Source organism: Pan paniscus, chromosome 5 (genome assembly GCF_029289425.2).
Source record: "Pan paniscus chromosome 5, NHGRI_mPanPan1-v2.0_pri, whole genome shotgun sequence".
NCBI lineage: Eukaryota > Metazoa > Chordata > Mammalia > Primates > Hominidae > Pan > Pan paniscus.
Window position 1 is genome coordinate 62,147,647 of NC_073254.2, and position 126,065 is coordinate 62,273,711.

At 39.1% G+C, this 126,065-nt stretch overlaps 2 protein-coding genes and 1 pseudogene across 3 annotated transcripts; 2 read left to right on the plus strand and 1 right to left on the minus strand.

Moving 5' to 3' along the window:
• The first annotated feature begins 21,601 nt into the window (after positions 1-21,601).
• LOC100991737 (putative adhesion G protein-coupled receptor F2P) lies at positions 21,602-41,934 on the plus strand. Its single transcript, XM_055113671.2, has 8 exons — positions 21,602-21,673; positions 26,020-26,062; positions 27,160-27,311; positions 28,270-28,503; positions 29,463-30,824; positions 35,197-35,238; positions 38,743-38,802; positions 41,858-41,934. The coding sequence occupies exons 1-8, from the start codon at positions 21,602-21,604 to the stop codon at positions 41,903-41,905; spliced, it is 2,013 nt and encodes a 670-aa protein (XP_054969646.2). The 3' UTR covers positions 41,906-41,934.
• A 1,123-nt stretch (positions 41,935-43,057) lies between these two features.
• Positions 43,058-70,232, plus strand: ADGRF4 (adhesion G protein-coupled receptor F4). 2 transcript variants are annotated; one of them, XM_063605308.1, is made up of 10 exons: positions 43,058-46,952; positions 55,401-55,509; positions 56,385-56,439; positions 58,932-59,083; positions 60,554-60,805; positions 61,997-63,376; positions 65,034-65,075; positions 65,519-65,578; positions 66,611-66,667; positions 69,428-70,232. In XM_063605308.1, exons 2-9 carry the CDS (start codon positions 55,417-55,419, stop codon positions 66,662-66,664), a joined length of 2,088 nt encoding a protein of 695 aa, XP_063461378.1. In that variant the 5' UTR covers positions 43,058-46,952; positions 55,401-55,416; the 3' UTR covers positions 66,665-66,667; positions 69,428-70,232. The 2 variants fall into 2 exon arrangements, with proteins under 2 accessions (XP_063461378.1, XP_063461379.1); XM_063605309.1 differs by having other exon boundaries at positions 43,058-46,864.
• Positions 70,233-98,777: 28,545 nt separating this feature from the next.
• Positions 98,778-101,463, minus strand: LOC106634880 (large ribosomal subunit protein uL15-like; annotated as a pseudogene).
• Positions 101,464-126,065: the final 24,602 nt, after the last annotated feature.

The window sequence follows — 126,065 nt, forward strand, 5'->3', positions numbered from 1 at the left end:
CTAAAGAAATGCAGCCCTTAAGAATGTCTGAGGAGATAGGGACAGAGCTCCTCTGGAGGGACTAATTTTGACAGGACGACAGAGACTCCCTCTCACATGACAGGAAAGAAGGAGGAGAAGGCTGGAGCACGTGCAGATGGAACGTGGGTTTAGGGGTGAGAAGAAATAAAATCCTCATCTGGTGGCTTTGATTTTCTCTGTAAAATATTAGGTGAGGCTGGGGAACAGTTGCATCAACTGTTTGAGGAGAGCCAATGAATGTAATTAGTCATCCAGGATCATGGAAAAATGAGCCGGCCAGTGAATCATATCAGGGTTGACCAGCTGTGTGGAATTTTGTATTTATTATTTTAAAGTGAAACTACCATGTTATATTTTATCAATTTTAAGATGCACATGTTTCAACCTCAGAATTTGGGATGTCCAATACTGAATGACCACGAGTCATATCCTGGGTGACTATTGAAGAAAAGATAGGGAACATATGTATTCATTCATAGAACATTTAATAATTACCAGCTATATGCCAAGCAGTCTACTGGGTTTTGAGGAAATAAAAATACAATATGAATTCTTTGACTTTGAAGAGCCCACAGTCTGATTTAAAAAACAAGGAAAGAATTGACAACAGAAGTATTCTTTCATCCAATGACTTATGTAACATATATTTATTGGACTCCTACTGAGTGCCAGGCATTGTTCTAGGTGACAGAAATACAGCAGTGACAAAATTACAAAGTCCCTACCTCCATGATCCTTACCTTCTAGTGAGATACGTCAATTGACCAATAGCACACCACTAAGCATGATACTTTTGACTAATGATAGATTGAGGAAAACAGTGAAATGTTATAGAGAATGACGGGTGTTACCTTAGATTGAATGTTAAGAGTATAAATTAAGCTATATATTTTTTTCTTTGGCACGGAGTTTCGCTCTTGTTGCCCAGGCTGGAGTGTAGTGGCACAATCTCAAGTGATTCTCATGCCTCGGCCTCCTGAGCAGCTGGGATTACAGGAGTGCACCACCAAGACCAGCTAATTTTTGTATTTTTTGTAGAGATGGGGTTTTGCCATGTCAGATCTCCTGACATCAGGTGATCCACATGCCTCAGCCTCCCAAAGTGCTGTGATTACAGGCGTGTACCACTGTGCCTGGCCAAATTAAGCTATTTTGGCCACAGTAACAGAAAGCCTAATAGTGGCTTAAGCCCTCGAGCTATTAATTATATATTTTAAGAGGGCAGAGGTTATTGATCCCAGTGTGGATTTAGTAATTCAGTCATGTCATCAAAGATCAAGAGTTTTTCCATCTCTCTGTTCCCCCATTTGCAACACATTGATGTTTTCCTCATGGCTGCAGAATGACTGCCATAGCTGCAGATACTACACCCTCTCAATTTCCAAAGCCAGAAGAGAAAAAGGGGTGGGAGAATGGGGACAAGATAACATTTTTTCTTCCTAGTGTAGCTGTTTTAATTATCAGGGAAAGGTTCTTTCTAGAAGCTTTCACACCCCCTAGCAGACTTCCCCCTAAAATTCATCGAACAGAAATGGTGGCCTGCCTACATGTAGTTTAGTGACCAACGAAGAAGATCTATATTACCACAATTCATTCAAAATAATCATGGGTCATCAAATCTGAGTTTTGGGCAAGGAAGAAGGCAGTGTGGACTGGGGCAGGTAAATAATGATTGCCACTTCAGAGAATGCTTCCCTGAGGAGACGACATTTAAACTAAAACCTAGATGCTGAGATGGTGCCGGTCTTGTGCACCACGTCCCATGGTGGCACAAAGGGAGAAGCTAGGCCACAGTAGATGGCCAGGAAGGGCTGACAGGGGAAGAGGCACTTGAGGACGAGAATGAGTCAGCCAGGTAAAGCTATGGGTGGAGAGGGGTGGAGGCTTTCAGGCTATAGCAAAGGCCAGTGGAGAGGAAAAGAAATGTGAGCCAGTTTGTATGGCTGGAGCAAGATGAGCAGGACAAGGCAGGCCACAGCCTTCGTGGAGATGATTGCAGCGGGGATGATTTGGATTCTAGCATTACAAAATCAGCAATAAGGCAGACGTATGCAAAAGGACGGGTACTCAGTTTCACGTAGGGCTGTGGAGGAGACTTAAGACAGGTTGAATCTGACTGAGTACAAGGAGTCAGCCAGGGAACAGAGGTGGCAAGGATGTCCCTTAGGCACAGGGCACACACGGCAGGCATGAAGGCTTGGAGGCTTGAAACAATGTGATGAAAGCCATCAGTACAGCATCACCAGAGGATGATGTGTGAGTCAGAGAGTGACCGGGGATGAGGCTGGAGCCATGGCTGGGAGCCCTGCTTCATTTGGTTTAGGCCAGTACAAGCACCTGCCTTTTCAAAAGTTGGGAGTCCCAGCTCTGGAAATAATAGCTGGGTTGGCTTCCTCATTTGTGCTGTGCGGGGCTGGGCTTGGATGATCTTCAAGAACACTTCCATTTTTTACATTCCTGATCTCTGGTAGATGCTCAATAAACATTTACTGAACAAGTGAACCATTAACCATTAATCAGTCTCTCCTGCTACCAAAACGTTGCTCATCAGTGTAAATCAGACGTGTCCTTCAAGGCCTGGTCTGTCCCTGTATTCTCCGTGAAGTGACTCCTGACCAGGCCAGCCTCCATCAACTCCTCCCTTGTTGGGAGTGACTGTGTCAGCTATTAGTAGAGAAGATCTTGTATGTTTTTCATATTTATGTGTTTTCTTCTTCCAACTAGAAGTGTGAATTCTGGGAGGTTAGGGGTCATATTTTATATAAATTGATATATCCACAGATGCGTGGCACACTGGGCATTTTGTGTATAAATAATGACAACGCGACTGATTAGGACATGTTAGTGTAGACTCACCAGTTGTGACAAATGCATCACCTACCGCGAGATGTTGATAGTGGGGGAGGTTGTGTGTATGGGGGGGCAGGGATATTTGTGAAATCTCTGTACTTTTGCCTCAATTTTGCTGTAAACCTAAAACTACTCTAAAAAATGAAGCATATATATATGTATATATATGTGTATATATATGTGTGTATATATATGTGTGTATATATATGTGTATATATATGTGTATATATATATGTGTGTATATATATATGTGTGTATATATATGTGTATATATATGTGTATATATATATGTGTGTATATATATATAAATTTTTTTTGAGACAGGGTCTTACTCTGTCACCCTGGCTGGAGTCCAGTGGCACAATCTCCACTCACTGTAGCCTCAATCTCCTGGGCTCAAGGGAGCCTCCCATGTCAGCCTCCTGAGTGAACGGGGATACAGGTGTGCACCACCATGCCCAGCTAATTTTTTTTGTTTGTTTGTTTAAAGTAGAGACAAGGTCTCATTATGTTGCTCAGGCTAGTCTCGAACTCCTGGCCTCAAGCATTCCTGCCTCAGCCTCCCAAAGTACTGAGATTACAGGTGTGAGGCACTGTGGCCAACCTGTATTTTTTAAAAGATAGAATTTTCCCATCTGAGGAGCAGACTTGAGTGGATTTTAAGAGGGGACTATTCAGCCCTCAAGGGGATTCACAAACCTAGAATTAGAGAAAAATAGCAGCACAGTACTCACAGCAGCTGGGAACTTTCCCATCCTTCCCTGGCCACTTCCTAGAAGATCAAGACTAGCTAAGGAAACAAAATGAGGAAGGGGGAATGCTGAGATTAAAATTAAGGGGTGCCTTTCAGTATATTAGGGGAATTTCGTGAAGATTTTGAAAAATGCCACACTCTAGATAAATATAGATATAGCTTTTCAAACATGGGATTGGGGAAGCTAAGAAGTTCATAAATACAAAAAAAAGAGTTTTTGAGTGTTTCAAATTTAAAAAAAGATATGTCACTGACCATGTTGCTTTTTGAGAGTCTTTGTCCTTGTATAGGGTAGGTTATGCTGAGGTGACAAATAGCTCCCAAATCTCAGGGACTAAGAATAGTAAGAAGTAATCCTTTCTTATGGTTGTCATGTGTTAGCAGGGACCTCTTCTTATCACGGTCACTCAGCGACCCAGTCTCATGGAATAACTACTATTCTGAATTGCTGGCACCATGCGGAATTACTTAAATGCCCCACTGACCAAAAGGAGGTGAGGAATCACAATGCTACCTTGTGTTTGCAACTGGAGACCGATAGGAATGATTAGGGAACCATACCACCATAATCCTAGTAACCAGAAAGCCAGCCAGCTAGTACCAGAGCCCCAAGCAGAGGCACTTGTGGTTTCCAAATTTCATCTTTAGGCTCAGGCTGATTTGTAAGAACAAATGAGCTACAGCCATGCATCACACATCCTGTGCTGCCACTACAGTCTTAAATCCCTTGCCCAAGACAGGAGCCTTTGCTTTTTGTGAGAGTCCACGTCTGTCACCTAGTGTGACTCATCCATTCTCCAGTGCATTGCCCCTCCCACTGCAGGAGCTACTCCCATGCAGGACTTGTCTGTCAGGCTGCAGCACTCCTGCACATGGGGCTCACTGCCTGTGGGAACCGCAGGGTCCAGCCTGGGGAGCTGCCATTCGGGGCTAACTTGACTCTCATACGTACAAGAGCCCAGCCTGTGATTTGTAGCAAGGTATGACAGAAGAGAGCCAGTAATGCCCATATCTCCAGCTGCCAGGGAGTGGGGCAAATTTGCCGGTGAGTTTGTCTTTGGCCAGCCACAGTGAGTAGTCCCAGGTCCTCCTTCTCCTTCCAGTGACTTCCTTTGGAGAGGAATTTCAGAGATGAGCAGCCACTCATGATTTTGTATTTGTGAGGCTTTGGTAATTTGAGGTTTAGTTAATAACATATGTAGTGAATAAGTGAATTTATACAGTGAATAAGGGAACATGTATAGTGAATAAGAAGGAATTTATCAACTTTAAGGCACTTTACATAATAAGAGCACAAGTCTGTATAAAAATATTTTTGTTTTCATTTATTCTTCTCTGTTCTTCTGTGCTCCACTAATTTTATCCAAAGATCAGAATACAGGAAATGGGAACCTATAAATAACTTTTTTTTCTGATAATCTCCAAGGTACTAGGTGTAAATGCAGAAGTTAATGAGCATTTTTATGATTATTTTCCCTCATCAGACCTTGTCGTGTTTTATCTACAATTTTGGCTTATTATGAAGGCATCACTAGCCTCAAACCCTTCTTGAAACTGAGTAATATTTTTGTACTTTCTCAAAAAATCCTGCACCAATGACTAACCTATGGCAATGAAAACTCTTGGCCTTATACATTTTTCTTCTCAGACGATACTTTCTCAAGAGGAAGGCAGACTTTGGGGAGATTTCTCTGGGTTCTTAAGCTTGTCTCCATTGTGTCATTCTTTGTATTGTGGGGATGTAACTACAGTTCCATTGTTTTTTATACTATTCTTTAAAATAGTGTAATTGATGCTTCATTCCTTTCTTTTTTTCTGATTCTTTGTCAGTATTTGTTGAATACGAATTTTAAAAGTTTAGTTTTGCTTAAAATTGTTTATCCTTTGAAATTTGACAAAATGTGTTTTTCCCTCTTAAAGTGAACTTACAGATAAAAGTGATGCTTGAATTTTTCCCACATTACTTTTGGCTTATTACATTTCCTCTTTCAAAATTCATTCATAGTCCTATAGTTTCGAAAAATCCACTTATTGGTAGCTCAAATGCATAATTTCAAATATATTTCTGGGCAAGTGGTTAGCCTTAAAAGACTGCAAAACTCGTACTTTATGTCCTTAGAAATGGTATCCTAAAATAATATAGCCACAATTCTGTTCTAATAATATTTGCATAATATAGAGTTACAACATCATTGTCTTTTTTGAAAAATGAATAGAAACTTGTGAACAGAAATCAGACCTCTTATTCACAGATAATGAGATCAGGGGATTCAGTTACCAGGCCTGGTAACCGGTTGCTCTTTCTAAAATTGGACATGGGAGGAGAGCACAGGGGTTGTCAGTGGAAGTCATCTGCCCTGGGTTCAGGCATTAACGGGGTGCAGTTCCTATAGAGAATAATATTTCTAAATAAGTCTAAAAGATAATAGAACCAACTGAAAATCAGTCTTCTTTATCATCAGCATGTTCTGGTAATTCTAACCCATGTCAGTGACATGGGTTGGTGATATGGGCAGACCAGGCCCACAGCCACCTTCCCCTCCTTGGTACTGCTGTTGTGTGTGTGAGATTTGATTTAATTCACTAGTGGGAAACAGTCTACCTCAGGAGACAGTGGCTACTTCCAAAAAACCATAGTTTAGCAATGATCTATCAGTCCCATTATCTTGGGAACTGATGGCTTCTGGGTTTGTTATTTTTATGTATTTCTTTTAACATAACAGCCATCTCTCAGGCTAGTAAAACCCCTGATTTTATTTTTATTTAGGGACGAGGCTATAGAACCTACTGCTTCTGCCTATTATTCCTGAATCTTTTGACTGCAGTGAACAACTCCTGAGTCTTTTGACTGCAATGAACAACTCCTTAGCTAAAGCCCCAAAAGTGATTTTATTTTAGTAATACTCGGAGATCTCATGGAACACAGGGCATGAGACACAGGGGTCTGAATGGCCTCAGGACTCTCTTTATGATCTTTGCCCCTCTTGGTGCATCTGCTTCCTTTTGCTCTGTCCTTCTTTCTACAGTTAGGTTGTTCTCAATCACATATTAATATCACCTAGGGTTTTTTCTCAGTTCTGTATATGAATATCATCTGTGGAATTTAAAAGACCATTTATCCTAAATGTTAACAGCACAATCTAGGTGAAGGGATATTAAGTGTTCACTGTTCTGTTCTTTCCATTTTTCAGTCATAATTAAATTATTCAAGATAAAAAGTTTGGGGCAATGTATTAGTGTCTGAGCCTCAGCCCCAGAAATTCTGATTTAAATGGTTCTGAAGTGGGGCCCAGGCACTAGTATATTTTAAAAGCTCCTCTGGGAATCCCGATGTACGATTGAAGCTGGAAATCACTGCTATGGATTGCTGGGTTTTTCAGCTTCTCTTGACAAAGAGAGCGAGTCCCATCTCTTTCTTCTTGTCCAAATTTCAAAATTCCTGGGGTGAGGATGGATGGGTTCAGTTGGATCAACTGCCATCCCCTAATGCAGTCAGCTCTGACCAAGTACACTGTTCAGCTGGCTGCACACACAGGAAATGTGGATGGGTAAGCAGTTTCCAGACAGGGATGGGTGGGCTGAGGGGGTAGTTAGGAAAATAAATGTAATAATGATAATAGGAGTCCAGTGTATTCCTCTAACAGAAATGCAAAATGAGTCCTGAACGGCTGAATTTGAGAACATCCAGCTGTTGATAAGACAAAGCCATTGCTTATTATGACCGCTGTTTTTTCAAATTATATCTATTTCAAAAGAATGGAATAACAGAGAATTGGTCTTTGTTAATCTGAAAGTTTTGGATCGCAAAATACAAATTAACATGTTTGATAACAAAAACAAAAATCTTATCCATATTAGAGTAGGAAGTTGTAAAAGTTGCTCTGCATTAGGTGATGCATATTAGCAAATACTATGAAGGTCACTGCTTGGCATAACGTTCTATTTGTAGCAGGTATAAATTTTATCTCATAACACATCTGGCTTTTAAAATATCACATTTCCTCAAAGATTCTAAATCAGTTATAAATCAGTTAATAGAACGAGTCCTCCCTACTGCCCTTTGATTTCCTACAAATATTTTTGAGGAAATTCCATCTTGGCGTTGTGTTTGGAGAGGCTGTCTTCTGCCAAGGATCTAGTAAGAATTTGGAGAGTCTAAAGCAGTCTCAAGTCATCATTGCAGCTGGAAGAGAGTGGCACTATCCCTTCTGTGCAAGCTTGGGCACAGAGACATTTTATGATGGTCTTTAATGCCTTGGGTCTCAAAGGCATTTGAGTTCCATATATATTCAGTTCTCTTCACACGCTGAGTCACCCATGAATATCTTCTCACTTCTACAGGCATTCCGTGGTACGGGAGCTGATACCTAGGGAGTTTATATAACCTCTTCCCTTTCTCAAACCAGGAGGAAAACTCTTCTTCCTTGCCCGAAATACCTATCTTTTTTTCTAGTAATTGGAACACCTCTTAAGCCAAGTGTTTGTACAAGAACAAAAGCCTGGGTGGGAATTGAGTTCTGGGTACTTAGCCATTTCTTTGGTTGTGTATCACAAAAACCTGTGATAACCCTTTGAGGTAGAGAGCTCAGAACTTTAAAAAATGTTCAGAAAAGATACCTCTTCACTGGCCCATTCTTCTATAGCAATGACACACACACACACACACACACACACACACACACACACCCAATTTTAAGAGATTATCCAGATACTGATATCTGTGCCCAGGGCCATTTCCTGAGGACTGTGAATCGTGTGCTTTGGTGGGGTGGAACCGCTAAGGGAAGACAGGAGAAACATAATGCTGATGCCAAATGCCTAAGTCGTGACATGTTTTCAGCTGGTTCCGAAAAGAGAACTGGGTTTCCTGTAGCAAGAACTGGGCTTTGGGAGATGAAAAGGTTCTGTGAGTTCTGAAGCAATCAGAGCAAAGAGAGAGAAGGAAGAGCACAGAATGAGGGACGGGCAGTTTCCCATATCCCTGAGAAGTGGTGGAGACCAGACCTGACCCAGGCAGATAGTCTTTGGCCACTGAGAAAACAAAGAATCCATGTGATCTATGTGGAGCTGGCTACCAGAGAGGAGAGTGGGACACGGCTATTTCAGTGTGGGCAAAGCAGGGCTGAGTACTGATGCCCAAAAGCCAGCAATGATTGTACATCTTGTCAGAAGCTACCACTGTGGAGGCTTCATCCATGGATGTCTTTCTCATGATACCAGAATATTATCCCAGGAGAAAAAGGAAGAGGAAAAGAAGGAGGAAATTCTGAATTGATCAGAAGAGATCTAGTTTAAACTGAAAGTCAATGTGTTACCTTGCATGGGTTATAATGCAAAAAAAAAAAAAAAAAAAAGAATAAATAAAACAAAAACAAAAACATTTGCACTCATGTTTCGCTAGTTTCATGGCCACTAGACACAGTCACAATCTGTGTGTACTTGTCATAAGTTTAGACTTTAAGTAAGGATTCTTAGTTGGTTTATTCAGATGGCCATGACTTCCTCCAAAATGCTGGCTGTGCCTCTGAAATACTCTCTTTTTCCTGAGCCTCTGTGTCTCAGTTCTCCTTCATTGCTGTCCTTCTGGGATCTCATGCTGGAAAAACCATTTCAAAACTTCTTTGGTGCAGAACTTTCTTCCTGCTCAAGAAACAAATTGTAAGCAAGTCACCCTTTGAATAGAAACACTGATACCTTGACCATGTATTCATTTGTTTAGCTATCCAGAATGAGAGTAAAATACGGTATTTTCAGACATACCAAGATTAAGAGAATTCTCAACCACAGATGTTCATTTAAAAGGTTTGAAAAGATATATTCTAGCAAGAAGTAAAGCAAATACAGAGAAAACAGATGTAATACTAGAAAGAATGTGAAAAGTAAGGAAACAAAGTAGGAAATGTGGCTCCAATATGGAGAACTGGTGGTTTTAGGGGTTAGATAGCCCCTTGTTTTCATATTGCTTTTTACTTTTGAACATCCATTTGGGGACACTTTTATCTCTTCATTTATGAAGTAATTAATCACAAATAATTATTCATAGTGCTCCTATATCTACTGAAAGAGAGAGAGCAACCCAAACATGGGCTGGAGCTAAAGTTCACAAATAATCTGAAACTCCAAATTGTAAAATAATTTTAAAAGATGACTGGTTGGATGAGTATGCATATTTTAGTGTAATTATTTAAGCCATTGAGGCAAGAGGTCCACATATTTAATGCCTCTACAGCCATGTGATCAGAGTAGAGATGCTACCTAAAATGTCTCACTTCAATATCCTGATTTTGTCAAAAAGAAAATAGTTATTACTCGTCAGTGAGCACAGTTAAGATAGTTTATACTATGTAAACATTCAAATGTAAAGTTTTTAGAGCCATCGATAGGTCAGGAATCATTCTTTTGAGATGAACTGTTATAAGCTCTCCATAACAACTATTATACAAACAACTGTTATACATACCAATATATACAAATATATATTTGCACGTATTTTTAGAACTATTACGTATTTATGTTGGGCTTTCTCATTTCTGAGTCCTCACTCATGTGAGTGACGTAGTGCTGGGTGTTTTTGCAGAAGTAGGAGGCATCATGGAGTAACGTGTCCTACAGTTGCAATAGCGACATGGTTTTATAGAAAAAACAAGATGAAGGCTACTGAAATCTGAACAATAGTAGAAGTGCTTCAGGAAAATATTTGCATAATGAAAATACATAAATCTAAAAACAAATATTTCAGGCTAAATGCTACCTAAATATCAGCTTAACTCCCTTATTTCTCTTTGTTTCCAGACTTGCTCCTCCTTCTCTATTTCATCTTCTCATTAACGGCCTCAAAACAGTTTACTCGAAAAACATCAATGCCATCTCTTTTTGCTACACTTTTCATGTATGCGTTTCCCCTCAAAATTACTGTCTTTTTCTCCAAAGTTAATAACAGCCTCTGCTCTTCACTCCTCTCCCTTTCTCATTCGGGCATCAGATTCCATCATTTTTCTTCTTTGAATCCATCTCCCTGATATTGCCTCGGTTTGGGTCCTTGTTACTGTTCATCTGGACTAAGGAATGTCTTCTTCGCTGACGTCCCGGTTCTGGCCTCTGCCTTCTGACTTACCCACTGCACTGTTGGCAAAATAATCTTTCTAAAATGAAATCTGATTCTGTCATTAAAATATTTCTGCTGGATTACCTCAAATCTTCACTTTATATTGATACTTTGCTTCTATTTGATGTCTCTTTCTTCAAGCTCCTAATTACTTATGAATTTTACGATAGTATTTTGATTTTTCAAGAGTTATCTTGATCTGTTATTTTATCTTTTCTTCTTTGAACTCATGTAATAAAAAAATGCTCATATTATCTTGTTCTGTATCTTTAACTGTGAAGAATTTCCCTGCAAATGTGTATGCGTATGTGCATGTGTGTGATATTAACTTTTATGGTGGGTTCTTTGACATAAGCTCTGCTGCTTTGTTTTTCTCCAAAACACTTCTCTATAATGTGTTAGCATTGTTGGGATGCATCTCCTTTTATATTGTTCGTGCTTAAATTACTCTGATACACAGAAGGTGACTTCTTTTTTTTTTTTTTTGAGACGGAGTCTCGCTCTGTCGCCCAGGCTGGAGTGCAGTGGCGCGATCTAGGCTCACTGCAAACTTCTCCTCCAAGGTTCAAGCAATTCTTCTGCCTCAGCCTCCTGAATAGCTGGGACTACAGGCGCCCGCCATCACGCCCGGCTAATTTTTTTGTATTTTTTTTTTAGTAGAGACGGGGTTTCACCGTGTTAGCCAGGATGGTCTCGATCTCCTGACCTCGTGATCTGCCCGCCTCGGCCTCCCAAAGTGCTGGGATTACAGGCGTGAGCCATCGCGCCCAGCCCAGAAGATGACTTCTTGACTCCTCTCTCTCCGTATCTGACACTACTTTATTCTTTACCAGGGTAAGGTTTGAGGTCTGGGCATTTTGTGCTCTATCTCCTTTTCTGCAGTGTAAGGGGAGAGCAGGAGGAAGAGGCTCTCTGCAGCAGCACTGACACCTGGTATATTGGGCAAGCTCCCAGGAACAAATAGCATTCTCCATAGGGTTTTCCTGAAGAAGATTTAGCTGAAAATAAGAAACTGAAGAGAATTTAATGAAGAGTTTTTTTTTTTTTTTTTTACAGAGGTATTTTTTTTTTTTACAGAGGGATTTTTTTTTTTTTTTTTTTTTTTTTTTTTTTTTTTTTTTTTTTTTTTTACAGGAAGGGCTAAAGGACTCAACAAGGCAAGCAACAGGGAGCCGCAGGAGTGGAAAGCCATCATGATTCGTAGGCCTGAGGAGGCGGGAGGTCAGAGGAGGGAATTACTAGAGCCAGGTGCCAACTGAGGCTTAAGAGAGAATGCCTAGCAGGAACTGCAGTCAGAGAAAAGCAGCCGCTGCCAGGAATGTGACCGTGCAGGGAGAGAAAATGAATACATCTCCTCATCTCTCTATCCTCCCACCGTCTCATCTCCTGCCAATGACTCCCATTGGAATAAGCCAATTGGAAGCCAGAGTCAAGACAATCTGCAGAGGCTAGCTTCCTGGGGCAGAGAGTAGGATGTGGAAGAACAGAGAATAACTCCAATGGGTGATGGGGGACAAATGGAGGGCAACCCACCCACCTAGGCTTAGCTCTCTGCTACTGCGATTTTGTTAAATGCATGGTATCAGGACTTACTCCATTTTCGTGGGTTATATATGCCAGTGGCAGATGTCTTAAGGTTCTGAGTTGTTTCTTTGACTCTAGGTATAGCCCAGGAGTCTTCATTTCTACCAGAAAGAGGCAGTTTCACTGTTCCCTCTCCCCATTTCACAATGTATCCCTAACATCCAATTTTAAAATCCTCAGCTAGATGAGGAAAAACAAAATAATTGCTGTATTTTGCCTCTTTCTAGATTTCTAGGTATTAGTGACATTTCTAAAGATTTTGTCTACTCTACAGTTTGGTTAAAGGGAACAGAAAAGGAGAATAAACTTTAGGATCTGTGCTCTGCTACTACACTCTACTCCATTTCAGGATTTCTGATTTCTTTTCTTTAATAGTTTTGGATTGCCCCTTTTCTCATTTTGTTACAACTAAAGTAATTTCAATATTTTGTTAGATGCTGAAAATGTTCTTTAATTCATTACCAGGTAGGTGAGAAATCCCACCAGTGTTTTTCTATGGATGAGCATCTGATAGACTGCTTTTCTTATTAATATTATAAAATAATATTATATAATATAATAAAATAATGTATAATATAATACTACTATCTCTTACTAATATTATCAAAGCACTTCATAACGGTTTTTAATGTTTGCATAATATTCCTTTATATAGATTTATAAGTTTATTATCTACTTTATTATTGTTTGACATCTATACTTTCCATATTCTTTTTTTTTGCTACTCTGTATACAACTGCCATGAGCAGCCTTGTACGCTTTGCTTTTTTCTGTGCTTCCAGTTATTTCTGTATGACACAGTTCTAGTAGTGCTGCAAGTGCCGTGAAAGTTTGGCTTTACCTGGTTATTTAGAGTTCCTCACCCAGTTTTGTATATTTTCCTAGTTTCTTTATCCTGGCAGCCTCTGACAGTCAGATGAAATTCTCTCTTTGGCTTTTTGGTGAGTCACAATGTGGATGAGTCTCAGGCACACCTTCACCAGGTGCCTGACACAGCTGCCATCTGCACATGCTCATCCCTATTTACTGTTTACATTTCAGATGTGAGTCATCATCTATTACCTGGCATCAATTGAAACCTGCATGCATAAAGGGGAAAGTGTCCAATGCAGAAGCTTTAGAGAAACTGGCCAATCCTCAGAGGAACCAATGAACATGATAAAGTTTTTTAATTTTTTAATTTTTAATTTTTATTATTATTATTATTATTTTTCATACAGGGTCTCACTCTGTCTCCCAGGCTGGAGTGTAGTGGCACAATCTTTGCTCACTGAAACTTCCGCTTCCTGAGCTCAACTGATCCTCCAGCCTCAGCCACCTGAATAGCTGGGATTGCAGGCATGAACCACCATGCCTGGCTATTTTTTGTATTTTTCATAGAGACGGGGTTTTGCCATGTTGTCCAGGCTAATCTCGATGTTGTCCAGGCTGATCTGGAACTCCTGAGCTCAAAGTGATCTACCCACCCCCACCTTCCAAAGTTCTGGGATTACAGGCATGAGCCACTGCACCCAGCCAATTTACAGTTTAAAAAACTGGGATTCTGGGGAAAACTGAGGGCTTCCCCAAACATATGAGTAGGTAGCTCTGTGAGTATGGTTTGGAATATAGTCAGCCTGGTTGTCAAAAATTTGGTCTACTGACCTGAGGTAGTGCCTATACTTCCTACTGCTGGAGAGGCTGCCTCTAGAAAATCTCTGTTAAAATGTGCACTTGGGATAATGAAAACCACAACATCATTAATCTTCTCCTTCCTCCTTCCTTCTTTCTTCCTCCTTCCTCCTTTTTCTTCTCTTTCTCCCTCTCCTTCTCCCTCCCCTTCCCCTTTCCCTTCCCCTCCTTCTCCTCCCTCCCTTCTTTCCTCCCTCCCTCCCTCCCTTCCTTCCTTCCTTTCCTCCTCCTCCTCCTTCTTCTTCCTCTTCCTCCTCCTTCTCTTCGTCCTCCTCCTCCTTTTCCTCCTCCTCCTCCTCTTCCTCCTCCTCCTTCCCTCCTCCTCCTCCTCTTCCTCCTCTTCTTCTTCTTGCTAGAGATGATGACCAGCACTTTGCATGTCCAATGAGGACAGACAGGAGTACCTGGAAAGTATGATATAGTTCAAAGAGCCTTGGTCAGAAGTCAAAAGAGAATCTGGTTCTTCCAGTAACTTGAGGTGTGACCTTGAGAAAACCACTTAACATCTGAACCACAATTTCTTCTTTGATAAAAGAGGAAAAACTATACTTTCTATACCTACCTCACAAAACTATTATGATGTCAAGATGAAAGTTACACAAGCATAAATAATTTTACTGCACTTTGCTTTATTGCTATTCATAGATATTGCATTATTTTTAATTTTTTTACTAATTAAGGGTTTGTGGCAACTTTGCATTAAGCATGTCTACTGGTGTCATTTTTCCAACAGCATGGGCTCACTTAGTGTCGCTGTGTCACATTTAGGTAATTCTCATATTTCAAACTTTTTCATATTATGTCTGTTATGGTGATTTGTGAATAGTGATCTTTTATGTTACTATTATAATTGTTTTGGGGTGCCACAAACACCCATATTAGCTGATGAAGTTAAGATCATGTGTATTCTCCACCGACCAGCTATCTCTCACCCTAACCTGAGGCCTCCCTATTCCCCTGGGACACAACAATATTGAAATTAGGCCAACTAATAACAATCCCACCAGTTGGCTGGGTCCAAGTAGGAGAAATGCAATCTCACTTTTGGGCTGTGTCAAGAAATAAAAGTCACGATCCCACCTGATGCCTTCGTATAGGCTCGAGAGACATAATGCTTTCTGTGACCCTTGTCTATGTATGAGATTCACAGTCTTACCTGTTGATTGGGTCCAGATATCAGAGTCAACATCTCTCCTGTTGGCTGGGTCCAGGTATAGGAATAACAATCTCACATTTGGGCTCGGCCCAGAAATGAGAATCACAATCCCTCCTGTGGGATGGGTATTCCTGTGGGCACACTTCTAAGTGTGCAAGTGAAAGGAAGTGTCGCTTGTCCTTCACTTTAAATCAAAAGCTAGAAAGGATTAAGCTTAATGAGGAAGACATATCGAAAGCCGAGATAGGCTGAAAGCAGGGCCTCTTGAGCCAAATAGTTAGCCAACTTGTAAATGCTAAGAAAATATTCTTGGAGGAAATTGAAAGTGCTACTCTAGTGAACACATGAATGATAAGAATGAAAAACAGACTTACTGCTATGGTGAAAGTTTGAAAGGTCTAGATAGAAGATCAAATCAGCCACAACATTCCCTTAAACCAAAGCCTAATCCAGAGCAAGGCTCAACTCTCTTCAATTCTGTGAAGTCTGAGAGATGTGAGGAATCTGCAAAAGAGAAATTTGAAGCTAGCAGAGGTTGGTTCATGAGGTTTAAGGAAAGAATCATTTCCATAACATAAAAATGCAAGTGCTGATAGAGAAGCTGCAGCCAGTTAACCAGAAGATCTGGCTAAGATCACAGATGAAGGTGGCTGCACCAAACAATGGATTTTTAATGGAGACAAAAGAGCCTCCTGCTGGAAGATGACATCTTGGACTTTCATAGCTAGAGAGAATTCAGTGACTGGTTTCAAAACTTCAAAGGACAGGCTGACTCTCTTGTTGGGGGCTAATGCAGTTGATAACTTTGCATAGAAGCCAATGCTCATTTAGCATTCTGAAAATCCTAGGGCCCTTAAGAATTATATTAAATCTGCAGTGCTTGTGCTCTATAATTATATGGAATAACAAAACCTGGATGATAGCACATCTGTTTATAGCATGGTTTATTGAATATTTAAGTCCACTGTTGACATCTTCTGCTCAGACGAAAAGATTCCTTTCAAAATATTACAGCTCATAGCAATGAGCAATTCATCTGGTCACTCATAGAGCTCTGATGAAGATGTACAAGGAGATTAATGTTACTTTCGTGCCCGCTAACATAACATGCATTCTGTAGCCCAGGGATTAAGGAGTCATTTTGACTTTAAAGCCTTATTATTCAAGAAATGCATTTTGTAAGGCTATAGCTGCCATAGATAGTGACTCCGATGGATCTAGGCAAAGTAAATTGAAAACCTTTTGGAAAGGATTTGTCATTGTATTGTATTGTATTGTTATGTTTGAGATGGAGTTTCGCTCTTGTCGCCCAGGCTGGGTGCAGTGGCGCAATCTGCCTCCCAGGCTCAAGTGATTTTCCTGCCTTAGCCTCCCAAGTACCTGGGATTACAGGCACCCACAACCACACCCGGCTAATTTTTTTTTTTCCCAGCAGAGACAGGGTTTCACCATGTTGGCCAGGCTGATCTCAAACTCCTGACCTCTGGTGATCTGCCCGGTCGGCCTCCCAAAGTGCTGGGATTACAGGCATGAGCCACCGCACCCGGCAGATTTGTCATTTTAGATGCCATTAAGGACATTCACGATTCATGGGAGAAGATCAAAATATCAACAGTAACTGGAATTTGAAATAAGTTGATTCCGACCCTCATGAATGACTTTGAGGGTTTAAGACTTCAGTGGAGGGAGTAACGTGGTAAATGTGGTGAAAACAACAAGAAAACTAGAATTAGAAGTGAAGCCTGAAGATGTGACTGAATTGCTGTGATCTCACGAAAAAACTTTAATGGATGAGAAGTTGCATCTTATGGATCAGAAAAGGAAGCAGTTTCTTGAGGTAGAATCTACTCCTGGTGAAGATGCCCTAAACATTGCTGAAATGACAACAAAGGATTTAGAATATTATTAGTTAATAAAGCACCAGGAGGGTTTGAGAGGATTGACTCCAATTTTAAAAGAAGTTCTACTGCTATCAAACAACATAACGCGCTACAGAGAAATCTTTCATGAAAAGAAGAGTCAATCAACGTGGCAAACTTCACTGCGGTCATATTTTAAGAAATTGCTTTAGCCACCCCAGTCTTCAGCAATCGTCACTCTGATCAGTTAGCAGCCATCAACATTGAGGCAAGACTTTCCACCAGGACAATGTTTAGGACTTGCTGAAGGCTCAGATAATTGTTAACAATTTTTAGCAATAAAATATTTTTAATGAAGGTATGTACATTTTTTAGACATAATGCTATTATTGCACACTTAATAGACAACGGTATAGTGTACTCGCAACTTTTACATGCACTAGGGAACCAAAAAATTCTTTTGACTTGCTTTATTGCAATCTTATATTATTACGGTGGTCTGGAACTGAATTTACAATATCTCCTAGGTATGCCAGTATGTGAAAATGCTCTGAAAAAATTAAACCCCATTCAAAGATCAGCTCTTTCACCAAGATTGCGCCACTGCACTCCAGCCTGGGTGACAGAGCAAAACTCAGCCTCAAAACAAACAAACAAACAAACAAACAAACAAACAAACAAACCAACCAACCAACTAACCAACCAACCAACCAAAGATCAGCTCTTTCTTATTTTGGAAAAGCCACATGACATACTTAAAAAAAAGTTACAGACCTGGGTTCAAATCCTAAAGAGTAAACAGACAATAACTGTTTGCTTCATTATTCTTTTCCCTTCCATAATGTCTGTATTCAGGCAGGAGGGATGGATTGGTCATTAACTAAAGGGAAAGCAGTGGGATGGTTAATGACAGACGCTGTGGAATCTTCCATCCCTGAGATCATCTGAAGCGTATGCCTACAGTCTGTCTGGGAACTTCTACAGCACTTTGTGAAATCTCACTTGAAGTCTCAGTAATTCATTACAAAGCCTAATTATGCAAGTAGCAGCCGCAGACTGTCAGCTGACCAAGCTGGTGATTGAAATCCTTCTGGTTGGCTGATAAAGTTCTGTCTGGAGTTTTGTTTACCTTTTGGATTACCGTGATTTGTGATTTCTAGTTCAATACTATTTTTTTCTTAAGTCAGAGAAGAGGTTTTAAAATTTTTTTTTCAAAATTGTCTTATACAACTGCTTGTCTCCATTTCTGTGTGTGTGTGTTTCACACACTTGCTGTGTGTGTGTGTGTGTTTCAGTCAAGCAATTTTTTTTTCTTTCTAAAGGAGCCAAACACCGAACATGTCCCAGCCTGCAGCTCACATGTTTTCCTTTTGCCTGTTTTGTCTTACGTTAGGGAGCTGGGCCTGTGGTCAGTCAACTGTATGGCTTTTAGGTGCAGACATTCTATACAGAAACAGGAAGAGATACTCTGAAATTAAATTGCTCACAAAGATGAGACTCATTTTGTGGAATCTGGAATTTTGGAATGCTTCCTGTCATGTTGATTCGATAGGCTTTGATTCTTAGAGTCTTACAGTCCGTAGGGAGAAAGCCCCAGTCCAAGTTCCCAGCCACCCCGGGTGTGCATCAGATCTCTCATACTGTGAATTCCCAGAGTTGCGAGGGGCTGCCAAAAAGATGCCATCCTTGTTCTAGCTGCTAGGACATTGCTGAGACATAAGGAGCTCATTTTTTGTTTGTTGAACAAACACGTGGATTAACATCTTAAGTACCTTCTCTAGGTTTGGAAAGCAGAGAATGGGTTGGAGGGTTGGAAATGTTATTTCTTTGTAGATCCAGCCATTCTACTAGTATACTTTGCTGTTCCTTTTTTTTGCCCCCCTCCCCAGCCCCTGCCTTTTTTTTTTTTTTTTTTTTAAATAAGGGAGAGGGAAAACAGTTTCTTAATTTTTATTTTAAAAAAATTCTAATGGTTTTGTATTTGGCACATTTCACCTTAGGAAATTGCAATATTAATGAAATTGCTTTATTTATTTTAATATGAATCACACGAAGTGACTTATTTTTAGGTTGTATGTTCTTGACAGGTAAGCCTTTTCTGAAATAAATGTCTATAATGAATTTTTTAGCTTAGGACATGTGAAACCAACATTTCAAACATTTGTTTGAGAGGCAAGAGTTATACTCCAGTTACCCCTGCTGACCTGGGGGAGGGAAGTCAGAACCACTAGACATCTGTGGCTTTTCACAAGAAAATGAGGACAGAGGATCTGGCAGATAGAAGGTGGGTGGTCAAAAGATTAGAGTCACACTACTGTTTTGCCACTACACGCTTTTGCTTCTTTTAAACTTTCTGCTTCATGGAACTAGAAAAAAAGCTAATGACTATGGTTTAATGTCAACAACTCTGAAAGAAAAATAATTTCATTCAAACCCAGATTAAAACACGCCACTTAATGTAAAGAGCAATCAGTTTTATCGGCTAAGTTTTTTAAAAGGTCAACTTTAAGAAATGTTTCTTTCAGTTAAAAGAAAATAGATAAAGGTAAAAAATATGCTGAAAATTAAAATCACACTGTTGCTGAAATGTGGAAAAATACAGCATGTCAGATTTGTGGTCCTCAGTTATTTTATTTCAAGGTAGACTTGGGAAGTAAAGAAAATGTTCAAAACTTCTGGGCTCTGTGCAGCAACATAACTATCAAAAAAGGCCATACTGCAAAGTACAATGAAGGTCACTTCCACAGAGATCACAAAGCCCTCATTTGGACATAACAGAAATGTAATTTTAGTAATAATCAAAAGCATTTTTGATAAAAATTATAACAACTGTATTTAAAATGCAAAGCAAAATGACAATTTAATAAACAGATTTTCAACATATTACATTAAAATTTTAAGCAAACAGAATGAGTTTCATCCTGATTTGCAGAACTCAGCTGATCATACACCTTCTTTTTAAAAAGATCTACTTGAGCTTCTGTGCTGAGTAGTGCTGACATTATGACAGTTTGTTGTCTTGTGTCATCCCCTAAATCATTTTTTAGAATTAGTTTTAGTTAAGAAAAAGAACATTCTGTATGATGAGAATTTTGAAAGATAAAATCAACTTGATTCAGAAAAACGTGGAGTCATCTTTAGGTTTCATGAGCATTATGTCATCAAATTCATCAATGGCTTTAATTTTTTCTAATTTTGATTATTTTGCCCAAAGCAGTAATTGCATTGGTGATGATTCTGATAGGTCAGTTTGATGATTTTTATACCATAATTTTCATCTGTTTGATTAACTTAGGTAGGAATAAAGGATGAAAATATGGCTGGCAATTTTACTTGAAATTGTGTGTCCATCTGCGTTGCTACAAAATACATGTAAAGTGATGATTAACAAAGTAGCCTCTTTGTGTAAGAACTACAAATGTTTGGACAGCTGTATTAATAATAGGCTGAGATAGGCAATACAAAATATTTTAAATAATCACTGAATTTCAGTGGAATTTTAGCTAGGCAAGTATTTCAATGGAGGAAACATGACTGGAAAATGAATTTTGCCTAGTCTTTAAAATAATGACATTGTTTCCTATGGAATTATGCATGATTGGGCTAGAGTTCTTCTTGGCTAAAAATGGTCAAATACCAAATATAAACCATTGTGATTGCTTCTGGCCTTTGTTGATGACATTCAAGTCTTCTGAATCCTTTTATCTAAAAGTGAAGAAACAGCAAATAGCTTTCAAGGATGATCTCAACTCAAGATAAAAAATATTAACATTATTAAAGTGTAATATTAAATTTCTTAGCTTAGGTGAGTCCTCTACAGAGCACAGACCTTGATGCAAATTATGAGCTCTTCCCACCCACCTCCCCTCCATCTTTCCTCCCTACTTTCCTCTTTCTTTACTGAATATACTGTGTGCCAACCATGTATCAAGCACTGTTCTAGGTATCAAGGAATCAGTTTAGTTTTGATATCAGTTCTGGTAGAAATAACAATAACAGACCATGCTCAAGATCAGTTTTGAAGAAATCACAGATTACCTATGAACATATAGTTCCAGAGTTAGGTGGGAGTGAGGAATAATAGGCCAAGCCTCTTCAAAAGATATTTCTAGGCTGAGTTTGCCCATAGGAACCCCAGCTCATCTTCTACTGTAGCCATTCACAGATTTCTCAGCCCTGCCTAACGCAGAGACTGAATCATCATTCCTGCTCCCTGAATATAGGCTGTTATTTATTATATCCATGCAGACAAGGTGAAATCTGGCAGGCAGTAGCTTCCTTTGGAGGGGTTCTCATGTTAGGAGTGACGTGCAAGCCAACAGCAGAGGGTTGGGGATATCTCAGCAATTGCCTGTGTCTCCCAATGCTGCCTGTGCTGTCACTGCAGCCTCCTAGAGAACGAAGTCAGTGGGAGGCCACAGGACACTGCCTCTGGAGCAGAAAGGTCTGAGTAGACAGCACGGAAGAGGAAGACAGCCCAGTCTCATAGGTGAACTGACTGGGTCTGCAGTGGCATGGGACCTATGAAAGCTTCAAATTGGAGACATTTTGCCTTTTTATTTATTTTTATAGAAACAAGAAAGTCAGCTGTGTGGAAGACAATGACTCATACACTTTTGCTGTACTACTTGGTGTTTCTTTTGCCCACAGAGTCCTGTAGGACATTGTATCAGGTAAGAAAAGGGGAAGAAGTGGAGGATGAACTGGTGGGGAAAGCAAATTGGCAATAAAATCCATCAGCTAACCAGCTCTCGGTTACCAGAGAGCTGAAGTATAGGGAAAAGATGGTGATAGAGTGACTGGCCCAGCCAGAAGTAATTGCAACTACAGCTAAACAAAACCCACTTTAACCAATAGCTACACATTGCTTTTCTCTCAACTTTTTTCCATGAGTTCCTGAGATGCAATGAGGCTCAAGTGATTTAAGTGTAATAAATACTTTGTTCTATATCTTCTGATAGTGAATGTTTCAGTTGCTCATAACCAGGGTGGTACCATTTCCTGGGGGCACTTGAAAATGTGGAGGTGTTAAGGGCTGCCATAATGACCAGGAGGTATTAGTGGCATTTAGAGGCAGGGCCTAGGAATGGCCTGGCACAATGAAGCATTGTCCCATCCAAAATGGCAACAGCATCTCCCATAAGAAACCTGATAGTGAACACCATGAATGGGCTAGAAGAAGCAATGAGCAACTCAGGCAGTGGTTAAACAAGGTCTCACTGGGACGGAGTTTCTGGCAATGGACTCTTTTAAATTTTGTAGGACGGAGGCCCTATGGCTCTTTCTGAAATATTTTTCCTGACACCATAAGTCATTTTAATTTCCCTGTTAGTTACTCATTTAAAATAAGTTGTAGAGGAGCATGGAGAGAGGATACATGAAAACATTTTGAGCATCTTCTGAAGAGAGTACTATTATTTGACCACAAGTTCTGGAAGGCAGCTTTGAGATCAACTGGTGAAGCTCCACTCCCTTATTTTGCGGTTAGGGAGATGGAGACCCATGGTGTGGGATGTGATTTGCTTGAGGTACGTACTTACTCAGTTACAGGGCCAAGGCCAGAACCTCTGTTTTCAGATTCTCGGCTTCTTGATCTTTCCATTTTAATATATGTCTTCTTAACAAAAGCCTCTTAGGAAAAAAATGACTTTGGAAGTCCCTTCCAAGAGTTTTTCAAATGATATTTACTTTATCCTCAAGTTAGTTTGTCTTCGCATGGTAATCTTCTCCATGGCTCCCCTTCCCCACTAATAAAAAACAGGTACCTGGTTTCCAGGAGAAGTCAGAGACTCTTGGAAAGACCATTTCCTGAAGGCTGTCCAACCCTACAGCCTGCTACTATTTCCTCCCTTCATTCCGTTTCTGCATTCACACTTTTCTGCAAGACAGAATGTGGACAGTAGGCAGAGCATGGGAGGTTGGCTTTGTTTCTCTTGATCATTGGGATTTACCTTACTGGGAACATTCTATCCTTCTCTTCTCATTAGACAAGCTGCTGGGTGCTGAGCTGCTGAGCTGCTGATGCTGCTGGCTCCTGACCTGCCTATGCTCCCAGGCAGCTCAGCAGGTTGAGCAGGTTGCCGGTTTGCAAGTATCTTTTTTTCACAGTATTAGGTTGAGGACTGTTGGTATCCAAAGCTAAAGTGATCTATACTGGATGCTACACTAGAAATGAAATAACCAAAGGAGTATGTGATATGCTTTGGCAAACTTAGATGGGAAGAAATTAATCAGGTCCTTTCCTTAAGAAGGCCGAGTTTTCAGAACTCCAAGTAAACAGAATATCATGGCTTTCTGCCCACAAACATGATAAATATAATGTGACTTCACTTGGATTTGTTTAATGGACCAAGTATCATCCAGAGTTGTTGACTTATAACTGCATTTATCACAATGTATTGAAGAACATGGTCCTATCAAGATGGGTTTTGAGTATCTTGAGATACCTATGTTTCCTTCCACTCATCCCCTCTGCCTGTTGCACTTGAACATAGGCCGGCTGTTTAGAAAAGGCAATATTGTAGGAATCAGGAGATCTAAGTTCTCGTCCTAGCTGTAAGGGGCATTTCCTACATGGCCTTGTGCAAATCACCACAATATCAAGCCTCATTTTCCTTAACTGTAAAATAAGAGGGCTGGATTGGATGATATATAAAGTCTTCAAAAATTCTGAAGATATTATTTTAGCGTTCTTGTTTGGTGCAAGAACTTTAATTCTCCTACGTATAAGATAAGGCTTGATTTTCTGGACTATAAAATGAGAAGTCATCTTCTGTCAGTGATTTCTCATATATGAATCCTCAGTGATACTTTCTTGACTTTGGAGAGATCCCAAAAGCTCAATTCAGATTCCCCGTAAGTTCTTATTTGGTAGAGAAAAGAGGGAATATTCAGCCTTGTTTCTTGATAACATAGAGAGAAGTAAGGTTGTGAAGAAGAACCCCATGAGTTGGCATGAACCCGAAGAGTTAGTCACAGAGCTATGTTAGTGAATTTCCAATTTCTTCCTCAATGGATTAGAACTTGGAACTCAAGTTGGAGTAATTGGGTTAAGGCTCTTCTCAGCCACTAGGAAACACTATTCCAGTGCAGAAGCAAGAAAACCATCTTTTTGTCGCTCCTCACACACACATACACACATGAACATATATGTCAGTATATATATGCATACTAAAATGTATATATGCATACACACATATGTACAAGACACTGAACTAGCTACTTGGAGGAATATACTGGAGCACAATACACAGTCCATGTTCTTAAGGAACTTGTAATTTAATTGAGGAGCTAATATGCTTCTATAAAAAAGATTAGATAGCAAAATGGCAGGTCAGGTGAGAATATGCCAAGCATTGAATGTGTGTTTGGCTGTATGGATGATGATTCCTGTAGGAGCCAGAAGAAAAGATGTATCATGTGCAGAACTGGATCAGGAAAGACCTCTTGGAAGGGGGAAACTTGAGCTTTGTATGTAACTGAAATTCAGTAAGTTTATATGCAGAGTAATAACAGTAGTAAATTCTTAAATAGACTTACAGTATTCTTAGAGCCCATTCCTAGTGCTTTTCATAGAAGAGCTCGTTTATTCCTCTTAAACATGCTCTAGGGCAAGAATCATACAATTATAGTACTATAGTTCTTACTCTATGGAAGAGGAAACTGAGGCTCAGAGGGATCAACTTTCCCAAGGTCTCAAATGTTGGTGTTGAGATTTGAACCCAGGTTGTCTACTCCCAGAGTACATCCCTTGACCACTATGTGACACTTTCTTAGTGAAAGGTCGGGTATGGTCTCGATGGATGGGACAAAGAGGGGGTTCTAATTAGGAGTGATGGAGATGCTCATGGTATGGGGGAGCTAGGTTTTGGAGGAGTCCTCCTAAGGAAAAAGAATGCAATGTTACAAATACAAAACTAAGGGGAAAGTGAACATTTATTTAGAATGAGAAAAGGAATCACAACAAATTTAGAAATGCTGGATAGTATTATTTAGCATTGTTTAGTAATAAAACAATATTTTTGTTAATGAAATGCCCACCTTTTAGTTCTTACATTTTTGACTGCATACTTGCATGATCTATAATTTTTTTCTATAGAGAGAATAGAAATATTATTCAGTCTTTCCTGCAGCATTATTGATCAAATTTTTTTTCTTGTTATTGCTAGTTTAGAGAAGTATCTTTGAGTTTCTAATTTATTATTAGTAATGGCATGTAAACATGTAGGACTGTTATCAAATTTGGGAAAATTCTATCCAATTTATTTCATATGTGAGCTGCAAGATATCAGGCAACTTAGAATTTTCTTGTTCTGTGAATAATTGTAAATGTTCTTAGCATTGATGGCACTTAAGTGTTGATGTTCTCACTGTAATGCAGAAGTGACTGGAAACTACATAAGTATATCCGACTAAATTCAAACTGAATGTATCCCAGCTTAACTTGTCCAGAATCCATGAATAGATACGGCTTCTCTGGTGATACTCAAAATGAGGGAGAGTATGAAGGAGGCAGAACACTGAAATGGCAAAAAAATGATGGTCTTAACAGATGGCAGGTAGTTAAAACATTTTGCTTTTGAGAATTTAATAAAACATATGATCATGTGAACACATGAGATGATCTGCTCATTGAGCATTAGGGGAGAGCAATCTGCTCATTGCTAGACCCTCTCCCAGGGCTTCAAAAGGTCCCATACGAGCAAGGGACTCTGAGGCTTAACCTTTGTCAACTTCCTGGTCAATCCACTTCTGCTCATAATGTGTTTCCTGGTTAGAACATAGACTTTTCTTACTGGAGAGAGAGGAGTGCTCATACTGAGTAGCAGTGGGAGAGGAATGTGGTCCAGGCTGAAGGGAAAATGGGGTCACAGAGGAGCCATAATTCATGGACTCGGCTTTGGGTGCGCCATGCTGGTATCATAGCTAATTTAACTGTGGTTGTTTGTGACTAAAGTGAGCCATTGGGCTGGCATATCAACAATTGATTTTGATGCGAATTTTGATTTTCCCTTTTTAGGCTGCAAGCAAAAGCAAGGAGAAGGTGCCTGCCAGGCCACACGGTATGTTGGCAGCAGTTACTTATCACATGGAAGTTTTGCTGTCCATCTATTGAAATAGAGGGCCATTCTCAGCCTTCTGTCCTGTGGCATGGCAGATGGAATCCTTGATGACTCTGATTTTTTTCCTTCATATTAAATTGTACCTTTGTGTTTTTTTTCTTTTTGACTTTTATGTTTGGGGGTACATGTGCAGGTTTCTTACATTGGTAAATTGTGTATCACTGGGGTGTGGTGTACAAATGATCCCACCCAGGTAGTGAGCATAGTACCAGGTAGTAAATTGTACGTTTCACCCCAGCCCTGTTCCTCTCTCCTCCCAGCACCCTCTGCTCCATCTTTGTCTAAGAATTCTTTGCCATAGATCCTTTGGATTGAGCCCATTCAAACTGGGCCAGTGGCTAGAACAGGTCTGTGAGAACTCATTGATGATGTAACATATTATAGAGTTCCTGAGCTGAGAGGCTTCTTAGCAAACATTGGAAGCAGTGGATTCCAACTAGTGGACTGCACTGTGGGTTCGTTCCTCTCACTTCACCTGGGACAGTCCTTTTTTGTTTGTTTGTTTGTTTTTTAGACAGAGTCTCACTCTGTCTCCCAGGCTGGAGTGCAGTGGCACAATATTGGCTCATTGCAACCTCCACCTCCTGGGTTCAAGCGATTCTCCTGCTTTAGCCTCCTGAGTAGCTGGGATTACACGCACGTGCCACTACACACAGCTAATATTTTGTATTTTTAGCAGACATGGGGTTTCACCATGTGGCCAGGCTGGTCTCGAACTCCTGACCTCGTGATACACCCACCTCGGCCTCCCAAAGTGCTGGGATTACAGGCATGAGCCACCGCACCCGGCTGTGTTCCACTTTTATCTATTTTATACACTACAGTTCAGGATAAGATTTTGTTGGAAACAATAAAATTTTGTTGCTGAAATAGATGATGACCACTGATCCATTTCAGTCTTCCTCCACTTTAGGAAAAGAAGACACCGATGTCTGCAGGATTTATGTGCTGTCACTGCAGTGACACCTTGGTGATTGGCCCAGTGGGCCCAGAGCCCAGACCTTCCCATCTGATATGGTCTCCTTTCATTTTCCCAGGTGTATGCGATGGTGTCTGTACAGATTACTCCCAGTGTACTCGACCTTGCCCTCCAGACACTCAGGGAAATATGGGGTTTTCATGCAGGCAAAAGACATGGCACAAGATCACTGACACCTGCCGGACTCTTAATGCCCTCAACATCTTTGAGGTAATATCTTTTCTTTTGTAATATAGATTCTAATGTGGACTCTATGAGCACAGTGGAGCCTCCCATTGGCAGTGGATATTGCCCTCAGTAAGAAAGAGGATGAGCATGTAGCAGGGCAGCATGTAGGGATGGGTGAATAGATAAGCACCCACTAGCCTCACTTTCTATGCAAAAATAGCCTTCTAAACTTTGGGTATCTGAAAGTCTGTGCCCATGGACACCTGGCCATGTGAAGGGGCAGGCTGCAGGAGGGCCAGAAGGGAGTCCTCTAAAGCAAGGGCCAGCAAACTTCTGGAAAGTGACAGAGAGAAATATTTCAGGCTTTGTGGGTCACATGGTCTCTGTCGTGCCTACTCAACTCTGCCATTGTAGCATGAAATCAACTGTAGACAGTATTTAAATGAATGGGCGGGCTGCATTCCAGTAAAACCTTATTTACAAAAACCAGGCAGCCAGCCTGGGTCCATAGTTTGCCACCCCTGCCGTAAGGTGTAGGAACCAGAGTCTGAATCTATGGGAGATACTTTCTATTGCTATTTTCAATCTTGGTGTTCCAGTTGATTCATCCAAATAGAGTTTCAAATTTCTATTTTTAAGACAGACTCATGGCTCATGATTTGCCCTTCATAAATATTACAAATAAGCTTAAATGCCACTAGAAATTTCTATATATACAGGTTATCTGAAGAGATATGCTGAAGATAACAGTTGTTATTCGGAGAGAGGGGAGTTAAGGAATAGGTAGATGGGAAGGAGGGACTTTTATTTGCTGGTTCATACAACTTGGTATTGGTCAAGTTATTTCACAGCTGTGAAAATAAGTTATTTCACAGATGTGACTCTGAGAGTGTAAAATAGAAAAACATTATGTTAGGCTGTCCTAAGTTTTAGTAAAGGTACTTTTACATTTAACACAAAAATAAAATATAAAAATTTCTTTCTTTTTGCCATATCGTAGCAGGATTCACATTTGGTTCAGCCATTTGAAGACAATATAAAAATAAGTGTATATACTGGAAAGTCTGAGACCATAACAGATATGTTGCTACAAAAGTGTCCCACAGATCTGTCTTGTGTAATTAGAAACATTCAGCAGTCTCCCCGGATACCAGGAAACATTGCCGTAATTGTGCAGCTCTTACACAACATATCAACAGCAATATGGACAGGTGTTGATGAGGCAAAGATGCAGGTGAGTGTCCCTGAATACTTGGTAGAGCATTATCTCAGTGGGAAAGGAATGCAGGTTTGTTGGAGTATTCTGTGAGCTTCTTAGGGACTAGGAACCATGTCTTTCACATCAGTATTTCTAATGTTTAGCAAAGCAAGTGTTCAGTAAATCTTCATTAAAGAAAGGATGAATAAGTGAATGGAAAAAGTAAACATTTAATCAACAAATATTTATAGAGAGCACTTACTTGGTACTGTATTGAACTTTGGAGTATGAGTTACCGATGTATCTTTTGGCTACTGAATACATTTAAGAAACATTCTATGTTCTGGAGAGAGAAAGACTCTTCTTATTTTCATTTGTGAGTCAGGATAGGTTGCTAAAATGGAAAATAATTGAATGCAAAGAAAACAGCCATACCTATCCACTGCAGAAGCATGAAATAGAACGGGGTCCATTTTGCTTGTTTTAATCTTCAGAGCAAAGATAGTAAAAAGTAGATTCAGACTCCAGGGTGAATTTCCAATTTATTATGTTCTTGTATAGGGCCCTGCAACACATTTGGGATGCAACAGAGGTTAATCACGTGATGGGTTCTCTGAGCAGGGTAAGCAAGTTGCTAGTTTCGCCTAGGTGTGATATGGAGGGGATGATGGACATGAACATGTGGAAAGCTGCCCAGTGGCCTGGCTCACAGGAGGCCATTGCATAAATGGAGGAGGGCATGGTGAGGCAATTCCTTTGTTGCTCTATCATCTAAGTCAAACTTCAGTGTACATGCAAGTCACCTGAGGATCTTATTAAGATGCAGATTCTGATTCATTAAGTCTGGGGTGGGGCCTGAGATTCTATATTGCTAAGAAGTTCCCAGAGTATGCCTATGTTGCTGGTTGGAGGAGCACGCTTTATAAAGGTGAGTGTTGAATGTGCTGGCAGTTTCAGAGACTGGCTCAGTACTAACACTGGTTCTTCATTGGCAGAGTTACAGCACCATAGCCAACCACATTCTTAACAGCAAAAGCATCTCCAACTGGACTTTCATTCCTGACAGAAACAGCAGCTATATCCTGCTACATTCAGTCAACTCCTTTGCAAGAAGGCTATTCATAGATAAACATCCTGTTGACATATCAGATGTCTTCATTCATACTATGGGCACCACCATATCTGGAGATAACATTGGAAAAAATTTCACTTTTTCGATGAGCATTAATGATACCAGCAATGAAGTCACTGGGAGAGTGTTGATCAGCAGAGATGAACTTCGGAAGGTGCCTTCCCCTTCTCAGGTCATCAGCATTGCATTTCCAACTATTGGGGCTATTTTGGAAGCCAGTCTTTTGGAAAATGTTACTGTAAATGGGCTTGTCCTGTCTGCCATTTTGCCCAAGGAACTTAAAAGAATCTCACTGATTTTTGAAAAGATCAGCAAGTCAGAGGAGAGGAGGACACAGTGTGTTGGCTGGCACTCTGTGGAGAACAGATGGGACCAGCAGGCCTGCAAAATGATTCAAGAAAACTCCCAGCAAGCTGTTTGCAAATGTAGGCCAAGCAAATTGTTTACCTCTTTCTCAATTCTTATGTCACCTCACATCTTAGAGAGTCTGATTCTGACTTACATCACATATGTAGGCCTGGGCATTTCTATTTGCAGCCTGATCCTTTGCTTGTCCATTGAGGTCCTAGTCTGGAGCCAAGTGACAAAGACAGAGATCAACTATTTACGCCATGTGTGCATTGTTAACATTGCAGCCACTTTGCTGATGGCAGATGTGTGGTTCATTGTGGCTTCCTTTCTTAGTGGCCCAATAACACACCACAAGGGATGTGTGGCAGCCACATTTTTTGTTCATTTCTTTTACCTTTCTGTATTTTTCTGGATGCTTGCCAAGGCACTCCTTATCCTCTATGGAATCATGATTGTTTTCCATACCTTGCCCAAGTCAGTCCTGGTGGCATCTCTGTTTTCAGTGGGCTATGGATGCCCTTTGGCCATTGCTGCCATCACTGTTGCTGCCACTGAACCTGGCAAAGGCTATCTACGACCTGAGGCCTGCTGGCTCAACTGGGACATGACCAAAGCCCTCCTGGCCTTCGTGGTCCCAGCTTTGGCCATCGTGGTAGTAAACCTGATCACAGTCACACTGGTGATTGTCAAGACCCAGCGAGCTGCCATTGGCAATTCCATGTTCCAGGAAGTGAGAACCATTGTGAGAATCAGCAAGAACATCGCCATCCTCACACCACTTCTGGGACTGACCTGGGGATTTGGAGTAGCCACTGTCATCGATGACAGATCCCTGGCCTTCCACATTATCTTCTCCCTGCTCAATGCATTCCAGGTAAGCCCAGATGCTTCTGACCAAGTGCAAAGTGAGAGAATTCATGAAGATGTTCTGTGATTAGGTGCTTGTGACATTAGGTTTCTACATAAAAGCCAATGGATTTGGAATAGCATATAGAGTGGGGAAATAAACTTTTGTTCCAGAGATACCTGGATTTGGATCCTGACTCTTTCATTTACTAATAATGTATAACATGATCTTGGGATATTTGCTCAACTTTTTTCAAGCCATATTTTCCTCACATAGAAAATGAGTGCAATACTGTTCACTTTATAGGGGTGTTTGGAAAGTGAAATTAAATGGTGAATGGGAAAGGATCAAGTACTAAAGTGATCTAAAGACCATAGACAGCCTAGTAATAGGCTAAGTTGTTATGGTTTAAAAATTAAGCAATAACACCTTCCCCAAAATTTAGGTATGTAGCTGGAGGTATTAAAGTTTGCACATTTATTACATTTCCTTCCACTTAGGATTTTTAACTACCATTGGAAACCATCTTATTTTAACATGGCAAGCTCTTCAGAGAGGTATCGAAGATAGTTTCTCCTCTCTTCTCTTATCACACTTAGATGAATTAAGCAACGTTCACAGTTTCGTGTGTACGCTTTGCCAAATTTTCTATGCTTATACAAACATATTTTCACATAACACAGGGGTTAAAACAATGTATATTATTGTGTAACTTGCTTTTGCACTTAAAAATATGCTCTAGAATTTTACCAGCTCATTATGCATGAATATGTCTCTAATGGCTGCATACCATTCCATATTCAATAATTTCCTTCTTGATTGAGATTTTTCTCCATTGTTTTGTGTTATAGTATGTGAATGATCCAAAGTTTATTATATTGAATGTTAACATGTAGATAGTAACTAATTGAAAAGAAAGCTTTTATTTTTCTAAAGATATCTAAAACACTGTCTTTTTTTCTGAATGTGTGCGGTAGCCAGTAAGACTATTTTCAAGTAAATGCTTTACCTAATTGCTAATAGATATCTTAAGTCAAGTATCTTCTCATTTTCCCTTTTCAGAATTTATGTATAAATGATTTCACTTTATAATAAATGCTTTGATGTCTTGAAGAGCAATGTTAATAATAATAGGGGTATCTCATATTTTGAGTCTCTACTTTTTTTGCACTTCTTCTATAGAAAATATTAATTGTATTCTACATTTGTATAGCTTTTGGTACTTATCAGTTGCTTTACGCATGTTTACAAAACTAGTCATTGAAAAGACTTGGGTAAAACCCCTATTTTTCATAAACCCCTCATGAGCTCATGACTCATTCCACACCATTTTCCTTCTCTTGTCTCCCTTAGGGCCATCTTATCTGTGAGCTTTGTTTTGGACAAGGCTGTGAGCACTTGCATTTTGATATCATGAGCACCTTTACCTGTCATAATAGGATCACTTGTGCTTTCAATTTAGTTTCTGCCTTGAATCCCAGTAAGGAACAGGGAGGGGTCTATCTAAGCGCCAGTACAGACGGGGCAGTGAGGAGCTGAGAACAAAGTGTCAGTGAGGCCCAGTGGGGGGCACTGGGCAGTGCTGTGTTGGAGCTGGCCTGTATTGGCTCACGGGAGCTGCCAATTATATTTTCACGATTGTTCTGAGCTGGTTGTGAAGACAGTCAGCAATAACAATTAAATCATATAGACTTGCAATTAAACAAATTAGGTTAAAAGTAAAGGTCATGTATCCTCAGAACTCATCATTTCCTAATTATTTGTCTACCTTTTCTCTTGAGGTTACTTGCCTCTATTGTGTCTGCATGGTGGAAAATCTGTACAGTGATGTGCTACTGCCCATCTCTTCCTAAATCCATGCTCAGCGATGTCACAGGGCAAGATTCAAATAGGCCATGGTGGGTGTAATTAACTATAGAGATTGGCAAACACTACAAATGAGGAGAGTTTATTGCCATTTACTAGCATATCACTGGATCAGAGCATCCACTGAGGGAGGAGAGAGAGGAGCCATGGATCTACTGAGATGGGAGACACAACCAACTGGGTGGAAAAAGCAGGAGAAGTGCAGTCTTAGGATGAGAAGAGATGAGGGGCAGCAGCAGAGGCTGATGGAGCAGACAGAGGGGAGCGATTCTGAAACATATTGAGAAGCCCAGACGATGTGGGAGGAAGACTCTTGTAAAGATTTCCTGGTCCTAGCCCCAGGGGAATATCTGCACTAGTTTTAAAGCTCAACCATCCCCTTTACTATAGAGGTTTTATTATGGCGTCAGTTGCTGCCTCGATTAGCCGCCTTGTTCATCCATAACTTCTGGTTGGCATCCTACTCTTGTATTTACTGAGGGTAATTGTGGGCTGGGTGAGTTTTTGGGACTCCCTCATAGCTGTTTTGGTGGGAAAAAAAAACAAAGCACATATACCAAAACCTGGGAGAACACCTTGAGATTTACCTGTCCAAACTGTGCTTTACCTACTAAAAGAAATGCAAAGAAGCCGCTACTGGTGAATTGTTTGTTAGGTATATTCTCTCTTCCCTTCTCAACCAGATACTAAATTTTATGGCCAATTTTTTTATCCAAATCTTCTGAAAGATATTTTGCATAACTTTCTCTAAGGTGGCATGGGCCGATGAAAAGTGATCCTAGTGGAGTATTTCCCTGTTACATGTTTATAAAGTCATGTTTATAGTCATGCTACATAACTATAAAAGTGCAGGTTGCATAATAAAGAAATTAAACACATACATACACTCAAATGAAGAGACACTACATTTATTACTTATTTTGTGCCAAGCATTATGCTTAATGTTGCAGATACAAATATAGATAGACCAACCCCAAGGAATTAAAAATCTTATAAGGAGAGAAATTCCTCTTAGTTCTTTAGCCAAAGAATATTAGCCATCAGCATATTTGTGGAAAAAACATGCTAGAATTGTTATTCCCAGATCTTTAAAAAATATAATTCCTGGGCCAAATTCACAGAGATCCTGACTTGAAATGTATTCCTAGTACCAAAATCAGGCTGGAATATATTTGTCCCAAGGGGCCTTATAAGAATGATAACTTTGCAACCTAATAGACCATGCCAACAATAATTTTTTTTGTAGCAGATACAATAACAGATTTCAATAATTACCTTGTAGGCTCAGAGTGTTACACAGAACAATCTCATAAAAGCCATATGGAGATTAAGCTTTTGAGGGTTGGACTGGCTGAAGAGAAAGGTGTATGTTAGTGTGTTTGGGGGACTGGATTAGCTGCAAGGATGTACACTGGTCCCTGTAAGGTCCTCCACCTCTCATCTGGGCTTTTACCAAATAGCGGTAGGTTTGGTATTGTTCTCAGCGATGAATACCAGGTTGTAACATCTTTATGGTGCCAGCTGTATACAACCCATGCACCTCAACAGCCCTCTGGGTAGGTAAGAGTTCACACTCACTTATGAAGTCAGAGCAGCTTAGCAAGGCTATTCCTAAATAAAAGGTCATGATCTCACCTCCCTTTTCAGATGCACCACGGACGGAGTAACTGCAAATTTAGGAGAAATTTTTGTCTAATGAATGTTCCTGTCTATCACATTTTGAATGCCAAAAAGGAAATTCCTTTTCCTTAACTGAAAAATGGAACTACAACTTGCCCTTCCTTCGTCAAGGGGGGTTTTGTGCCAATGTATGTGAAAAAGAAGTAAAAACTTCAAATGGACTATACCTGTAGAGGAACAGCCTGTTTTGGGTTTTATATGGGGTTTTTTTTGGTATGGAAAATAAAAGATACAAAAGCTAATTAATTTCCTCTATATCATCATATTGGGAATACTTGTCATGTGCTTAGAAACTCAATCTATTTAATGTCATTAATTTTTTGAGGATGTAAACACTTGACTTTTCTCTAGAAGTTTTATAATATTCTTTGTAGTGGATGAGAGAAGGAGGCTGAAGGTGTTATGGGAAGCTGAGCAATAGCTGTTTCTGCTGTTTTCTGTGGAAGCTTCTCTTACTTATTGTTCAGGGACAGCAAGCCTGCAGTTCATTGCCCAACACCTCTTCTGACTCTTTCTTGGATCATTATATTCAGTTGAGAGGCCCACCTCCTGCTAAGGGCAAACACTTTTAATTTGTCCAACGTAAAAGGAAATTTAAAAAATATTCCTGTATGATGTAGGGACCTTGGTCTCTTTGGTTTACTGAGGTACCTCTACAGTGGCTGCCATATGGAAGACACTCATCAATATTCATTGAATGAATCTAGGTGTTGTGATCTAAGGATGACAAATTAAGAGATTTCATAAAATTGTTTTCATTTTATTGAAATAGGAATTGGTAATAACTGAGAGTATGTTTTAACATCATGATTCTTTTGTAAATGGCTCTTCTTCCCTCTTCTGTGTTTCCCAGGGTTTCTTCATCCTAGTGTTTGGAACCATCCTGGATCCAAAGGTACTGAATGTAAATTCTTCTTGTTGCTTTTTCTGTATTATCAGTACTTGGCCATGTAAAGGCTTGTAAAGGCTATTTATTGAAAAGCTTTCACTTCAGTCATTTGTACAGATGTATGAAGCCTGGATCACTGCTGCTTACAATGCAAATGATATTGACCAGTTTGCAAGCTCTTATGGGAATAAATGTTTTATGTACATTAGGGCTGATTCTTAAAACAATTGTAGGTATTACTATTTTTAATTTTACAGATGAGGAAACTGAGACTCAGAGTGAACAGCTTGCTCAAGATCACTACAGAAACCCACTCTGATTAGTTGAAGCAGAAAAGGAACTTAATAAATCTCACAATATTATCTTTGGGACGGTCTCTTTGACTTGGAGTTTTGGAGGCTGTACTCCAGGAATAGTTACCAATGCACAGCACAGAAATGCTCCACAAGAGATACCATTGCTCTTCCCCACTTTGCTGGGCACAGATAGCACAGCTCGCCAGGCCAATGTCAGGCAGTAAACACTTAAGCCAGAGTTGCTGCTACTGCTGCCTGGGAGATCACCTCACTCTGCCTGACTGGTACACCAGCACCTGCATTTATGCACTGTCATGTCTGATTGGCTGAGTTCAGGTCATGGGGTCACATCTTAGCTGCAAGGTTGGGTGGAAGTGTGAGTTCCTACTTCTATCTTGAATAGCAGTGGAGTCAAGAAAAGAAACTCTTCAAATACAGATGAGTCTTGATAAGTGATGAGCATTGAAGACAAAAACCAAGCAAATGAACAAACCCTCAAATGTTTATTCAGGCTTCTAAGATCACCCTCTTTCCATTGTACCATACTACCTTCTGGAAAAAGCAAAGCAAACAATCCTTTCAGATATAAAAGCAAACCCCTTCTGTCAATTAAAGTAAATAAATAAATAAAAATGAAAAGGAACACTACCAGGTTGGATTTACAAAACAAAGCAAAAAACCAAACAAAAAACCCCAAACAAACAAAAACATAATCCACTCCCTCCCCCAAACACCCCACCTTCACTGCAGAGTTTGTTTACTTATTTATTTATGTTTTACTATTTATTTTTTACTTATTTATTTATTTTTTACTAAATAAGAAGAGCACCTGTATTCAGCTGGCAAGACTTAGAGAAAAGGACATATTAATTTTTTTTTTTTTTTGAGACAAGGTTTCACTCTGTTGCTCTGGCTGGAGTGCAGTGGCATCATCACGGCTCACTGCAGCCTTGACCTCTTGGGCTCAGGTGATCCTCCCACCACAGCCTCCTGAGTAGCTGGAACTACAGACACATGCCACCACACCCAGCTAATTTTTAGACGTTTTTGTAGAGATGTGGTCTCCCTATGTTGCCCAGGTTGGTCTCGAACTCCTGAGCTCAAGGGATACACCCATCTTGGCCTCCCAAAGTGCTGGGATTACAGGAATGAGCTACTGTGTCCAGCCTACTGCCAGTAATATTCTATTACATTAATATCAAAGGTTTGTTAAAAGGTCAGGAGATGGAGACCATCCTGGCCAAAGTGGCGAAACCCCGTCTCTACTAAAAAATACAAAAACGTAACTGGGCGTGGTGGCATGAGCGTGTAGTCCCAGCTACTCAGGAGACTGAGGCAGGGAAATTGCTTGAACCCAGGAGGCAGAGGTTGCAGTGAGCCAAGATTGCACCACTGCACTCCAGCCTGGCAACAGAGCCAGTTGGGATGTAGAGATAGTAATGCTTTCTCTGCCTTCTCCATTAGATTATGACAAAGAACAAATGCAATTTTGTAGGTAAAAACACAAAGCACTTAAGGTATCGCCCAATCATATGCCACAGGATTATGTTTCTATTATTTATAATAACACAACTAGTATCTGTAGCCACAGTACCAGCAGCCACATTTTTACTTAGTTTACCAGTGTTAGGTGAGATGTGCAAAGAACTCCAAGTCATGGAACCTTCTATCAAGATGAAAACCTCTTACCTTTGCAATTATGACATGAAAGGTAAATACTCCAAAGTGTCACAGGACCATACATGATTCATTGACCAAAAGTTGTATATACCAGTAGTCTTCAAACTTTTAGGATTAGTAAAACACAGTGAGTACATATCCCCAGATGTGTTCATTATTAACCTAAAAAGTGTTACGTACATTATGAAACCTAAGAGTAAAAAAGGGTGAGAACAAAGAAGTGTAAGTAGAAGTGCCAATGTATCTTCACGGATCCCAATGGGCCCTTGAGCACACCGTCCTCCAACCCTGAGGGGTGGTTTGAGGTCTGTGTGTGACAAAGAATATGGCATCTGCAGGGAAGGGGGAAGCCACCCTGAGCTGGAGGACTTTGGCATATATGAATTGTGAACACAGAACTTCTACAAGGCCTTGGAAGGTGAATAATATTTTGTATAGCAGAAATAAGAAGAGGGCCTGTATTCAGCAGACAAGACTTAGAGAAAAGGACAGGATGACCTAGTTAGGGAAGATGAATTTCATGGACTGTTGCTATGTTGTATAGTACTTTTTTCTTTGAGACGGGGTGTCATTCTGTCGCCAAGGCTGGAGTGCACTGGCGCGATCTCAGCTCACTGCAACTTCTGCCTCCTGGGTTCAAGCGATTCTCCTGCCTCAGCCTCTCGAGTAGCTGGGGTTACAGGTGCCCATCACCACGCCCGGCTAATTTTTGTATTTTTAGTAGAGAGGGGGTTTCACTATGTTTACCAGCCTGTTCCCGAACTCCTGACCTCAAGTGATCCACTCGCCTTGGCCTCCCAAAGTGCTGGGATTACATACAGGCATGAGCCACCATGTCCAGTCGTATAGTACTTTGTTTCCTCTAGAAAAGGTGATTTGAATAATTGACAAATTGTGAGAAGTGATTACGGAAGTGCTCCATAAAAATAATGCCAAAGCTAGGCCAGGTGCGGTGGCTCATGCCTGTAATCCCAGCACTTTAGGAGGCCGAGGCAGGCAGATCACGAGGTCAGGAGATTAAGACCATCTTGGCTAACATGGTGCAACCCTGTCTCTACTAAAAATACAAAAATATTAGCCAAGCATGGTGGCACACGCCTGTAATCCCAGCTACTCGGGAGGCTAAGGCAGGAGAATTGCTTGAACCCGGGAGGCGGAGGTTGCAGTGAGCCGAGATGGCCCTACTGCACTGCAGCCTGGATAACAGAGCGAGACTGAATCTCAAGGAAAAAAAAAAAAATAGAAGCTATGTCGAGGAATTCTCAAACTTGTGGCAAACTGCATTTCTCAGGCATTGGGTCCATATTTAAGGCCCTGAAAGTGAGTAGTATCCTATGCCATCTCCACCTCTCTTGTCTCTTCCCATCTTTCCACCTTTTCCAAGACTACTACACCAGGTCACTGATGCCACCATATCCCTCCAACAGAACCTAGCTGCTAACACAGTACCTGGCCACAATATCTGCCAGGCCCAAGCATATGTGTTATCTTCTTACGATCTTCTAATTCTTAACTTCTTTTGTTAAATATCCAGATAAGAGAAGCCTTAAAGGGTCGAGTAGCCTCTGCAAAAAGGAGCTCCAGAATATCAGAGGTAAAGCTTTCATATTCATTTTTGTATTTAAAAGTTTAACAAGATAACAATCTTGGAGTTTCTGGCATATGGAGTGTTGCTAACACTCTCACCTTAACACTTTGCAGTGTGGATTTCCCAGAAGTGCTGGGTGCCTCTTAAACAGTTGAGATTCTTTCTGGAATATGGGGATGCAAAGAGATGCAAGTGGAGTTACATGAATTTAGAGGAGAGTGACAAGGTGGCTGGCGTTGGAGGGTGAACCTCAAACCACATAGTAGGAGAGCAGGTGATGAAAGAAATGAGAGAAGTCTTAGGTTCCCATGACATCTCACTTGTTCTCTATGACTCCAATCAGTTGGCCCACATCCAAAGTGTAAAAACTCCAGGGAAACAAATTCTGATCCTACACAAAGAACTACTCAAGAGGGGCCAGCTGCCATGGTACTGAAGTGGCTTAAGTGGGCTTGGGGCCTGCACAGGGTTGCTGTAGAGAAGATTCAGTCATTGGACAGCAGGCTGGACTATAACAGGGTCGTTAACTTATCTTCTATTCCTGTAACTTAGAAACATTGTATTGTTATGCAAAGAATGAGGGCCATGAACTGTTTTGAGGGGGGGAAAAACTGCCGCTCAATTTTTTAAAAAACTTTTAAATGGCAGCAAAAGGAGATTCAGGGTTGGCCCAAGGAATACACCCACAACAAGCAAGGAGGTGATCTAGAGCCTCCCATGCCAGTGTCTGCTAGGGTCCACATCCCCTGTCATGGACTGGGGCTTCAGGGGATCTGCATGGAGAGAGGCTAATTGATGGGGCTGGGCACCCTGTGGCCCTGAGAGCAGTGTTGCCCCATCCTCATTCTTTGCCTTCCCATTCCCTCTCTGTTGATTTCTTCAGCCCTCCTCTTCTCTTCTCTTTCTTCCCTCTCTTTTCCTGTTCCCTTTTGCCTTACTCTTACCTAACCTTTGGTCTTGTTTTTAGTCTTTGGTCTCCATACTTGGGAGTCTGCTGGTTTCTTTTCAGCTTTAAAAAAAAAAGACCCAAAGTTTAATGCAAATGACATTAATAAATGTCTAAAGCAATGGTTCTCAACTTGGGCTACACATTAAAATAAACTGGGAAGCTTCAAAAAATGGGGTTGCCTTGGTCATACCCCTGGAGATTCTCATTTGATTGGTCTGGAGTGTGGCTTGGATTTGGGGGTTTTGAAAGCTCCCCGGGTGATTCTAATATACAGTCAAGGTTGAGGGTCATTCATCTAAAGACTCCCTGAAGTGTTCTGGCATTGAAAATATTTGTCTCCAACAAGCATTCCTGATGTAAGTACTCTCCTCTTTCACTTTGGTCTGCCGTGGTGCTCTCAGGAGAGAGTCCTGACTCTCTCAATCCCTTCCAATTTAGCTTTGCTCTTTTCCTTACGTGTTTCAGAATTGATCCATTCAGGTCATCATAGAGAAATTCTGCTTTTCAGTGTCATAAAATCCTAGTCATTTCTTCCACTTCTCTTTGTGGTTTTATGTGACAGATAAGTCAAAATAATATCCAGCATTTTATGAGTAGTTGTCGATTGTCTGATTCAGTGGTGATGTTGGCTGTACCTTAGAAACACCTAGGAAGCTTTAAAAATATACCACTTCAGGGCATGGTGGCTCACGCCTATAATCCCAGCACTTTGGGAGGCTGAGGTGTGCAGATTGCCTGAGGTCAGGAGTTTGAGACCATCCTGGCTAACATGGTGAAACCCCATCTCTACTAAAAATACAAAAATTAGCCAGGTGTGGTGGCACATGACTGTAGTCCCAGCTACTCGGGAGGCTGAGGCAGGAGAATCACTTGAACTTGGGAGGTGGAGGAGTTGCAGTGAGCCCGAGATCGCACCACTGCACTCCAGCCTGGGTGACAGAGTGAGATTCCGTCTAAGAAAAACACACACACACACTTTCCAGGCCATACTCAAGAAAAATTAAATTAGAAACTCTTGGAGGTAGGGCCTAAGCATTCTTTAAAGCTCCACAGTGATTCTAACGTGCTATCTGGGTTAACAATCACTGGCCTAGGTACCAGGTAAATTTATCCTAATTTCTTGCACTTCTCCCTTCATTTCTTGCTCACTAACTTTAGGTCACTGCCTGCAATTAGTTTTATCAACCCTGCTCAGAGGACAGAAGTAGGTGTTTCATCTGTGCTCTTCTCTTCTGCTTTGTAGGCCTCTAATCCCTAGGTAGCAATCTTCTGTAGTCCAGATTCAACTCCCCTCCTCATGGCACCTGCTTGGTTAGTATCAGTCCTGCTTCCCAAACCCAGCATAATAAATTTGCTTGTCTGTGTTCATTTTATATCTGAAGTGATGAATTAGCCTATGTTTATGTGGTAGTAATTCTACCAGTGAGTTAATGTATTACCTATCTTAGGCAACACATTCCTAAAACACGAGGACATCCTCTGGACACAGGCGCATTACAAGGGGATGGCTTTAACGCTGAGGATTTCAGCAGACCAGCTGAGAAAGAGTTATTTGAGAGCTTGGAGCCATTTTGCTGTCTCTCTCTCCATGCCACTCAATGTCTTCTCCACTGTCCAACACCCTCCCAAATTAGGGTCTCCTTCAGTAGGCAGAGCCAGGCCAGGCCAAGGAGGAGGAGGATCTCTCACAGCAGTCGGTTCCTATGTTGTCAGTGGTTCCAATATAAAAAAGGAGAGAAGGGAGCCGGGCACAGTGGCTCATGCCTGTAATCCCAGCACTTTGGGACGCTGAGGTGGGCAGATCACGAGGCTGGGTGTGGTGGCGGATGCCTATAGTCCCAGCTACTCGGGAGGCTGAGGCAGGAGAAATGCTTGAACCTGGGAGGCAGAGGTTGCAGTGATCCGAGATTGCGCCACTGCACTCCAGCCTAGACGACAGAGTGAGACTGTCTCAAGAAAAAAAAAAAACAGAAGGAGAGGAGAAGAATAAAGTGAAGGAATAAAAGGAATTGCTGTGGATCACAATTCCCTAGGTGCTTTGAATAATTGTGATAATTGAAAACAGACTAATAATGATATTTAATAAATGCAATTTTACTTTGTCTTCAACAGAATGCTTCTTCTGAATTATCTTGTCATCCCATCAAAGGCCCAAGTTAACAAACCAGGCTACAAACCTAACCTAGGAGGTGAGTGCAAAGCAAGGGGTTCCCATATATGTCATATATGTGACATTTCTTTTAAAATTGCAATTTGATTAATTATAATTAGAAATGATTTTTTCTTCATTAAAAGGATTCTACTATACAGTCTATTCTCACCTAGCTAAGGTTGGAAATATATTCACACTTCAAATTCTTAAGCTACTGAAATTTTTTTTGTCCCTGAAAATTAAGCAGGTGTGTCTGAAATGCTTTTAAATTAGCCTGGGTGATTTTTAGATGGGAGTGAGGAGAGCTGCCTGCTTTACTTAGCTGCTCCCTCTCTTCAATCTTCTCTCTAGTTCTCTATCCCAGGACATCCTATATGATATCAGCAGTATCCCCAGATTTCCCATTGTGGCCCCTTTCTTTTCCCTAGCCTGAAAAGATCAAGGTATTATGATAAACAATAGCTGTGAGAGGCCTCAGGGATGATGGAGACGTTTATTTACATTTGAGATCTCACAGATAGACAAAGATATATAGAAAAATAGAAGTGGAGAAAGGAGCCACAGGGGGAAACAGAAATTCAGATACACAAAGACAGAGGGACACGGTGGCTCACGACTAGAAGAGAGCCACCTAGATACAAGGACATGTGCAGACACAAGTCTTCCAATCCTGTGTCTCGATGTCCCTCTGGATCTAGAGACAGAAAAGAGAGGAAGACAGAGGAACCCACATCGAGATACCCACATTCATAGGGAGACAGAGACAGAGAGATGCACGGAGAGGATAGGAGATGCATTGGGAGATCCAGAGAAATGCAGAAAAAAAAAAAAACAGAGACATGGACTCACAGAGACACATACAGCATGACAGAGACAGAAACAGAGATAGATGCACTCAGCTATGTAGAGAGGGCCTCCCACCCCTCATCCCAGCACATCCAGGCTCCAGCAGCCTTTGTGGCTTTCTGTAGCAGTCCAGGGCCTTGTATAAAAAGTGGGTCTTTTCCAAGAAGTGTTACATTGAAAAGGAGGTGGCCCAGCTTAGAGAAAGACAAGGTGTGTAATTCAGCATTTGTGGGCAACAGAAAAGACTGTTCTCTGGATTCCAAAGTGGCTTAAAGGGAGGAGACTCTCCATCGGCCATAAGGGATGTACCCAAATGGGCTCATTGTTCAAGACAGTGAGCTTATAATGCAGATGTTGTAAAGCCTATGAATCTTGCTACCTGTGCATTAAAGCTGTGATCTTCTGTTCTTGACAAGGTTGTATATTTCAGGAATGGCAGAGCCCAAAGGAGAAATGTGCTCATTCCTGTCTTCCTGCCTCTGGAGAATATGTAGGAAGCTCACACATGTGGTGCTGATGGAGGAGGGCGTGATGTGCAGAAAGGATGAAAGGCTCCTCTGTCTCAGCTGTTCTGTGCTACTAAACATTTCTCGTCCATCAACTGTACATAGCTACATATATGTCATGCTGGGCAGCCACAGCAAACAAAAAGACAAAGGGGGCCACGAACGTGGTTTTTGTTGGGGCTTCCATCTCTATGCTGTTGGGTCACATTTGTCTTCAGAAAGCAACCTCTGTCTCATCTTGGAAAAGGCGGCCTGGGATTTCACCTGGCTGGATTCTGTGTGTTGCTGAGGGAGGAGCCTCATGAATAGTCACAAAGAGTTGGGCTGACTCTAAGTAGGTCATTGCAGATTATTATTTTTTTTTTTCTAAAGGAATCCACTGCCAGTATATTCCGCTTTTTCAAATTTAAATAGATTGGATTGTCAACTAGGTTTAGGCTTAGATACAACTTCCTTGGCCATGAACCAAGGGGAAAAGCATAGAGCTTTTGAGACAGAAAGATGACCATTTTCAGTTAAGGAGATGGAAGCCTGGAGTTGTGAGTCAATGCTAATCGAGGACTGAGCCAGAGGTAGAAACCCAAGTGTGCTGACTCCCAGCCCTGTACTTCCTCTTCAAGACCATATAGACACTGAAAGATCTTCTGCCTACACTGACAATGTAAGGTCAATCCTCACCAACAATATGCTTTTTTGATACCTGGGATTGGAGAGAGGAAATATCACATTTCCAATTCAGAGCTGCTCTTTTTCTTAACCTGTATGTAAACAAATTCAACATTCAAACCAGGTGTTACCTGATAGAACAGTATTGTAGGTAGAAGCTCTTTGAGGAAAAAAAAAAGCCTCTTTACAAAGCAAGGACGTAGATGACTGCAGCAGCATCTAACTAGTGGATGAAGGCAAAGGGGCAATGGGCAGCCTTTAATTATCCCAACAAGAAGTCAGTATTGATGATGTTTCATTACAAAGGAGAAAGTGGGGCTCACTTTAGGTATGAGTGCAGTCCCTTCCTTCCTTCCTTCTTCCCTCCCTCCCTCTCTCTCTTTCTCCCTTTCTCTTTCTTTCTTTTTTTTCTCCCTCTCTTTCTTTCTTTCTTTCTTTCTTTCTTTCTTTCTTTCTTTCTTTCTTTCTTTCTTTCTTTCTTATTACAAATTATCTTCCTATAAGTAGGAAAGTTTGAGCAGACAAAAAGCATCAATCTGAAGTTAAAAAAATGCATCAACCTGGAGAAATAGTCATTTTTCAAATGGCATTGCTTATCTTGGGACAACAAAAGCATCCTTCACAAATAAAGTCAGAGAGTGGTTTTAATTTACCATTTACCAATAGATTTGTATGTTCTTTTCAAGAGAAGGGGCGAGATAGACATAGTCCTGGTTTTCCTCAATGCAGGCTTAGGTACAAAGAAATGTCACTTACCCAGAGTCCATATATTGAAGTGAAAATGGAATTTCATGAAGCAAATATAGTTATAGGATGGTAACTCTGGACAAATTTTATAAAAGACGAACTCCAATTGCCTCATTTCACAGATAACAGCTCTGAGCACTAGGGAGAGAGGGAGGGATTGGCCTAGCATTTGCTTTGTGTCTTGAGCAGTCACATCTATTAAGGAAGTACTCACTACTCAGCTATACTCACTCCCTGAGACAGGATGGTTGGAAAGACACCCCACCTTAGCCTCATCATTAATCAAGAAACCCCAAGGATGCTTAGAGAAAAACTCTGGAATTATCTGGGAATTCCTGGAAGAAGCTATGCCCTCTCTCCTGCATCCCAAAGCCCACTCTACACCATCTTGAAAAATGTCAAGGAACTGCATGGATTAGGTTGACTCTGGATGACCCTGGGTAGAGACACATTCAGTTTCCTGCTGACACCTCACCAAGAAAGTGATTTGGTCAGGTGACTCTAGGAGAAATTGGTACTGATATTGTCCAAGGCAGATTTTTAAGTATCAGACTTAATACATAATGATTCTTGGGAAAACCATTTAAATCCCTGAGACTTTAAGTGGATAAATGTAGGTAAAGTAGTATAGTACTTGGCTCATAATAGTTGCTCATTCAAATTCAAATGTTAGTTTTAGTTGTTTTTTTTAAATTAGAGTCCTGTGAATACATGAACCCACCCACCCACACGCAAACACAAGCAAACACACAGCCATGACCCCATGCATAAGTTTGGCTGAAGACACCCTCATGGGAACTAGTTCACTGACTTCCAAATTAAAGAGTTAAGCATTTGATTTGGTCTGTTCAACATTAGGGGTATCAGCCAGCAAAATCTGTTGAGCTTACCATTGAAAAATCCTTTCATTCATTACTGTGGTCATAATACACAGTTACCTGGCCAGGAAAGAGTACACATCACAGGGATCTGCTCACTGCATGTGTGCCTGAGCTCTCCCTCACTTTCTACCTTCTTCAAGAATTCTTCCCTGATTGGTCCAACCAGAAGCGCTGATTCTCCCCACCTGATTTCCTGTAATTTTACAATCTATGTCCTTCACTTTTGTGTTATATTGTTTATTTCCTTTTGGTCTTTTTGTGTGCATATGTATATGTTTTGGGGAATGGGGTTATTCACTTTTGTTACTCACTGTGTTACTCACTTTTGTATGCCCATAGTGCAGAGCATGGTGCCTTGTACATAGAGTATGTTCGGTAAATATGTGCAATAAAAAGTCCTTTGATTACACAATGGCTTGATATTGGCTTTTCCACTCCCCAAATGAGCCATTTCTTAACTACTGACCTAAATGGAACTGACCCATTTCCATAAACAGCACCTCCTTGACCTTCATTGCTATAAAACCCATAACAAAACTGCCTCCTCACTTACCTCTCCTTATTGTCCGCATTTCTCCTGGAAATATCTAAATGAGGGTTTGCTTTAGATCTTTGGGGAAGGAAGGCCTGTGAGTAGACAACAGTAGAACTAGGATGTGTGGGACTGTTTGGTGGTTAGCAGAACAATGCAAACTGGCTCCCCTGTCCAAAGTCAAACCGTGTGCATTCCCCACAAGTGGACACAGTGTCTTCTGTGTCTGAATTACCACAGTCATGTAGTGGCTCAGTGAGAACTCCTTGTCCCGGTCATTACAAAAATAAAACAGAAATCTCTCTGTTGCTAGGTTAGGAATTAGATCACAATTGATGCACCAGTTTATCAGCCAATTTCCTCCAAGTTCAACATCAGAACAGCCAAAAAAAAAAAGTATCAGCCTTTAAAAATCATCAACAATAGTGGCATAACCTTGCATTTTATCACCCTCATTCCAATTATCCCAGTGCAGCAGATGCAAGCAGAGTCTCATGCAATCATCTGAGATAAGGATGAAGAACTGAAAGACAAACAAGTGACTCATTTTAATGGATTTGCTTCAGACAGGAGAAACCTGTAATTTCTCTTAGGCGTGCTTCATGGACCCATAGTGGAGTGAATCACAGACTTGCACAAGCCTTGAAACTGTGGGCAACTTTACAGTTCTCAGATCGGCTTCTCGCAACAGGCAGTCAGTTCTCACTGGGCCCCTTGGACTCCCATTTCAAAAATGGAGAAGACAGATCACAGCCACTGACCAGGGACTGTGGGAGGTGCCACGTGATGGTGAGGCATCATGCTGGGGAGCTGAGCGCTGACTTTCCTGCTGGGTGATTCTCCACCTCTGGGCTGCTAGATCTACTTCCTGGATGCCGTGAGTAGATGTCCCACACCAGCACCATTTTCCTGTTGAAGACAGGCTTGTTTTTGCACATATTCCGGGAGGGGGAAATGCGTGATATATGATGGTATTTTCTGGAATGCTTGATTCTTCTGGAAACTTCTCTAACATGATTTAGAAATTGGCTAGCTCAAGGTTGGAGTACTTCCTAAGCCTCTTTTACGTTTGTTTTTCTTTAAGAGTCATTTGTCAGGCTTTAATGGCTCATTCCTAGGAGTGAAAATGCAAAGTATCCTGTCAGGCAAATAAACTCACTGTCCCTGCATTGTCCCCTTGCTTGATAAATTTCAATACCTGTCTTTTAGACTGAATGTAAAGCTGGATGTTGTTTTAAAAGTGTTCTTTATTAGTTTCTTCTTTTAGTGAGCCTGAAAAAGCTATCATTGTATCAATTTAAAAAAACATTTCTCCAGTTACTGCCAAACACGTTTTTGCAAAGGCATCTTCCCTTGTTTCAAGTGGCCAATTCTATGCTACTTGAAGGTCTATATTCCTTATACTCTGAAGACAGTTGTGAGAGATCTAAAGTGTTGCATCATTAGGTGCAGTTTGTTTGTTTGTTTGTTTTTCAGTGTCAGCACATCATGAGCTTTCTTCATGGGGCAGAAGCAATTGCTGGGCCTATAAATTTCTTTAAAATTTTATAAGTATCAAGATAGTTGGTGAGATATCTGGATGTCTTCCAACTCTGAAATTGTCTTCCAACTCTGAAATTATGTGATTCTTGAAACCTATCAGAATCTGAATCCAGATTCCAATTTTTAAAAGAGATGCTGGGCTACAAACAGATTGGCTGGAAGCCATCTAAAGTAGCTAAAGATGAGATGTTTCTGATTCTAATAGTTCTTTTCTATCTTTCTTTCCCCCAAGGCTCTATGTGAAGCATTTCATCCATGGCAAGGGAGAACTCTAAGGGTAACTAAATAGATTCTGCTATGAGGGCAAGAGATACTGGGTCTTAAACACATAAACAACTTGTTTATCCATCTGGTGTTATAATCAGAGTTCTAATTATACTACTGGAACAGAGGAAACAGACAGTTATAGAATTAGGGGAACAACACACACACACACACACACACACACACACACACAGACACACCACCTCCCCCAAAATGTGGGTCACTTAACTCTTAGGTTCCTTGCCCTCTAGTTAACCTCTTTGGATTGGTTGTTCCCATCAGACAATGGTCTGGCCTGGGAGTAAGAGGTGAGTTGCCACCTTGAAGACTGGCAAACAAGTGAGAAGAGGCACTCCCTCTCACCTTGTGGTACAGTTCCGGGGAGAGGAACCCTTTGGGAAAGTATTTCCTTGATTCACAAATATTCTTGGCCATTCACCTTAGGTTGTTTTGCATGAACAGGTTTGCGAGATCACACCTTCTGATGCATTCCTTCCTGACTGACTACACTTACAGTTCCCAGCTGACCTTTTAAAATTTTCTTTGGGAGTCCTGATGTCAGGCCGCACTCAGCGTGTTCAGACGGGTAGGGAGTACTCAGTCTGTGTGAGTCATCCTCTACAATTCCATCTGGCATGTTTCAGAAAGAAGCTCCAGTACCCAGACAGACTCACTGTAGTTTTAAATTCCAACTCATTCAGAAAATCTGCTCCAGGTACAAGAAAGATGGGACAAATAGGAGATGGTGTTTCAGAACAGCTGGGGTCATCTGGGTCTGTCCTGAGAAACAGGGTTTTATTAGTTCTGACTTATGGAGACAGTGTGGAAAGAGACACATGCATTGTTATGACACCCTCTTTTGCCCATGGCGGACATCCCTAACCTGGCATGGCATTATTTCCTGCTCAATTCTTTTTTCACATAAGGCTCCAGGCAGTACAATAAAGAGGAGGTCCACAGTAGGACTGGCATCTACTTAAGTCACCAGGTTCCAAAATCATCTAGAGTTGCAAATGTGCTCACCTGCCCCTCTGAGATAGAAAAGTTGCCTCATGATTTTAAAGCAAAAACTTCAGATGCTGATGTCACTCTGCAGGAATCATTTCCCAATTCATTCACTTATACAACAAATGTTTACTGAGTGTCTATTCTGTATCTTATCCTCTGCTGGGTGCTGAGGATAGAGAAACATCAGGTGTTTACATTCTGACTAATGACAACCTGACTTTTTTTTTTTTTTGCCTGTTTGACTAGGTGTGGCCTAATTTCTCTCAGGCTCTGGTGGGAAGAGCACAAATTGTTGTGCTCTGTTGACCCATTGTGATTAGAATTTAGGCAGCGGTGTGAAAGTCGCTGATTACTGTAAACTTGATGGAGAGGTAGATCCTTAGACACATTCACCCTGGGACAGTCAGGTCTAGCTGTGTTTGCCTGTAAGTCTCTGAGGCCAGCAAATGTTATTTTCTTTGTAATGACCAGCAAATGTTATCTTTTTCTTTGTAATGACCATGTTAGAGCAGAGAGCCTGGCCTCCATTCAGCAGGCTTGAATTGCTTTTTAGTACTGTGTGAAAAACAAAGGTGAATTATAGTGGGTAATTAACACTTTTATAATCATGCACAGAAAGAGGCGGGTTATGGAAGTGGAGGAGAAGGAACCTGAGACGTGACTTTTTCAGGTCCCAAGAAGCTGCCATTCTAGGTGGCTTAGTTGCTTTTATCTCTGAAATAAATCATCTTGCAGACACCTTGGGAAGGAGATGTGGAGCTGCCCTTATTGGGTGACTAGTATAGCAATTGGAGGGAATTTATAAGTGATGAACCCTTTATTTACCTTCTTGCCACAGGTAGCCTCAGGCAAGAGTTCTTTTGCTTCTTGTTTTCTCTTTCACTTTTTAATTCTTCATTTCTGAAACTGATTTCTTTCTTGTGGTCACCCAAGCTTTGCTGTGAATGACTTGAAGAGCTCCCATGAACATATCAGCACAGTGATGGGCATTAGGTAGATGCCCAACAAATACATGTGTAGCCTAAGTCTGGGTAGATTAATGTGTTTTCCTCCAAGATAACATATTGTGATGGAATAGCAGCTTGAAACTCCTCAAGGCATTTCTGATTACTTATGTATTTTTATTTTTATTTCTTGAGACAGAGTTTCACTCTTATTGCCCAGGCTGGAGTGCAATGGTGCAATCTCAGCTCACTGCAACCTCTGCCTCCCAGGTTCAAGCGATTTGATTCTCCTGCTTCAGCCTTCCAAGTAGCTGGCATTATAGGTATGCACCACCACGCCTGGCTCATTTTTTTGTATTTAGTAGAGAGGGGGTTTCACCATGTTGGTCAGGCTGATCTCAAACTCCTGGTCTTAGGTGGTCCACCCGCCTTGGCCTCCCAAGGTGCTGGGATTATAGGCGTGAACCACTGCGCCTGGCCTAGAATTTCTGATTATCAAGTGAATTGGTAAATCCTGGGTGAAACAGTTTTCTTACTACAAGAAATCTCAGAACCTTTGATATGTGTTCATGCCTGTTTGTGTGTGTGTCTGTGTGTGTGTTGGGGGGAGTTGGGCAGTGGTGTTACCCATCGTTTCCCAAACTGATATGACCATGGAACCCCTTTGGCTTTTATGAGACCAGTCTTCCACAGAAACCCATGTGAGGACACAAGACCTTGGTCAAATACAGTAGACACAAAAGCCTCCGTTGTTTGCCTACTAAAAGTAGAGCAGGCCCACTCCCCGAATTCAAAGAAAATTAGGTCAGTCTATACAAATGCCTTCAAGGTTAAATTTTTCTTCTGTTCCATTTTCTTTAACCTTTTTGTGCCTGCTACAAATGGTTGACAAACAAATGGTGGATAATATGCATCAACCTCAAACATAAATATGTCTTGTTCCAGCATTATTCTGTCACAATTACTGCTTGCTGTTTTTGTTTCCCCTCACTGGGTACTAGAATCTTGATTTAAATGGAGATGTCTCTTCCCAACAAAGTGTTTTTCTGCCACCATACACAGAGGGTTTATCAAGATAGAGAATATAAGAGAATACACAATTTTGTTGACAAACTGAACACAATGTAGAACCAGAAGTCAATAAATGGAATAAAGGTAATTTAAGGAGAATATGCCTGGAACAAGTCTGGATTCTCCCCATAGGATAGGATCTAGCACTGGCTGTCCACTCTTTACCACAGAAGCTGGTATGTCCCTCACCTGGGTGAGTTAGCCCCCATCAGGCTCCCATATGAAAGCTTCTTCTTTAGGTACTGACCATGGTTTGCTTATATTCATCTGGACAATTCTCACTCTTCTTGTTACATTTAATTTAATATTTAGTTTTTGCATGCTTGTTCTTTTCTTTCCCTCATCCTTTCAGGAGACCACTCACTACATATAGACATGTGCTAGGTGCTGGAGAGATACTATATTTGTGTTTACTGAAACTTTTCAGTTTGGAATGTTGATAAACTCCAATTCACTTTAATTATTAATCTTTATCACTGGTAGATCTAAGGATGTGTGTTTCCTCCTTTACATTCTATAAAATATCAACCATGGATGAATTAGGAGGATAAATTATGCTGCCAAAGCTTTTAATAAAATTTTAAATTCTTCATTCTCAGAACCCTTAAGCTCTTCTCTGCAGAGGACTCTGGCTTTTGGCCTCAGCTACATTTGAATTCTGAAAGGAGGGATCCCATTCAACCCTTTCTGGTGAGAAGAGAACCAAGCAAATTAGGGCTAACCTGAAAATGTCTATCTAATCCATCCCTGCCAATCAAACTGGGCTAAAATAAAAATGCTATGATTCCTCTTGGGTAATGTCACTGAATATTCTCCCCCAACATTTGTAATATCGGAAGGAAATTTACTATATAAATTACCATCCCAAATGGTATATAGTTACATATGCCAGACTATAGAAACATGAATGATCAAGTAGCAAATTAATTAATCAAAACTCTTCAGCCATTTGTGCTTAGTTCAAATTCGTGTATTTTATGGTCACACTTATGATTTCATATTACATATATATTTTATGCTAGTAAAAGTTTTTATTTATGTACCTATATGAAATGTATCATTATTCAATATTGTTCCACAAAGAATGATTTACAGAAAATGTCATAGCTGTTGGATCCTTTACTCCCTGAACACGTTCAGGAGCTGTGTGCAGCTGGAGGCCTAGCACTAGTTGGAGAGACATTTTTAGACTTCACAAATGACATCACATCATTATGCCAAATACTTTCTTTCAACAAGGTTAGCTTTAAACAAAACTCCTATATTAAAGGTAATGGACAGTAAACATGACCCTTCTCCTGAAGCCTCAGATAACAGGTGCTATTTTTTTTTTTTTGAGACGGAGTTTTGCTCTTGTCGCCCAGGCTACAGTGCAATGGCATGACCTCAGCTCACTGCAACCTCCTCCTCCTGGGTTCAGGCGATTCTCCTACCTCCCAAGTAGCTAGGATTACAGGTGCCCACCACCATGCCTGGCTAATTTTTGTATTCTTAGTAGAGATGGGGTTTCACCACGTTGACCAGGCTGGTCTCGAACTCCTGACCTCAGGTCAGCCTCCCAAAGTGCTGGGATTATAGGGATGAGCCACTGCACCTGGCAGCAGGTGCTATTCTTTACAAATGCCTCCCTTCGTCTTGCCTTCACCCATTTTAGTGCACATTTCTGACTATGATCTGAAATGTGGAGAGGAATTGGGTTTGCCTTCAGCATCGGTCCTATTATTTGGTCCTGAGAATAGGTTTCTTTTCTCCTTGACACACACACCCTGTGAAGGAGACTTCAGTATAATTGTGAAGGCTAGCAAAGAGAAAGGATTAAAGTGATCACTTTAATGAGAGAAGTGAACAATCTTCAGCTTGATAATCAAAATGAATCTTATAGTCTGTATCTGTTTTTCAAACTGCAGGTTACAATCCATTAGAGGCTTGTGAATTAAACTTAGTGGGTGACAACCAGTATTTGAGAGAATGTCAAATAGAATAGAGAAGAATATAAGATAAAAATATTGGACATATCAGAGTTCTTGCTTGTAGGTAACAAGGATAAGTATTTTTACATAAAAATCGTAAAGATAAAAATTATGCTTTTTTGGTTTTATGTATAGACACTGATATACATACATAGATACATATCTATGTATGTCTGTACATAGTGAGTCATAATATAAGATCTATTTTTTATTGTGTCATTGTCAAGGTTTTGTTTTTGTTTTTTTGTGATGGAGTCTCCGTCTGTCACTCAGGCTGGAGTGCAGTGGTGCGATCTCAGCTCACTGCAACCTCCGTCTCCAGGGTTTCAGCGATTCTCCTGCCTCAGCATCCAGAGTAGCTGGGACTACAGGCGCCTGCCACCACACTTGGCTAATTTTTTGTATTTTCAGTAGAGATGGAGTTTCACCTGTTAGCCAGGATGGTCTTGATCTCCTGACCTCGTGATCTGCCCACCTCGGCCTCCCAAAGTGCTGGGGTTACAGTCATGAGTTGCCGTGCCCAGCCTGCCAAAAATTTTTGAAAGCCAAAGTCGTATATGTGAAACATATGGATACTTTTAAAACAATTTATACTGTTTCTTCTGGTACTTTCTTTAGTGATGATCAGTTAAGCATCTATCCTAGACAATATTCACATTGCAAATTGCTTAGGCCCATTCATCAATTTACGGCCTACATGGAGACTTCTTTCTACCCACACTGTAAGATCATGAATTCCACATTCATAATCCCAGCCCCTATCAAATCCATTACCACACCTTGCCTGTCATGCTGCCATGTTCTCTTTCCTTTGCTCAGACTTGCTCTGCCAGATGATGTTGTAAATAAACACACCTTCCCCTCTGTTCATTGGTTAGAAACTTAAAACTCAAAGATAATTTGGAAGCATTCCTGTAAGTGCCTGTGGCTTGTCATCTCAGCTGAAGGCTCACTGGACCCAGGAAAGTCCATCTTATGCTTGACTCTACCCAGAAAGGGTCTGATATCAGATCAGTGAGCTCTGTGGGCTCCCTGGTCACTGATTGCCTTATGAACCTAGCTGGATCAGGACCTAGGTCATCTCTACTGGATCATAAGGGAATTTATGTTTGCTGAGGATAGTCGTTGCCTGGTTGTGTTCACTGAATGTGATGTGTAGGTGATCTCTCTTCTCACTGTTGGTTTGACTTGTCTGTTACCCACTGAACATCTTTTACAGGAAAAATAGCATCTTTTATTTCTGTATGCTGAGCATCTGGTACAATTTCTAGCAAATGAGTGACACTTGATAAATGTTGGTTGATAGAATGAATGATCATCTACATTTTATGAAATGGATGACAAAATAGGCTAGTTCATCCATAGTAGACATAAGACTATAGTATAGTTCTTGCTGATTCTAAAATCAATGATCTTTTTATTTTGCTGCATCTGGATTTCCAGGAAAATCATTTTAAGGAACTTTATTGCCAATAAGGGGTCTGAATTGACACTATCCCATATGAAAGTGTCATAGTAATGATCATGATGATGTTGATAAATCTCAACTGTTGTAAGGATTTTTTTTGAGATTTGACTTTGAAAGGTAGAACTCTCAGGAAAAAGGCAAGAAACAGAGATATGGCAAAAGAATAGAGAGTTATCTTCCTGCGCATCTAGTTTCTCTGTATAGTAGTTTATCCATCTCTAAGAGGGAGTCTCAGAGCTTGCTCCAGTAGCAGATGGTTGGGTTTATTAATTTCACTTTAAGTTACTTGTCTCCATATGCCTAGACAGACAGTACACTATAGGACAGTGGTTCTCAACTGGGGGAGGTTTTTTCCTCCAAGGGCACATTTGACAACAATTGAGGGCTGGTAGTGAGTGCTACTGGCATCTATTGGGTAGAGGCCAGGGATGCTGCTAAGCATCCTACAATTCACAGGACAGCCCCCAACAGCAAAGAATTGTCCAATCCAGAATGTCAATAGCACCATCACAGAGATATCCTGTTACAGAGATGAAGAATGGCTGTCCAGCTGGATCATCTGGGTTGAACTCGTGGCTCTACCACTTTTTATCAGAGTGATGTTGGGCTCATAGTTGCTCAACTCTTTGTCCCTTATTTTCCCCAATGATAAAATGAAGATAGTAATAGCATCTTACATCATAGGATTAAAGGAGTTTATGCGAAGACAGTGCTTAGAACAGTTGTTGGCAAATAGATATTCTTGATAAATATGACTATTAAATAAACTTGTTAATTAAATAATAAGGAATGATGCTTTGGTGAAACTACATCCGTTCTGGTTCTTCCATCATTCTGTCTTCTGTAGAAAAGTTAACAGTTGAGAGAAATTATTTTCTTTCATACATTTTAGCTGGCTTGAAAATAGATATTGGTGTGCTTTTTCAGGGCAGGCTGCTTTGGCATGACTATCTCAGAGTATCCGGTGGGCTCACTAAGGGGTTGGTTAGCCGGATAAGTATTGTTAGTTGCGTGAAGTTGTCACCTTCAGGTGGGTATGCCTTCTTTCTCTATTGCAGGTGAAGATCCTCATGTATGAAAATGAAGTCCCAGGCAACCATGATTTGCTGCTTAGTGTTCTTTCTGTCCACAGAATGTTCCCACTATAGATCCAAGATTCACCTAAAAGTAAGTTGGATCTATTCCTATGTGATCTGAGGAGAAATCTCTCAGTTGCCCTCAATGGCAAGACTTCTGATAAATAAGATGTCATTTTAAATACATTTTCAAATGGTTACAACTTTACTCTTGCTGATAGTAACTTTCTAAAGAAGGGAACAAAGAAAAGCTGAGAGGTGGCAGGGACTTGCCTGGAGAGCTACAGTACAGTAGAATGATCAAGTTGCAATGGGAAATGTAGATAGAATGTAGATAGACTGCTGCTGAGAGAAGAAAGTACTCACCTGGCAGTTGAACAATGGAGAGTCAGATCTTAATTTTGCTTTCCACTAGTTGCACAAGTTGTTTCACTTTTCTGAGTCCCAAATTCTTTATCTATAAGATGAAGTTTTTAAAGATATTATTTATAGTTCTTTATAGATATAAGAGATTTGTGATTCTATTATTGCTACCTAGTGATTATTCCTAGTATCTGTTCATTTCTGTCTTCTAAGGATCTACGGTATCTGGTGGACCACATTAACTTCATTTCATCCTTACAGTTAATACAGGCAGAGAACAGATTAGTGGTTTAATTCTCATCTCTGTGTTCTCCCTGGATGCTTAAACTTTTTGAAAGATGTAGCATCTCTACTAACTTCACCTAGAAAGGCCAAGTGACCACCATCAAGGTTCTATCCCTTATCGGAGGGCAGTGCATTCTCCCTGTGCTCTCATCCACGTTTCCTTCAGCAAGTTACCGCAATACCAGCACATGTATCTGCTGCAGTTTTCTTTCTAGTCCTGAACACATTTTCTTTTCATATTCACATGGAGCCTCTAAGCTGAGATGAGGGAGCAGAGTCCCACAGTAAAGAGGACCATTGGGAATTTATATTTTTCAGGCTGGAGATAAACTTCAAAGCCCTGAAGGGAAACCCAAGACTGGAAGGATCCAAGGTATGTGGCTATAGAACAGTCTTCATCCATTTGAAGACAGGGAAGAATAAAGGAAGGGCACTGATGTTGCAAGCTTGTCCCCAGACCACAGGCTTTCCAACTGAATAGCAATCTCCAGTAAGTTCTCTGTGCTTACCAGTATTGATAGATTCTCTTACATTTATACCATTACCAGTGGCATAGTCAATGAAGGGAGTTAGCAAATATTCACATGTGCTCTAGAATAGTAGACAAGTACATACTTCCAAATCCCAAAGAGAAATCTGTTCAAAGTAATGAGTTAATAGGAGGCAGAAAAGGAAAGAGGACAAGATTATTTCTTCCTTCATTCAAAGATATTTTCAGGGTGCTTAAATGTATGCAACACTCTGGTGCTGAGAAGTCTATTAAAGCACTGTAAGATGGACATCATGGTGATGAGACTGGTCACTCTCAAGAAGTGAGAAGTAAACTAAGGGGGTAATCACTAGGAGTACTTCAGTGAAATCATGTGGTTCTCACTCACATAGTAGGGAATAACTGGATTCTGCACAATCATGGCCAGGTGGCAAATATATTCTTATATAGATGTGGAAGTGAGAAAGAAAAGCAGAGAGAAAGGTAACTAACATTTACTGAGCATTTAAGACAACTTGAATCTGAGTGTTGCATAAAATGCTGTCTCATTCCATATTTGTAACAACATTATGGCATCATATTCAAACTACATGGAAGAAGAAAATGAGAACTATTCTGGTTAATGAACTTGCAAAAACTGTTGCAAATTTTACAAACAAGGTTTGATGCAAATTTTGCAAACACTGTTTGATGCAAATTTTGCAAACAAGGTTTGGCAAAGCTTGTTTCCTTTTCCAGTGAATTCAGTCATCACAGAGCTGCCCAAGCCACTAAAGGTGACTCTCAGGCAACTGGTTACCTCATTTTATTGATTTGAACACCCTAATAGCTCTCAGCATCATTTACTTTCCATTTTCCCCAGCTGCTATCTTAAGGCTATTCTCCTGAGAATATTTCAACAGCCTCGTTCTTCCTATCTGAAGTGCATGCACTCTGACCGATGGGCCACATTTGGCCTGCCACTAGTTTTGGTAAATAAAGTTTTTTCGGAACATAGCCATGCCCATTCATTTACGTATTGTCTTTGGCTGCTGTCACACTACAAAGGCAGGGTTGAGTAGTTGTGACTAAGACTCATATGGCCTGCAAAGCTGAAAATATTTACTCTCTGGCTAGAGTTACCATATTTAGCAAATGAAAGTATAGAATACCTGATTAAATTTGAATTTCAGATAAACAATGAATAATATCGCATGGGTCATACAGACACTAAAAACTTATTTGTTGTTTATCTGAGCATTTACAGTCATTTATTATTTGCAGATTCTATACTTGCAAATTTGCCTAATGCTGAAATTTATTTGTATTCCCTAAATCAATACTCCCAGTGCTTTTGTGGTCATTCACAGACATGCAGAAAGCAGCAAAAAATTGAGTTGCCCAGTGCATATGTTTTCAGCAGGGACTGGACAAGGTGATGCTTTACCTTCTTGTTCTAGCTCTCCTACTATAAACAACTGTTCTTTCCTAGTCTACGTAGCATCACAGTTTTTTTTTTTTTGTATTTTTGTGCTTTTTGTTGGTGATTTTGCTGTTTAAAATAATCACCAAATATAGTGCTGAAGCTCTGCCTAGCATTCCTAAGCCAGAGAAGGCTGGAATGTGTCTTATGGAGAAAATGCATATGTTAGATAAGCTTTGTTCAGGTACCAGTTATAGTGCTATTGCCCATGAGTTCAATGTTAATGAATCGACAATATATATTAAATAAGGTATCTTTATATAGAAACACACATCAAACAAGGTCATATATTGATTAGTTGATGAAATTGTTGTAAGCAGAAGCTTGTAGGACCCTAACCTTATATTACCCTAGGAGCAATTGTTCAGAACACTTAGTATTCATGGTGACTTTATAGACCATAACTCCTGTGGATAATGAGAATCAACTGTGTGTGAAAATAAAATTGACATTTAACTGGGATTCCCGTATTTTATCCAGCAACTCTATTTATGTGTTCCTTTACATAAAAGTTTATGGACTCCTGCTCTATCTTATCATCAATTATCTTTCAAAAACAAGTTCAATCATGTCTTCTGGTAACTCCCACATTAGCACAGCATTCAAGGCCCTGCATGAGTTAACCCCTGCTTTCCTTCCCACCCTCATCTCTTGCCACTCCCCCTTCAGGTGCTCTGGACTAGCCTTTCTGAATGATGTGAAATTCCCCTTTCCACGTGCTGTTTACTCTGCCTGGATACCAGCTGCACAATCTATCTGGCAGCTCTTACTCATTGCTGTGGACCCAGTCCAACCCAATTGCCTCCTCCAGGAAGCAATCCAAAAATCTCCAGAATGAATTTGATGCACCTGTCAGAATGTGGAAATCCTAATTGGCTCCTGTCTCTCTCTCTCTCTCTTTTTTTCTTTATAGAGAAATGCGAAGGACCTTGTATTTCTTCTTCCAACTGCAGCCAGCCCTGTGCTAAGGACTTTCATGGAGAAATAGGATTTACATGTAATCAAAAAAAGTGGCAAAAATCAGCTGAAACATGTACAAGCCTTTCTGTGGAAAAACTCTTTAAGGTGATGCATTCACAAATTATTGGTGACAGAAGCCAATCCCCCAGCAGAAAGTAGAGGCATTTTTAATGTGATCTGTTCAGCATGACAAAAAGTCTCAGATCCGCACTTAGAAAAATCTGCAGAATGGGTTAAATTTGTTTCTTGACCTTCTTTCCTTACCCAAACTTTCAGGTACTCTCCCTCCTCTCCACATGCTCTCTATTTCTCCCGCTAAGAAACTTTTCTCAAAAAAAAAAAAAAAAAGATATGAAACTCATTTATGCTATTGTGTATATGATTGCGTAGAGGTTACATTTTAGCTCTAAAGGTGGGTTGGTATGCCTCTTGTGATAATCAGTTAATCAACTAAATGTATCTAGGATCAAATTTATTTTGATATCTCTTTTTTTGTTTTTGAAATGGAGTCTTGCTCTGCCTCCAGGCTGGAGTGCAGTGGCGCAATCTCAGCTCACTGCAACCTCCACCTCTTGGGTTCAAGCGATTTTCCTGCCTCAGCCTCCCGAGGAGCTGTGACTACAGGCACGTGCCACCACACCCAGCTAATTTTTGTGTTTTTAGTAGAGATGGGGTTTCACCATGTTGGCCAGGATGGTCTTGATCTCTTGACCTGGTGATCTGCCCACCTCGGCCTCCCAAAGTGCTGGGATTACAGGCGTGAGCCACCGCGCCGGGCCTTGATATCTCTTTTTAATACTTTCAATCTCTTGACCAAAAGAAAGGAGAGATGTGTGCTCGATCTAGATGAACAGAATTGAATGCATACAACACATCCAGTTAAAGTTAAAATCTCTTTTATATCCTTCCAGGTAGCAACTATTTTCTTCTACCTCCCCTGCAATCCCATGGAAGCACATGGATGTCTGCATTTTCTAAAATTTTAACAGTGGTTTTACAAGGGGATTGCAGCTGGCTTCTCTGTCACTTAGCCTAGGTAATCACATAGAAGTCCTTGCAACTATGGTCGCCCTCGAAAGTGAATGAAAGGAAATAAATCATTGCTTTGCTTTATTCAAAGCACATTCTGAGTGAGTCTAGGTAAAAGAATCAGAAAATGAGCAAATCACTTCTTCTAACTAGTAAACTCTAAAGTCTGAAATTGTCATTCCTTAGCATTCTGTGTTTGACCTGCCAACATCCCAAATCCACTCCCCCATGAAATTCCATGTGGCTCTTCTTTCCCTTCTCTGTAGAAAATTATCTTGTTATAATACTTGAGTTAAAAATCACTGTCCTGAAAGCAAATTCCAATAGTAAAAGTCAATATCCTGGTTTCTGGTAATCTGGGTGAAATCCCCTGCTTCTTTCTGATCCCACTGTATCGTCTCCACCCCGCTCTGCATCAAAACCACTTTTTAGGACTCTTTGCTTCTCCATCTACCTTACCCATGTAGATTGTGCTTTAGCTCCTTTAGTCTGATACATGGTAGGTACTTAATCATTTTTGAATGAAACTACATTTGTTTTAAACAGGACTCAACTGGTGCATCTCGCCTTTCTGTAGCAGCACCATCTATACCTCTGCACATTCTAGACTTTCGAGCTCCAGAGACCATTGAGAGTGTAGCTCAAGGAATCCGTAAGAACTGCCCCCTTGATTATGCCTGCATCACTGACATGGTGAAATCATCAGAAACGACATCTGGAAATATTGCATTTATAGTGGAGTTATTAAAAAATATTTCTACAGACTTGTCTGATAATGTTACTCAAGAGAAAATGAAGGTATTCTTTGTTAATCATTTAAAAATGATGTTTTTCTTAAAATTTTCATTTGAATAGTTTCAAATATACTTTCCAGGGCAAAAACTACAGTGACAGCAACCATTACAGCAACAGCAGGCATTTCACTTCGGTTTGGGATATTGATTCATTCTAGTTTATGGAGGTTTTCAAGTAGTTAAAACATTTTTAATACCTATCTTTGTACACACTTCATATTTTCAAGAAAATATCACATAGTGTAGTGATGGCTATAAGCAAGATGGAATGTACACTAATGTTTCTAAATTATATTAGAACAGGGGTCCCCAACACCCAGGAAGTGGATTGGTACCGGGCTGTGGCCTCTTAGGATCTGGGCTACACAGCAGGAGGTGAGCGGAGGGTGAGCGAACAATTACCACCTGGGCTCTGCCTCCTGTTGGATCAGCTGCAGCATTAGATTCTCGTAGAAGCATGGACCTTATGGTGAGCTGCCTATGAGAGGGATGTAGGTTGTGTGCTCCTTAGGAAAATCTAATGCCTGATGATCTAAGGTGGAACAGTTTCATCCTGAAACCATCCCCACCTCTGCCACCCAGAGTCCATGGAAAAATTGTCTTTCACGAAGCTAGTCCCCGGTGCCAAAAAGGTTGAGGACCACTGCTGTAGAACATAACCATTCTGAGAAATGTTAGTGGAGATTCCATTTTTAAAAGGGAGATCTGTAGCCCATCAGTTGTAGGAGGTTCTGAGTTAAACAAAGTTAGGCAAGTTTCCATATGGCAGGACTTTTCAGAGCCTTTAATATCCTAATGAACTTTGGAATTCTTTGTAAGGCAGAGGGAGATAGGGACAGGGTGTGCAGTCTTTCTCAAGCTTGGATGACCAGAGAACATACCTCCACTCTCCTCCATTAAATAATCATTAAAATCTCATGGGAAACTTGGGTTCTACACACTGCAGTCTGGAAATGCTGCCCTGCGTGCAATAATAAAGCAGGTAAACCTTAGCTGTGCTTTTTTTTTGCATTATTTTACTTTTCTTCCCTCTGTGTGGCCTTACTAATGTGGATTCTAATACATAGGGAATTTGAAGAGAAATATGCCAAATAAGATTGGGTAACTTGATCTTTAGAAATTTCAGGTTTTAGAAATCAACTTTGTACAACAATGCATAAATCCTTAGTATAATGTTCACCTTTCTCCATTGCAGAGCTATAGTGAAGTGGCCAACCACATCCTCGACACAGCAGCCATTTCAAATTGGGCTTTCATTCCCAACAAAAATGCCAGCTCGGATTTGTTGCAGTCAGTGAATTTGTTTGCCAGACAACTCCACATCCACAATAATTCTGAGAACATTGTGAATGAACTCTTCATTCAGACAAAAGGGTTTCACATCAACCATAATACCTCAGAGAAAAGCCTCAATTTCTCCATGAGCATGAACAATACCACAGAAGATATCTTAGGAATGGTACAGATTCCCAGGCAAGAGCTAAGGAAGCTGTGGCCAAATGCATCCCAAGCCATTAGCATAGCTTTCCCAACCTTGGGGGCTATCCTGAGAGAAGCCCACTTGCAAAATGTGAGTCTTCCCAGACGGGTAAATGGTCTGGTGCTATCAGTGGTTTTACCAGACAGGTTGCAAGAAATCATACTCACCTTCGAAAAGATCAATAAAACCCGCAATGCCAGAGCCCAGTGTGTTGGCTGGCACTCCAAGAAAAGGAGATGGGATGAGAAAGCGTGCCAAATGATGTTGGATATCAGGAACGAAGTGAAATGCCGCTGTAACTACACCAGTGTGGTGATGTCTTTTTCCATTCTCATGTCCCCCAAATCGATGACCGACAAAGTTCTGGACTACATCACCTGCATTGGGCTCAGCGTCTCAATCCTAAGCTTGGTTCTTTGCCTGATCATTGAAGCCACAGTGTGGTCCCGGGTGGTTGTGACAGAGATATCATTCATGCGTCACGTGTGCATCGTGAATATAGCAGTGTCCCTTCTGACTGCCAATGTGTGGTTTATCATAGGCTCTCACTTTAACATTAAGGCCCAGGACTACAACATGTGTGTTGCAGTGACATTTTTCAGCCACTTTTTCTACCTCTCTCTGTTTTTCTGGATGCTCTTCAAAGCCTTGCTCATCATTTATGGAATATTGGTCATTTTCCGTAGGATGATGAAGTCCCGAATGATGGTCATTGGCTTTGCCATTGGCTATGGGTGCCCATTGATCATTGCTGTCACTACAGTTGCTATCACAGAGCCAGAGAACGGCTACATGAGACCTGAGGCCTGTTGGCTTAACTGGGACAATACCAAAGCCCTTTTAGCATTTGCCATCCCAGCATTGGTCATTGTGGCTGTAAATCTGATTGTGGTTTTGGTTGTTGCTGTCAACACTCAGAGGCCCTCTATTGGCAGTTCCAAGTCTCAGGATGTGGTCACAATTATGAGGATCAGCAAAAATGTTGCCATCCTCACTCCACTGCTGGGACTGACCTGGGGTTTTGGAATAGCCACTCTCATAGAAGGCACTTCCTTGACGTTCCATATAATTTTTGCCTTGCTCAATGCTTTCCAGGTAAGTTCCAAGAGGGAGACTTTTCTGTGTTACTCTGACTAGACCACAAAAAAATGGCTATGATTTGAAATTATAGAATACAAAATGTTCTCTCCACTTCATTTTACATCTTAGGGTTATTTGGCTATGGCATCTGTGACTGTATTGATTGTCAAGTTGAATTTAGCTGACCAGGGTGGTTGGGTGGAAATCTCCTTCCTTCTTTCCTCACTGATGCACCTGTATCCCTACTAAAGTTTCAATGTTAGAAGAAGCTAACCTTCACTTATAGAGGACTACTCTTTGGTCAGGGATATGTGAGGCTACATGTTATGCCTCAAAACAAGCATATTTTTTATCCTTTCTCCAGTGGTTTTGGAACTCAGTGAGATAACAGTCGCTTTCTATATTATGAAGTAATGGGCCTTGCCACTCACTTTGGGTGTTAGCCAGTCAGGAGTTCTCATACCTCTTTCCTGCTAGTCCCCGTGAAATAAAAATAAATTGTTATTTATAGAAACAGATCTTGCCATATGTTACCTGATCTTGGGAATGCCACTTTTCTCTGGGCCTCAACTATTTGGTTCTTACTATTTGGTTCTTTGCAGTAGAATTTTCCCCACTACTCTTTTAAATAATGTAACTAAACATCAAAGTATTCCTATTAACATGTCAGTATCATTCTGTTTAAAAGCATGATACAAAATAGAAAGCAGACTTTAAAGAAATGCCAACTCAGATCAATTATATATCTTACTCATAATTCTGTAGTAACTATGGAGCACATTTATTCTACTCTTTCTTTTGCATTGCTTTATAGTGAAATCTTTGACATGAGGGAGTTTTTTTTTTTTTTTAAATCAAAGACTCTGGGACTTTTGATAAATTTCCCCACTTTTGAAGTTACTCTGGTGAGTAATGATCTCATCCTTTCTTACTTTGCAATTTAATTAAACCCCGGGAAATTTTGCTCTGTATTTCTTTTTCAGTTCATTTGTGTTTCTCTCTTCTTGATAGAAAGAAAAATACCCAAATGCTTTTAGTTATATACATTTCTCCTTTCTCAGCAAGCTCTTCCTGTGACTTAACATCTAAAATTTTAATCTGATGAGTGTTTCTTCACCATGAACTCTCCTTAGATTGATAGTGAAAAGACCCTAGCCTTATAAATCTCTGTAGCATTCTCTTTCTTTTATGTAGAAATGTTTTTTTTTCTACCAGCTTAGAGGCCTTGGCTGTCTATTTACTGACTTTTAACTCCAACTCAAAGTAGACTAGAATATAAGTTTCGTTTTCTTAAGACACCTTCCATGATTGTGATTTTGAATTACAAGTTTCTGTCACATGTTTCTGTCATCATGAGTAGAAACAGCTACCTCAATATTTGGGAAGAAAGTAACATAACTGCATAAGGCTGAAAACTATCCTACATCTACAGCCATTCAACAAATATCAATAACCCTCCTGCACATTCCTTTGTGGGTGATGATCCTCTTCCAAGGGTGGGGGCAGACTCCAAGGAACACCCATCAGTGCATTTTTATCTGCATTAGTGGAAACTGAACTTTCTAATGTCCAATAACTGCCCTAGGAGGTATCTAGAAGAGTGGTATGAAAATAACAGCAGAAATATTTTTTGAAAAACCATCCCTCATGAATCTGTTCAATTTTGCCACAGGGTTTTTTCATCCTGCTGTTTGGAACCATTATGGATCACAAGGTAATTTGAATTTGCTTCCTCCTTATAAATGGTTTTCATCTGGCGGGGGGAAGCAGGAGGATGAAGCAGTTTTGATTGGAGAGCATACTCCAGGGGAGTTGAGTTTGTGAGGATGGTTCAAGGAATCAGCTGTGAAAAGAAAAAAAAACACACCAATATTCTGTCATTTCTTGCTCTTTATCAAGTCAACAGGAGGCTGTGTGCAAGTATTGCTGGTGAAAAGAATGGAAATCATAATCACAATTTTAGTCCTAATACCAAATCCCAAATCTAATTATAATTACACCCTAGCTTTTATCCAAATCTTGTTACTTGCCAGTCACTATGCTAAGTCCTCTGATATTGCTTCTGCCAGGGTTACTGGTCTTAAAGTTTCAGGACAGGCAATTCTGTTGTTTCTTCCAACATCTGTGAGGTACTTCTCATTGTCATTGCTTCTTTAGATAAGAGATGCTTTGAGGATGAGGATGTCTTCACTGAAGGGGAAATCGAGGGCAGCTGAGGTAAGCCTTCCCCTTTTAGTCTCAGCCCTGGAGAGTCCGTGTCCTTGCCGGTTATGCAGAGACAAATACCATAGCTCAGTACTCAGAATCTGTGGGCAAAGAGGATCAATAAAGCATACTTCATTCATTCATTTCTTCATTCGGTAAATTTGGAGTGTTCTGCTAAAACTGAAAGTCAGTGGAATATACCCTTCAAGGAATGTTTCACATTGGATGTATTTCAGCTTGACATTTGAACCCATCAAGATGGGACCACATGAACTCAGGATCACAGATTGGTAAAATGTGAGAGTGGTGAAATGAGAAATGAGTTAGAAATGAGATTCTAGTCCAACCCATTCATTTTACAGGTATGGAAATCAAAGCCCAGAATACTTATGGGATGGGCACATGGCCACCCAGCTAATCAGTAGCAGAATCACAACAGGGAGCAATTGGCATTAAAATCTCTTTCCATTCTCCTTGAGACTCTTTTGAGTAAACCATACTCTCTTGGATTGGAGTATCTATGTATTTAGAGATCTTGAAGACTTTGGGCCTGGCCATCAGTCTCTTAAGGCATCAAGTAAAATTGCTGATACTACTTTATTAATTAGAAGTTATTTGTTTAACCTACAGATTCACATTAGGAGCCCCTTCCTTAAAAACAAAAACTTTTTGGATACATTGATAACTACCATTTATATTTAGATAGCATGGAGTGGGACTTTTAGTATCATAGTTTATCTATTCTAAGATAGGCATTTTCTTCGTCTTTTAACATTTCTGAAATTGGAATGTATCTTATATTCAATGGCATGTCATAGTTTAATTGGAAAGTTTTGTTTCTTTTTATTTTTTAGCAGAACATAAAAATAATGATGTAGCTTACACTTAGATTCAGTGAAATATGATAATTTACTTCTGTGTAGCTGTATCAGTGTGGGTACTCCTTTTCATGTATTCATTTTCACATATTTATCTCCAGAGAGGGATATACATTTTGTCAATATCATTACTCATTACCACCACTGTTATTTTTCCCCCACTTAGAATGCATCACTAGGCCCAACCAATGGATCTAAATTAATGAATCGTCAAGGATGAAATGTGAGTATTAAAAATATAAAGAGAAATTTCACTTGCAATTTGTGTCAATCCACCAACGCCCCTTGTGACCACACTTGCCTGCTATGTGCTGCCGGAATGAGGTGGGAGGGGAACAGGGGGACATATTTTTCAAAGAATGGAAACATCTTTATTGTCTAGCACATAAATGAAAATATGTACATTTTCTTTAAAACCTATGTCATCTCAGCTTACATGACCAAACCCATCACACCTGCTGTCTACAGTGCTCACATACCTTAATTCCATCTTGTCCGTGAGTAGTAACACTCATAATAGCCCCATTGTTGAAAAAGAACACTTGATTGATTGGAATTACAAAGCAACAGGTCTGTCTTTCTTAATGAAGTGGAACCCAGAATCATTCCTAAGGGGGTATGGGTGGGGTTGTGGCAAATTAGCTACCTACTCATAGCCAACCCCTGAGACATATTTCTACACAGGTGAGACCAGGGGAGAACACACATTAGGCAGCCAGGAAGCAGGAGAATAAGTCACAAAATGGCAGCCAGAAGCCTGAGAGGTACTGGGGGAATGTGGGCAGGGATGATCAACCTTGGGAATGGGTTTGCTTGGAGAGGTTTTGTGGCCTTTCTGCATTGTTATAGAAGAGTCTCAGACTTTCAAACAAAATACCATTTGGCAGCAGCCACATCTTTTTATATTTCTTTCCCTTTCTAAGTCATGGTCCATATATTGAGCAATGGGCCAAAACAAGGGGTTGAGTCTCATGGAACCAAAGACACTCTGAGTTGGAAAAACCTTTAAGGGACATCCATGTTACAGACCCTACAAACCGTATGCTGTGCTGGTATGGAACACTGACATACAGTCGCAGGGAGAGGGAGAGAGAGGTGGAGGGCTCTGTCATATACATGGAGTGGCATGTGTTAGTGCTGGGAAAATGGGGAGAGGAAAACACAGGCCTGTTATCTTTAATAATTGTCCTCCTATTTGGAATTTTATAGGAGACCTTTACAAAGGTTGACCCTCCTGCTCACTGCCCATTTCCTAGTCTGTCAGCTTCCTCGGGGATGAAACATCGCTATAACGTTTCTTAATTTGCCACTAATAGAGAGTCATTAATTCAAATGACCTATTAAAAACACAGCTGGCCTTTCTATTAAGGTCCTACTTAAAGAACCGCTTGTTTTAGGTTTATCAGACTGTCTCAGGTGGAGGGGGCCCTGCCTTTGGGGGATACTGTGTCCAGCCTTTCAAGAGAAGAAGTGCGTAGTGAAGGCCTTATCTCCACCTGGTTGGAGATCCTAGGTTGGCTGTAGTCTAAGTTGGAGAAACACAGTAGAAGGCAAGATCAGGAGCTACACTACTTACTAGGGTTGGGGATGTACAAAGGAGTCTGCCAGTATTAGAAGGAAGTCCAGGAAGGAGGTGGAATGCCCTTACAATACTCCCTGAAGAAGTCTTCATCACATAATTCTCTATCAAGTTGCTGTATTTTTGAAGCTACATGAGGTAGGCAAGGAACTGAAGACTGGATTCTTTTAGCATATCCCTTGCAAGTGGCTCTGTGCCTATTGAATTTTCTCAGTATTGGGGACTATGCTTTTCACATCTGGACACACATGGTACCAGAAGGGCTCTATAATCGCAGCTGGCATCATGGTAGACCATGTTGGGGACCTAACAAAGATTACAGTACAGGGCTAAGAAATTCACACTAGATGATCCTCCAAAGTCCAGAGTGGAGGGTGGCAGCACCAGGGGGTCTCTCAGCAGAGACAGGGGCCCCACACACAGTGTTCAGGGCAAAACCCCAGGCACACTGGGGGTGTTTGGTAAGCACCAGGAGAGGTGGTGGTCCAGGGCAGGGCTGAACCACGAGGGAAGGCAGCGTTCCAGACCTTCACCAAGAATAGAGGATTGAAGGCTGACATGGTCTCAGGAGGTAGGCAGAATTCTGGGAAATGGGTCGAGAGGTCAGAACTGGACTTGCAAGGAGAATTGAGGCTTCCAGTGTTGGGGGACACTCCTCATATCCCAATGATCGCAGGTCAGAATTGTTCTTAGAAACAGGGTTGAGACAGGTCTGTCAGGTGGTCCCAGGGTCAGGGAAGGAGGACTGCAGAGGTGGAGAAACAGGGAACTTAGCTTTGGGTATAGATTCTCATTGGGAACCCTATCCTGGGAGGCAGGGGAGAGAGGGCCACAGCATCCTGTTGGCGGCCACAGCTCCACAGCACCTTCTGTTGTTCATATCAAGGGTAGGACAAGCCGGCTGTTAGATTCCAGGGGCACCAGGAAGGCTCTGGGTTCCTCCAGTGTCTTGCATGTATTTGTTTATGCCTGTTTAGTATTGGTTTATCACTAAAAGGATACAGAGTTTTTCACTCCACAATAATAAATGAGACTGGTTGAGCATATACCCCGAGGGAAGCAACACGGTTTACAATGTAAATTCACAGCAGCAGAGGCATTCTAGAATCCAAGTTCAGACAGCAGAGGAGGAGAGAGGGCACTGAGCACCGAGTTTAGGGTGGAAGGAGCAGCCCAGGGAAGGCAAAGGGCACCAAAAATTGCAGCTGGGAGAATTGCCTTTTTACTGTCTGACCTTGAGGAAATTACTCAACGGCTCTGTGCTTCATTTCGTCTTCTGTAAAGCAGAGTTAATAATAGTACATGCCTCCCAAGATAGTTTCAGGATTAAATGAGCTAACACGTTAAAAACCCAATGCAAGCTATTATTCTTGCTATTAATTGTTTTTCAACCATATTTCCCAGGCTGCCCCATTTCTCATGGATGTCCTGAGACCAAGAGGGGAGATCCAGGAGAAAGAGTCCATGGAAAGCAGGCTGGAGTGAGGAGGAATGGTCATGCTTCCTTGGAAGACTTTCTCTTCTTGTCAGGAGTGACTCCCAAGCTCTTGGTCGGCCGAAGAAAAACTGAGGATAACATTTGTTGACTGGGCTTTAAGGAGCATGATTTATGGACCCCTTAACCTACCCGTGCCCTGCAAGAGGCTGGCTTCTTGGTCAATCTTGACTAGATTAAGAGTCAATCTGCAAGCCATTTTATGGTCTCCCTGGCCAGCTGGGGGCTGTAGGGCCCTGCTGGGCTTGGTCATCTTTCACTCCTGAGGCCTGCTCTGTGGCTCCATAGCTCAGTCCTCCATCACTCTGCGTGGATCCTGGGTACTTTGGACAGTGAGGGTTAGATCCAATTTTAGGGGTAGGGTTGGGGGTGGGAGTGGGAGTGTGGGTTGGCAGGAGGAAGAATGAGTCTACTTTGGAGACAATTAAGTCATGGTACGTTTCCGAAAGATAGGGAACAGAAAGCAAGAGAACTGTTTAATATGCTGATTATTTTAGTCTATTTTAGACCTTGAGTAAACTAATTTAGCTTCTAGGATCCGAGTTTCCTTATTTGTGAAACAGGAAAAAAAAAATTCTTGTAGGTATTACTGTTTGTGTGTTTGAGTTTACTGCACATGTTTGTGTTTGTGTATATGTGTCTTTTAAAAATACTATATATAAAGAAGATTCTGGTTGTTATTTTAGACATAAAAATGAATATATGTACCTTTCACAACTTGCGCATGTGTGAGTTCATTTGAGATGGGCTTCTCCGTTGGTACCACACATTCTTGGGTACCAGTGCTGCTATCAATCCACCTCAGTGCATTGACTGTACCTACAGGAGGCCTGAGAATGCAAGCCTGCCATGTGTTCACAGGGCGGGAACCTGGAAATATTTAGCAAAGAGCTCTAGTGTCTTTCAGGGACTCTCAGTGAAATTTCTATCACCAGTTTGGTTTTATAGTGAGGCATTCAGGACTGAAGAAGGACATTTGCGTGGGTAGAGCACTCTGTTCAAATTGTGGAAGTCGTAAAAGCCGATTAGTGGTCATGTTTTTTCATAAAACAAACCACAAAACAACTGAATGAATATCTCTTCGCAGGGCTCCTGTCAAAACCTTTAGTATTGGTTTAGAAACAAGATAAGATTTGGTTTCAAACTAAATGCACTTTGTTCAAATTGTGGAAGTCATAAAAGCCAGTTAGTGGTCACGCTTTTTCATAAAACAACAAAACAACTCAGTGAATATCTCTTTGCTGGGGCCTGTCCAAACCTTTAGTATTGGTTTAGAAACAAGATAAGATTTGGTTTCAACCTAATAGTAATTATTTAAAGGGTGAAAATTCTAGGTCAATTGCAAATTTTTCTCCTCTCATAAAAATGAAAATAAAATGTTCATTGGAGAGACATGAATTTAACTTTTAGATGTATGAAAGTTCCTTAGCATTAATTTATTAATCCACATTTCCTTCCTGACTCTTGCCACTATAAAAACAACTTTTATTTCTCTCAATCCAGAAATTCCTGAGCATTATGCAATTCTAAGCCAAATAATTGCCTTTGGTTGAGTAGATTTATTTGGTACTGTAACAAGGCCAAATTTATGATTTCCGTATGCTAATACCATTTAGTCTTTCTTTTCCATATTTTCCAAAGCTTTCCATCTTTGTAGCACATAGTAAGAGAAATATAGTACTGGGTGCAGTCAGTTCTGCAATAAGGCCACATATGCATTTCTAAAAATCACCTCACTCTGCAAAATAGGCAATAAAAACCACAGAGCTTATGGGGAAAATGGATTAGAGATAAGACGTGGCAAAACTTTGTCAGAGACACATTAAAAAAGATAACTGAATAAAAATTATAGCACAGTTTTACTCATACTAAATGGTCAAGAAACATATAAATATAACTCTCTCTCTCTGTCTCTCTCTCTATATATATATACACACACACTTTCCATTGAAAAAGATCTGAAATTTGCTTTTGGAAGTAGCTGTCAAAAAGGTTGCAGGTTGTTAGTTATTGTGAAGGAAGGTTATCTGACATTGATAGAAAGTTGTAACACCAGAAGTAAATTGGTGTAGCTTATAACACATGCAGTGCATTGAGAGAGCTGGTAGATGGTTGAAGTTTGTGTGTGTGTGTGGGTGAGTGTGTGCATGTTTTGTATATGCCTACATTGCTTGATTCATGTACATACAGTTTTCTGGGTTCACCTAATGTTTCTTGAAGATGGTATCACATATTAGCAAACATGAAATTCATGTTATGTTCAAATTATTCCCTAATATATCCATCCAGTTAGAACAAATTCTTGTTTTCAAAACAAGCATTATAGCAGAACTGACTGTATTTCATGGTAAACCACCATAAAGAATAGTGAGTTCCAGCACTGAAATGCATTAAAAACCACCTAGAAAGCTTCTAAAACCATGAAACCCTGAGCCTTACCCCCAGAGATTCTGATTCAGTTAGTCTTTGAAAATGGGGGAAAAGAAAACCTTTCTAAGTGGAAGAACAAAGAAAGAGAAACTTCTTGCTCAATAGGTTTAATTCAGATAAATAGTTATTGGTTTCTTACTGTATGTGCCTACATTGAGGGGTACGAGTGGAGAAAATGAAGTCTCTCTTAGTCTTCTGCTTGTGACCAAATATCTATCCACAGAAAAAGATGATATAAAACAATTTTATCTAATATTGAATTATTACACAAAGACTTGATGCAATGAATATATCAGAGAATTGAGGAATTGGATGGTGGTCTGAGAGCGAGTGGAACCTGAGCTGGGCCTAATGGCTGGAAAGGATTTGAACAGATGCTTATTCTAGGTCCGGAGGAGAGCATGAGCACTTCAGAGAGGGAAGTACTCATGGGAGACCATGCAGAGAGCAGCCTAACCAAAGCAGAGGCCATGCTGGCCATAGAAGGAGAGTGGGTCAGATTCTGGAAGGCCTAGCATACCTGGTGGGGGTGATGGGGCTGGATCTGGTATGTGACAGTAAAGATAATAAATACTGCTTACTGCACAGCGTTCTGTTTTGGAGAACAATGGTTAGTCCTATTAAGGAAACCAAAGACTCAGAGAAATGTGGAGAGGATGACAGGGTGGAGTGAAGGGGCTATCTGTTAGGAAGGCACTGCCCAGGCTCTTGGATGCCTATCTTGCTGTGATTCCAGTATCCAGGCATGAACCCTAGGCAGAAATACCTCAGCCCTGAGCCACTCATTTAAAGGCAAATTTTATTGCTATGGATTTCTCCCTCCTGGTAAATGTTACAAGTCAATGACTCAATTGTTGTGGTTCCATTATAGCCCTTCGTATTACTCCATTTTGCATTGCTATAAAGGAATTACTGAGACTGGGTAATTTGTAAAGAATAAAGGTTTATTTGGCTCACGCTTCTGCAGGCTATTTACAAGCATGGTGCCAGCACTGCTGGGCTTCTGGTGAGGCCTCAGGAAGCTTGGCATAAGGGACGGGGAACAGGTGTATCTCATAGTGAGAGAGGACATGAGAGCGAAGGAGGCACCAGGTGTTTTTTAACAATCAGTTTTCATGTGAACTAATAGAGTGAGAATTCACTTATTGCTATGGGGAGGGCACCAAACTATTTGTAAGGGACCCATCCCTATGGCCCAAACACCTCCCATTAGGGCCCACCTCCAACACTGGGGATCACATTTCAACCTGTGACTTGGAGGGGAAAAACATCTAAACGATATCATTCTTTAAAAAGAAATCCATTTTTACGTGCGTACTGTGGCCAGGTGGTATTTTGTCATCTCTTCACCCATTTCATTCATTCCATTGGCAGATCTGGCTGAAAGTTTGTATCGCAAACAGAAGGGGCAGCTTTTACATAGCTTTGTTTTTGCAATGCAGCTGTTTGAGGGATAGCAATCTGCCTGGGGAGTGGAGAACTGGTTTTCAGAGTTACAGGACCTTGGGGAAACAGTCACTGAGGGGCACCCCTGAAAGAGGCAACAGGAGAAAGGAGCTCTCATTCTGCCCAATTCCCACAACTACCTCTGGGAGACGGCCTGTGAAGATTTAACAGCCCTCAGTGCAGGATGTGATGAGCTGGCAAAGAAAAGACTTTAGCTGATAAAACAAATGAAGAATGTTGAAGCTCATTAAACAAGAAACAATCAAGCATGTACAGAAGAGTGTCACCCTTCTATATGATATGGGTATTTTAAGACAGTGGATAGAACTTTTTTCAGACACATAAATGGGGTATGGAAGTCAGGAAGTAAAGACGATGAACATCTACACCTTTGGGCCTGGGGACTTTTGGGGAGAGTTGGCTGGATTGGGGCTTGGTTCTGTGACGCCTGTCATACATAAGCGGTGTAGGCCAATGGAAAGAAGCTAGGTTTTGGAGAGTCAGGCGTGTCTGTCATTTCAGTTCTGTCCTTTCCACTTTCCAATGGGTGACTTGGGCAAGGTATTTAGGCTCTTGGAGCCTAATATTTAGTCTAAATGCTCATCTATAAAATGATAATATAAAACACACCTTATGGTATGGTTTAGAGTAAAGAAGCTATCTATGAAAGCACCTGCCCTCATGTCTAACACATGGTAGATACCTGAGAAATGTTAGTCCCCCTTCCCCATCTGTCTGTTTTTCTGGGGATGAGGGGATGGTGGTAGTACTAGAGAAGTGGAATCAAGGACTTATGTATTAAGACTTTTATTAGGCTTGAGAGCAAGAGTTAGAAGAAACCTCCAAATGTCCTTCTAGTGATTAGGACTGGTTCAGGATAGGAAAAGGGAAAGAGTTTCAGAGCAAGGATCTGCTTCAGGAAAAAAAAACATATATAGATAGATAGCTGGGTCTTGAACCTGGTTCAAGAGAATGAGCCTTATATGGGATAATATTAATTTTCAGAGGAACCAGTTGTGGAGAAGACAAATTCCATTCTTGAATGACTTTAGTAACTTAATTGTTCAATGCAAAGAAAGTTCTGGGGGAGATTAGTGGTAAGAGCTTGCTCTCTGAATGCTAAAATTCTAGCTGGAGTGATGTCCCTACAGTTGTATTAAAATTAAGAAGATAAGCCTTTGGGATAGGTAACATGACCTATGCCTCAAGACTTTCAACATCTCCATCTTGGTTTCTCTATCTATAAAATGGTATTTACAGTATGAACCCTTCCCATATGTTGTTATGGGATGAATTATGTCTCTTTCAAAATCTGTATGTTGAAGTTCTTATTCCCACCACTTTGGAATGTGCCTACATTTGCAGATGGGGCTTTTACAGAGGGAATTAAATTAAAGTGAAGCTGTTAGGGTGTGCTCTTATCCAATGTAATTGATGTCCTTATTAGAAGAGGAGATTAGGAGACAGAAAAGCACAGGGGGAAGACCATGTGAAGACACAGGGAGAAAACAGCCATCTGCAAGCCGCGGAGTGAGAACTTAGAAGATGTCAACCCTGCCAACACCTTGATCTTGGACTTCTAGCCTCTAGAATTATGAGAGAATACATTTATGTTTTTTTTGTTTTTTTTTTTTGAGACAGAGTTTCACTCTTGTTACCCAGGCTGGAGTGCAATGGCGCAATCTTGGCTCACTGCAACCTCTGCCTCCTGGGTTCAGGCAATTCTTCTTCCTCAGCCTCCCAAGTAGCTGAGATTATAGGCACCTGCCACCACACCTGGCTAATTTTTGTATTTTTAGTAGAGACAGGGTTTCACCATGTTGGCCAAGCTGGCCTTAAACTCCTGACCTCTGATGATCTGCCTTGGCCTCCCAAAGTGCTGGGATTACAGGCATGAGCCACCACACCCAGTCAACAAATTTATGTTTTAAGCTATCCAGCCTGTGGCACTTTGTTATGGCTAACGTAGCAAGCTAATATACATGCCTAGAGATATTTTTAGATGAATGAAATGCTTCATGAGAATACGTATTTATTTATTGGAACAAAAGTTGGATACAATGCATTATTATCATTACAAGTCTGCACAAACAAGCTTTTTATTCTTAGCTCCACTGTGGGGTCTTTTATTTCCATTTTCAAAATAATATGCCAATAATAGGGTGGATTTTATTTCAGGCAATTCCAATCTAAATATTTGTTGAAGTTAGCTATTTGCAAAAAGCATCAGAGCAGCTAGTATAGTGTAGTAGTTATAAAGACAAACATGATGCAGTGTTGTACTGCAAGGAGTTTGTTGTGAAAATGGCCATCCGTTTATATTCTCAAAGCAACTATCTTGAAGAAACCAATTACAGTGGATGTGGTGAGGCACTACCATGACCTTCCTTTCAGGATCAAGTCACTCATTCCCCCAGCTTCCAGGAGTGTTGCTGGCTAATGGCTTACAGCTGTTCTCAAGCTGCATCCAAGACTGGGTAATTTATAAAGGAAAGAAGATTAATTGACTCACAGTTCAGCATGGCTGGAGAGGCCTCACAATCATGGCTGAAGGCAAAGGCAAGTCTTACATGGTGGCAGGCAAGACAGCTTGTGTAGGAGAACATCTCTTTATAAAACCAGCAGATCTCATGAGACTTATTCACTATCATGAGAACAGCACCGGAAAGACCCACCCCATGATTAAATTACCTCTCACTGGGTCCCTCCCACAACACGTGGGAATTATGAGAGCTACAATTCAAGATGAGATTTGGATGGGGACAAACCACATCACACCCTAAGCATTGTCCTCCAAGAACTGAAGTAAACTGCCTCTCTCTATATCATGCCAAGGTCAGCTTGCATGCAGTGATTGAATGACATTAACCATAAAGGCCTTGCTCAATTGGGAACATTTCTGAAGGACCACCCAGCTCCAGAGCTTCCTGTGGGATCAGCAGAGGCCACTGTTCATTGCTTCATAGTTCATCTCTTCCTTTTCCCAATCTGGCTGCTTTCATTCCCCCTCAGAAATACTCCCCAATAAACTTTATGCAAACAAACCTCCATCTCAGATTCTGCTCTTCAGGGAATGTGAACAAGGATGCCATTCATAGAAAACTATTTTTATTGGTATACTAATGATATTCTTTGCTCAGAGTAAGTGGAAGTAATTGATAGTCTGATGTTTTGCACGATAGACTGTATGTTTATGAAAATTTTCTGACAGAGAACATGTGCTCAATGGAAGTAGGGCTCACTTAAAAAAAATAAGCCACATAGCAGCCAAATAAATCTGGGATCCAAATATTTTGAGTTACTAAGCCATTATTAGAGAGCTACCCATCAGTGACCTTGCAGGCTACTGGAACTATGTAAAGAGAAAACACAGGGCTGATGTGGCTACCCGGGATAAATGCACCTTGAGATATGATTGTTCCTCCCAGGAATGGGCCACCCATTTTCGAAGGAGCTCTGATTTTAGTGTACAAGCAGTCTATATTCTAGTGTTCTTGGTTTTCAGAGTGATTTATTGTAAAGAAATCAGGAAATAAATCAGGCTCTGGAATATGTTCTGAGCTCTGAGAACACCTGAGTGCCACCAGTCATGTAAGTCATAACTCTTCTGTCCATCTCTTTCTTCACCTCTCACCATGGACAGAGTGGAAAAATGGGCTGCAATCAATCCTGAATCTCCAAGTCCCTGATCTGCTGTTGTCACAAAGAAAAACTGCAGGAGGATGTTTCAATCATGTCTCTTTTTCACAAGGACTTCTTAGTGCAATAATATTCCTATGAGGAAGTCAGTCTTGGTGAATGGGGCTGGACCAGGCACCTGGGATCCACAAGAACACCTTTGTCTTTCTGGGGTAAGGTCACGTGTCTTTCTTGGTTATTTCCTGTCTAATCTTTGCCCTCTGTTTTTTAAAGAAAAGTGTTTCAAATATAAGTGAATCTTTCACTGTAGACACTGAAGCAGTGGCTTAAGCTGCAGACTCAAGGTTTCCTGCTTAAGGTTTCCTACTGCAGTCTACTTGAGTGACCTCTGAATCATGCTGTCTGCCTGGAATCTTCACCTTAGCCCTTACCTCCTAGCTTCTGCACTGTTATAATGAGGCCTTTTACTTACCAGCTCAGCTTTGCCCATTTTTGAGCCAATGCCAATAATTTGGAAAGCATGCTCAGAGTTTCATGCACAGCAATGATTAGGACCTGGGATTTGCTACCATCAACCTGGTTTAGGTGAGATGAAGATAAACCAGGGGTTCTGGGTGTCTTCAGCCTGTTGTTGTTTCCTTTATCTCCTGTATTGGCAGGGTCTGGTTTACTAAACAGCTATCATGCTGTGGTTAGTGTCCTGATCTGAGTTGTACCTTGTAAGACCAGAGCTCTCACACCTCCTCTGGGCAGCTTCATTCTTGGATGCTGTCCCATGCTCTGGCTGGACCTTGCTCCATTGGTCAGCCCCCTGAGATCACTTGTCACCACCTACTCCTGGTCTGGCTACTGTACCCTGTGAAGTATCCTAGACCCCTTAGGCAGTGCTCATGGCCCAGTCAAGCCCTGGCTACTCAGCCCATCTGGGCTCTGGGAGTTGGGTAGCTGCTCACTCCACATAGGACCAGTCCTCTAGGCAAGTGAGCTCAGTCCAGCTTCCTGTCCATTCCCATAAGCTTCCTCTGTTGAGGTCTCAGAAGATTTCAAGGAAGAGCTGCTTCTTTCTTCCATCCGCTGCTGCTGCTGTCCAGCCCTGTCACCAAAGGGAGCTAAGTGGAGAAGACCTGCACATAAAAAGTCCCCCCAATAGGGTTAAAGAAAACAATTATTTCATTTTTTTTTATGTTTTAATCAATGTGTATATAAGGGTCTCCAATATGTAATGATTCTGCTTAGACCCCAATCTCTGAAGAAATGTTTTTCCCCAGTGAAGTTCACTTCACTTAAACTTCAGGATCAACCTCACCTTAGGCTTTAGGACTGATTTTGACCTTCAGAACGAAGTATGAGAAGTCTTTTTCATTATGAGCTGAGTGATTCAATATCTAATGAAACTCCTTGCTTATTTTTTGATCATGTGCCCCAGTTGTAACAGGGCTTCCACCATTCTCCTGGAGCCAACTTTCCATATTGTACCAGCCCTAATAGCGACTCTGTGCCATGTATTGATCCTCCTTTCTGATTTTAAGTCCGTATAAATCTGGGCCTTCACTTTGCTCCAGTCTTTCCTTTTCCCCAGGGACTGATTCCCAGATCCCTCCCTGACTTGAGTAGGAGTCTGCTCCCAGACACCTTAATCACATACTTGCCCACTTACTAGGAAACCCTTCTTATCTCCTACAGGAGCTCCTTCTTGCACAATATTTGCTTGAAATGCCATCTATTTCTTATTGTATATTTCAAAATACATTTATTGATGCAAAATTTATTGAGCATCTTCGCTGGACTTTTAATTGTGAACAAAACCCAGTCCCTGTCTTCAAAGAGCTTATAGTCTACAGAAGGAGAGAGACAAATAGGAAATATGAGGAGTAGATAACTGAAAAACATTATTTAACTTGCCAATTTTATCTGCACAGGAGTCCTGTGAGGGAGACATTATTATCTCCACTTTAATAGAAGTGGAAAGTGAGACTCAGATAGGTGAAGTCGGTTGGTCTGTGTCACATAGAAAGAGGCAGAGTTAGGTTTAAAACTTTGCTGTCCTGAGCCTAAAGAGGCGGAGTTAGGTTTAAAACTTTGCTGTCCTAAGCCTAACCTTATGCAATGATGAGTCTAAATACAGTTTGTCAATATACACAAAAACAATCTGCTGAATTTTGATTGGAATTAAATTGAATTTGTAGGAAGTTAATATCTTTGCAGATTTTTGTCTTTAATTCATCAGCATAGTTTACCCTTCCATCTAAGTCTTTTGGTCAATGGGTTTTCTTTAATTTCTCCACATGTTTTGTAGTTTTCTCTGTGTCTTGTATATTTTTCACTTTTAGGTATTTGGTGTTTTTTGATATTTTTGTTATTTTAAAAGTATTCGTTTTTAATTGTTTTTCTTTTATGTAGAAAAAAATTTCCTTCTTTGTGTATTGCTCCTACATCTAGCAGCCTTGCTAAATTTACTTATATTTTCTAATCTCTTATCTGTAGATTTTTCTATGTATACAATCTAGTGTTAAATGAATAAAGACAGCCCTCTATTTTTGAATACTCACATCTTTATTTTTCTTGTCCTACTATTCTTACGTCATTTAATTATCTGAATAAATAATGAATAATTAGGATGTCATAGGACATACTTTTCTCTGACTAATTTCTCAAGTTTCTGTTTTCTTTACTAGATTAAAACTGAGACTTGTTCAACAATGACCCTTAACTACTCTACAATCTGCTGTCAGCCAGAGTTAGGAGTGGGTGACAACAGAGTTGCTAAGAGTTATATCTGTGTAGTTTTTGGAGAGCTTCCCTCTATGATTAATTTATGAGTAAGGGTTTCATTCTTTTCTCTGTAGCTCACAGAAGTCATGTCTTGTTAGTATTGCCTTGTGTTTATTTCTTTATGCACAAACAACACCTTAAAAATGAGAGAGAGAGAGAGAGAGAGAGAGAGAGAGACTGAGTTTGTTAAAAAGCTTTTCCAAGCCTTATTTTCCTATTTTGCAGTCAGCACCGCCATAATGCCTTGAGAACCTCTCTAGTGTCCCTACACTACTGTGAGGCTTATGGTGTCACTGTAGGAACTAGAAATTAAGTCGTGATTAACTTTGGATAAATGAAACCCTTGCTTTATTCCTATGCTGAAGAGGCCAGCAGTTTTTCCTATGTGGGAGAGGCTCAAAGTAGCACCCAGCTCCCAATTCAGAGAGCCATACTATTACTAATCTTAGTAAATACTTTACTTGAGCTTGTCTTTGGCTGGGTACCAAATGCTGATACCCTACACCAAATGATAATCCTGATATTCACCCTTTAAGTTTTTATTGTATTTTATTAGTGGAGCAATTGTGGAGAGGCCTAAGATTAAGATTCTTACACAATATACATTGTATACTTCAGATTTTTAGATTTATGGTATTAGACATATACTCACCCAAATAACTTCTTGACTTTGTGACTGGTATTTATTGCCCATTAAATATGGAAAAATGCACATAAACATCAACACTTATTTCTATGAGGAAGAGGGTAAAGGTTATAGATAGAAAATTGGGGCTAGTGACTGAGAATCAAAATTTAGGTTTTCTAACAAGCACAAAGCTTTCTCAAGTATATCATTTTTCACCTAGTACATTAATATGATTGCATAGTTTTGAGCAAAAAATTGAGGTGTATGGCTTAATAGTTCTATTTATCTGTCTATTTAGTAGACATTATCTGTATTTAGTAGACATATAGTCTCAAGCCATGTACTCATGTGTATAAGAAATAGAATTTTTAAAAATCTCAACTTAATTTTAAACCTTGCTTCATCTTTAGCAAAATTATATCTATATGTATAAATTGAGCCCATTCAAAATAAACTCATTTTCTCTAGGCGAATTTCAATCAGTTCAGGATTTGTCCTCCTTACTCCCTCCCTCTCTTTTCTTCCTGAGATTCCATTTAAGTTCTAGGGGCTTCCATAGTTTTGTGTGTCAGCATAAAGGAGGTCTCAAATCTTGGGCTGCTGTTTCTGTGAGGGCATCTGACCTGGCTCTGTACCATCTGGTCTTTGGGGATAGTCATCACTCTTTCCCAGCATCTGCTAAGACTTCTATGAATGTATCTAGACAAATGGCTTGTTTTACTTCTTTCTCCTCTTCTCTTTCTCCTAACTTCCATGTCCTTTTCTCAGGTGTGCGGAGAGGATACAGGTGGTATCTCATGTCTCTCTGAAGTCAGGGGAAACACAGTCAGGTTGCTTATCCCTCTCTGCCCCTAACAGCTCCCATAGCCTTTTTCCCTCTACACCCCCTGCCACTATAGTGTGTTGAATGTTTGTGAGTCTGTCTGCTATATTCCAAAATCCCAGGTAGGGGTGTGGACAAGTTTCCTCCTTTCTTGGTCCCCCAAACTTATCATCTGCTTTGTCTCTACACTCTCTGCCAACCTGGGATCTAACCCCAGAGCTCAGGACCTGTCTTAGACACCTTCGCCAGTAGCAAATGATTTTCCTGCTTCTCCATGTCTTCTCTCCCCACAGCCAGGAGAATCCTAACCTATTTTGTGAATGCCAAAACCCATTTTGAATCCGGAAAAAAAAATCTTCAAGTATTATTTTAAAACTTTTTGTCTTGTTCACAGACTAATATTTTCAAAATTAAAAAGCTAGGAATTGGATGTTTGAGCCTGGTAATGATGGTAGCTGGAATTAATGTCCACTTCATATCTGTAAGCTCAAGTGGGGTGCAGGAGAAGGTCATGAAGTTAAATAGGATTTGTATGTGTGAAACACATTAATATCTCACATTTGTCTGAATATCAAATCGTCTATCCATCCATCCATTCATCCATCCTTTGAATACTCCAGAAAAAAATGTTGATGCTGTTTGACTTTAGCATGTCAGGGCAGAGTATTAAAAAATCAAGACAAGTTAAAAGTTCCAGAACTTATGGTAGCAGTAGTAGACAAAGTAATGGCCCCTGAAGATAGACATGCCCTGAAACCTGAGATTATGTTAGGTTACATGGCAAAGGGGAATGAAGGTTGCAGATGAAATTGAATTCGCTAATTAGCTGACTTTAACGTGGGTAAGATTATCTTGGGTTATCCAGGTAGCCCCAATATAATTACAAGTGTTCTTATAAGTGCAAGAGGGAGGCAAGAGAGATATAAAGCTGCTTTGCTGCTGGCTTTGAGTTTGGAGGAAGGGGCTGTGAGCCCAGGAATGCATGTATCCATTAGAAACTGGAAAAGGAAAGGAAAAGCATTCTTCCCTGGAGCATCCAGAAGGAATGCAGCCCAGCTGACACCTTGGTTTTAGTCCAGTGAGGCCCACTTTTGATTTCTAACCTGCAAAACTGTAAGATAACACATTGTGATATTTTAAGCCAATAAGTTTTGGTGATTTGTCACAGCAATGAGAAAAAACTAATACAGTAGCTGTGACTATATAGTCATAAATAACTTATTAGGCAAATTAACTTAAAACTTGGCTAACAGGGCAGACACAACTGATTTTAATAAACACTTAGGCACCACCTGGTGGTTGAAATCTTAGAGTGAGTGATAGCTGAAATGACATCTGTCCAAAGCAGAAGTAAAATGCTCCAAGCATGACACTAAACTTATTGTTTTTGGTTAAATGATTAAAAATAAAAGGTGGAAGGATTTATTTGGGTCACCAGATAATACAACGAAGAAAGAAGCTCAACTTGTAAACATTCAGGAATAAAGTATTTTATGGCAAGGACACATGACAGAAAACACGAAGCCAACAAGACCTGCTTAGGAATCATCATTTGCCAGTGATAGGTGGCTTGTGAGAACTTTCACTCCACCCAAACCTTACCTCACAAGGTCTACGAAATCTCCATTCTCTCCATATTAGTTAAGGACAATTACATTTTCTCAGCTGCTATATAAAGTATGATGCAAATGTATCATTATTTTAACCAGAAAGCACCCCTAATCCTCTCCTATACAGAATCTAGACCTGCTTGTGCACCCATGGCCATTCAAAAGTGCAAGATACCTCGCACCCATTACAATGGCTGCTGTGGAAGGAAAATAAAATCTCAAGACCCCCGAACTCTCCATGCCAAAGGGAAGAATTAAGTTTGGGAACTGAATGGTGCAAAACTGCCTCTTGTTTTGTTTCCAAATAGACAGCTGCAAAGATGCAATGCCACTTACTTCCCCAGGGGACCTCCCTCACAATTTGCTTACAATGAAATTCCTTGTGGGCTCCAAGATTTTTACTCTAAAACAGAAATTCTGTTGAATTTCACCCTGACAATGTAAATCAACAGCTTATATTCATAGGTAAGGGACAAGGATAAGATTGGAAGTCATCCTTCTGCTTGCCTGAGACAAATGCATATTTGACTGCTTCTTCTACTCTATGTTTACTTTATCTTATGTAGAAATGCAGATTCACTGAGGAGAAGTCCACACAAATGTGTAGTTGACTGTTTCTCCAGCCCCTCTTTTCACATGTAAAATGTGAATTCAGTGAACAGTGATCAAAGCCTCAAAAGAACGCAACCGATTACCACTTTTATCTACTGTCCTCCTTTTTCTTTCCTCTTTCCTCTACTGGCTGCTCTTTCCCCTTTAAATACTGAAGTCTCCAAACTTTCTTTGGCAAATGTACGGGCTGCAGATCCAACTGTGGCTAGTGTCTCTTTTTCCCTTGTGCATCCTCAATCTTGGCAAAATAAACCTCGAAATTGATCTAGACTTGCCTCAGTCATTTTTCCTTGATTTTACACCACTATAAAACAAAACATAAAATAACAAGTGTTGGTGAGAATACAGAGAAGTTGGAACCCTTGTGCATTGCTGGTGGGATTGTAAAATGGTATAATTGCTGTGGAAAACAGTATGGGAATTCTTCAGTAAATTAAAAATAGGACATAGAACTACTATACAATCCAGCCATCCAACTTCTGGGTATATATCTGAAAAAATTGAAAGTGGGGTCTCATACCAATTCTGTTTACAACTGGTAAGAGGTAGAAAGCAACACACACGTATGGAATATTTTATATATATATATATATGTATGCATATATAAATATGGAATATTATTCAATCCTAAAAGCAAGGAAAACCTGTCACATGCTGCAACATAGATGAAACTTGTGAAAATTATCCCAAGTAAATTGAGCCAATCACAAAACACAAATACTACATAATATTACTTATATGAGGTCTAGAAAGTAGTTAGATTCATAGAATGGTGGTTTCCACAGAAGGGGGGAAAAGGGAATTGTTGAATGGATATATATAGTTCCAGCACTAAAAGATGAAAAAGTTGTGGAGATCTCTTTCAAAATAATGTAAATATGCTTAACACTACTGAACTATACACTTAAACATGGTTAAGATAATAAATTTTATAATGTGTGTTTATTACCATAATAAAATAAAATGCAGGGTAGTGGAGCACGCACAGGACAGAATGAAGGATGGTGAATCCCCTCTTCTAATGACCATATAGGCCTCTGGCTGAGGCGCCACGAACGTCCCTGCCCACTGAACAGGCAGGTTGAAGGCTGTGGCATTTGAACAGGGTCAACATCTGTGAGCCTTCTTCAGATGGTCCCAAGAGCTGCCTCTCTTTTGCAATTTTTATATGACACAACTACTAAAGCATAGCTTTACCCTTCCGTCTTCTAACCTGATTTTCTGCTATTCATTGAAAACGTTCAATTCTCCCATCAGCCATGAGTCACTTCCTCCTGGTATAAAGATGTGTTCACATTATCCCAGATCTTCCCATCGTATTTTTTTCAGAAAGTGTATAACTTTATGAAGCCTCTGAATATAAAACCTGAACTTCATCACATAACCTATTTTTAAGGAAACTTGATAATACTTGAGCCAACTTAATTCTTTTAGGCCTTTTACCAGCCTGCAATATTCCTTATGTTGACGTTCTAGAAGGATATTAAGCAGAGGTAGAGTGTGTGCATGAAATAAGACACTACAGGTTTGAATTCTGGTTCCACCATTTCCCTGCTGTGTGGCCTTGGATTCCCCAAATTAGTTTAAGAACTGCCTGGTTGGTCCTTTGGATTCAGCTCTTACCCTCTTACAGTTTAATTCTCGATACAACTGCCTAAGTGATGTCATAAAATTGATCCACATTTTGCCTTATGTTTGTGTTTTTGAAGTTGTGTTTAAAGAAATTCTTCTGTACCTGCAGCCTGTAAAGATGTTTCCCCAGATTGAGGTATTTATTCCATCTACGAATGTGGCTTTCAATGGGAGGGATGTTTAGCAGGGTCTGGAGACATTTTGATTGCAAAAACTTGTGTCATGGGTGGGGCTACTTTGTGGGGCAAAGAAACAACAAGAATGTGCATTGTTAAGTAAAAAAAAAAAAAAAAAAAAACAAGGAGCAGAGTTGTTGTATATAGCATAGAATATTTGCATAAGAAAGAAAAAAGCTAGAGTAAACACACATGTACTTGTTTATTAAAAATATATCCACAGGGAGAATAAAGCAGAAAGTGGTAAATGTGGTTACCATTAGCAGCAGGGCAAAGTGGGGGTGAGGCATAGGTTGTACTGAACACACATGCTTATTAGTTTCCTATAGCGCTATAAAAAATTGTCACAAATTTAGTAGCTTAGAGCAACACATATTTATTATATTACAGTTCTGGAGGTCAAAAGTTTAAAATGGGTCTCCCTGGGCTATAATCCAAGTGTCAGCAGGGCTATGTCAGCAGGGCTGTGTTCTTTTCTGGAGCTTCTAGGGCAGCATACACTTGCTTGCCTTGTCCGGCTTCCAGAGGCAGCCCACATGTCTTGGCACTGCTCTGCCATCTTCAAAGCCAGCAAGGATGCACTGAGTCTTTCTCACACTGAGTCATTTTGACCTCCTTTTCTGTAATCTTCCTCTACCTCACTCTTCTGAGTACCTTTTCTACTTTTTTTTTTTTTTCCAGACAGAGTCTTGCTCTGTCGCCCAGGCTGGGGTTCAGTGGCATGATCTCAGCTCACTGCAACCTCCACCTCCCGGATTCAAGCAATTCTCCTGCCTTAGCCTCTCTGGTAGCTGGGACTACAGGCACACACTGCCATGCCTGGCTAATTTTTATATTTTTAGTAGAGACGAGGTTTCACCATATTGGCCAGGCTGGTCTTGAACCCCTGACCTTGTGATCCACCTGCCTCGGCCTCCCAAAGTGCTGGGATTACAGGAATGAGTCATCATGCCAGCCTCTACTTTTAAGGATTCTTATAATGACACTGGGCCCACCCAGATAATAAAAGATGACTTCTGCATGTCAAAATCCTTAATCACATCTACAGACTCTCTTTTCCAGGTAAGGTAACGTAGTCACAGATTCTGGGGAGTAAGACATGGACATCTTGGGGGCTGGGGCAAGGTTTGGTCACTTTTCTTCTTTCCATGGCATGGAAATGATATTAAAATGTTTTTACTTTTTAACCATGTAAAATGAACACATCAAGAAGAAACTAAACATGAAAACTATATATTTCAATAACATTTTAGGCTGGGTGTGGTGGCTCACACCTGTAATCCCAGCACTTTGGGAGGCCAAGGTGGGTGGATCACGAGGTCAGGGGGATCCAGACCATCCTGGCTAACACAGTGAAACCCCGTCTCTACTAAAAATACAAAAAAAAAAAAAAAAAAAAAAAATTAGCCGGGTGTGGTGGCAGTCTCCTGTAGTCCCAGCTACTAGGGAGGCTGAGGCAGGAGAATGGTGTGAACCTGGGAGGCGGAGCTTGCAGTGAGCCGAGATAGCGCCACTGCACTCCAGCCTGGGCGATAGAGCAAGACTCCGTCTCAAAAAAAAAAAAAAAAAAGAACATTTTATATGATTCTGTGCACTTAGTCCTCAATACAACACATGAGGCAGTACTGTTATGTACAGGAAACTAAAGGCCTTTATAATTTGTCCAAATAGTAAAGCCAGTTGGTAGCAGAATTATGATTCAAACTCAGTTTGTTATAACTCTGGAATATTTCCCAAGGTCACTTTAAACTCACTAGCATTGAAACACCTAACTGGTGTTCTTTCCATTACTTCACGGCTGCCCACAGTCAGCTGTCATGGCCACCCAAGTCAAGTCTTTCCTTCACTGTGATCTGTTGTGTATATTAATAATAGTAAAATCTCCTGTACTGACAAACTGTTATGAAATGTCCTTTTCAAATTCTTTTAGAAGTTCCTTGCAGCTAGGAAAAATTAATGAGTTGCAATGTAAAACTTCCCTTAGCTATGATCTAGTACCCAAGGGTCAGGGCTGGCTTTGCAGAGGATCAGCTCTGGTAACAGGTAGAAAGTCAGAGTCATTGAACATAGATGCTGGTGGTGAGCAGCAGTGATGGTGGGAGTCTGTGGAAGTTCTCTTCCATTTGCTTCTATTTTCTCAGAGAAATAGAAGAAAGATCATTGGCTGAGAATAAGAATGGGGGAGGAAGTGTGGAATTTCAGAGGAGAAGAGAATGTGTGGAATAGTCACTTTGGAAAGCAGGGTATCTTATGACTGCTGGGCAGCATAAAGAGGCCACTTGATTTAGTGGTCACAAATTTAAAGAGATTGTAGGCAGAGAAGGTGCTGATTTGGGTTTAACCAAGTTTGTGGTTTGCCAAGGAAGTGGAAGCAAATGAGAGAGGATAAGGGCATAAAGGGTGCATGCAAAGGTTGACTATGGAGTTTCAGCTGCGTAAAGAGGGGAGCGAAACCATCAAGGAACCAAGGAACAGTGAACAGTAAAGGTAGTTAAGAATTGATGAATATTGGTTGTCAGTGTGGTGGAAAGACAGTTGGCATAAGGCATTGGAGTGAGCTGCAGTTAGGAGGCAGCTGGCAGAGAGTGGGATGTGCACACTTGAGGCTGTGAAGGGTGCACAGCTCTGTAAAGGATGGTAATGATGAGGTCTTAGAGTATGACCATGGGGGTAGTCCAGGCGTTAAAAGTCTCAGTTACATGTATATTGAAATGACTAAGGATTAGCACCAAAATAGTACGAAGTGACGGTGAACCATTAGTTCCTATGGAAAACAAGGAGGCAGAGGCAGAACTTGGGGGCAGCAGATGACAGTTACAGTGAAATTCAGAATTGAAGGAAAGAGAACAGCCCAAAAGCAGCAATGGAGGTTGTGGTCAGGCAAGGAGGACACTTAGTCCCTTCCAGGTCTGGGGGAAAATCAGCCACTGCTAGAGTGGGCTGCAGGGAATGTAATGTTGGATTTAGCCAAGTTTGTGGTTTGCCAAGGAAGTGGGAGCAAATGAGAGAGGGTTAAGGGCAAAAAGGTACATGCAAAGGATTAACTATGAAGTTTCAGCTGCATAAGGAGGGGAGTGAAACCACCAAGAAGAGGAGGAGCAGTGGACAGCAACGAGATTTAAGAATCAATGAATCACGGGTGTCAGTGGGGTGGAAAGACTCCCGAGGACCTGATTTCTGTTTGAAGAACAAGAAAGTGAGAGAACATTCAGAGAAGAGATGACAATAAGGGGGATTTGTCCTCTGTGATTTGCTAGGAATCCAAATAGCACAATGGAAGGATCTCAGAATTGGGGGAAAGGTGGAAGAGATGGACAGAATGGGGATGAGCAGACCCTCACAATGTGGGAGATGAGGGGTGGCCTTACAGTTTGGGGCTTTTGAGGTGGTTTTCATAAACAGGAATAAAGTGAATAATGTGGATCCAAAGGAGAGGGTGGGGTGAGGCTCTGACTAGAGGGGGCCAGAGAGGGTGAGTTTCTAGAGCCCCCTCTTTACACTGATGCTGGGGGTAGGTAGGGTTGTAGGTCAACGGGAGGTGTGTTCTTAGATCAAGTATACTAGTTCTCTCTTCCTCTGCGGGGCAGTGGGGCTTACCCCAAGGGTGTCTGTTTTCCTTGACCCCATTATTGATGTCTTGGGAGATCTCTGGAGAAGCAGGTTGGTTGCACTTGTCTTTCTTCAGAATGATGGGGGTTGAGGGCATCATCTTGTTTCTACAACAGAAAAGTATGAAATTCAAATAGCAACACTCCAGGAAACAGTTGAGTTCCCTTAGAAAGGGCAAACCTAACTGATGGCATCTGCAGAAAAAGACAAACATTTGCATTACTGTCATAGGAAGCATTCAGAGGCACTGAGGACAACAGAATCGTGAGTTCTTTCAGTAAATTGATATTCATTGCATATCTACTATGTGCCTAACACTGTTCAGGGTGCCACAGGACATGCAATAAGGCAGTGAAACACAGTGTGTGTCCTTCAAGCAGACTCAGTTAAAAAACTGTGGAAAGTATTAGATATAAAGCCAATGCTGTCCCAAGGAACACAGGCTATGGTGGAAGCTGTTAAAATCTATCTTCTGTTGATCTAGAATTTGATTTTCATAAAGCATTAGCAAATCAAAAGCCAAAAACAAAACTGCAAACACAGAGATTGATTTGTTTCTTTGTATTGTTTTCTCGTAGGCACATTGGATTTTTAAATTTATTACTTTTTAAATGCAGATTACATATATGCTGCAACCAGAAATGCCAGCATCCCATGATGGAAGTTTTCTTTGCATTCTTGAGAGGACTATATTGAGAACTGAGTATCTATATTTTATATTTCATTTTATTGATAATTGGAAATAGCTGAGAAGTGATAGATCAAGGATTTGAATTCATTGATTCTAAAGCCCATATGACCATATGATTTTAACTCTTATGCGATCTTTTTCTTTCCATCTAGGTCTCGCCCTGTCCTGCCTTCTCTCTTGGTACCAGTTATACTGCTGAATCACTATTAGTGATAGGGACTCATGTGGGTGGGTCATCCAGAAATGATTGTCCTATTTTAAGAACAAATTAAAAGTTGCCTCAGTTGGTGGTGTCTAACTCTTCAACTTAAAAGAGAGAAAATATTAATAGGAATCAACTCTGCTTATTTAACAGGTCAAGCTGGTCTCTGGTGTCCATGGGGACACTTCAGGAGAAACCGATTAACATTGAGATGTGTGGAAACAGGATCAATAATTTTCAGTAACTGAGGAAGATTACCAGAAGCCAAGGCGGCCTTTAACAGAGACTGTGCAGCTCTGAGCCCAGGACTGTTGAGCACTTGGCAGGCAATGGAGAAAGTCTAATTGTGGCTGACGATGAGTCATTTTACACTATTGTCACACCTCCTTTCTCCACGTTCCATTTTAGGAACAGTATAACTTTCCCAGCCAGAAATTGTCTAATTTAAACCCTGACTCTTACCTGTGTGAATCAAAATGACTCAGAAAGTGCAAATAAAATAACCCTGAGGAGTCAGTGGTTGTTTCATTTTTCTCATAGCTTCTCTTCTCAGAATTGAGGCCTGTATCTTCCATGTGTATAGAAGAAACAGAAGGGCTAGAGGATTGAATCTGCATGGCAGAAAAAGAAGAAGTGTCACAGGACTTGAAGTTAGAGCATTTTTCCTGACATGAGGATATAGGGTAGATTTATGGCCAAAGTCTTAACTATATGAAAAATAGAGTAGTAAATTTTTTAAAAGGAGACAGAACTGCTGTTTTTTAAATACAATTAAAACATGGATAAACAAAAAAGAGGGTGCATATAAGTGTGTTTGCCTGTATATATATAAACATGCATAGACACACACATATACATATACATTTTAGTCCTGTATCTTCAGATTCTCCTCCCCATTCATTCTTATGCCTTTTAAGAAATAATCATAGCATAGACTCTAAAAAGAAGAATTAATTCACAAAAACATGGGACATTGGCCTATGAAATGAAGAACAATTAGCACTGAATATTTAGACAACTCATGTGGCATCATTTAATGCAGCATCCAACAAATACTGATGTTTACAATAATAGCTCTGAATTTCCTAGAATACAAAAATAATTTATATTTCTTATTTTTGTATAGTACTTTCTAGTTTTGAAGGTTTTTAAATACATATTATCTCATTTGACCCCCCCAAACACTTTGTGTGGTAGCCAGAGTATGAATTTTTATTTCCAGTTTATAGGTAAGGAATTGGAAATACACACATCTTAAGTGGTGCACCTGGTATCGAACGATCCTACAAATCATATATGTTGACTCCTGATCTAATGATGGGTAGAAATATATAACACATGAGGCCGGGCGCGGTGGCTCACGCCTGTAATCCCAGCACTTTGGGAGGCTGAGGCGGGTGGATCACCTGTGGTCAGGAGTTCGAGATCAGTCTACCCAACATGGCGAAACCCCGTCTCTACTAAAAATACAAAAACTTGGCCGGACATGGTAGCGGCGCCTGTAATCCCAGCTACTCAGGAGGCTGAGGCAGGAGAATGGCGTGAACCCGGGAGATGGAGGTTGGAGTGAGCTGAGATAGCGCCACTGCACTCCAGCCTGGGCAACAGAGCGAGACTCTGTCTCAAAAAAAGAAAAAAAAAAAAAGAAGAAATATATAACACATGATTCAAAATTTTCCACCTTCGTATTATTAAGATCACTGAAATGGTGAGAATGTAAAGAGAATAAGTGGCTTCAATTATCCAGAAAAGTTACATATGTGAAACATAATTTTGCTTAATTAGATATTGCCATACTTAAAAAATATGTTGAAATTTTTAAATGTGCAGATTATTTTTCTCTTTTTTTTTTAGACTGATGGTTTTCTATTATGTCAGAAGTCTCTTTCTTATTAATAATCCATTTTCATATTGAATTGTGGCATGATTTACCAACATAGTGTAACACTTCTTTTTAATAATTGAATCATATGTAGAATCATATATATCTTTATAGAAAATTTGGGAAATACACAAAGATATTGGTTAGAAAAATAAAAATTACTCACCTTCTAGAGGATAACCTCTTCATACATTTTGTTATATTTTCTATTAATTGTCATTTTATTCTTATCCAGGCATTAAAAAATGCAGTTGAGGTTGTACTGCATGTATAAGTTGATAATGTTTCATACATAATTTACATGCTACATAATTTATGCAGCCACACCCTTATCAGTGGATAGTTATGCTATTTTCATTTTTTGTTATTATAAATAGTACCAGGATGAGCACTGTGCAAGTTTATCATTGTTTATTTGTAATTGAGTCCTAGAAGTGGTATGACTGGGTCAAATGATGAACACGTTTTCAGTCTATTGACAAGTGTTGCAATTTTTTCTAAGGAACTTACCACTAGCTGGGCAGAATGCCACATCATCCACTATGGAATTGTTTGAGTGGAATTAGTGTTGAAAGATGTATTGTTGCTGTAAAAAATTACCACAAACTTAGCAGCTTCAATCAACACAAATGTATTACCTTACACTTTGGATGTCAGAAGTCCTAAAATCAAGATGTTAGCAGGGCTGCATTCCTTCTGGATTCTTTAGGGGAGAATTGTTTCCTTGTTTTTTCCAGTATCTGGAAACTACTTGCATTCCTTGGCTGGTGGTCCCTTCCTTCATCTGCAAAGTCAGCAGTATAGCATCTTCAAATCTCTCTCTTGCTCTTTAATTTCTCCTTTCATCGGCACATGTTCTTGTCTTTCTAACCTGCCTGTTTCTATCTATTAAAGAGCCTTGCGATTACATTGGTTTTACCTGGATAATTCAGGATACTCTTCCCATCTCAATATCCTTAATCTAATGACATCTACAAAGTCTCTTTTGCCATGTAAGGTAATATATTTACAGGATCTGGGAATTAGGAAATGGACATACTTGGGAAGCCATTTTTCAGCTGACTACAATAGAAAAAACATAATTTGACTTTGTATCCTATCTTCATGACTTGCTAGTTCTGAAAAGTTTCATCAGTATTTTTTTTATGGTTGAAGAAATAAAGCAGATGGAAATATGTTTATTGACCAGGTGCTGAGGAAACCGAGGCCCAGTGAGGTCATGAGACTTCTCCAAAATCAAGTGGCTGAAAGGTGACGTCTGTCTGACTTCCAAGTTCATTATCTTTTTTGTTGTTTATTTGTTTTTGGTTATATTATTTTCTATTTAAAAACTAATGCTATCAATACCTACAAGGTATAACAAGTCTCTGACTTTAAAAAGTCAGCTGCTAATTCTATAATGTCATTATTGTTATAGAAGTAGCCTGTATTCATGTCAGTAATGTTGTGAGAGGGAGTCCAGGCATGCTGCTTTCCTGCAAGGCTTCAGTGACACCGTAAGTGGCTGCTAGACTCAATATATATATATTTCAGCAGATTTATCTTTATAAATCATATAGCTTTTAAGATTTGTTTACATTTAAACTTCTAGAAGAAATCTGTATTAGATTTTTGAAATCAGATTTTAATGGGCTTCATGTGTCAGGAACAGCAGTGTTTTGTAATCTCTTTTCTTTTTTTTTTAATTGTACTTTAAGTTCTAGGGTACATGTGCACAACGTGCAGGTTTGTTACATATGTATACATGTGGCATGTTGGTGTGCTGCACCCGTTAACTCATCATTTACATTAGGTATATCTCTTAATGCTATCCCTCCCTCCTCCCCCCACCCCACTACAGGCCCTGGTGTGTGGTGTTTCCTACCCTGTATCCAAGTGTTCTCATTGTTCATTTCCCACCTATGAGTGAGAACATGCGGTGTTTTGTTTTCTGTCCTTCCGATAGTTTCCTCAGAATGATGGTTTCTAGCTTCATCCATGTCCCTACAAAGAACATGAACTCATCCTTTTTTATGGCTGCATAGTATTCCATGGTGTATATGTGCCACATTTTCTTAATCCAGTGTATCATTGATGGACATTTGGCTTGGTTCCAAGTCTTTGCTATTGTGAATAGTGCCACAATAAACTTATGTGTGCATGTGTCTTTATAGCAGAATCATTTATAATCCTTTGGGTATCATGCCATTAGCTATCTCTGCGAAAGTGTGAGTCCATGTCTGTATGTACTCGATGGAGCACCTTTTTAGAAAACCTCACAGAGATTTTAATAAGGTCAGTCAACCTACTCTTATCACCTCAAAGCATCAAAGACAAAAATTAATACTCGGCCATGACTTTAAGTAAGTATGTTCCAGAGAAAATACATGAATAAAGATCACTAGTGCTTTGAATGAGGTGAAATGATTAGGTTTTATATTTGATTCTGTAGATCTGTGAATTGGGCAATGCTTGCTAAAACTAATTCATACTATTTATATTAACCTCATTATTCCACGCTCTGTTAACTCTTCGGCATATGATTCCCAGTTCCATCAGTCTACCTGTGATGACTGGTTATTCATTGAGCTCTGGCCTGACGCTCACCTCTGTGCCTAACTCCAGACCTCAGTGACTGTGATAAATAAGAGATATGCTGGCCCACAGGCCACTGTGCTTACACTCTCCCAGTACAGGAGGCCAGTGGCTGGACAATGCTCTCCATAGCTTTCAAGTAGGCCTCCTACTTTTGTGAATTAAAAAAAAAAATCAATGAATCTGAGAGGAGGCACTAGCCATTGGGTTGAGAATAACCATGTTCATTAACTTGCAGGACATTTTGGTCATTACATATGAAGATATAAGCCATCCCAGCAACCTAGGTAAGAAGAAATGAAATTAAGAATGATCGATTGAGAAACATAGCTAACAGGTTATATTATGGGATCTTGACAATGAAGAAGGTAAAAAATATAATATTTTTAAGCCTATTTTTAATTGCTTTCCTTCATGAATAACTGTGCTATTCCACAAAGGATTTGAGACTGCTTAAAGGAAGAAGACAATAAAAAAAATTAAGACTAGAACAAATACTGGTAAAACAGTAAGGTCAGACAGAGGGAAATTTAGAAAACTGAGGGATCTACGTTCTTCACCATCCTGTAGTTTTGGGGAGCAAACCCACTTTGGAGAGAAGAAAAGTGTTCTGTGGTTCTTGCTACAAAGACTCTCTTCCAACGTGTTTAATAGGAGTGTAGTGCTGTGTGGAAGAGTTTACAGGTAATTCGCTTTACCCTGCCTAGCAAGCCAATTTAGTCTTTACTCCTTAAATAAATATAGCATTTTGAGGTCTTCCTGCTTATTATCCTTTTTACTTCTAATATTGAACTTTTTGATTACTGCAAGTGATTTTTTTTTTTTAGTGTCCAATTAAAAGTTTAGGCTACTAGGGACTTTTAGAGCACAGTTCTTCTAAATCAGCCAACTGGTGGACAATATTCACACATTCTTAGTCTTTGCGAAACAAGTACTGAACGTGCAAATATAAAGCAAAGTGCCAGTTTCTATAATGGCTTGTTTTCTATCTTATTTCTACATGTATTGAACCCAAATAACCTGAATGGTTCATTTTTTTTCCTCCTAAAAGTAGCTTCTATTTTATTTTATTTTAAAAAAAGAAAAAGTAAAAGAAAAGAAATCCCTTTTGAATATCCACTAATTGTCCTGGAAATTAAGAAAAAATATATTTTATCTATTTATGAATCATAATTGTTAATTTGATAATGGTGTTCTTACAAAGTAAATCCCATTATTATATTCCTGTGGTAGAAAGGTCTGGGTTTTGTGGGTAAATACTGCAATACAGAATTCCCACCATTGTGAATAAAAAATTAAGTTGAGTCTTAAAAATGGTCTCATTGGAAAATTCACATTACATTGTTACTCATCAAGCTATAGTGTCTATTTTTTTGTTATTCAGAAATACCACTAAAGACCTCATTTTTCTAAACTAATAAAAATCATGTTTAAAAATAGTCTTTAACCATTTTATTGACAATAATATCTAAAATAACCTAAGGTCCTTTCACATAATATTTATTTATTTATTTAGAGACGGAGTTTTGCTCTTGTTGTCTAGGCTGGACTGCAATGGCACGATCTCAGCTCACGGCAACCTCCGCCTCCTGGGTTCAAGCAATTCTCCTGCCTCAGCCTCCCGAGTAGCTGGGAATACAGGCATGCACCACCACACCTGGCTAATTTTGTATTTTTAGTAGAGATGGGGTTTCTCCATGTTGGTCAGGCTGGTCTCCAAATCCCGACCTCAGGTGATCCGACCCGCTTGGCCTCCCGAAGTGTTGGGATTACAGGCGTGAGCCACAGCGCCCGGCCTATTTATTTTTAAAATATATATTGTTAACATATGTGTAGGTCTCTATATTATTGAGTGCTGTGATTTTATGCACTATTTATTTCTCATATGTAGCTTTATATTCATCACACTTGACATTTCAACCACTGTATAAGATAAATCCAGCTGGCATATTTTTGTTTGCTTGAGTGTTATATTGACATTGGCAATTACACTTTGAGTAATTTCAGTTCTTTGAAAGTTATTAAAACTAGCTTTAGGGACCAGCATATGATAAATTTTGATAAATGTTCCATGTGCACGTGAAAATATGTATATTATGTAGTTGTAGAGTACCGTGTATTATAAATGTCAGTTAAGTCACGTCAATCATTCTTGCTGTTGAAATCTTCTATATTAGTACAATCCAATAGAAATATAATGCTAACTACATATGTAATTCTTATTTTAAAATTTTCTAGTAGCTCACATTATAAAGTAAAAAATAGGTAAAATTAATTTGTCATATATTTATTTAACACAATACATCCAAGACATTTTCATTTCAAAGTGTGATTAGTATAAAATCATTAATGAATTTTTTTCATATTTAGGCTTCAATATCTGATACATAATTTATATATACAGCACATCTCAATGCAGGTACTAATTTTTTTTTTTTGAGATGGAATTTTGCTCTTGTGCCCCGGCTGGAGTGCAATGGCAAGTACTAACTTTTGACCTGTGTTTAGATCTCATAAAATTTACTGTTGAAAAAGTAGATTCACAGACTCACATATCCAGGTTGTTCCAACCAGTCTTAAATGTTTTTAATACCCGAATCAAATGGCAAAAATGTCGTTTAAAAAAATTCACATCCACATTGAGAAAATAGATGTATCTGTTTTAGAAAACTTGATTTGACTTTGAAAGGAAAGCATATAATTTTCAAAAGTTGTCCGGGAGCGGTGGCTCAGGCCTGTAATCCCAGTGCTTTGGGAGGCCGAGGCAGGTGGATCACGAGGTTAGGAGATCGAGACCATTCTGGCTAGCACAGTGAAACCCCGTCTCTACTAAAAATACAAAAAATTAGTCGGACGTGGTGGCGGGTGCCTGTAGTCCCAGCTACTTGGGAGGCTGAGGCAGGAGAATCAGTTGAACCTGGGAGGCAGATGTTGCAGTGAGCAGAGATTGTGCCACTGCACTCCAGCCTGGAGGACAGAGTGAGACTCTGTCCCAAAAAAGAAAAAAAGTCATCTATACAAGTTAAGTAAATTTACTAAATTTTTTTACATTGTATCATAAAATAGAATTTATTGTAATAGAATCCTGTAAAATATATGAGTTACAATTTCACAAAGTAGAAATAAAGTCTGGTCAAAGAACTTATGCTTTAAATAATTAAAAACAAAACTGAAGGACAAGACAGGGTATTCTTGTTCTAAAGGGTATTCGTAAAATAAAAATAAAGTACAAAAATAACTCATAATAGTAGCTACACAAACTACCATATACAAATTAATATCAATTTCAAAGGGGTTTATGAAAAGTGAAAGCAATTTAAAATTTATCAGTATCAAGAAAGCCTTACCTAAATTTCCTGTAGTGTTTGTTACCAATTTATATATTTTCAATTACAACTAAAATCTTCTATATATTGATTCATATTATGAAAGTGTATAAAAATCATCATTATTGATTAGTAGTATAAAAAAATTCATTGTCAATATAAATTCACACACTTGTCTAGGTAGGTTAAATAGCTTTTTCTTTCCTTGGAACTTGAAAATTTAGCTCCTTCATATGCAGTGTGATACCAGTTAGTAAGCACAAATCAAACTACTGTTTTTTTCCCTTTGATTATTGAATATTTGATAGGCATTCCTTTGGTTTCAAAAATTTTAGAATTGGACTTAACATTGCAATAAATATTTGTAAAACTTGTCCACAACTCAACCAACAACAATTGGCAAAGAACACAAGACACAAGACAATTACATTCATTGTCTTTTATTTCTTTTAATTGTTCCACAAATTGATGATTCATAACATTTATATTTACATACTGAAGAATTTTACAGTATGCATGACACTCTTCATAGAGACTGTTTCAGAAAGATGAGCACAAATATTTTCACTAAATATCACATATTGGAATGAAGTAAGAGGAAAACTTGAGTCTGTGGTTTCCAATTCTAGTAAACCTAGAGTTTTGATTTAAAATAACCAAAGCACCATCTGTTGTGATAGAAACCATTTTTTTCGTGTCTAGTTGAAATTCTTCTTTGACAGATGTAAAAGATTGAAGAATATCCATGCCAAAAGTTCAAATTTTTAGGTTGCAAATGTACACATTTTTTTTTTTTTGTAAATTGGAACATCCAAGACACTGTATGCTCCAAATATTAATTGGGCAGGGTCTGTTATGTGGTATGACTCAAGTAAAACTAAAGAAAAGTACTTGCAATTTTTCAAATTTTCAGTCAATCTTTGATTTTTTAGAAAAATTTCATAATCTATGATCAATGGTTTAGTGGCTCAACCAAAGATATTTACAAGATTATCGAAAGTAAAATATCTTTTTTTACCTTCCTCAGAACTTTCTAGCAAAATTTTCTTTCTAAAATTAGAATTTACTTTCTCATATCTCTATCTAAAAATGGTTTTCTATTTTCTGCAAAACTCAAGCTGTTTTATAGAAGGACTAAGTTATAAGGCTGGATCATGTTATATATTGTTTAACTTTTTAAAATTGGACATTCAATCCTGATTTCAGGAGAACAGTGTTGCCAATTTTTCTGACTACTGAGGGTGAACTTCTTACATAGAGATAAAGATGTATAAATATTCTTCACTTCAATCCTTAAAAATATTTTTAAACAACAAACAAACAGCTTTTTTTGCTTTGCTTTGTCATAGAAAAGTAAAATTGCCATTCATTGTAGAATTTGCAGCATCCTTTTGTTCAGTCTTCTTAAAAAGTTGTTCTATTAGCTTTGGGATGCCAAGGCAGGTGGATCACGAGGTCAGGAGCTCAACACCAGCCTGGCCAAGGTGGTGAAACCCTGTCTCTACTAAAAACACAAAAAGTACCCGGGTGTGGTGGCAGGTGCCTGTAATCCCAGCTCTTCGGGAGGCCGAGACAGAGAATTGCTTGAACGTAGGAGGCGGAGGTTGCAGTGAGCTGAGATCACACCACTGCACTCCAGCCTGGTCCACAGAGCGAGACTCCGTCTCAAAAAAAAAAAAAAAAGTATTGTATTGGTTATAGTACCAATTTTCGCATCTCTACTCATTTCTGCATCTTCCTTGTTATGCCGGAGTCAGATCGGAAAGTAAGCCATGATATACGGGATTAAATAACCTCATCTGATGAGAATTTATGGTTTGTGGGGCATGACTCCCCAGACCCCTTAGATAGGAATCTGAGCAAGATTAAAAAAAAAAAAAAAAGAATTAGAGCTTAGTCCTCAATAATGAAAGTGAAATGAAGCCTTACCAAAAGAATAAAATTGTGGTTAACAATAAAAAAAATTTACAGTGCTTCAGCTTAAAAAATTTAAACTAAATTAATTAAAATTATATATGAAATAAAAAATTCTATTCTCCATTTGCATTAGCCACATTTTAAGTGCTTAATAGTCAGTCCCATTTGCCTAGTGACTTTCATATTGAGCAACACAGTTGTATACCCTCACTAATTTTTTCCTTTGTTTTATTAAAAATAGTAAGATATGTTAAGATCTCCTACCATGATGGGGGAACTATTCCTCTTTTTAATCCTATCGGCTTTATATATTTGAAGCTACGTTAGTGGGCATAGACATTTCAAGAATTGTTTTATCTTCCTGGTGTATTGCCTTTTTTTGTTTTGTTTTGTTTTATTTTGTTTTGTTTTGTTTTTTTGAGGCAAAGTCTCGCTCTGTCGCCCAAGCTGGAGTTCAGTGGCGTGATCTCCACTCACTGCAGCCTCCACCTCCCGGGTTCAAGTGATTGCCCAGCTAATTTTTGTATTTTTAGTAGAGACAGGGTTTAGCCATGTTGGCCAGGCTGGTCTTGAACTCCTGGCCTCAAGGGATCCCCCCACCTTGGCCTCCTAAAGTGCTGGGATTACAGGCATAAGCCACCATGCCTGGCCAGTGTACTGCCTTTTTAGCATTCCAAAATGTCCCTCTTAATATCTAGTAGTAGTCTTATGTCTACTTTGACTCATATTAAAATGACTATATCCGCTTTCTTTTGGTTTTGTTTCCATTATATACCAAGGCATGTTGTACATTTTTAACAATCAGCTCTCTAGGAATGAGAAGCACTGATTTGTGGCATTTGCCACCTTCCATGATGTAGCCACTCTTACCAGGACTGATTTCAAGCTTGTAGCATGACATTAATTGGCTCACAATATTTCCAAAAATGTGATCATTGATGCTCATGAGCTAGTGTGAGTCGGCTTCAACACCTCACTGATCGTATACTTTTTTCCAGCAACCTCTGTGTGTCCTTATATTTAAGGTGGTGGTGGTGGGGGCTTTTGAAAGGAGCATATGATTTTTTTTCACCAGTCTTACAGTGTTTCTCATTTAATTATAATATGATACCTTTTACATTTAATGTCATCATTGAAATATTTGGGTTTACACTTATTTTGCTGTTTGTTTTATATCTGTCTCATCTACTTTATAATAAAAAATGAATCAATTTTATTATATAATTTAGCCCTTCAATGATCTTTGTTATATACCTTCTTTTATCATTTTCTTAGAGATTAAAATATTCATCTCTGACTTATTACAGTTCACCACGAGATTAAAATACTCATCCTTGACTTATTACAGTTCACCATAAGTCACTATTTCTGCCACTTCCTGAAGGATGTTAGTACCTTGGGATGCTTTAACTTCATTTACCTCCCTTTTGCCCTTTTTTGGTTGCCCTTTTTGTCATATCTTAATATTCTATATATTTTGTTTTGTTATTTTTATTTTTTTGCAGCAGTTGTTAGCATTTAACAAACCTCCCTCCATGTGGCTTCACACCACCAGCCCCACTCCAACACCCTTTAATGCTCTCCTGTGCTCTTCTTCTGAAGAATTTGGCCTTCACAATGACAGGATGCTTTGGGAGCTTTCCCTTTCCCAGAACTTTGTAGTAATCTACCACATCAATGGTGGGAGAGCCCCAGTCTTGTTTTTAGCAGCATTCTCCTGTGTCTGCTCACTGACCAAAGTCCACAATTTATTGTGATTGGCAGTTGAGCAGGAGCTCTGGTTCCTCTCTAAGTGGTAATCCTCATACCAACTTTCCCAAAGTAACCAGGGTGATATTTATCAAAGTTTATCCTGTGGTGATGCATGCCACCAGCATTCTACTGCCTCCTGAGTGCTTCTGGTGCTTGCTGATGAGGCAGTGGCCATGGCTCATGTGGCCCCAAAGTTTCTGGGTCTTTCTCATTCCGGATGGCATGTCAGCAACTGAGACAACATAGAGAGACTCTATATATTTTTAAGTCCACTAGGCATTTTTATTATTGTTTTATAAGACAAAATTTATTTAGCTTTAACCCCATATTTACCTTTTTCATTGCTCTTTACTCTTCAATGTCTGTGCCTTTCTCTGTAGTTATATTTCTTCTTAAAGAATGCCTTTCAGTATTTATATTTATGCAATTCTGCTGGCAAGAAACTATTATTGTTATTACTTAAAAAAACCCTTTGTTTTCATTTATAAGTATATTTTTATTTCAAATAGAATTTTAGGTTAGCAAGTATTTTATTTCATCATTTTGAAGACAAACTTTTCTTTACTTTGTAGCTTTCATTATTTCTGTTGAGACAGCACCTGTCATTATCACTTTCTTGCTGCTTTGAAAGTAAGGTGTCTTTTTTTTTACCCTCTGTCTGCTTTAAAGATTTTCTCCTTGTCTTTGGTTTTCCTACGATATGCCTAGAAATTGATTTCTTTGACATTGTTGGAGTTCATACTGATTCTTGAGTTTGTGGTTTGATATATTTCATTATTTTTGAAAATCTTGGCATTATCTCTTCAAATATTGCTTTTGCCCCTTTTCTCTCTTGTCCTTTTCTGGGACCACAAATATATGTATTAATCTTAGACCTGGATACTTTTTACATACTGAAATTATAGGTCACTAATTTTCTCTTCAGCTGTGTCTAATTTGCTCTTTAACTTATTTATTGCATTTTTTTTAGTTATTGTATTTTTCAGTTTTAGGATTTCCATTTCCATTTTATACTTCTTCTTATTAACTCTAGTTGTCTGGTGAAATTCTTTATCCTATTGTTAAATTTTGAACATGTAAATCGTAGTTTATTTTAAATGCTCTGCTTATTAACTTCAATATCTGCATCCCTATGAGTCTATTTTTACCGTCTGTTCTATATCTTGTTCTTTTCTCTTGATACATAGGCCTGGTAAGTTTTGATTAATATCAGACATCATATATGAAATAATGTACATGCTCTGGATGATTATATTCCTCCAGAGAAGAACAGATTACCTTAATTCAACCAGGGCTTAATTGGTTTCTATGCTTGACGTCTGTCTGTTTGAAGATTTGATCTATTTCCACTCTACCTTAATTTTTAGGGTGTAGTTCTTCAAGAAGTCTTAGGTAGCTTATACAGTATCCCTTCAAATAAGCAGACACTTAACTCTATGTGTTCTCTGCTCAGCACAGTGAGATTGCTAATAGCCTTGCTTAGATTTTTAGCCTCTTAGCAGGTACTTATCGTTGACCCTGGGTACCAAGTTCACTATTGCAAACTTCCTTTCTGGACAAGATCTTGAACTTTCAAGTCCTAACTGTGTTGGCAGCCCTAAACTCCAGGTATGTCTTTATAGCTGCTAAGACTGCAGAAAATTCTACTCAAATTTTCTCCAACTCTCCAGTTTTTGATCAGCTTCTAAACATTCCTGCCCACTTTACTTATGAATTAGCAAATGCATTGAATGGGAAAACCTTGAAAAGTGTCAGACTTACTTCTGAGTTTTCTTTCCATGATCTTAGCCTCTCAAACCTGTCGCTTTGGTACCATTTTGATGGTGCCATTCAAATTATTTTTCTGTATTGTACAAACTTTTAAAGTTACTCTCAATGGGAGAATTGGTTCTTATTATAACTGAAAGCAGAAGCCTTTCTAAGCCACAGAAATGGGCATTTATTGTGTACTTATTCCCCTATATTACATAAAGAAAATGTATATTTGTTGTAGTAAACATAGAAGACCCAGAAATATTAAAAGAAATAATACATCTTCCAGAGATAATTATTTTAATATTGATATATGCTATGGACTGAATGTTTGTGTCTGCAAAATTCATATGTGGAAGCACCAACCCACAATGTGATTGTATTTAGAGATGAGCCTTTGGGAGGTAATTAGGTAATGAGGGGAGGGCCCTTCATGATGGGATTAGTGCCCTTATAAGAAGAGACACCACAGAACCAGAACTTGCTGTTTCTATCTCCACAACATGTTAAGACATGGTGAAAAGGCAGCCATCTGCCAGCCAGGAAGAGGGCCGTCATAGAACCTGATCGTGGTGGCACCCTGATCTCTGACTTCCAGCTGACTAAAACTGAATATATGAGGTTGACTAAATATATATATTGGTGTCTAAAACTATATATATATATATTCAAAATTTATTATATATAAATTATACAAAATTATTATATGTAAACATATAATACAATATTTAATAAAGAATATATGTTATAATATATTACATATTAATATATAATCATATCTTACATTCTGATATATATCAGCACATATATAAATATATAATAAATAGTGTTTATATACATAACTGTATGTGTGTATATATATAGGATATATACACTATATACTATCATCTTTATACTAACATCTTTACTTCTATATATGTTCAAAAATTTCTAGACTAAAAACGGTGTATGTGCAAATATATATCTAAATTGTTTATATTTAGACATATATCTAAAATATCTGCATATCTGAATATATACTCAATCATTATATGTTGTATACATATTTTGTTTTTCACTAAGTGAAATCTTATATATAATTTTTATTATCTGATTCATTTAAATTTAGCAATAAAATAAAAAAATGAAACCTTTTCTTATGTCATTAAATATTATTCTACTACATATTTTAATGTTATGGATGAACCCAATTAGATTTCTTTCTAACATTTTATGATTTAAAGTAATGCTATGATGAACACACATATGCATAATATTTTGTATATTTTTGATATGGTTTGGCTGTGTCCCCACCCAAATCTCATCTTGAATTCCCACGTGTTATGGGAGGGACACAGTGGGAGGTAATTGAATAGTGTGGGCAGGTCTTTTCTGTGCTATTCTTGTGATAGTGAATAAGTCTCATGTGATCTGATGGTTTTAAAAAGGGGAGTTTCCCTGCACAAGCCCTCTTCTCTAGTCTGCTGCCATGTGAGATGTGACTTCCACCTTCCACCATGATTGTGAGGCCTCCCCAGCCATGTGGAACTGTGAGTCCAATAAACCTCTTTCTTTTCTAAATTGCCCAGTCTCGGGTATGTTTTTACCAGCAGCCTGAAAATGGACTAATACAATTTTATATTGTTCCCTCATGATAGGTTCTTAGACATGGAGTTTACTAAGATAGGTAAACAATTTAGATCTATATTTGAACTTACACATTTTTTATCCTAGAAATTTTTGAACATATGTAAAAGTAAAGATGATGGTATAAAGAGCTTCCAAGTACCTAGAACCCATTGTCACAATTTAAGCAAATTTTAAGATGGGAGTTTCACTGTGTTGCCCAGGCTGGTCTTGAACTTCTGGCCTGAAGCAATCCTCCCACCTCAACCTCCCAAGTAGCTGGGATTACAGGTGCAGGCCACTGTGCTCAGCCATTTCAGCAAGATTTTTAAAATGTGATTGGACCTCTAATTTCAATAATGAATAAACAATTCATTCTTATCTGTTAGGGAACTCACTAGATATTAGGGCTTTTTTCCGCCCCAAGTATTTGCTTTTTCAATTTCCTCCAATCGTCAATGCACAATACCCACAAACTTCTAAGAGTCCAGTTTATATCTGCATTACAGAAAACCTTGAACAGCTGAGGGGCTAAATTTACATTGCTACATCGGGAACTCTAGAACATCATAGCAGGACCTCAGGTATGTTGTTTTTCTTTGGGGCCCCCAGAAAGTTTGGGAGCAGGGGAAATATACAAATGGGACTTGGGCTCAAGGTCAAGTTCTTGGAAATTAGGAGGAGTAAGGCCCCATACATACAGGGCAAGGGAAGAATTGTGCTTCTGGAAGAGTAGGGTCTCATTCTTGACTGGGGATTAGTCAAGGGATATGTATTTCTTTTTGAAGATTGGCTTAGGGTTCATAGAAGAAGGCTATTGGGAAATGTCACTTTGAAGATTTTCGGACTCAGATTCCGTAGGACTTGGGAACTGTCCTGAAATGAAAGAGAGATAAACTTCAGAGTGAAGGGCTGCTTTTTGAGGCCAAAATTACTTAGACCCTGAGTGATTTAAAACTGGCTGAAAGAGCTACATCACCTGAGGGAACATTTGTTGCATGGAGAATGAAAGACAGTGAGACTGTCAGGGGTAACAAATGTGTCACTCATCAATGTCACAGACTGAAAGAGAGCAGGAAGAGGAGTTGGAAATGGTCAACAGTATTGGAGCAGATGAGTGTGGATGCAGACACTGGAAAAAGACACCAAAGGACCTGAGGTAAAAAGCAGCATCGGTGGGGGAAGTGGGAGTGGCGTGTCAGGGTAGCTGTGCTCATGAAACTTACAGCTGAGTACTTGGGGGTGGGGTGGGGGAGAAACATGGCTCAAACCCCTTACTGCATGGTTTATAGCCTAGGTTCTTGATTTTTTTTTTCTGACAAACAGCATAGCCTAAAAGAATAATTTTATTTTTGTTGTTACTCATTTTATTCCAGGTAACTTCAACTTATTTTCTTCCATACAAAATAAACATATTAACCTTCTACAAACTAGAATCATCTTACAAATTAACAAAGAAATTGCACTGCTAAATAACTCTTCTAGTAGCTTTTCTCCCAGAACAAAATACTTGCCCACAATCAGTGCATTAAATGTGTAAGTGTGCATGTACATTTGTGTGTGTGTGCGTGTGTGTGTTTGTTGAGATGAAAGAGTAAGCATAGGGCATAAATGTACAAGAAAAGTAAGGCAACACAGGCTACAATTCAGAGGAAAGTCACAAAGGGTGGGAAAAACACCTCCAGTTGGGGAGGCTGAAAGGATTTCATGCAGGAGGTGGTTCTTAAATGAAGCTTGAATGTTATATAAGATTATAACAAGAGTAATGGTAGAAAAACGTTCCAGATGATTCTCACTTTGTATGGAAAACCTATAGGCCAATGAACTGTGTATCTTATTGTATCATATTCATAGACATGTTTTTGTCCAGATTAAAGTACATGTGTTAAAGCTTAGAAGCTGGAAAACAAATTTTGAGGCCATATATAGCAAAAAAAAACCTCTCCATGTGAAGCTGGAAACACTGCACTGCAGCAGGAACTCAGGAGTTAGCCAAGTAATTTTAGAAAAATTGCACTTTTTCTTATTTCTCTGAATAATAACCTAAAATCTCCATCTGTTTTTTCTTAATTTTTTTTTTAAATTTAAAAATCAATGTAGAAGACTAGAACATTTTGGGAAAAGAGAACAAGAAAAGAAAAAAAAAGGCAACCATAGTTTGACCACCTGGAATCAACCTTTTGCCATATTTTCTTCCACAAATATTTATTTACATTATTTGTGAAAGCATTTATAAAACTTTAAAGATTTAATTTGTATGTATCATATTACATCATAAGCATTTCTCCATGCTATTTTACAGTTTTCATAAATATCAATTAATGGCCTCCAGTATTCCATGATATTGATGTACCACAGTTTAATTAACCATTTGCCTCCTGTTGAATTTACGGGTTACCTCCTCTTTATAGGAGGGTAGTGAGTCTGCAAAACAGACAAAGAATGATCTTTGTGGTTTAGAATGATAGATAGATTCAAAGGAAATTTAACAGGGAGATATATATATATATATCTTTTAGTAAATTTATTTATATTTTAGTTTTGAAAGCATAAAACGTACCAGTAAGAGACAAGCAGACCTGACATGAAAAGAACCCAGGTACTTAATTAAATTAGATCCTCATTGAAATGATAGTTGTAATCAAACAGCTAATGCTATCTTAGGTTTTGAGTGTAAAAGATAGTGCCACAATAAAAGTAAGAGTCCTGCTAAACTTTGATAAGTTACTTTAGGAAAGAACAATTATTTGAGAATGAAGAAGGAACAGGGAAAAGTCAATACTTCCCAAGGTGATTGCCCACATATAAGATGATGAGCTTCAGATTTCGACCTTTAAATGTACATTGGTGATGAGAATGAGTAATATTACTTTCCAGGAATGCCTCCTCCATGACATCATGCTAATAGCTAGCTCAGAGTTCTAAGCATTTTTAAATTAAAGAAGTTGCTTTACAACAAATGTTACCTTCCATTTTTCACATCTAATGAATCAGAAAAATGCAGTTGGAGTAAAACTTTTATTTAAAACTTTATTAATGAATTAGATAAATGAAGTTAAGGTAAAACTTTTATTGAAATCTAACTCATCAGGTCCTCAGAGTTCTTATTATGGCCATGAATTTCTAATATACATACAATATGTAGATGCCAATGATAAAACCTCAGAAATTGAGTGGAAACAAAGACACTGGTGTGTTGCATAATAAGAAAAATTTAATTATAATTATTATTTACTCAAGGTGCTTTTTAAAGAATGCTTATTAGAAGGAAAGGTGAAGGGGTGACATGTACAAAGATTAGTATCTCACCATTTAAAAAGTATACAATTGAATGAGGGCATAAGGGATTAACTAAGATACAGTGACATATGTTTTATAATAGCTTGGTGTAAAGAATAATGAGGACCAGAAAGAGTGAGAAACTAATGATTCTGTTTGTTGGAGTGGAATGGAAAGAATGGAATGCTACATATAGGTGACATTTAGCTGATTTTCGAGGACAAAGAGAGGATAAGAAATCAGTTGCCTCATGTGAAAAGACAAAGAAAGCTTATGTCTGACAAAAGCCATATTCTAATTGGATAGCAAGCTGAGTCTTACAAGTCTATTAAGACATAGATAAATATATTTCGAAGGACTTTTTAAATAAAATCATTGCAATCAAAGAGATTCTCTTCCTTTAGTTAACCAGAAAATTAGTAATAATTTTGTTAAGCACTGTGCTTTACAGGTCAAATGTTATTTATTCTTCACAGCTACCCCATAACACAGGTATTATATTGTTATCCATTTGGCTCATGGAGAAAAGAGGTTAGAGTTTCAGTATCATCTTAAGGTCATTTAGCCAGACCTGGTATTGGAACCCATGTATTTGTCGTAAGTGAATTCTCTGCACTATTTGTTTTTTAACCATTTAGTTTTGTGAGGTTTCTTCAACACATCAGATTTATTATTAGCATGCAGACCTGTGTGAGTGGATGCACATATACAGTGATTTGTTTATTATAGCCTGACGACATGGATCACATAGTTCATTTTGTACACATCTTTTAGGTTCATTCACGCTCATCACCCTCCTATTTAAATTTTGACAGCACACTCTCCTATGCACTATTTTAAGCATTTGGTCTATATTAACTCATTTAATCTTAAGTAACTTCCTTAAAGGCATACAACTAGCAAGTAGTGGAGCTGGGATTTGAACCCAGGACATCGGATTCCAGGAGCTATGCTAATAATCACTACAGTATACTTCTATTTAAATCTTAGCTATCCTTTAAGTTCTCACACTTGAAATCATCTCACCTTAAGCAGTCTTTGACGGTTTCAGGTTGAGCTCCCAAGAATCATACATATGGAACTCACTGGAATTTTCTAACCTTATTGTGTAATGTGCTGTACATATTAATTTTTCTGCTGTTATTGGACTAAAAGCCCAATGACTGACATCACCACAAGCCACATCTTCTCTCTTTTCAGTGTTTGTCATCTGGAAAATGCTCAATACATATTTGTGTAATGGTTAGTTAAAACTGTAATTGTGAATATCAGTTATTTATAATTGCATTGTCCTGTAATACATTGATTCACCTAGGGTCCATCTCAATATGCAGAGCTATTGATCTTGACCCTCAGTATCTCTGAATTTTTATTTTTAGGAATTCTTTATTTTATTATATATAGTAGATTATATAAGTAATTATATACATTTTATTTAATACATTTTAATTAATAAATTTTATTTATTTATTTATTTTTTATTGAGACGGAGTCTTGCTCTGTCACTCAGGCTGGAGTGCAGTGGTGCAATCTCGGCTCACTGCAACCTCTGCCTCCTGGGTTCAGCGTCAGCCTCTTGAGTAGCTGGGACTACAGGTGCCCGCCACCACGCCTGGCTAACTTTTCGTGTTTTTTTAGTAGAGATGGGGTTTCACCATGTTACCCAGGATTGTCTTGATTTCCTTACCTCATGATCCACCCGCCTTGGCCTCCCAAAGTGCTGGGATTGCAGGCATGAGCCATCAAGCCCAGTCAAATTTTATTTCTTTAGAGCAGTTTTAGATTCACAGCAAAACTGAGTGGAAAGTACAGAAAGTTCTCATATGCACAACTTCCTCCACTGTCAACATCCCACACCAGGGTGGTACCTTTACAATTGATGAACCTACATTGCCATGTTATACTCATCCAAAGTTTGTAGCTTACATTAAGGCTCACTCTTGGTATTGTACATTCTGTGAGTTTTGATAAATGTGTAATAACATGTATTTACTATTATAGTATCATACAGAGTAGTTTCACTGTCCTAAAAATCCTGTGCTCCTCCTATTCGTCTCTCCCCTCCCTTAACCCCTAGCAATAACTAACATTTTTACTGTCTCCATGGTTTTGCCCTTTCCAGAGTGTCATATAGTTGGCATTATACAGTATGTATAATATAATATACATAATACAATATGATATAATATAATGTAATATGATATAATATAATGTAATATGATATAATATAATGAAAAGCCTTTTTTGATTGGCTTTTTTCACTTAGTAATATGCATTTAGTTTCCTCCACATTTTTTCATGGCTTAATAGCTCATTTTTTCAATGCCAAATAATATTCAATTGGCTGGATGTACAACAGTTTATTTATTTATTCACCTACTATGGGATATCTTGTTTGCTTTTAAGTCTTGGCAATGATGAATAAAACTGCCATAAACATTTGTGTGCAGGTTTTTGTGTGGGCATGTTTTTAATTCATTTGGGCAAATACCAAGGAGCACAATGGCTGGATTGTATGGTAAAAGTACATTTAGTTTTGTAAGAAACTGCCAAACTGTCTTCCAAAGTGGCTGTTGCAATCACATCTTGCATCTGCGTTTGATACCTCTAGTTTACTTCTGTACATAAAAAATTATTATTGTGAGAACACATAATATGGGATTAACCAATTTTTAAGTGTACAGTCAGTATTGCCAACTATATGCACATAATTGTAAAGCAGATCTCTAGAACTTACGCATCCTGCATGACTAAAATTTATATCCATTGCACGGCAACTCCCCACTTCCTCCTTTCCTCAGCCCCCTGGCAACCACCATTTGATTTTCTCATTCGTTTGAGTTTGACTACTTTAGATACATCACAAAAGTGGAATCATGCAGTATTTGTATTTAAGTACCATTTGATTCAGTAATTCCACTTCTGGGCATTGATCCAAAAGAATTAAAAACAGGATTTCAAAAAGATATTTGCATTACCATATTTATTAATTACAGCATTATTCGCAATAGCCAAGAGGTGGAAAGAACTTAAATGCCCATTGAAGGATGAATGTATAAATGAAACGTTGTATAGACATACAATGGAGTATTATTTAGCCTCAAAGGAGAAGAAAATCCTGTCAAATGGTACAATATGGTTAACCTTGAGGATATTATGCTACCTGTGTTTTTTTTTTTTGAAAACAGCAGCAATGACAAAGATCTAGTTTTTTATTTTTCTTTTCCCCCAAAGAATGTCATTGACCTAGGTTTGAAATGACTGGTTCCAGTCCCACTTATACCCTTTTCTCCTCTGGGTAAATTACTTAAACTCTCTAAGCCTTGGTTTCTCTCTTCTTTTTTTTTTTCTTTTCAATGTTAATTTTAATTTAAATCTGTTTAACACCAATATTGTGCTACCTAATTTTTTTTTAAATAATACTTTAAGTTCTGGGGTACATGTGCAGAATATGCAGGTTTGTTACATAGGTATACACGTGCTGTGGTGGTTTGCTGCATCCATCAACCCGTCATCTACATTAGGTATTTCTTCTAATGCTACCACTCCCCTAGCCCCCAACCCCCTGAAAGGCCCCGGTGTGTGATGTTCCCCTCCTGTGTCCATGTGTTCTTATTTTTCAACTCCCGCTTATGAGTGAGAAAATTCATTGTTTGGTTTTCTGTTCTTGTGTTAGTTGCTGAGAATGATGATTTCCAGCTTCATCCATGTTCCTGAAAAGGACATGAACTCATCATTTTTTTGGCTGCATAGTATTCCATGATGTATTTGTGCTACATTTTCTTTATCCGGTGGATATTTGGGTTGGTTCCAAGTCTTTGCTATTGTCAACAGTGCTGAAATAAGCATACGTGTGCATGTGTCTTTATAGTAGAATGATTTATAATCCTTTGGGTATATACCCAGTAATGAGATTGCAGAGCCAAATGGTATTTCTGATTCTAGATCCTTGAGGAATTGCCACACTGTCTTCCACAATGGTTGTACTTTTAACCTCTTTTTTCCAACACTCTTTAGGCAGGGAGCCAGAAACCTAAGCTTGTTAGAACTGTGTCTAAAGTAAGAGTAATTAGGTACATGGATCTGATCTAACAGATTCTGTGATACACATATTTGTATCTATGTTTGTGTGCTTAGAGAACTTTCTTGATTATTCCTGTTTTCAGTTTTCATTCTTTATAAGGTACATTATTACAGTCAATATAAATAATGTAACTAGAAAACAGAAAGAAACAAGAAGTGTTTGCATAAGCTGCATGGAATTCAACAGTTTGTAAGAAAGTTTATATAAAATGTGTAAATGAAATATATTGCTCAGATATCATTATGTAGTAGTTCCTGATGCCCACAGCTACTAGTTGACTAACTGTCATATTTATGCCCTCAATTGGCAAGAGAGAGGTTGGGAAAATTCTGCTCACTGTTAAATTTTAAGGGTTGATAGATTTAGAAAATTCTGTCATTGTGTCATTATAGTATTATTTCATTGCATGGAAGTGTCACCCGAGGGGTTTGCAAATTATATCTGAATGGAAATTTCATTTGGTACTAAAATAACCATGTCTTAAAATATCATTTACTTCACCTTGCTCACTTTCTTCCTGATTGCAACTCTTTGCTGAAGGGAAGTATTCCTGACTTTGCTCCCTGTAAATCTTCAGAGAGCCAATTTGATAAGAACTTTTAGAAATTTCCTTCAAAATACACACCCACACAGTTCTTTTTCAAGTTTTTTAACTGACATGCTTTGTATGTCATTTAATCACCACATTCAGCATTTACACATTTTCCAGGGAATTGCACTAGAACTCAAGAATGGGCCTATCACACATCAGCTAGTTTTGATTCACTGTCTTCCTCACTGCTTCATTCTGGCAGGAATCTTAGAGGGTGAAGGTGGGTGGATGACATGTCAAAAACACTTATTTTCCCATCTGCAAGTGGTTTAGAAGCTCCTATTTAGGATTGTTGGAGGGAACACATGCGCAGCCTTCTTCCTGCCCACCCTCTCCCCACCATTGGGTCTTCAACTGATAAGCCAGGGTATTTCATGGAATTTTATGGGGTCTAAGCAAGAAATAATTACTTTTAATAAACTAAAATATGGTTGTGATTGGCATGTTGATCTAGCATTAAAAAGCCTTGTGAATTTAGCTTTTGAGACCCAAGCTGTTTCCTTACTCATACTTACAAGGTAAACATCACTATTAGGCAAATACAGTCTCCCCCACCTCTTTCTCTCTGTCTATATATACATGTAATCTAAATTTATAATATATAATATATAAAATTTATATATATTTATATTAGAGATATAAATATATATGTCTATACACACATAAGTATGGGTTTGTCATATAGTAGCCACTTAAGAAACAGTAAGAGTTATTATTACTATCATCACCATTACTTTAAAGTTTATCATCTTAGTCATTGGGTGAAAAACATTTCCTTGAGGTGATAATGATAAATCTCTCCATGAGGTGCTACTTAATCTTTGTTTCTTTTGATGAGAAATTTGTCTATTCTGACTATTTAAAAACCTAGTGACTCTTTCTGGTATTTTATAACATGTAACTAACTATGTTTTTCTGTGTTTCATATTCCATCATGCTTGTAGCAATTACCAGAAAGACACCGGATTGTCATGCTGGGTTGTCATGGATGGCCTCTTACACTGTAGTTGGAGGCATGTTGTAATGTGGAAGAGTTGCATGTGCTAATGATTTCTCACTATTCTTATGTTTTGTCACTGCTCACACATGTCCATTTCTGAAGCATTATTGATTTTATTGGAACTCTGTCTCATTATATCTTCACATTGATATGAAAATGAATCAAGGACAAATATAGTTTTATTTGACGTAAGTCAATAGTTCTTAATTGTGGATGTGTTTTCATCAGAGTTAGCAGAGGTGTTTTAAATATGCATAACTGGACTTGAATTAAAAAATCCTCAGTGGGGCCAAGGAATATTCCCGTGGTTCAATCATTTACTGAGGAGAATTCCATTGAATACATGGTTCCATAGACTTTTTTTTTTCAAGAAATATTTTAATGACCATTAATGGTGTCTTTTTTTCTCTATTGTTTTTCTGTTTTCTATTTCATTGATTCTTATTTTTAGCTTTATTTTTTTCTTCTGTTTATATTTGCCTTTTAAAAAATTCTAGTTTCTTAAGGTGGCACGTTAGGCCATTGATATGTAAACTTTTTCTTTCTATATTATGTTACGCATTTATGTCCTTTCGAAGAGTCAATCCCTGTATTATTACAAAATGACCTTCCTTATCCCTTGCAAATTTCTTTGCTCTGAAATCTACTTTTTCTGATTGTAATATAGTCACTCTAGCTTTCTTTTGATCAGTGTTAGCATGATATACCTCTTTTTTAGCCTTTATTTTTAATACTTTTTATGTCTTTATATTTAAAGTGCAATTCTTGTAGGCAGCATGTAGTTAGCTCTTTTTTTTTCACAATATACTCTGAGCATTTATTACCTATTTATTATTATTGGAGTCACAGGAATATCTCCAAAGGGTAAGAACTTTTTTTAAAAATTATTATACTTTAAGTTCTAGGGTACATGTGCACAACGTGCAGGTATGTTACATATGTATACATGTGCCATGTTGGTGTGCTGCACCCATTAACTCGTCATTTACATTAGGTATTTTTTAATCTAATCTGTCAGTATCTGCCTTTTAGTTTTGGTGTTTGGACCATTTACATTTAATGTAATTATTTGTATGGTTAAATTTAAGTATCTCATCTTGCTATTTGTTTTCTACTTATCCCATCCATGGCGGTTAATTTTATGTGTCAAATTCACTGGGCTATAGTATATCCAGATATTTGGCCAAACATTATTCTGGGTGTATGAAGGTGTTTCTGGATGAAATTAACATTTGTACCAGTAGACCGAGTAAAGCAAATTGCTCTCCTTAATGTGAATGGATTCCATCCAATCAAGTGAATGTCTGAATAGAACAAAAAAGCCCTCCTGTGGGTAGAGGAAGACTCTCTGTCTGATTGTCTTTGAGCTTGGACATCAGTCTTCTCCTGCCTTTAGATTTGCTCTTGGACTGCAACTTAAATCATTGGCTTTTCTGGGTGTCCAGCTTGCTGACTACAGATTTTGGAACTACTAAGTCTTTGTAAATGCATTAGCCATTTCCTTGTAATAAACTGATCTCTCTGTCTTTCTTGCTCACTGTATAAGTAACACACACATTATAACAATTATATAAAAAAATATATATATATAAAATATATATATCAGGGTTCTCCAGAGAACCCTGACCAATACAGCATTTATTCTTTGTTCTTCATTTCTTCTTTTATGATGTCATCTTATTTCCTTTGTTGGCTTATTAGCTACAACTCTTTGTTTTGTTAATTTGGTTGTTGCTTTAGGGATTAATATATATCTTTAACTGATCACAGTCTACATAGATACCACACATATGTCATAAGAACCTTACAATATTACACTTGCATTTCTTCATTTGACTCCTTTGTGTTCTTTATGTTCACTTTAGTGAACACATATATATATGCACACACACACACTATTAATCTCATACTATATTTTTATTATTTTTGCCTGAACAATTATACTTCTGGGAGATTCAAATAATAGTTACCTATATAATTACATTTCTGTTGCTCTTTATTGCTTTGTGATTTATGTTTCCAGGTTTCTTTCCCTTTATGTTTATTTTCTTAAAAATAAATTTATTAAAAGTTTTTTAATTGACAAAACTTTTGTATATTTATTGTGTACATGACGTCATTTTGAAATATGCACACATTATGGACTGGCTAAATCTAGCTAATCAACATATGTACTACCCTCATTTTTTTTTTTGTCGTGAGAACACTTAAAATCTATTCATTAGCAATTTTCAAGAACACAAAGCATTGTTATTAAATATAGTTTCCATGATATTCAATATATATCTTGAACTTATTCCTCCTGTCTAATTGAAAGTTTAAATTTTTTGACTAACATCTGCCCAACTCCCCTGCTCCTAACCTCTGAAAACCAACATTCTACCCTCTACTTCTATGAGATCAACTGTTTTAGATTCCACATATAATTGAGATCATTCTGTATTTTTCTTTCTACATTTGTCTTATTTCACTTAATATAATGTCCTCTAGGTTTATCCATGTTGTCTCAAATGACAGAATTTTCCTCTTTTTTAAGGCTGAAGAGTATTCCCTTGTGTATATGGACTACATTTTCTTTTTCCATTTATTCACTGATATATGTTCCCCTTTCTATGTTCCCACATAATCTTGAATTCTTCTTTGTAAAACTTGCAACTGCTTTTTTAAAATGTGTCTCTTCTGCCTGACAGAAAAATTAATTAGGATGTAGGCCATATCTTTTGCTCAACAATTGTGTTCTCAGGGCCAAGCATAGTATTGGAAGCATACTCAGAAGGTACTCAGTAAATATTTGTTGAATGAAGGAAGGAGAAGAGTTCCATGCTAGCATTGTAACCAGTAGGCAAAGTCTTGATGAAGGCTGACATTGCTGAGGTACTGTACAGTGAGACTTGATAGTGTGTCATTCCCTCATGGAAAAAAGAAAAGAGTAGGAATTGGTTACTTTTATCTCTTTTCTCTTGCTTCTAAATTCTTCAGATCGTTAGTCATGGTACTTTTTGTCTGATCTTTCAATACAACTTTTTGATATAAGATCTTTCTTAATCCTTGGGCTCCCGATTTGATAAAGAAAGATTTTCTTGTCCATTTATTTTTTCTTAATCTTCTCTGTTACTTTGATTTACCACCAGGGACACCTGGGCAGATGATTGCAAGTCAACGCTACTTCCCTGGGCCTTCGCATATAAACGTGAGTATCAGAAAAGATAAAGAATTGCCCCTTCTTTTAGATAAGGAAAGAATCATTGCAAAAAGCCATTTCAATGAATTTTTTTCCCCACAGGAAGCAAAAATACTGTGCATCAACTAAACTGAAATATTGGACATGTCACTTGAGCTGCAACTAATAATATATCTAGTTGTTTTTTAACCCCCAGGATGTTAGCCTGTATCTATACTCCCTCAGTCCACAGTTTCAAAGGGCTGCTCTGTGTTAGCTAGGCACAAACTTGAACTTATCTAAATCATTTTAAGCTCTATATAAGAATTACTCTGAACCTTACTGCCCCATAACAAATTATTTGATAAATAAATTAGTGCAATCTTTAAGTTTTATTATAGCTAACTATTTTGAAATTTTTACTATTTTTGCTCCTTTCTCTGCCTGGAAATTTCATATCCCAAATGTCTTTCAGGCTTGCCCTCTCACTTTCTTCATATTCTGCTCCAATGTCACTTTTATAGTGAGTCCTCCCTGGCCACTTTTAATAAAACAATGACTCTCTACCATCACCCCAGCCCCTGGCATTTTCTATTCTCTTCTTTGTGCTCTATTTTTCTCCATTATACTATGACCATTTGACTTTCTATATATTTATTTGTCCATTTGTTCATTTTCTGAGTGCCAGGTACATTGCAGGTGCTACTATGGTTTGAATGTTGAACTCCATCCTCATGTTGAAATGGAATTGCCATTGTGACAGTATTAAGAGGTGGGGCCTTAAAGAGGTGATTAGGCCATGAGACCTCCACTCTCATGAATGGATTAATGCTATCATCGTGGAAGTGGGTTAGTTATCATGAAAGTTCGGTTCTCTCTTTTTCTCTGTCTTGCATGCTCTTGCCCTCTTTTGCCCTTCCTTACTGTGTGATACCTTCTGCCATGTAATGACACAAGAAGGTCCTTTCCAGATGTGGCTCTTTGATCTTTGACTTACTCGCTTCCAGAACTGTGAGCCAAATATACTTCTATTGTTCAAAAATTACTCAGTCTGTGGTATTCTGTCATAGCAACAGAAAGGGACTAAGAAAAGTGCTTGATAAGTATTGTTGAATGAATGCGTGCATTAATAAATGGTTAACCTGATATACATTTACTAACATGACTCAGTAATCATTAACATCTTGCATTGTATTTGGACATAAATGATAAGTAGTTGCAAAAAAGTACAACAATTAGTATTACTTCTAAGTAGATGAACAAAACATCATGGGAGAGAGGTTAATGGAGGAGAGGGAGGCTGAATTTAGTGAAGCAATAACTGGCTTTGAAGCCTTTATAAAGATACTTGATCCTTAACAAAGAGGTTTCCTCATTCCCTGGGTTTGGGCAGTCAGAGTAAGCACCCAGGTCTAGAGTCTGGGGCTGGTGTGACTCAGTGCAGGCAGTTTTGCACAGTTGGGTAAGATGTATTTCTCTTTTACTAACGATGAAAAATGGAGCACCTAGCTCAGCCTCTGCAAGGAAAGCTGATGTGCAAAATCAATTAGGAGAATGATAAATCCTTTCCTCTTGCAGAAGAAATAACTGAGGGCCTTGGCCTGTTTGTCCATCTTTAAAATAGGGATTTGCTGACACTACATTTGGAGACAGTTTTATTTTCTGTGAGTGGCTTATTGGTAGGTACTTTCCTTAATTGTAGTTAAATAAATTTTATGTTTGTCTTTTTACTGTTGTATCTTCAGCACCCAGCAGATTTTTTGGCTCATAGTGGATACACTGATTTCTTTCCTTTTTTTCGTTTTTTTTTTTGAGACAGAATCTTGATCTGTCACCCAGGCTGGAGTACAGTGGCAGGTGAACAGGGCTCACTGCAGACTTGACCTCCCAGGCTCAAGCAATCCTCCCCTCAGCTTCCCAAGTAACCAAGATTATAGGTGTGTGCCACCACACCAAGCTAATTTATATATATATATATAATTTGGTAGAGATGAGGTTCTGCCATGTTGCCCAGGCTGGTCTTGAATTCCTGGGCTCAAGCCATCCACCTGTCTTGGCCTTCCAAAGTGCTAGGAGTACAGGCATGAGCCACCATGCCCGGCCTACTGATTTCTTTTAGGTAGATAATATAACTCTCTCAGTCATATGGCCACTACTAAATTGCATTGAAGATGCCATATCTTCCAAACTGTTAGTCTCCCTTCTCAGAATCCCAGTGCTTGGGCCCCTGCTTGGATGCAACCCTGACTTTCTATGGTCATTAGTTTTCTTTTCATATAGATTGCAAGTGCCATGAAAGCAAAAAATTTCCAGCACTTAAGATAATGTCCAGTTCAAGCTGAGGGCTCAAAAAGTTTGTTGAGAAAGGGCCATATTAATTTGAATTGACAATTGGTAACATCTATAAACTCTCTTTTCCCTTCCCACATCAAAGCTACCTTAGAGATCTCATTTCAGAACTGGATATTTCAGAAAAATATGTTTGGGATAGCCTGACAGTATTGTTGTCTAAATTTATGACAAACCTATTTTGTAGAGACTCTGCTCCATAGAGTGTACTCTGAAATATTGTAGGAGAGAAATTGAATGTCTGAATTCTTGATATGGCTTGGATTTGTGTCCCCGCCCAAATCTTATGTTGAATTGTAATCCCCAGTGTTTTAAGAGGGTCCTGGTGGGAAGTGATTGAATCATGCGGCAGACTTCCCCCTTGCTGTTCTCATGATAGTGAGTGAGTTCTCATGAGATCTGGTTGTTTAAAAGTGTGTAGCACTTCCGCCTTTGCTCTCTCTCTCATGCTCTGCCATATGAAGATGTGCCTACTTCCCCTTTGCCTTCTGCCATGTGTGTAAATTTCCTGAGGCCTTCCCAGCCATGCTTCCTGCACAACTTTCAGAACTGTGAGTCAATTAAACTTCTTTTCTTTATAAATTACTCAGTCTCAAGTAGTTCTTTATAGCAATGTGAGAACAGACTAATACAATTCTCAAGCTGGGTTTTGTAGGGCAGATCTAGCAAGAAATTAAGGATATCAGAAATTTGTGAAGCTTGTTGAGTGACTAATGCAATAGACCTTGAGGTTCTAAGATATTAATATGTAAAGAGGGAAAGCAAATTGAAGACAAAAGGAGGTGATCAATTAAGGTACAACAGAGATTCAGGCATGAGAGCACTTGGGTGTCATGGAAGAATAGGACATTGTGGCCAGTGGGTGTGATAATTAGAATTTATTGTTTCATAGGTGGAGCAGTACAAGGTTATGCACAAGACTAGGGCATGACCATAGAAGTGAATTGTTGAAATAAAGTTCACTGGAGTTGAAAAGGTCAATGACCTCGGGGTAAAATTATTTACTTAGTAAGCAGTATAATTAATCCTGGCGCTTGGGTCTGCTAAATCCACAGTCAGAGACAAAATTTTATGGCAAGCACACATTCATACCCAGGCCTGGCTGGACGTTAGTAGAGAATCCACATGCAAATTAAGGAAGGCAATGTTCTTTGCTCTATTTCCTCCTGACTCCATTCGCTACCCCAATTATTTAAGCATTTTTTACTTTTCTTATTTAAGCATCTTTTTTTGGAGAACAATAATTTTTGACCTTTTTTAAAAAAAGAAATCACGTAACTTTCAAGAAAGATAAATCTGCTCTCCAGATTGAGGCTTTTGAAAGCACATTATCTTATTTCTATTATAGTTGGAGGGTAAGTGAATGGATGGGAGAAGAGCTGAGGTATGACTTATAGTGAGACTTTAAAAAACTGTGGGATCACGTGATTTGAAAACCACAATTCTACTGTTGGTGGGATAAGATATTTAAAACTGAGATTATAATGGAAAAGATAGGAATGTTTCTTGTGAGGGCTGTTCTGAAATAATCTTATGTTTTAGGAGGCTTTCCTAAAGTGATTGTGTTTATTGACACATTACATTTTTTCTCTAACATAAATATAACGTCTCCTCTTTTCTCCATGAAAAACATTATTTGAAGAAATGCTATGTGTTGGTTAAAGTCTTGTTCATTGATATAGTCAACAAATATATAATGAAATAGTACTAGGAGCTAAGTAGCATGACCTTGTGCAAGCTAACTTAACCTCTCTAAATCTAATAAAAGTGTGTATTCATTTCTGCTTGACAGTCAACTTCACCTGATCACTAGTTTTCTTTATGGCTGCAAACATTCATAACACAAAGAAATAATACATGTTTGAGATGATGGATATGCTAATTACCCTGATCTGATCTCTCCACATTATATGTATTGAAACATCACTATACCCCATGAAATGTACAATTATTAGGCGTCAGTTAAAAAACTGGCAATAATAACAGTAACTTTCTTCACAGTATTATTTTTGTGAAGCTAAAATGAAACAATGCATGTAAAACGCTAAGCACAGTGCCAGTGACAAGGATTCAGTGTCATTCACTGCTAGAAATGACAGCGTGTGGCATTGACTTAATGCCAAAGAACAAAAACTGCATTTTCAATCCTGACAAACCTTTAGGGTCGTAAACCAGGCTAGGACAAGTGTTAACTTTTATGTTTAAAAAATGATGTGTGAGTTTTCCTTTTTCTATTTTAGTTGTATTTCTTAAGCAGTTATATATTAAGGTAAGTAAAGATAGTATGTCTTGATTAAAAAATAGCCTAAGACCAGAAATAAATAATAAAGGCTTTAGGATTTAATTATAAATTATTTAATGATTAACCTGAGACTTTTAAATCTGAAAAGAAAAAAAATCAAGCATATGGTATCTTAAAGTACAGTCAGCAGACAACATTATTCTTGTTTCTGATCAATATAAGGGCCAAATAGCTGCTGGTGGTTTTTTAATCACCGATAAGTGAAGCTTCCAAAAATTGCATCTCTCCTCATAATTCAATAAGATGAGATTGCTTTTTCCAAAGATATGATTGGTCCTTTTGCCAAAGGGGTGGAGAGAGCAGGGAAGTCTAGAAAATGAATACCTTTCACTTATAATGTTCAAAATCAGCTGAAGCACAAAGTAACTAGAGTATTGCTCTGGAAGGAACCAATAGGAAGAAGTCGCAAGACCTGAGCAAACCCAGCCAGAAGCCCAGGGAAAGAAACTTCCCCTGGCAGGCTCTTAAATCGGTGAGTTTTAACAAGGGGCTAAACCAACTAAGAAACAAGAATTTCTAAGATTTCCTGTCTGGAAAATAGGACTTTGAATTGAATGGTCAATTACAAGGAATTATGAGGATAGCCTATGCATGATACACGAGGCAAAGAAACAATAACTCTTAATTCATTTTCAGGGATTTTTTTTCCTTTCTTTTTCTTTGCGGCTGTGAGAACTAGGAGCATGTTAAAGCTGTTCTGTCTGAGCCTTTATTCTGAAAACCACTGTAATTAATGAAGTTAATTGGATTTTTTTCCTACTGTTGGGTTTAGGCCCAATCTGTCAACTAACGCATATAAAAGACATCTCAGAAGCAGAGTTTCACATCAGGAATAAAATAAAGAATGCACCCAGCAGTAAAATAGTGAGAATCTGTAAAATTGCAATTTCTGATCTTTTCTGAAGCAATCTGAGTTTCTTTGCCCACTTTGTTTAGCCACTTTGTTCCTCACAGTTTTTTTTGTAAACTTGTATATTTCCTTTTGATGAGGAATAAACAGATCCTATTGTTGAAAATTCTGCATGTTTCATGTTGATTATTATTATTACTGAGGGCAACTTAATAATTATAAATCATCGCTAACATGATCTGTATGGATATAGGAGCTCAGAGCTGGAGTATTTGAATTTGAGATGTAAATTAGGGGATTTATTGCCCTTTTCTCAAACATTACTATTATTATTGTCCAAGTTTCTTTTTATACTCTTGAGGGCTGAGGAGGAAATAAATTGCCTACAATAAATACAATGTCCAAAGATGCTTCCAACTTGAGAAGGATTTGCAGATCTGTTATTCCTTGGTGATGCTGTGGGGAATTCTGTGGTTCCGGTTTCATTTCTGGGGTTTATGGTTTCCCGCATGTTCCTAGGCCAGTGTTTAGATCAGGTGGCCCCTTTCATTATCAGCAGAGGGTTGGGTTACTTGATTGCTTTGCTAAGAAGGACTTTTGGATGTAGGCAATGTCCCCTGGGAGATAAATAGAAGAATGGACACCATGCCAGGAGGTGGGCAACCTTGTCTAGTACTTGAGTAGGAAGCGCCTCTTATTCTGAGAAAGAGAAATACTGAGGCCCGGAAATTACAATAGTAATTGTTATATAAAAATTTACACCTCATCCCTTTTGCTTGAGAGACTTGGGTTGGAGAGAGTGTGGGCATAAACTAATTTGAAACTTACTATTCAGAAGCTGGATAAAATAGTAGTCATTACATGACAGTTGACACTTTAAATATTATCAATCTAAGAAAATATTAGAGCAGGTCTGTCTATTTCTCATAATTCTCCTATTACCTTAGATTTGTCAATTGGTTTCAAGCTGAACCGGTTAGGAATAAATTGGCATGGAGGTTGTTATTTTCAACAGACAACTCTGCCCGCTTTTTACAAGGCTTACAAAATATTGAATTGAATTGATTGCTCTTTTGCTGGCTTGGTTCTGTAGAGAAAAAATTCTTGCCTTCCTACTTCCCTTCCTTTCTCCTGCCCTTCTTTTCCATCTTTTCTGCCATATTTTTAGTTAAGTGTGTTGAAAAAAATACTACTCTTTTATTTTCTTCTCTAGCATCATATTGAACCATGGCAGAAAAAGCCCGAAAAGTGTATGTGCATTTCTGTTTGACAGAAAACCTCAGCTAATTACTAGTTTTCTTTGTGGCTGTGAACATTTCCCCCTGTAGAGAAGGCAAGGATCTCATTAGCACTAGCTAATAGGTAAAGGTTGCCCCTCTGGAGACCTGGATTGGGGTATTTGAGACCCCAATCTATTGATTTTATTTCTTGATTGCTACTTTGCATGTCAAGGTGCTTTCAGGTTTTTCTTTTCATGTATAAAAGAAAAACACTATATTCTTATATAATAGATGTAAAAATAATCCAAATCTTTTCACTGGAATACAGAATTGATCTATGACATATCACTATTGGTATCATTATGGCTTATTGCATGTTAAGCACATATAGATGCTGACACAGAAAAAAAATAATTATGAAGAGCACAGCTTAAATTTATTGAATTTATAGAACACTTCATGAGCAAGAAGAGACACAATTACTAGGAAGAAAATCCTTAAGGTGTGACCTCTGGCTGACACACATCCAAGGCAGTTCTGGCACATGCTTAGAGCACAGATGTGAGCTGCTTACCTATGTGGGGAGACTTCAGGGCTGTGAGTAGGTCTTTCGCAGAAAAACCTTCAATTTCAGCTTCTGTAAGGCATCTCATTAATGGCAAATTTCCAAGGGAAGTAATTTATAGACTGAGTAGGCGCCTGCACATAATCCGTGGTAAATAAATATATGAATGAATAAATGGATGGGTGTAGCAATTTCACTAATGTTATAATTTGTAACAAATTCTTTATTAAAAATATAGACAATATTGCAAAATTAGTATGCCATTTTTAAACAATTAAAAAAGTGCCTATATTACCAAGTATCCTCACTCTCCAAATAAAAAGTAAAGAAAGAATTACCCCTAACATCATTATACATCATAACCATGCTAACACTATACATAATAAAAATATATTTTAACACTTTGGCATATATATTTGTAGGTATCTTTCTCTATAGTTTTCTCTCGCTTAAAAATGCTTCATAACTCTTTGATAATTAGTGTTTTTCCATAAAATGTATTATAAATGTCATACCATGTCAACAAGATTTATCAATTCCATTTTTTTAGAGAAGATTTTGATAGGAAAGGAAAGGGGAGATGCTTGAAACCACTGTGGTGCTCAAATGGGGAGGTCAAATCCGAAGGTCTATAGAGACAGGAGAGAGGCTAGCATGCAGAAGGAGTAACAGAGGAAAACTGACTGGTCTCCAGTGTGGTCATCCCTGGACGACTGGGAAAACTTGCTGGTCTTCATTGTGGTTGTCCCTGCACACAATCATGGCCCATGCCAGCTGGCTCTCTGGGGTTGAGTGAAAGAAGCTTAGTCCTGAATTGTTGGTCCCTTATCATAAGACACCAGCCTAGGGGCTGGCACAAATTTCTGAAGTTGGTATAAAAATGAATCTGACCACAAATCCTTTTTCCTGTAGGCTTATTGTGGGTAATCCTTTTGAACAGTAGTGGAAATGGGCAATCACCCACTTGTTAAAGACCTGTGTAAACCAGCTGAAGGATTTCTGAATTTTTAATAAACTGTGTTTCCTTACTTACATTTTATCAGGCTTAACACTGAGCACATTTTACCTCGAGATATTGAATATTATCTGCTTACCTTTCTTGGACATCTTCTCTCTAGTTCATGGGTGTTTCTTTGTTAACTTCCTGGATATTTCCTGGCCTTCGATGTTTGTTTCCAACTTACTCCTCTGCACCATCTTACACCTATTTTGAGGTCTGCTGGCTTCTACTAGGTTTCAAGTAACTAATTTCAGAAACTACTTTATGTTGAAGTTTTCATGGATTCCGGTAGATTCAAATTTCATGTTCTCAGATAGTATATCCCTGGAAAGAAATTTCGTGGTGATGATGCTTCAGGCAAAAAATGGCAAAAGTTTCAGAAGCCAGAGCAGGCCAGTGGAGAAGACCATTTTGGGCAGGTCACTTTCACTTTGCATAAGTGGCTCTCCACACTGCCCATGCTTTTTGGTATTTCCTGCATTAAACCAGGGAAAATTTAGCAGGTCAAGGGGAAATTTATTGCCAAATATTTTTTGAAGATAATTTTAATACTAGATAGAGTCTAACAGAGTTGGACTCTGTTTCTTGATACGAACTTGTGTTTATTTCCTGTTAGGAGGGGAACCTGTGCTATTCTCTTTTCCGTATTTGCTTATACCTATTTGTAAGTCCATTCAATTTGGACATGAGGACTTCTGGCTACATCTAAAGATATTCTTTAATTTTTCATTGTGGAATAATACAGGATTTTAAAAGGTTAATTCTAGTAACTCAAAAGATATTTAAAACTTTTATGGGTGATGAAGAGTGGAGATGTTTTCAGCTTTTTCTGTAATAAGCTGTTATGAGAACAGTCTTAGGAAGCTTTATTCATGGTCCAAAAGACCATTGATTAGCAGATGTTAGAGCAGTGGAGTATATTTTATGGCTTAAAGGATTATGCTAACATGAATAATCACATACAACTTACTCCAAGAAGTTTCATTTATATCTTTCACAGAATCATAAATTCAGCAGAAATTTTGACAAGTCATTTAGTTTCTCCTCCACTTTTAAACAGGATACTTT

Excerpts from the sequence above, each read along its gene's own strand:
- LOC100991737 (XM_055113671.2), top strand. The coding sequence starts at position 21,602 with ATGACTCATACACTTTTGCTGTACTACTTGGTGTTTCTTTTGCCCACA. Across the intron at positions 27,312-28,269 it reads ATGCCCTCAACATCTTTGAG|CAGGATTCACATTTGGTTCA; the intron begins GTAATATCTTTT and ends GCCATATCGTAG. Across the intron at positions 28,504-29,462 it reads TTGATGAGGCAAAGATGCAG|AGTTACAGCACCATAGCCAA; the intron begins GTGAGTGTCCCT and ends CTTCATTGGCAG.
- ADGRF4 (XM_063605308.1), top strand. The coding sequence starts at position 55,417 with ATGAAAATGAAGTCCCAGGCAACCATGATTTGCTGCTTAGTGTTCTTT. Across the intron at positions 59,084-60,553 it reads CTGTGGAAAAACTCTTTAAG|GACTCAACTGGTGCATCTCG; the intron begins GTGATGCATTCA and ends TGTTTTAAACAG. Across the intron at positions 65,579-66,610 it reads GGAAATCGAGGGCAGCTGAG|AATGCATCACTAGGCCCAAC; the intron begins GTAAGCCTTCCC and ends TCCCCCACTTAG.